At 48.7% G+C, this 134,548-nt stretch overlaps 3 protein-coding genes, 1 long non-coding RNA gene and 1 pseudogene across 8 annotated transcripts; 1 reads left to right on the top strand and 4 right to left on the bottom strand.

Annotated features, from left to right (window-relative positions):
- Window positions 1-4,468: 4,468 nt before the first annotated feature.
- On the bottom strand, window positions 4,469-10,599 carry LOC109492431. Its single transcript, XR_002146285.3, has 4 exons — window positions 10,308-10,599; window positions 9,948-10,052; window positions 4,763-4,918; window positions 4,469-4,569 (listed from the first exon to the last, which is right to left on the bottom strand). It is a non-coding gene; the product is annotated as an uncharacterized LOC109492431 (long non-coding RNA).
- Window positions 10,600-23,757: 13,158 nt separating this feature from the next.
- Window positions 23,758-24,243, bottom strand: LOC101093963 (60S ribosomal protein L21-like). The gene has a single exon (XM_045039873.1). The coding sequence runs from the start codon at window positions 24,238-24,240 to the stop codon at window positions 23,758-23,760; it is 483 nt and encodes a 160-aa protein (XP_044895808.1). The 5' UTR covers window positions 24,241-24,243.
- Window positions 24,244-47,655: 23,412 nt separating this feature from the next.
- COG2 (component of oligomeric golgi complex 2) lies at window positions 47,656-94,054 on the top strand. Of its 4 annotated transcripts, none has more exons than XM_045039952.1 (18): window positions 47,656-47,860; window positions 61,099-61,260; window positions 62,377-62,442; window positions 64,659-64,739; window positions 66,411-66,514; window positions 69,268-69,376; window positions 69,929-70,108; window positions 71,771-71,895; window positions 76,427-76,553; window positions 78,436-78,575; window positions 83,237-83,298; window positions 84,741-84,892; window positions 86,975-87,172; window positions 87,993-88,065; window positions 88,365-88,507; window positions 90,303-90,442; window positions 91,715-91,895; window positions 92,446-93,341. In XM_045039952.1, exons 1-18 carry the CDS (start codon window positions 47,789-47,791, stop codon window positions 92,527-92,529), a joined length of 2,199 nt encoding a protein of 732 aa, XP_044895887.1. In that variant the 5' UTR covers window positions 47,656-47,788; the 3' UTR covers window positions 92,530-93,341. The 4 variants fall into 4 exon arrangements, with proteins under 4 accessions (XP_044895887.1, XP_044895888.1, XP_006937851.1 ...); XM_006937789.4 differs by lacking the exon at window positions 92,446-93,341 and adding an exon at window positions 93,356-94,054 and having other exon boundaries at window positions 47,657-47,860; window positions 88,368-88,507; XM_003993932.5 differs by lacking the exon at window positions 92,446-93,341 and adding an exon at window positions 93,356-94,054 and having other exon boundaries at window positions 47,657-47,860.
- LOC123380759 lies at window positions 53,200-53,864 on the bottom strand (annotated as a pseudogene).
- An 8,310-nt stretch (window positions 94,055-102,364) lies between the features above and the next one.
- On the bottom strand, window positions 102,365-113,933 carry AGT (angiotensinogen). Of its 2 annotated transcripts, XM_011287235.4 has the most exons (6): window positions 113,796-113,920; window positions 112,867-112,923; window positions 109,456-110,318; window positions 105,625-105,892; window positions 103,885-104,029; window positions 102,365-103,130 (listed from the first exon to the last, which is right to left on the bottom strand). In XM_011287235.4, the coding sequence occupies exons 3-6, from the start codon at window positions 110,285-110,287 to the stop codon at window positions 102,939-102,941; spliced, it is 1,437 nt and encodes a 478-aa protein (XP_011285537.3). In that variant the 5' UTR covers window positions 110,288-110,318; window positions 112,867-112,923; window positions 113,796-113,920; the 3' UTR covers window positions 102,365-102,938. The 2 variants fall into 2 exon arrangements, with proteins under 2 accessions (XP_011285537.3, XP_044895886.1); XM_045039951.1 differs by lacking the exon at window positions 112,867-112,923 and having other exon boundaries at window positions 113,796-113,933.
- Window positions 113,934-134,548: the final 20,615 nt, after the last annotated feature.

Raw genomic sequence — 134,548 nt, 5'->3', positions numbered from 1 at the left:
GCCACTAAAATGTCAAAGTTCTGCTTTCTCTGAAAAGTAATAATGAGGAAGCACTTTTACAGGGTTTCATATGGAAATTAGGTCTGGGCTCTCCCAACACTAGACTGACAGATAGTTATCTCCTCCCTGCTTCCTCTGCCCTCTTGCTAATTTCATTACCCCCCAGAGTCAGCTAATATCTGAGGACTTTGGCTTTGATGACTCCAGGTCCTTATCTTCAGTCCAAACCTCCCCTGATCTCCACATGGACGTTCTGCAAAAATGTCCAGCTCGGTTCTTGGTTCAGACCTCGCCACCCCGGGTTTTCCTTCGTTCGTTACCCCCTGGTGTCCTGGAACACCCATCCCATTGCACCCACCACACGGCATTATAGCCCTCTGGGTCCCCAGTGTGACGGACGTCTGTGTCCACCACGTCCCCCTCCTCTTCTGCTAGGAGCTGGCCCCCCACCCACCCCTGTGTGTGGCTGTCCAGGAACTGCCGTGCTCCTCTGCCCCCTGGGTCACAGTTCATTTGCCGGGGGTGGGCATTCAGGGCAAGCGAGGCCAGTTAGAGACCTACTCCAAGCCCCAAACTGGGTCACCTAAGGAAGGACTGGGGTAGAGGGGCGTAGACGATGAGACTCTAGAGAATGCGGCTGCCACGCGGAGGCTTCCAAATGAAGCCAACACGTAGAGAAAGAGGTGGAAAATCTTGTGCGGGGTATTTGCATTCCTGAGGCTTGGATACAACCTACCCTTCTTGCTTTTTGCCTGCTGAGACTTTCCCCGGATTCTGTGAGCCCAAGCGAGTTGAGGCTGGGTTTTGCAGGTTTGTTTGCTTGCTTTGGGGAGGAGGGTTTATTGTTCTTAAAAAGAGGAGAGAAATGTTGTGGCGCTTGTCCCCTCACTCCCTCCACCCCTGGCATCTAACACGGCACCTGGCACATATTAAATACCTGAGTAATGTTTTAAGTACTTTTTTCTTTTCCTTTGGATGCATAAATTCATGTCTTCTTCTTCGTATTTTTTTGTATGCCTTGCACCGACCACAGTGCTTGGTACACAGACAATGCTCAAGAAGGTTGACTGCCCTTGTCTTCAAGAGAGAGAGAGGGGAAAAAGCCTAACTCCAAGAGGTAGGGGCAAGAGATATAACAGAGGGGTGAACTGGACCATTATGCAATGGTCGAATCAATGAACGCCAGTGATTCAGTGCCTGTGGGGTGAATAGAGACGAATCAGGGATTCGCTCAGCAACTATTCTGATTTCTGGCTGTCTGGCTTTGGTAACTGGGTGAATGATGGTGCCCTCTACTATTTAGAGAATACAGGAGAGAAACACATTTCTTCTTTGTTCTCTCAAGGTCCTGTGTGTCTTTCTTCGGGTCAGGGAAGTTTCCAACCCTTCCCACTGTGCTCCAGAAACACAACTGCAATCATCCTCAGTAATAAGCATCCACGAATACCTGCTCTGTTTAGAACATGCGTAGCTATTTTTGGATTACCGTCGGTAAAGAAACACATAGCCCACAAATTCCAAAATATCAAAATTCTAAAAATGAGTAAGGGCTTCTTATGGAACCATAACTTCACTGGGAAGCGATGATTTTTCATTTGGAAGCTTAAAAACTTATCGAATGAGTAAAGATAAACTCAGTGAATTTCATGCACCAAAAATTCAGATTCAGTCCCTGCGAGAGAAGGGACTGGAAACGGGGCGACGGGCAAGTCAGGGTGTGGACACGTTCCTGCCACTCATGTGGCTACAGTCGAAACCCATTGTTTTTCTGCTTTTAGAGAATATGAGCCTATCTGGGTGTGTTATCTATCTTTATTTTCCATCTGTCATTTTGGGTTCTTTGGAGATAAGTCAAGTTACTGTCTCATAGGACCACTATCAATGTTAAATTGAAAAATAACCATAGGCTGAAAGGAAATGAAGGCTATGTCTAGAGGGGCGTGTGTGTGAGAGAGAGAGACACACAGACAGAGACAGAGAGACAGAGAGGTGCAACTAGTCTGCTGGGGTAAGCTTGGATTCTATCACCACCTCACCTTTTGGGATGGAAGTTAAGGTTGGCTCTTTAACATGGAGCTGAGATTTCTAGCTACGTTGGGACTCTAAACTTATTTTGTGTGTGCCCGCGGATAAATGTAGATTTCAGATAGATAATCCCAGTATCCTAAGCCAAGACCCTAGAACTTTGTTTGCAAAACTCTACAGCCCAACCTCTTCTCCCCCAGAGCACGAAGCAAACCCACTTCAAGCCTGGGTCTTCCCTCCCTGTCTGGGGTTTGGGACCACCGGACTTACCTAAGGTTAAATGGCAGACAGTTTCTCCCCAGAGGGTAAACATTTAAGGTATGGATGTTTTGTGTATTTCAAATCTCCGGACAGAGAAACAATCAGCCACATTAGAGCTACGAATAACAACTCCCAGAGGGTAACGGGCACAGATGTCCTCACGGAAGTAGGAAGAAAAGGAGGGACACGAGAGTGAGCCGTGCATCACCCGGGGCTGAGCCGGAAGAACACTTTCAAGGTTCTTGAACGCCTTGGGCCTGAGAACAAGAGGTCCATTTTGTGAGCATTACCTCCTTGCCCGAAAGAAAGTGCCCCAGACCACAGCATTTATGAGACATCTGACCCCCGAGAAGTAATCCTATGTGATTTTTGAAGTAGACAGATCTCTTGGAGGAAGGTTTTCTGCTGGGTGAGCAGCTTTATGCACCTTGGTTTCATCTGACCTTGACGGGGGTGTTGGAGAACCGTGGGAGGAGGTAGAGTTGGATTTTGTGTGACGGGCGTGGAGGAGAATACGTGTCTCAGAGTCTCGTGTGATAGAGGATGATATGTAGAAGGTAGGGCGTCGCTGTCTGCCAGGCCACTAGCGAGATAGGAAGGCTGAGCTGGCTGGAGCAGAGGTGTGTTTCAAGGAGATCGGAGGTAACCATAATAACGGCAGGCCAAAAGCGACAGTGGCCACAACTTACATCTACTGAGTGTTTACTAGGTGTCAGACATCCCGCTGATGCTCTATATGTTTTACAAATATTTCACAGAACCCTGGAGGACTCTGGTTAAAAGCATGAGGACTGCCTCTGAGCTTTTTTTTTTTTAAATGTTTATTTATTTTTGAGAGGGGGAGAGGGGCAGGGAAGGAAGGAGACACAGATTTCAAAGCAGGCTCCAGGCTCTGAGCTGTCAGCACAGAGCCCGACGCGCGGCTCGAACTCACAAGCTGTGAGATCATGACCCGAGCTGAAGTCGGACGTTCAACCGACTGAGCCACCCAGGCACCCCGAGTCACCTTATCTTAATAACAGCTCGCCCCTCAAGGTCCTAAAAGCCTTGCTTCAAAATTCCTTAGACCTTTACCCTATCTCTGTCCCCACTCCCTCCACAAACTTAAAAGAACAGTCAGTCATTCCTCACAATTCCAGGGCAGCTCTTTCTGGCCACGGGTTCGGTCCCCGTGCTGTAATAAAATCACCTTTTTGCAGCAAAAACATCTCCAGAATTCTTTCTTAGCCATTTGCTCTCGAACCCGATACTTCCAAACTTCATCGAGTATGTGTGTGTATTTACTTATATATACACACTCACACATACACAATGGAATGTTACTCAGCCATAAAAGAGAATGTAATCTTGCCATGTGCAGCAGCAGGGATATAGCTAGAGAGCATAAGGCTGAGCTAAATAAGTCAGTCAGAGGAAGACAAATATCATGATTTCACTCATGTGTGGAATTTAAGAAACAAACAAATGACCAAAGGGGGAAAAGAGAGAGAGAGACAGAGAAACCAAGAAACAGACTCTTAACTACAGAGCACAAACTGATGATTATGGGGGTGGGGGTGGAGGGATGGGTAAACTAAGTGATGGGGATTAAAGAGTACACTTATCACGTTGGGAATAATAATAATAATTGGTAATAAGCCAAATAGGGTGGAGTCTGGGAAGGTGTCGGAGTCAAAAGCACCAGACATCTGTCTTCCCGTCAAGACAATTGCACTGGCAGAATTTGCCAGATTATACCTCTTTTGGAACTCTGCAGACTATTGAAAGATTGCAACTTCCCGCGGAAGCCGTGAATGGTAAATTGCAGTTAATTTCACCGGAGCGTTACCCATCCCCCACCTCCACGCTGCGGAAGGCAGTCATGTGTGTGTTTCCAGAGCCACCTGTTCAGAGCCTGTGGGAGCCAGGGGGGGACAAAAAGGACCCAGTACTCCAAATATCAGGTTGCTGGTGGCTGCTTCTGATCACAGACGTGCAGACAAAGAAGCAGGCAGTCATTGCTTTGTACCTGTCCTCACTGCGGCAAGTGATCCCCCCGGGGACCCTATCTGGCTCAAGTGACTTCTTGGAGATTTAAAAAGCTGGTGCCGTTGCTACCCTTCCCTTCATTTTTCCCTATTTCTCCTTTTGGGAGCCAGATGTTAAAGACTGGAACATTCAGAAGCAACTACATACACGGGGAAAATCAGAAAGTGATTGTACTTGCCCAGGGAAAGGCTTGGAAAAGATCTCCGAGAAGACCCGAAGTTTACATTTCAGGCTGGTCCTCAGCACAGAGACAGCCTACAACAAGAAAAGAAAAATCACAAGCAGGAAGTAAAATCGATAAGAAAAGCCAGAAGGCCCTGGGGGAGGGAGAGAATCTGATTTCCAGAGTTAACCACGTTATTAGGTTCCACTGGGTGTAGTCACTGGGTATACCGTGGCCATACAGAGTGGCATTTACCCCCCCCCCAAAAATTAAAAATAGAAATACCATGCGATCTAGCAATTACGCTTCTGGGTAGACGTTCGTAGCGGCATGAATCACAAGAGCCAAAGGTCGCAGTGTTACCGGTAGGAGAGGCTGTGTTGTGCCGATGGCGGCCTCCGTCCTTGGATTCCCCTCGAGAGAATTCCATGAGGATCTGTGCTGGAGCAAAGATGACCAGGAGGAAGGTAGTGAGCACAAAGCAGTTTATTAAGGATGGTACACTCCCAAGGTGGGAGAGTGGGCAGGTTTCAAAAGTGGCCATTGCACCGGGTTTAGGGATGTCTTACTTTTCTTTTTTTTTTTTTTTAATGTTTTTAAAATTAATTAATTTATTTTTGAGACAGAGAGAGACAGAGCATGAGCAGGGGAGGGGCAGAGAGAGAGGGAGACACAGAATCCGAAGCAGGCTCCAGGCTCCGAGCTAACAGCCCAGAGCCCGCCGCGGGGCTCGAACCCACGAACCGCGAGATCATGACCTGAGCCGAAGTCGGATGCTTAACCGACTGAGCCACCCAGGCGCCCCACGGATGTCTTTTCTTTTCATGTTCACATAGGTTGTGGGTCATAGCTAGGGCGGTCTCCCACTGAGGTTGTTTCTGGTCATCAAAGGGACACCTCCTACTGGTTGGGAGGTGGGGAGCTTGGCCCCACAAGGTTCTTGCTGGAACCCTCGTGGCCATCTTACCCAGTGCTGCAGAGGTGGGGAAGGGGAGGTTGAAACCACAATGAAAATACATTCTAATGAAGCTGTAGGTTACCCTGGGGTAGCGGTTGAAGAGGAGGGCGCATCTGTGTTCCGCGTCTGTGGCTCTTGGTCTGTTAGCCCCGGGGTGGGGGAAGCCATAGGCCAAGACGCTTAAAAGCCACAAAGTCAGGATGCTGTGCCCTCAGGCTCCTCATGTGTCACATATTTATCACCGCCATTCTCTCATGTCGAACTGCCCACTCTACCAGAAGCAATCCAAGTGTCCACTGATGGGTGAATGGACAAGCGAAATGTGGTCTATACATCTAACGGAATCTTGTTCAGCCTTGAGAAGAAAGGAAAGTCGGACACAGGCTAACAACATGGATGAATCTCGGGGCGCCCGGGTGGCTTCGTTGGTTAAGCGTCCGACTCTTGGTTTTGGCTCAGGTCACGATCTCACGGGTTTGTGAGCACTGACAGGCGGAGCCTGCTGGGGATTCTCTCTCTCCCTCTCTCTCTCTCTCCGCCCCTCCCCTGCTTGTGCGCACTCTCTCTCTCTCTCCCTCTTCTCTCTCAAAATAAATAAATAAACTTAAAAAAAAAAACCAAACATGGATGAACCTTGAGGACATTATGCTGAGGGAAATAAGCCAGTCACGAAAAACCAAATATTGTGTGATTCCACTTATTCTTAGAGTAGTCAAAATCATAAAGATAGAACAGAAAGTGGTGCTTTCCAGGGTCTTGGGGGAGAGGAAGGAATGGGGAGTTAGTGTTTCAGGAGCATGGAGTTTCAGTCTTACCAGATGCAAAGAGTTCTGGAGACGGGGCGATGGCAGCACAACCTTACGAACGTATGAAATACCGTGGAAGGTATACACTTAGAAATGGTTAAGATAGTAAATTCTTCATTACGTGCATCTCACCATAATAAAAAAAAAACTGAGAAAATTAACGAGCCAATACATTCCTTTTTTGCCTAAGTCTGTGTGTGTCGGTCTTTCTGTGACTTCGCAGGGGAGACCCTCTGTACACCTTTTACATCCCGTTTCACACCGATCGTGACGGATGCTGTTGAACATGAAAGAGCTGTGCCCACAGCTCCTTTAAAACCTCCCTTGAAGCGGACATCCGTCAATGAATCAATACACTCGGGTATGGTTATTAAACCAGTGACTTCTCCACTTAATTATAAACAGCATATAATCCATATTTCTTTGCACAGCCCATAAGCATGTCGTGAGAAATCATCAAATACCTGGTGCCCTTTCCGGACCTACCTGTCGAGCAAGGCCATCGAGGGGGAAGAAAAATCTTCTAAGTGACTGGTTCTCGCTGACCCCGTGCAGCCATCACCATTGACAGCACTGCAGGGGATGGTGATTTTCTCATCTGTGTGGTCTTCCTTGATGGGAAGGAGTTTGTAAAGACTCTTGGTGTAGTTTCTTAACTTGCTTGTTTTTTTTTTTTTAAGTGATTGGTTGCAGGGCTGACCCGGAGTGGCTTAGACTCTTGATATTAAGAGAGTGGCACCATCGGGGAACGCGTTAGAAATTCAGAATCTCCAACGACTTTCCGAAGACACATCCGCAATGTCAACAGGACCTCGGGTGATCTTCACGTTAAAGTTTCAGACGCATGGACTTAACCTTTCCAAAACGGAAGGGCCCCTTTGCCCGGTTCTTACCAACAGCGGGGGAGTCGTGTTCCGTGTTGTTGTCACCAGTTCACGTTTCCTGTGATCTCTCGGCATATGTCCTCTTGAATGGCAGCTCTTATCGAAGAATTGATCTTACAACGCCCACGTTATTAAATAAAACGAAACAAGCTTTAAAGGTCCCTTGGGTTTGCCTCAGCTATTTTATTCCCCTGAACAAACCCTCTGGCGCTGAGACCTGCTTCCTGCTGTTACTCCCACGTGTCTGGACTGTTCTTTTCCCTTTGTGCGTGGCACCGGCCATGTTTCCATTGTTTGCATGCTGTCTTCAGAACCGTTGGCTCAGTGCTATGCTCTCTGCAGTGGGGGGTTTATTCGCTAGGTACCACCCCCTTTTCTTCCAAGATCAATCGCAAATGCATTGTTAGAATTCTATCGGGGGACCTTTCAAACCTGTAAGAGTGCCTCCTCTTTACCGTCTCCTGACCCAAGAACGTTCTCATCTGTCCTCCCAAATCAATATTGCCTCTGAAATAAGTTTGCGTAAGATGCGCACATCGTTAAAATGTCAAATAACGCTGAATCGTTTGTAACAGAAAAGGATCAGGGGTAGTCTCTGCCTAAAACGAGCACCCACTATTATTTGTTTTATGCTTAAGTTAAGATGCTTAACTTTATGTTTCTGTTTTTTTATGCTTAGACCGAAATTTCGTTTATCAATTATAAGTATAATCTGTTTTTTATATTAGACCGAAGACTTAGCTTCTTATATCGCTTTATCGACACCTGTGCTTCCTTCCCCCTCCCTTTCGACCACAGGTTTAACACAGTGTGGATTGAATCATTGTAATTATTACTTCATAAACATTGGGTTTTTAAAAAAAATTTTTTTTAATGTTTATTTTTGAGAGACAGAGCGACAGAGCATGAGCAGGAGTGAGGCAGAGAGAGAGGAAGACACAGAATCTGAAGCAGGGTCCAGGCTCCGAGCTGTCGGCACAGAGCCCGACACGGGGCTCGAACTCACAGACCAGACCGCGAGATCATGACCTGAGCCAAAGTTGGACGCTTAACCGACTGAGCCACCCAGGTGCTCCCTACTTCATAAATATTATTAACTCCACATCCAGGTAGCATATTATGACTGTATTTCCTCTCCTCTATAATGTTTTTAGGTTTATTTATTTATTTTGAGACAGAGAGGAAGCGGGGGAGGGGCAGAGAGGGAGAGAGAGAGAGGGGAGAGAGAGAGAGAATCCCAAGCAGGCTCCACAGTGTCGTCGCAGAGCCCAACACAGGGCTCAGTCTCATGAACCATGAGATCACGACCCAAGCAGAGATCGAGTTGGACACTGGACCAGCTGAGCCCCCCGGGGGCCCCTCCTCTCCTGTATAATTAATTGTTAATTCTGGGTTAAACAGTTGCATGATTTTCATTTTTGCTTAGGCTTTGAGGTACCTGTAGCTCAGGTTCTCACTTTTCCCACAGCCTCACAGAAAAATTTTCCACCTCATCAAATAAATTTTAATATTCTTATGATTCTATGTATGGGTAGACAATTTTTCCCATGCCCTCCACAGCCTTTCAATTACATTATCTGTGTGATGAGAAAATCTATCCGTTCTAGCCACATCCCTTCCACAGGCCTCTGGCTTCCTGTTCCAGTCTGAACTAATTGATTGGTCGGCCACCTGCCTGCTAATATTTGGGGGCTTCCCTTCATTATCACCCGGCACATCAGTTTGGGTCCAATCACCAAGACAGAAACCACCTAGTAATTTAAAATCAGGACGTTTAAGGGCGTCTGGGTGGCTCAGTCGGTTAAGCGTCTGACTTCGGCTCAGGTCATGATCTCGCGGTTTGTGAATTTGAGCCCCGCGTCGGGCTCTGTGCTGACAGCTCGGAGCCTGGAGCCTGCTTCGGATTCTGTGTCTCCTTCTCTCTCTGCCCCTCCCCGACTTGTGCTCTGCCTCTCTCTGTCTCTCAAAAATAAATAAAATGTAAAATCAGGGCGTTTAGTATAAAGGATTATTAAACTATTTCAGGAAAGTAACTACAATGATGTGAAGAAAATGGAAGAGAGTCCTCCAGGGGCTGAGAGAGAGTCCCCTGATGTAAAGAAAATGGAAGAGGGTCCCCCAGGGGCTGAGGGAGAGTCCCCTTGGAGAGGCAAACATGGAAGGGGGCCTCCTCATTGGAGAAGGTGTGGTTGCAGTTCCCAGATGGCAGAGAAGTCAGCTGGGCTCCTGGGCCAGAGCCAGCCCACAGTCCCCAGGTAAGCAGAAAACAGGTCTCTGGGCACAAGTGAGCCGAGGCTGGAGGTGAGCACACAGAGGGAATTGAGGCCCCACAGTAGTCTCCAGGCCTGTCGTGCAGTGTCTGTGTCAGGAAGGACACAAAGATGATCCCTGGGACCCAACCAGAATAGCAAAGTCTCCAAGGGGCTCATGCTCGGGGCATGTGGCTGGGGCAGAGCACCACTGATGTTTCCACATGAACACCTTGGTGGGCAGTGTGGGAGGAACACGCAAAAGCAACACCCAGCAACTGGAACTAAGGAGAAAGGCTTTCTTCCAGTGCCCTCTACTGACAAAGCTTAACATCACAGTCACCGTAAAAAGAGGAAAGCTTCAAGAGCTGTGTCCATTACTGCCGAGCAGGTACTGAAGGGTGAATGTGGAGCTGAGAGGCTAGAAGTGGGTACCCGGCCGCCTCAGCCTTGGGACTACTTGGCTTCCTCATGCACCCTTTTGCCCACGTGTGACTTTCATACAAAACCGAAACAACTCAGTGTTTCTCGGTAGGAAGATATGGTATTCCTCCTTGTAAGAGAAGTTCTCACCTTTCCCTCAAGAGAAGACACAGACTCCCAAGAGTTCTTGTATCCACCGCTGGCTAAATCTTCAAATTTAGTCATCGTCCCATGGAACGTTCTGTTACCTAAAGACTAAATGATAAAGCTGACTTCCAACAACTTGTATAAAAAATTAAAATGGGAAGGATACAAGAGAAGAAGAGGGCTGGTAGATGCCAAAAAACATAGGCACACAACAAGCGCAGAAAAAAATACGCAAAGCTTCCACAGAATTCATTTCTATAAGTGGTCACATGGTTGTGCTATCTTCGGCTATCTTCTTCCACTGCCCACTTCATATCTTTCTTGCCCTCCCTGCTAACACTTCAGCTTCTCAGGATCCTTTACCTGGTATAGTGACCCAGATCTTCATTCTCAAAAGGCCCGGTTGTCTTGCCTTTTTGTTGTTGTTGTTGTTGTTGTTGTTGCTATGTACTTTTCCATTAATCTTTACTGTTGGCCATGTAGTACTAAGAGAAGATTCAGTGAAGCCCCCTGGCTCCCAGACAGAGTCCTGTGTGCCTCTGTTGTACAGCAGCAGCCCAATTTACCCAGCTAATTGGGATCGATCACTTCAGCTGATCAGCATACTGTCATCAGCGTGGTGGGCCTGTGTGATGTTTTGTGGAATGTCAAGATGATGAGGATCCCTGCAGACTACATTATGGCAGAAAGCAGGGCAACCGATGTGGCCCCGAGACAACACCGTGACGTCACACCATTGGCCCAATAATGGCAGACCAAGTGCCCGGAGTTATGCTGATTTGCTCCAGTAATGATGTTACCCTGGGTTCGGCAGCTCCATGTGGAGTCTTACCACTTGATTTAGTTTAGGATGATCCCCAGTCCTTCTCGAGGGTCCACGTGGCTTCTACACAGGCCAGATTGGTGAGTTAAGTGGGGGTGTGATAGTGATCCCTCCCCTTTCAAGCCTTTGACGGTGGTAGTAATCTCTGTAATCCACCAGGAGTACAGTATTGCTTCTGGCTTACTATTGTGGTAAGGAGGGGAAATTCCAGGGATTTCTGTTTAGCATTTCCTACTACAATGTCCCTTGTTGCCAAGTATTCAGGAACTGGAGAAGTAGGCACAGAATGGGCTCACTGTTAGGCTCCAATCATCACCTGACCACCATAAACCTCTGTTTTGGCTGGAGGGCTACCGTGTCCTTTTGAGCCAGTTGACCTTGACCCATACTTTTCTTCTGGAGTCCTTTGTTAGTTCTAAACTCACAGCTAGGAGGCTGGGAGGCTAAAAGAAAAAGCAGCGAAAAGGCTGAGAAACTGAGCAAAGTTTCCAGTGCTTCCATGGGGCCGGAGAGACAAATATTATGACCCACCAAAAAGGAGAGTCCCTGGTAAACCACCAGGGGATGCATTTGGGACCCCAGAGGGCTATACCACGGAAGGAAGGGAAACCTGGAAATATACCTGCTTTCCCAAGAGTGAAGGTCTCGCTTCCAATCAGCTCCACCCTTGATTGGATTGGGATAATCTGCCCTGATCTGTCTGCAGCATAAAAACTAATCCTTCCTGGAAAAAAGATTAAATAATTCAAAGCCTCAAATTATCCCTCAGAATTTTTATGCTCAAAGTCCAGTACTCAGTTAAAAATAAACACACACACAATAATGCAAAGATGAAGGGAAAGAATGCTTTTTATCTTTTTTCTTTTCATGTTTGTTTATTTTTGAAAGAGAGGGAGAGATCAGGGGAGGGGCAGAGAGAGAGGGAGACAGAGGATCCGAAGGGGGCTCTGTGCTAACAGCAGACAGCCCGATGCAGGGCTCAAACTCAAGAACCGCAAGATCATGACCTGAGCCGAAGTCAGACGCTCAACCGACTGAGCCACCCAGGCGCCCCAACACTGTATGTTAATTATACTCGCATTCAAAAAAAGAAATGAGAACAGAGTGATTAACTAAATGAGTTCTATTTTCATATAAAAAGTATTTGAGATGACGGCAAAAGAAAATAAAAGATCAAACAATCCAATATCAAACCAATATCAAAATGGGCAGAGTGGACTCAACCAAGAACTTCACAGTAGAGGACATTCGAAGAGTTGATAAGCCTATGAAAATCTGCTCTAGTCATAAGGAAAATGCTAAAACTACAGTAAGGTTCTGATACTAATCCACTGAAACGACCCAAATGAAGAAGACTGACACCATCAAGCAAAAATGCAGTGTAACTGAAATACTCTGATATTTTTCCAGAAGGTAAATTGGGACCACTTGGGGGAATGACGGGGCAGTATTATCTAAAGCTGAATATAGGCATATTTTACAGGGCAGCAAATTTCACTTTTAGAATATGTCTGTGTCAAGCAGAAAAAAGACCCCCCCCCCAAAGATGTGCAAGTCCTAATCTCCGATACCGGTGATTAGATTACCTTACATGGCAACAGGGAGTTTGCAGCTGTGAGTAAATTGAGGATCGTGAGATGGGGGGATTATCCTGGATTATCCACATGGGCTCAGTCTAATACATGGGTCCTTACAGGAGGGAACAGGGGGTCAGATTTGGAGGAAGAGCTGTGACTATTGAAGCAGGGATTGGATTGCTGGCTGAAAGGGGCCATAGGTCAAGGAAACATGGGAGGTATCTAGAAGCTTCAAGAGGCTGACAGATTGTCCCCTGGACTCTCCAGAAGCAATGCATTCCTGCCCAAACCTTGATTTTAGCCCAATGAAACCCATTTTGGGCTTCTGATCTCCAGAATTGTAACATAATAAACTTTTGTTGTTGTTTTTTAAATTTTTTTTTTAACGTTTATTTATTTTTGAGACAGAGAGAGACAGAGCACGAACGGGGGAGGGGCAGAGAGAGAGGGAGACACAGAATCGGAAGCAGGCTCCAGGCTCTGAGCCATCAGCCCAGAGCCCAACGCGGGGCTCGAACTCAGGGACCGTGAGATCGTGACCTGAGCTGAAGTCGGACGCTCAACCGACTGAGCCACCCAGGCACCCCAACTTTTGTTGTTTTAAGGCACTAAATTTGTGCTAATTTATAGTACAAGCAATAAGCAGCTAATATCATACATAATAAAAATGAGTACAGATGTCTACTTGAAACAAGAATGTTTCAAGAGCATTATTTGTTAAATCTAAAACCAGAAATCATCCAAACATTAATCAACAGTAGAATGGATAAAAACATGGCAAAATAATCGGGCAGTATAATACCATGCAGCAAGTGGAAATAAATGAATTACTGCTCCTTGCAAAATATGTCATGTAGATGAATTCAGAGGCATATTGGTAAATGTCTAACAACTATCTTTCTGGGGGAAAAAATCTACATATATCTATACTTATTATAAATTTTACTATTACAAAGGATATATAGGACACAATCCACAAATAATAAAATCTATAATACTTATTGGAAATTCTGTATTTCCGATCGATTCTCGGTCAATTTTGTTGATTTTCAGCTGAACCCTTGTGTCTGTGGCCAGCCTGTGGATGCAACTGATGAACAAATCAGTTCATCATGAATGTTAGTTGATCATTTTACTGACATTAAAAAACGAGACAAAAGGAAATAAAAATTTTTGTCAAGACTTCTCTCACTTGTCAATGACTGACCATCCTCTATACTGAACTGGATAATAGTTTTGAATACCGGAAGAATATTTCCTCAGTTTTTTTTGTGTGTTTTTCACAATGTAATGGCTATAGACACAACATAGTTTTATGTTTAAACTGCTCTCTCTCTCTCTCTCTCTCTCTCTTTTTGAGAGAGAGAGAACGTGAGCATGAGCAAATGTGGTAAGAGGGGCAAAAGAAGGAGAGAGAGAATCTCAAGCAGGCTCCACACCCAGTGCGGAGTCCAAGGTGGGGCGCGATTCTCACAACTGTGAGATCATGACCTGAGCTGAAATCAAGAGTCAGATGCTTAACCGAATGAGCCACCCCAGCGCCTCTATGTTTAATCTGCTCTCTTAATCAGCGTTTTCTCCATCCCTTTCTTAAGTCCAAACAATCAACAGAACACTACAATGAAGCCCTAATTTATAGCATTTGCTAATTTCTGTGATGTGAATACTCCCACTGTGGTCAATTTCAAGCCACTAATGTGACACTGTTGAACACAAGATTGGGAAGAAATACACAATACTGCTCCTTTCTACAATGCTTATTACACGCAGTTACAATTGATATAAATAACCCCAATAGCAGAGGTAATGGTAAAGTGTTGTTGAATCATTAGGAAGCAGGGAGTTTTGAGTATTTATTACCTCTGTACCTCTGTTTTTAATACAATTTGTTTCATAATGAGTTTTTATAATTTAACTTTTAATGTTTATTTATTTTTGATTTTTTAAAAATTTTTTTAAAAATTGGGACAGAGAGAGACAGAGCATGAACGGGGGAGGGGCAGAGCGAGAGAGGGAGACACAGAATCGGAAGCAGGCTCCAGGCTCTGAGCCGTCAGCCCAGAGCCCGAAGCGGGGCTCGAACTCACGGACTGCGAGAGACAGACACAGAGTGTGAGCGGGGCAGGGTTAGAGAGACAGGGAGACACGGAATCCGAAGCAGGCTCCAGGCTCTGAGCTGTCAACACAGAGCCCGACGTGGGGCTCAAACTCATGAACTGTGAGATCATGAACTGAGCTGAAGTCGGACATTTAACTGACTGAGCCGCCCAGGCACCCCATAATTTAACTTTCAGTAAGTTCTGTTTGACAACTGGCTTTCAAAACTTAACAATCAGCTCTTCCAAGTTATTACGAGACACACTGCTGGACAAACCTCAAAAAAATAATATTGGACGAAATGAGGTAGACATAAAAGAATACTTGTTGTATGAGTTCATCTACAGAAAGCACTAAGAGAAATAAAACTTTATTATGTTAGCTGTTAGCTGTTAGGCTGTTAGCTGTTAGGTTATGTTATGCTCTTAGGGCAGTGGCCCCGCTAAGCCCAGTCCAAATCAACTGATCTCCAGACACAAAAATGAACCCAAGTGAAATTAGCTAAACCGCACATCCATGGCAAGAGTGACTGCTGTCTTCAACGAGGCCTTGTATTTTGGAATGGTTTGTTCTTTGCATTCTTGTGACGATAGCTAACTGGTTCAGAAATTGTACCCTCTCCTTTGGGGAGGCAGGTGAGGACAAGGACCAGAAAGTGACACAAAGGAAGGGTTTGGGGCGTTGGTAATTCTATTTCTTGACCTCTGTTCTAGTTTACATGCCTGTGATCACTTTGAGATAATTCACTTGAGCTGTGCTGCTGACTTGTACACTTTTTACATGTGTTTCTGCCTCAACAAAAGAAGTTTACTTACGTATACAATCGGCAGATTAATCCATGGGAAAGTGCATTAGGTACATATACAAAGTACATATACAAATATGTATAATATGTATTTGTATACACACACACACACACACACACACACACACGCACACTGGCTCACGAGAGGTTGAATAGTCCCACCATCTGCCATCTGCAAGCTGGAGACCCAGGGAGCCAGTCTAATTATCACAGAGATTTGGCCTGAGAGCCAGCAGAGCCGATGGTGAGTCCCAGGCCAGGAGCTGGAGAAGGTGAGTTGAGAAGTCCCAGCACAAGCAGTGAGGCAGAAAATAAAATGGGTGAATTTCCTTCTTCCTCCACCTTTTGTTCTGTTCAGGCTTTCAACAGACTGAATGGTGCCCACCCACACTGGGGAGGGCAAACTGCTTTACCGAATCCACCAGATCAAATGCTATCTCATCCAGAAATACCCCCACAGACACACAGAAATAATGTTTAATCTGTGCACCCCGTGGCCGATAAGGTTAACAAAAAAACTAACCATCACAGCTAGGAATCAAAGATATTAAAATTAAAATGAGTGTGTGTGTATTTTGCGTAACTAAAAGTTACTAAAATGAGCACCACCACCACCACCAAAAGAATGTAAAAAGCTTCACGTCGAGTCAGGCTTTGCTACCAACTGAGCTTTTCAGAGCTTTGTGGATTTCGCAGTTTCGGCTAAAGGATCACTGGCTGTAACATACTGCATTAGAACTTTTTTTTTAAAGTAGGCTCCCCACATGTGGGGCTCGAACTCATGCCCCCAAGATCAAGAGTTGCACGTTCTATCAACTGAACCAGCCAGCCAGGCGCCCCTGCGTTAGAACTTTACTACCCATTTCCTCTGCCTGATCAGGTGGCCTGCAGAATATGCCCCTGGGGTATTGCTTTTGTCATTTCTTTTCTCCAATCCTTACCTCTATGCCCCGCCGAGACCCTATTTCCAGGTCCAGATTTCTAGACACACAGTAGAAATCCATGCTGTTGTTCAACAGCTTCTTCTGCCAAGAACAAGCCCCTGCGTCCTGGGTTCCATTGTAAACAGTATCGTCCCAATCTTCCAGGATCATCAGATTTACGACTCACTGTTATAACTCAGTGCACTTTATTTACTCCACAAATTCTATGTAATAAACATCCGCGGTCGTTAAGTCTTACATCCAGCTCTCTTCCTTAGTGTCTTCTCATGTGAATCACCAGGTACCCATTTCCTTGCTATAACTGCCTTTTTTCCGTAACAGTTCTATCCAGGTAGGTGTTTCCCCTTTCTAACTCATATTCGGGGTTGTTGTTGTTGTTGTTCGGTCTTTTTGTTTGTTTGTTTCAAGTTTTTGTTTAGATTCTAGTTAACACATAGAGTAACATTGGTTTCAGGAGAATTTAGTGATTCATCGCTTACATACAGCATCTGGCGCTCATCCCAACACGTGCCCTCCCAACTCCCTCCAGCAACCCTCAGTTTGTTCTCTATAGTTAGGACTCTTTTATGACTTGTCTGCCTCTCTCTCTCTGTTCCTTTTCTCCCCCTCCCCTATGTTCATCTCTTTTGTTTCTTAGATTCACTCACGTTCGGATTAAAAGGCTCTTGGTCTGATTAACCAGCCTTTCGGCAAATAATAATACAACAGCTGTTAAAATGGATATCATATGTTTATATCACACCATGTTTTTTTTTTTTTATAAAAGAGCTTCTTAAGTACTCTCAAGGATTTTATTTTTTAAAAAAAATTTTTTTTCAACGTTTATTTATTTTTGGGACAGAGAGAGACAGAGCATGAACGGGAGAGGGGCAGAGAGAGAGGGAGACACAGAATCGGAAACAGGCTCCAGGCTCTGAGCCATCAGCCCAGGGCCTGACGCGGGGCTCGAACTCACGGACCGCGAGATCGTGACCTGGCTGAAGTCGGACGCTTAACCGACTGCGCCACCCAGGCGCCCCTCAAGGATTTTAATTACTGATGAAATTGGAAACTAGGATCGCTTGGCTTCAAAACGTCTGTTTAAATATAGGGAGAATGTTGTCAGAATTCCCGAAGGTAACATTGAGAGAGAGAAAGGGACAGTCTGGGTGTCCACATCAAGGCACCAGGGGTACCAGGATTGAGAAGGATGCTGGCAGACAGAACTTGTTCGGACCCCCGCAATGTTGCTGCGTTAGAACTTTCCCCAAGCACCCTGATGCATCATGGCGCCTTTTCCTTACAAAGCCACCACCTGCATCATTTCAATCTTGTGCAAACTATACAAGTTTGCCTTTGTAAGGCATTCTTTACCTAGGTTTTCTAGAATGTTATTTATGGCCTGCCTTTACCTAAGAATGTGCAAGAGTTTTATAAACTGCACTTGCACAGAATTACAGATGCTTCAAATTTGACCCTGAGATCATTAAGTCTGCAAATGAAAGAAGGTGAGAATACTTCACCTCTTAACATGAACTGTCATAAGCTGATTCTCAACATCACACATCTGATTCTTTAAATACAGCTTAACCCGCTTCTGATCCGTGTGACACGGGGAGCTTCGGCAGCAACGCCAGAATGGCATTTCCAGTGATTTTGTGGGAGGACTTTTTCCGTGAACCAAGGATTTGTGGGTTAGAGAGAGAGCTAAGAGTGATTTGGGTGCATCCCTCAACTTTTACTTTAGACTCCTAAACCTCTCTAAGACATTAACAACTTTCAGTCATAGCGAGATCATGGGTTTCGTATTTTTCTCCAATGCAGCATCATAATCTTCAAAGCATCTGTGTTTTGAAGGCATTAGTTATTGCATGTTATAGTTTGGGGGAAGAATGTGGGTGGGGGGTGATGGACTGGAGTGAACAGATCAGAAGTGACCTGCCCAGCGCTCTCCGTCAATAGCTCTGGTCAGTAGCTCCCAGGGTTTGAAAAATGACAATTCCATCTGGACTCTCTTACCTTAGAATGCAGAGGGCAGACAATGGGAAATAAATGTCCAAATAAACAGCGTGGCTACTAAAAGCTAATATTAAAGATATTGAAACAAAGAGTTTTAAAGGTAACATGTAGAGGTCAAGAATTCAAGAGAGTGACTAAGCATTCTCCACCACGATCACCACGATCCTTTTCTTCCATCCTTGAATCTCTCCTGGTGGGCTTTAGTTTTGTAGTGCTTTCCAACACGCATCCCAGGGATTTGCAGGAAGTCATAAGAGAAACGGGATGAAAGGCAGCCATGTTGTCCCTCCAAGCTCCCCCAGGCTGACCTTAACCTTATGCTACCGCCAGGCATTCTGAGAAGGGATGACCTTCCCCTCTTGAAACAAGAGCTGACCATCTGTGCCAATTAGCTCCGTGTCTTGGCAATAAATGAGCCCAACTCAGGGTCTGCATCTGGCCTCCATGTTGATGTGCCTATCACAGCTCAAGTGGAAGCATCTAAGAATCCCACCGTCTGTTCCTGGAGAGGCCTGTCCCAGGATTGGCACAGAACCCAAAGCCTGGGGGAAATGATGCTGATTGATGTAACATGGGGCCCTGGCTACATCAGTATTAGATCCTAGTGACTAGGTATGTGTTCTCCTTCCTGCTTCACAGCTACAGACAAAACTACAGAAGGGCCGGGTGGATGGGTTTGTTACCTCTTGCTCTGCTGAAGGGGGCCACTGGCAAGACCCAGCCCCCAGCCGTCTTCACCGGCTCCGTCCCCTGGCTCTCAGCGTGGACTTGGACATCAGGCAGCTTGGGTATACATCTCCCTTGCACTTGTCAGCCAATGATCTAACGTAACGAAACCTTAGCTTCCTCTTCAATGAAAGGAAATAGTATTAGTGACTCCCTCATAAGCTCATTTGGAAGATTGAATGAGATAATAGATGTAAAGCGTATAGCACTCTATCTCATTAGTGTTGGTCATTGTTACTGGCTGTGGAACAGCAGGGCAAGGTCAAAGTGCATGCCCTCCTTAGTAGGTAGACCAACAGAGAGACCTTCTTAATGGGTGGACAGCCAATGTTCAGTAGGATTTTCCTCTCTTTGGGCACCAGGATGATAGTACCGCTCAGTACTTGAGAACGCGGGCTTTGGAATCAAGATGGAATTCTGACTTCTCTGCCTACAGCCCCATGACCTTGGGCAAAAGACTTATCATTTCTGAGTCCCATTCTCCTTGCCTGTGAAATGGGGATAATAATACCTGTGCCTTATAGGCGTGGTGCCTAACCTGGTACACGGACAAATCATATGTGTTCCGTAAACTGGTTCCATAAATAGTCCTACTGCCATATTATTTTTCTTATCATCAGTTTCTCTGCTTCCAGTATCGTAGGTCAGGAAGATCAGTTAGGTTATGGAACAGAGACTTTTGCTCATGTGTGAATCATTTCTGATAAAATGAGGGAGGAAAATCTAGAAAAGCTGCTCTAAGAAAAGAGGTAAATGGAAGCAGGGAAATCCAGTTTTTTGGTATCTGGTCTTTCTTCCCTTCTTTCATACATCATTTCTTTCAGTTTGAGTGTAGGAGTTCAGTTGAATGGTAATACATTTTCAGAGCATTTTGGGTTTTGTTTCCTGGAAAAAAACAAAAACAAAAAACCTGTCAAGTATTGGTAAGTCGTATGTCTGATAAGGGATTAATATCCAGAATATGTAAGAAACTTCTTCAGTTCAATAAGAACAGTAACACAAACACCCCAATTTAAAAATGGGCAAAGGACTTGAATAGACATTTTCCCAAAGATATGAAAATGTTCAATATATATGTATATTTTTCCATACACTAATCATTCACTGACTAGATGTGTAGCAAATATATTCTCAAAGGTTGTCTGTCTCTTTCGTCTGAGTCTTTGATTTGAAAAAAAAATTTAATTTTAAAATTGTTGAGTTTGTTTAAGTTATGGTTTCTGCTTTTTCTTTAATAAATTCTTTTTTTAATTTAATTTTTTTTAATTTACATCCAAATTCTTGTCTTTCCTCAAGTCATAAAGATATTTTTCTATATCACTTTCAAAATGTTTTACAGAGATCAAGAGCTATATGCTTTACTGACTGAGCCAGCCGGGAACCCTCCCTTTTTTTTTTTTTTTAATATGATTTTTCCTCTAAGTTTTCCTTTGACTGTAGAAATAATACATTCTTTTTATCCTTCTGCTGTTTCCTTAATGCTTATTTAATATATCAAAGCCTAGAGTTAATAAATATTTTTATCTCCTTCCAATCATTTCAAGGATTTCAGAATACTTAAACTCCATTTGTTACATGCCAAATTTCATGCTATTGTTTTTATGTATTTTAATTTTACATCATATTTAGACCCGCAAAGCATCACTGTTAAGCACCCCTTATAAATATTTTCCATAGGGGTGCCCAGGTGGCTCAGTCGGTTAAGCGTCCGACTTCAGCTCAGGTCATGATCTCACAGTTCATAGGTTTGAGCCCCGCGTCAGGCTCTGTGCTGACAGCTCAGAGCCTGGGGCCTGCTTCGGATTCTGTGTCTCCCTCTCACTCTGCCCCTTCCCTGTTCTCTCTCTCTTTCAAATAAATAAACAAAAATTTTTTAAAAAATTTACCCATATAATTATCATTTTCTCTTTTTTGTTTATTTGTTTATTTTTGAGAGACAGAACGTGGGAGCACGAGTGGGGGGAGGGGCGAAGAGGGAGAGAGAGAGACTCCCAAGCAGGCTCCCTGCTGTTAGCGCCGAGCCATATTCGGGGCTCGATCTCATGAGCTGTGAGATCGTGACCTGAGCTGAAATCAAGAGTCAGATGCTCAACCAACTGAGCCACCCAGGTGTCCCTATAATTATCAGTCTCTTTGCCCTTTATTCCCTGCATCTAGTATCACCTTCCTCCTACTTAAAGAACACGCTTTAAAATTTCCCTAAATTCTCCAGGGTCTGCTGGTGGCAAGCTCATTTTTTATTAGCCTAAAAATGTCTTTACTTAGCCTTCACCTTTGAAATACATTTTGGTGGGAGGTGTTCCCTGTGGTGCTGTGGTGTGGTGGCAGGGAGAGCTGAGTATATTTCCAGGTCAAGCTTACACAGAAGGTGTGGTTCTCTGGGGTCCCAGCTTTGTGGGAAGGGGTCTTCCTTGCTTTCCTCTTGTAAATTATGCGTCCTACTCTTGTAAATCGGGCTTCACCAATGAAGGAAACAAAAGCTCAAAGAAAAGAGCATCAGAGGCAGGGTCAAGGAGATCCACTGGTTTCAACTTAGCGGCAGAAAGTCTACAATAATCACCTCATCCGGCAATTGTTTCTAACTCGTCTGGGGACTGTTTCTCTGTTCTGTTCCCAGGTGATGATAAAAGGATGTGATCGGCCATAAAAACTCTGCACCCCGGCTGTTCGAGGCCGCACTCTTATCAAGAGTGTTGGTCCCGATCGGTCGGCCTTGCCTCTCATTGCAATAAACTTTGTTGTGACTGTCACTGGTGCCCGTAGCATTCTGTGGCAGGAGTCGTGTGGATGCAACACGGTCCAAGTCTTGATGTCTTGCCAGCTCATCAGCACTTTGAAGAAGACTTTGATTTTCAACCCTTTTATAGTTATTTTTAGCCAGAAGGGTGATTTGGGTAATTAGATTGCCATATTGCCAGAGAGAGAACCCCGCAGAACTGGTCTGTGTGAAACGTACAGTGAAGAAAATGACGCTTAATAAAATGTGCAGGTTGCTAAATAAAACTCTGCTATTAATTTTGTAAACAGGTCTTTCAATCAGGTTGTGTGACTAACACACAAAGTGAGTTTTACTTTCTTCCTAGGTGGTGGGATGTACCACAGTCAACCGTGTGACTTCCTAAGGAAGGGAGAAAAGGCGTGCATAGAAGGAAATTGATTACAAAATGCAAGCGAGTGGATTTCTTCCCCTTGTTTAGGATTGTGACAGTTCCTAAGGCAAGGTGAAGGAATCTGTACCAGCGCTCGCTAATTACACAAATAGTCTCGAGCCAATAACATTAATCTTCTGACACTCTTAAATCGGACTTATAAAAATACGTAGAGTTCACCTGCTAACTTCCCCCTGAGTATAGTCACAGAAAGTAAACCAGACTTGAATCCTTTTCTCTTTCGCCCACGTATAAAAACGATTTTTGTTGAGGTGAATGTGGGAGTTCTCCTCCAAGTTCTCATGCTGAGTTCTCCTATTTTAACTCATCAAAAAAGTGAGCAAAACACCCCAGTGGGAGTCTGCTTTCTAAGGAACCAGGTGCTGTCTCCCCACTCCATGGATGTTCGACTTCAGTGCGGTGGACACCGAGTTTTCTTCTTATGGAGGCAGAGGTGGTCTGCAGGTGCTACTAGGCTCGCCTGGGGGACTGGGGACCAGAAGTCGAGACCCTTCCACGGATGGCGTGTTTAAGCCGAGGCTCCGTGCCTTATTAGCGAAAGTATGAGCCGAATCAGATTATGTGCAATTTATTTGTAGGGAGCTTTTGTTCTTGTAGACTTTCATCTGGAGTCAGCTGTTTGACTCCTCCTTCAGGACCTCCTCCTGCCCTGTCCTCCCTCTGCAGGGACTTAGCACGCACCGTATCCTCTCCCAGAGCCTGGTCCTGCTTTGGCCCTGGGCTCTCAGCATACTTGCCCCAGACGGACTTCAGCTGCTGGAATGGTCCCATGGAAGGACTGTTATGAGAGAGGGCGTGGCAACGGGAAGAGAAATTTCTAACTGGGGTGAGGTGATAGCAAGGCACTGGGAATGGAGAAGCCGGGCTCGCTTCCATGCTGAGCCCGGCAGGTGGCCTGAAGGACAAGAAAATGAGGATTCTGCTAAGTCGAAACTGACGTCCTCCTGCTGGAAATAAGCCACGGCGTTCGTAACCTCTCCAGCTCAAATTCCTATCGCAAGCCCTGATCGGTTTCCGTCTTCCCAAACCTTGTTATTATCACCTAGCTCTCATGCCCCCAAATCGTTGCAGCTGCCTTCGGCATAAGAAAGTCTGGTCCGCCCCGCCGAATGGGGGAGGGTACAGCCCAGGGTGCTGATACCAGGACGTGGAAATCTTTGCGGTCACCCCAGAGGCTGGCTACCACACTGACCGACCACGCTTTTACCACACCTTTTAACATCTTTGAAATTGGGACGCGTCTTACCATGAAAGCTATGTCACGGTTTGACAGGCAAAATTCCCATTCAGTACTGTACAAAATACTCACGCATCTCATCATCGTGATATCCTAGCCAGGGAAATAGGGTGTGTGTACCTTCAGGATTTAGGGGGGCCGCCTGTCTCCAGGCTGCTTGCCGGGACCACAGTTTCTCCATGCCCCACCCGCCAGTCTAATCGCCACCCGCCGCAGGCACGCCACTCTCCTTCTGTGCCCTTGCTCCCCGAGCCATCCCTTCTGTCATGCCCTCTTCGGGACTCAATGATCGCATCAGGCACCGAATCCTCCAGGAGCTCTCCCTGACCACTCAAAAGCATCATAGCCTCTCCTGGATACTCCTATGCCGGGTGGGTTTTCTTGTTTGTTTCTTACAGTCTTGAAGTCTTTTATTTATTTATTTATTTTACATTTCTCATGCCGTGAATTCATAGGGCATGGGTTCCAGCAGCTCAGGCTCCTCTCCTTCGGTTCTCACGAAGTGTGCTTCACTGGGTGGGGCCGGCTGGCGCTTCCGTTGCACCCAAGTCTCTTTCTCCTTGGCTTCCTTCTTTCTCTGATCGCTTTCCTTCACACGCTTCAGGAAGGTGTCTCGGCTCTTTGCGTGCTTGACGGGCTCAGCACGTGCATTAATTCTCTTAGCAAGACTCTTGCCCTCAACTTGTTTCTTTACGGCAATGCCAACAGCACGCTGGGCAACGTCGGAGACTCTTGCAGTTTTGCCATGGGAACATTTGTGGGGCGTTCCTTTGTGAGCAGTGCCCATTCCCTGGATGTCCGCAATATCACCTTTCTTGTAGATTCGCGTGTACGTTGCCAAAGGAACAACTCCATGTTTTCTGAAAGGCCGAGAGGACATACAGCGAGTACCTCTCCTCTTTCCCTTTGTGTGGGTCATTTTGGCGAATTACTGGAAGATGGCAGTTCCGGCCGAAAGGAAGGCTAGAGGCCTGGTGTTTTTAAGAGTGGAATTTCTAGACTCTTCCTAAAACAGCTACAACACACTTCTGCTCCTCAGGGGAAACCCTCTAAGTAATCTTATACACACCAATAATGAACTGCTATCCAAGAATGTACCAGTCAAGTGTTATAAGCCAAAGCTGCAAAGATCCCCATTTCCAGTGGTTCATCAAACTGATGGCTGTTCTCTTCTCTATGACATCTAAGTTCTAGGATTTATTTGGACATGGCTTCTATGCACACCATTGCATAGGATGGGAAAAGGGTGCCTGCTCTATTTCTTTTTCTTTTTTTCATTTATTGTTTTGGAGAGAGAGAGAGAGACCATGAATGGAGAGAGGGGCAGAGGGAGAAAGAGAGAAGATCTTAAGCAGGTTCCACGCTCAGTGGGGAGCCCAACATGGGGCTTGATCCCACGACCCTGGGATCATGACCTGAGCCAGAATCAAGGGTCAGAGGCTCAACCAACCAAGTCACCAGTGCCTGCTCTATTTCTGCTAAAAAAAAAAAAAATAGGGCTTTTGTCCAGCCATGGGGTTAAGAATAAAAGTTCAGTACTTAATGAAACTCTTTTTGATTTTTAAAAAAAATTTTTTTAATGTTTATTTATTTATTTATTTTTTTTTTGAGAGAGAGAGAGACAGAGACAGAATGCAAGTGGGTTGGGACAGAGAGAGAGGGAGACACAGAATCTGAAACAGGCTCCAGGCGCTGAGCGGTCAGCAAAGAGCCCGACGCGGGGTTTGAACTCACAAACCGCGAGATCATGACCTGAGCCGAAGTCGGACGCTCAACCGACTGAGCCACCCAGGCGCCCCTCTTTTTGATTTTTTGAATGTTTATTTTTGAGAGACAGAGACAGAGTGCAAGTAGGGGAGGGGCAGCGAGAGAAGGAGACACGGAATCTGAAGCAGGCTCCAGGCTCTGAGCTGTCAGCACAGAGCCAGATGTGGGGCTCGAACCCACGAACAGCGAGATCATGACCTGAGCCGAAGGCAGACGCTTAACCCACTGAGCCACCCAGGCGCCCCAATACGACTCTTGTGTGTACTTTAACTTGTTGCCTTATCATTTCCTCAGGCTTGATTTAAACAGGTGAATTGATGTGGTCTACAGGAATCAGTTTGAAAAGGGGAAATGGATAAAACGCATGAACCACCATTGAAACTGATTAGAAACCCAGTAGGGGATATTATTAAATTTGAGGGTTTTCTTCCAGTTACTCGATCAGTTACCACTGGCCTGCTCAGAAGAGAAGCTATGCTGGACCACTGCCAGGAATACACTGGGAAAGATCCAGACTTGTTCTTCTCGGGGACTGGCTGGAAAGCATTTCTCTCATTGACTGGATGCATGGGAAGACAAATCATTGCCGTTAACCTCACACCGTATCCAAAAATTAACTAGAAATGAATCATGCGCTTAAACATAAAGGCTGAAACCAGAAGACCTCCAAAAGAAAATGCAGGACAAAAATCTTCATATCATTGGGGCAAGCAAAGGTGCATTGGGCTGGGTAGACTACTCCCTGGGAATCACTTCTCAATCCAGGGTGCAGGAAGCGAGGAGTCCTGTTTCAGTCTTAAGCCTAAGCCATGTTGACCCATCTCGCCCTAAACGCCTATCACATTTGATTGCATTCAGCTGTATCTATTGTCTGGGTTAGAACCCAGAAGGATGATTCGTTGGTACCTTCCCTCGTCTCTCTCTGTTCTGACTTGTTGCCAACGACCTGTCTTCGATCTGTCTTGGGATGTCTGTGTTCAAATGCACACAGTTAAATTCCTGGGCTGGTGGTGGGGGCGGTGAGGGGCCGGTCATTTGACACAAGGTGCCTCACCTGTTCTGTGCCCTCTATCTTCCTCTCTGGTCTCCAGCTCCCCTTTGGCGTGTGACGAGCAGAGTGAGCTCACATGAAACTATTAAAGAATTCTCTCGCTGACTTCACCCCGCGTGTCAGAAGAAACAGCCTGAGTCCCTGCCACATAAAATGGAGACGTGTCCCCGGCTTAGCGATGTAACACCCCATCCCTCCCACGCCGCACACGGTGGGAAGCACTAATCATATCCATTAGGGACCCGGCTGCAGAGCATGTATCAAAGGAGCAGGGCACAAGCGAGGAGAGAGAATTGTGTTTAATAAACGAATTAAAACAATTATGCAGCCACCCAGTGAGTACAGAGCTTTGAGCTCTGCTTCAAACGGGGTTTGAAAGAATCAACCGGGAAACTGTGGCAACCAAAGCGGGCCAGGTCTTTCAAAGAACTCTCACAGGGTCAGTACACGGACGTTATTGGTTAGAGAAATCTAAACTGGTGCTCTTTTATCAGCTCTCTTGTGAATCTACAGTAAATGATTGTCTGTAATCATCAAGAACTCAACAATAACCACTTCGAGGCCTTAAAACCCCGCCTCTGCTGGTCTGGCGACACTTCATCGTGTTTGTCGTCATCTGTGACCACCAGCATCCCTTGGACACTCTTCCTACATCTGAGGAATTTTCCCACGGTACCTTTTGTCCCCAGAAGAGAAGCCAGAAAAGCACTTTCTCACTCTACCTTGTCCCCGATGCAAGCTTAGCGACCTGAGCTCCGCCGATCAGACGTACCCGCGTGAGGCTTTGGTGGGAGGGCAAGAAGCACCAATGGGATCTGCTTCTAAGGGTGGGGGCAAAGGACTGGAGTTTTCTGAGCAGCTGTTGTCGTGGCTCCATCCAGGGTGCACTGTTGGGGTGTCACTGCGGTATCTCCCCTGGGCAGTCCTGGGGTGGTACAGCCCCAAAACTTGGCCTTGGCCCCCTGCAGGCTCTTCGAGACCCCTGATAATGTTTTAATAAAGTCCTTTGCTGCCCAAACTAGTTAGAACGATGGGGCGCCTGGGTGGCTCAGTCGGTCAAGCGTCCGACTTCAGCTCAGGTCACGATCTCGAGGTCCGTGAATTTGAGCCCCGCGTCGGGCTCTGGGCTGATGGCTCAGAGCCCGGAGCCTGCTTCCGATTCTGTGTCTCCCTCTCTCTCTGCCCCTCCCCCGTTCATGCTCTGTCTCTCTCTGTCTCAAAAATAAATAAACATTAAAAAAATTAAAAAAAAAAAAGAATGGTGACGGATACGCATTATTTTCAGAAGCTAAAATAATAAAATGATAGGGGAAGAACTAAAAGGGCTTTGAAACTTGTAAAAGGCTGTACCCATCTACGGGAGCAATTACAGTAGTTGGCTTTTAAAATTTTTTTTTTCAACGTTTATTTATTTTTGGGACAGAGAGAGACAGAGCATGAACGGGGGAGGGGCAGAGAGAGAGGGAGATACAGAATGGGAAACAGGCTCCAGGCTCTGAGCCACCAGCCCAGAGCCTGATGCGGGGCTCGAACTCACGGACCACGAGATCGTGACCTGGCTGAAGTCGGACGCTTAACCGACTGCGCCACCTAGGCGCCCCAGTAGTTGGCTTTTAAAGGCAAGAATCATCAACCCAAGCTCGCAAATAAGTCGACCACTCACTAGCTTTGCTGAACGTTCAGCATTCTAGAAAGTAATACGTGGGTCACGGGATAAATGTCATAGGTGTTTCTTTATGCCCACACGGCAGGGAGTCTTACCGGGATGACCAGATGGGTCTTCAGAAGTTTCTCGAAGCTACTCTTAGTATAAGAGCTAACTCAGACCATTCCTGTCCCCCGTGCTCTGACATTGGACACTTGTCCTTTGGGAGGGCAGACAGTAGGAAACACCACATTGGTGGGCCCATGCAGGGTTTCAGGCTCGCCCTGGCTGAGGTCCCAGCCGAGAACCAGCATGAACCGTGAGACACGTTAGCCATGCTCCTTCCTCTGTCCAGCTGAATAATATTGCATTGTACGGACTTACCACATTTTGCGTATCTGTTCCTCTGGAGACGAACACTTAGGCTGCTCTTTCTGACATGCGTCTCTCAATTCATTTTACCACAGCCTGCTGGGATGGCGGACAGAGCGATTCTGTGTCAGCTGCCACACGACCCAGAACGAAGTCTGCTTCCTTGCCTTCCCACAGCGATTTTTCTCTCACGGCCTCATTGCCCCATGCAGGTTCGGGGGCTTGATTATCAGAGTGACTCTGGCACATGTCTGTGTTTGCCCCCACTCGGTGGAGGGAGAGGGTGCATGCTGCCATCAGTGGGAAAAAGATAACATGGCTTCTCCATTGTCTTGTCCATTCTTCCTTGTGGAGCCCTGCCTTGTAGGGAGAGTGAGTTGGGAAACTTCCCGCATCTCAGCACCTTCTCGTTTACGTAGAATGTTGCAGACCATTCCAAGTGCAGCTCCCTCCCTAGGTGGGGTTAAACACCTCATCCTCCTCCCCATCGTGGTCTGGGTGTAGGGTGGGATGGGACTGGAGGCAGTGGGGCACAAAGCCTTTGGTTTCCCGCTGTATCCTGTGGCGCTGGAGGTCTTTCCTCACAGGGCTGGCTTGCGGACGGCCCTGGGGCGGGTCTCGTGGGCTCCCCCTGCTGGAGACTGGCTCCTATCATCAAGTCCCTGCATCCTGTGGCCCCTCAACCCTTGGTTTTTGGTTTTGTCCCGCTCCTCTCGAGAAGCTGGAGGAACGCTGGGTCATCTGTATGCCACACACAGGCCGTATGGAGCCAGGAGCCTGCCTCGGCCTCTTCTGTCCAGCCAACTCCGCACCCCCCCCCACCGTGCCTTCCTCCACCCAGACACTAAGCGTCTTGACCCAACTTTCATGACAAGAAGAACGTTCCCCCCACACTAGGGAAGAAGCACCCCTCTGGAGTCCCTCCTAGGGACTGGCTCCTCCTAGGCCTGGCTTCTAGAAGATGAAAAGGAAGAGACTTTTTCTAACTGTGGATTCAAAAAAAAAAAAAATCTCGACATCGCGACTCAGATGGTGAACCACTTCTTCAATTTCGGTGGTATCTGTGGTCTTCCCTGAGGCTTACGGCCCGGCTATAGGGACGGAAGTCCCCGTGGGAATGTCACCTCAGGCCCAAGTGGGATTACGTTGACTTCCTTTTTGAAAAAGATGGTCTCCATTACTTGATGTCAGTCTTAGAACAAGCAGAGCTGGGGCACTTGGGTGGTTCAGCCAGTGGAGTCTGACTCTTGATTTCAGCTCAGGTCATGAGCTCGCGGTTGTGAGATCGAGCCCCGTGTCGATCCCTGCTTGGGATTCTCTCTCTCCCTCTCTCTCCCCTCCCCTCCCCCTCAAAGTAAATAAATACATAAACGAAGATTCAAAAATAAAAATAAAAATAAAAAAAGAACACGGAGAGTTGCTGTCCCCTTCCCTTTGGGACACTCTGCTCTGTTTCTGCGTATCTCCACACGCAATCCCAGCAAACCTCAGTGACCATAGGGAAGGGCGGATGTGGGGTAGGGGGAGCTCTACTTAGGTGAAAACACCTGCTTATACTCTCACTGTCAAATGATGGATGGATACTCGCTTAGCTTTTTAGTCTTTTTAAGGACTTAAAATGTAAGTTGATGTTTCCATCTTCGGAAACCGAAACTTGCCAGCAACCCCCAAATGGCTTATCCGGGATACGTAACACTTACGCCACCTTCCCCAGCTCCTTGCCTCACTGACGACGTCCGCACCTCTGGCCCTGCATCCGTGAGAGCTTGTTTGGAGGTTCTAACTCGTATACCCTTGACCGAAGAACTGTCCTCCTCTATCAGGGAAGGTCGTCCTGTTCGACCCAGCGCACAGCTTCTGGAGGGACACGCACGGTGAGGTGAGGGGACACCTGCCTAGCCAGCCAGATCAGCCAAATCAACCCTGGCGATCAATGGGGTGACAGACGTCGCAGCCAGATCACCCTCAGGTCCTGGCCCCGCATCCTGAATCGCTGATGAAGTCCGCAATCCTTTCACACGGCCCAGTTCACTCCCGGTCTCTGCTTTTTGAAAGTCTGGAAGGCACAGTAATACGCGAACCAAAGTCCTTGAGCAGACACTCCTTCCGAAACACCCACAAATACCCTGAGTGCCTTCGGTTTGCACCTGCGTCCTCTCAAGGACCCAGTCTCCCAATAAATTTCTGTAAGCGATTTCTGTAAGTCACGCCATTTCACTTTATTTTGTGTCTAGCTCACGCCAGACTAGAGCTGTTCTTTCCATGTTCCATGATTTTGAGTCAAATGTACAGTATTCAAAGTAAATGACAGATTGGGAACCCTTTTAGGAGGGGCTTACACACAAATCAGTTATTTTGGCCCACCAATTCACAAAATAACTGTCTTTAATATCATAGGAAAAAATATATAACGTCAGAAGTGCCGGGAGAACTTCCTCTTTGCTACTGTTTGTCTCTTGTGTCTTGTATAGGACCTGCTTACCTATTTATTTGTTGCATTTAGTTATTGATATGATAACATAACATGATGATTATATTTCACATATTATATTTAGTGTGTCATATTTATATTAATATATATTATTTTATAATTCTGCATTGTGTTATTACATATTAATACATATAGTAATATTTTGTTATATAATAACTGATATTCATATTGAGTATTAAATATTTATTGAAGCAGACTCAAATAAATATCAGTGAAATAAGTGAGGGTTCAGAAACAATAGCTTAAGACTCACACATCTGTCTGACAATGCCAATTTTAACTCAAGGAAATACTTTCTAAAAAGTTTTTTTTTTTTTTTTACTTTTTTTTTTAACGTTTATTTATTTTTGAGACAGAGAGAGACAGAGCATGAACGGGGGAGGGGCAGAGAGAGAAGGAGACACAGAATCGGAAGCAGGCTCCAGGCTCTGAGCTATCAGCCCAGAGCCCGACGCGGGGCTTGAACTCACGGACCGTGAGATTGTGACCTGAGCTGAAGTCGGACGCTCAACCGACTGAGCCAGACCAGGCGCCCCTAAAAAGTTCTTATTAAAGTGACAGAAGGGGCGCCTGGGAGGCTCAGTCGGTAGAGCGTCTGACTTCAGCTCAGGTCGTGATCTCACGGTTTGTGAGTTCAAGCCCCGTGTCAGGCTCTGTGTAGACAGTTCAGCGCCTGGAGCCTGCTTCGGATTCTGTGTCTCCCTCTCTCTCTGCCCCTCCTCCACTTGTGCTTTGTCTCTCAAAAATAAATAAATGTAAAAAAAACAAAAAAAGGGACAGAAGCCCTAAGTCTGCTTGAGTCTCTCTGTCACCTTGAAAATCTATTGAACAGAAATCCCAACAGCTAGAGGATTATGCAAAAGGAAGGCCATAGATTAATTTAGGGGCGAATCCTGGCACTCATGATTGTGTCTCATCATCTTGTAAGAAAAAAGAACCAAGAAAGTGTTTCATAGAAGAAAATAGAAGAAAGAATCATCACATGGTAGTTAGGGACATATGTTCTAGTCACGGTTTTGCAACTATTTGCTGTATGTCTTTTGTGAACACTTAACTTTTTTCTTTTCTTTTTTTTTACTCTCAGAATGTAGCCCAATGCAGGGCTTGAACTCACTACCCTGAGATCAAGACCTGAGCTGAGATCAAGAGTCAGATGCCACCCAGGCACCCCATGTGAACACTTAACTTCTAATGAAACTTTATCAATGAAACAAGGAGATTCACCTATAGTCTGGAAAACTACCAAAACAGCACTTTTCGACTTTTGAAATCAATGATATCCTTTTTTTTTTTTGAGCAAAAATACCAATTGATCGAGAGAATGAGAAGATAAGCCACAGAATGGGAGAATATGTTTCCAAAACACATATCTGATAAAAGAGTTGATATCCAACATATACAAAGAACTCTTAAAACTCAACGATAAGAAAACAGCAACCTTATTAGAAAATGGGCAAAAGACCGGAACAGACAGGTCACCACAGAAGGTCTACAGATGGCAAATAGCAAATGAAAAGATGCCCAACATCATGTGTCATTAAGAAGTGCAAATTGAAACTACAGCACCATTGCACACCTGTCAGAGTGGCAAAAAATCAAAACACTGACAACGTCAAATTCTGGCAAGAATGTGTAACAACAGGGACCTCCATTCATTGCCGGTGGGAATACAAAATGGTACCACCACTTCGAAAGATGATTTTGCAGTTTCTTACAAAACTAAACATATTCTTATCATCAGATTCAGCAATCGTGCTTCTCAGTATTTGCCCAAATGAGCTGAAAACATATGTCCACGCAAAAACCTACACAGAAATATTTCTAGCAGCTTTATTCATAATTGCCAAAACTTGGAACTACCCAAGATGTCCTTCAGCAGGGAAATGGATAGATAAACTACGGCACATCCATACAATGGAATATAATTCAACACTAACAGTAGAGATCAGAGAAAGAGGAATTTGGCTCTCTCTTGTCTCTTCTCACAAGGGCACTAGTCCCATTATTAAGGCCACACTCTTGTGACCTAATTACCTCCCAAGGACTCTATCTTTAAATATCATAGCACTGGAGATTAGGGTTCCAGCATATGAATTTTGAAGGGAGGATGCAAACATTCAGTCCATAGCAGAACCTAAATAAATTCTATTTTTAAAAGTGGGGGGGAGGGGAAATTAACCAAAATCCATTAATAGAAAAGCAATAAAAGTGCATTTTATTACTATAAATTCATTTTATAACTGCAAATGTATAAAATATATTTACTTAAAATAGTCAACGAATGAGAACCCTGAGGTGATAAAATGTGGCATCGGGAGTTGTGGTCTACAGTTTGAGCCAGAATCCAAACTATACCTGTGCTTTCTTTTGTGTTTCCTTGTGTTTCTTCAGAAAATTTTGATTATAGAGATAAGTAATTGCAGATAAATGCTGACTCATGACAATCTCAGGGCACTCCTTAATTCAAGTGACCCAAAAGCTTGAAGAAAAGAATGATAAAAATCTTTGCTTCAAAGCTGAATCCCTAAGAATGCCAAATGCATGTTCACGTCCCTAAACAGAGAGTAGCTGAAATGTACACCATGATGTGTTAGTCCCTCACTTGCTATCGTATAGCTGGCTATCGCGTCCCATTGAAAGCATGAAGACCTCAGGGACGAACACGAATCGAGCTATGCCCACTGGCGCAAACCAAGTGCACAAGTAGCATCCTGGCGTAAGATTTTACAGGTTTTATATGCACAGATATCCACAGGCCTGAAGGGTTTAAAAGGGCATCTCAGAGTTTAAATATTGCTAATGAATTGTGTATTGTGAAGGTCAAATATATGCACCACGATGCACAGAAAAGAGATAGCTTCTGTACGTATGAATGAACGGTGGCCGCATGAGTCAATGTGGGGGCGGCTGGTACTGTGTTGAAATTCAGGATATAACACATCGAGAGTGTTGTCTTCATCACTTTAATAAAATACATGATGAAAAGTATTTTAAAGACGCGTGAGTGACGACTCAATGTGCAGTCTTATAGGCTATCAGCATAAAGTGAGGTCACATACCCATTAAATCTAAACTGAAGCAGCTTAAACTTCTCAGCCACTTCCCTAGAAGGAATTCGAAGGTCAAAGTTCGCTGGAGCTGTTGCTGGCACCTCCACCTTGCTGTGACAGAGTTTTGTGCAAGTGATTATAGGATCACAGAGAAGAGCTGCATAAATCTGATTTAGGGGAAGAGGCTGAAAAAAATGTCAGAGAAGACTAGTGACCAAGTCTTTTATTTTCTGTTTTCTGATGCTTTGACAATCTGGGGCCTTGCTGACCCCAGAAGGACTGCCCCTCCCAGGGTTGGTCAATTCCCGGACAGAGTAAACAACCCACCTGGGGGGGTGGGTGTGCTTTTTAAACGCAAAGCAATGAATCCAGAGTCGGATCCTTAACTGCCTCTCCTATGGAGCTCGCACATTCAGGGACCAGATCATACCAGAGCCAGGTAGCAGCAGGGACAGCCCCTGTGCCCCAGCACCTGCTGAAAGTATTCAAACCAGCCGGTCCTAACCTGCTGCCCCTGCTTCCCCCATTCTACCTCCAGAAACCACAATAAAGTCTCTATCCCCGCCCCATCCTGACAGACGCTGCTGCTGTCCTGTGTCCTGTCCCATCCCTCCCTGGTGACTTGGCATGCTCCCTCCTTATGGGGTCTGTTAGTAACCAAGGATCTTTTCAATGAAAGTTATCTCCTGATCTAATGGCCTTACTATCCCTAAATAATAAAAAACCCATAAATCAAAACCGACTTCCTGGAGGAGGTGATGTATGAGGAGAGTACTGAAGAAAGAATGTCAGGGAGTATTTTTTTTTTTTAAGATTTTGATTTCTATTTTTGAAAGAAAGAGAGAGAGAGAGGAGAGGGAGCAGGCGAGGGACAGAGAGAGAAGGAGACACAGAATCTGAAACAGGCTCTAGGCTCTGAGCTGTCAGCATAGAGCCCTATGTGGGGCTCAAACCCACGACCCACGAGATCACAACCTGAACTGAAGTCAAAATGCTCAACTGACTGAGTCACCTAAGCACGCCATGGGAGGATTATATTTGTAAAACAAGCCAGTAAAGTGTTTTAGGTACAGGGAGCAGTAGGTGTGACCTCCTGGAGGTAAGAAATAGCCAAAGGCATCCAAGAATTCACAGCAGTTCACTGTGGTTAGAATACGGAACCCAAGGGGCACCTGGGTGGCTCAGCCGGTTAAGCGTCCGACTTCGGCTCAGGTCATGATCTCACGGATCGTGAGTTCGAGCCCCGCTTCGGGCTCTGTGCTGACAGCTCAGAGCCTGGATGGAGCCTGCTTTGGATTCTGTGTCTCCCTCTCTCTCTGCTCCTCCCCCACTCACGTTCTGTCTCTCAAAAATAAATAAACATTAAAAAAAAAAAAAAAGAACATGGAACACGAGGGAGGAGTGGATAAAAGTGGAGTTGGAGAGATCGTTAGGCACCAGATCTGTAAGGTCGTTATGTGCCATGTTCGGTAAGCAGTGGAAGCTAGTGGCCATTATGTTGCATCTGACCACTGTGCTTTCTCATCTTCCTTTCTCTGGGGACAGCATTGCATTGACTCTGGGTAATTTCTTCCATGCTTTACGGGGTCTGGGGACCACACACATAAACACACACCGTGGTGGGTCCACCTGACTCAAAGATGGACCAATCAGAATCTCCCGGGGATTAATATGTAAATGGCAGGAAGGAGAGGTTATCTTTTTAGTGACGTTACCGGCCTTGCTGGTGGGGATTCAGGACTTGGCAACGGCCATCCTCCCTAACACTTGAAGAGACTCTGACCAAAGAAGAAAGCAGCCACATGAAGACAAGTAAACATGAGACATGGACAGAAAGAACACGTGTTCTGCTGATTTCCAGTCCCTAGTTCTTGACTCTGAAATTCCAACTCTTCAGCTCTTTTGATTTGATGAACCACAGTATCCTTCCTTATGCGAACCTGGAAATCCTTTGTTTTGTTTGGTTTGTTTGTTTGTTTTTCCCTTTCATTCCGTCCACTTCGCTTTGGATTGCTGTCACTTGCCATCAAAGAGTCTTGCAAAAGTCCTACACTAGGGAAACTTGGACATCCTTAGGGGGTGCTATTTTCAATAGGAGATGGACATAACGAGATGGGTGTTTTAGAGTGGTCATTTTGGAAGAAGTGTAGAGGATAGATTGGTGTGGGGAGGGAAGGAAGAAAGGAGTATGGCTGGAGATGGGAAGACAGCTTGGAAGACTAGTTGTGGCAGGGTGTGGGGAGTGCTGGAAGCAGAAGGGAAGAAGGGGAAGTGGAAAGATTAAACACACACAGGGTGGGAAGATTAATGCGATTTCGTGAAATTGTTAGGCTTTTAACACACTTACTTTGGGATCTAATATTTAAACTTTTTAAAATTATCTCTGGTGGCGATGACACCATAATCTTTTCCGTGATTAAGAACTCTGAAATCTTGGGGTGCCTGGGTGGCTCAGTCGGTTGAGTGTCTGACTTCGGCTCAGGTCACGATCTCGCGGTTCATGAGTTCGAGCCCCGCGTTGGGCTCTGTGCTGACAGCTCGGAGCCTGGAGCTGCTTCGGATTCTGTGTGTGTGTGTGTGTGTGTGTGTGTGTGTGTGTGCGCGCGTGTCTATATCTCTCTGCCCCTCCCTGTTCATGCTCTGCCTCTCTTTCTGTCAAAAATAAACAACAAAACATTAAAAAAAAAAAAAAAACTCTGAAATCTTGATCTGCCCTGGTCTGTAGACTGCCAACTGGGGCTTGAGTGAAATGGAAAGTGACTGAAGGGTTTTACCCTGGTGAGTGGAAGGTGGTGATGGGATTATTTTTGAATATTTTTTAAGTTTATTTATTTATTTTGAGAGAGAGAAAGAAAGAGAGAGAGAGAGAGAGAGAGAGAAAGAGAGACACAGGGCTCGATCCCAGGAACCATGAGATCATGACCTGAGCCGAAATCAAGAGTCACATGCTCAACTGACTGAGCCACCCAGGTGCCCTCCTTTTGCATTTTTCACGGTTTTCTTTTTTTAATTTACTTTTGAGACAGAGGGAGACAGAGCATGAACGGGGGAGGGTCAGAGAGAGACGGAGACAAAGAATCTGAAACAGGCTCCAGGCTCCAAGCTCCGAGCTGTCAGCACAGAGCCCGACGCGGGGCTCGAACTCACAGACCGCGAGATCATGACCTGAGCTGAAGTCGGACGCTTAACTGACTGAGCCACCCAGGCGCCCCTCCTTTTGCATTTTTAAAAGTTCACTTTGGCTGCTGTGTAGAGAACAGATGAGGCCTGCTTCGGATTCTGTGTGTTTCCCTCTCTCTCTGCCCCTGCTCGTGCTCTGTCTCTCTCTCTCAAAAATAAATAAACACTGGGGCGCCTGGGTGGCGCAGTCGGTTAAGCGTCCGACTTCAGCCAGGTCACGATCTCGCGGCCCGTGAGTTCGAGCCCCGCATCAGGCTCTGGGCTGATGGCTCAGAGCCTGGAGCCTGTTTCCGATTCTGTGTCTCCCTCTCTCTCTGCCCCTCCCCCATTCATGTTCTGTCTCTCTCTGTCCCAAAAATAAATAAACGTTGGAAAAAAAAAAAATAAACACTAAAAAAGAAAAGAGAGAGAGAGAAGAATAGTTAACAATAGAAAAAATAAATTTGCTGCCCCCATGGAGCTTCCATTTTAGCGGTTGAGTCGGAAAATAAGCAAATAAACACACACACATGTGAGATGTTGACAAGGACTAGGAAGAAAAGTAAAGCTGGGTAAGGGGACACGGAGGCTGGGGGCTTAAGGGAGCAGATTCGTATTTATTTCTTATTGGTATTTTATAGAGGAGTGTGTCAGAGAAGACTCTCGTTTGAGCGAAGACCTGGAGGAAATTGAGGAACGAGCAATTGTGCTGTCTGGACAAGAACATTCCAAACAAAGCAAACAGTAGGCACAGGGTAGGAGCACATCCGGTGCGTTTAAAGAATGGAACAGAGACCAATAATGCTGGACAAAGAAAAAGAGCAAGGGGGCAAGTGGTAAGAGGCAGGTAAGGGAGGCAGTGGAGTCGTGTTCAGTCTCAAAGGCCCTGAGAAGGATTTGTCTTTAACTTTGTGCCAGACGCGAAGCTGTTGGATGGCTTTGAAGAGGCTTGACTTGACTTAGATTAGAAAAGAATTATGCAGGCTACCGTGTGCACAATAGACTTGTGGGGTGGGGAGCAAGGGTGGAGGCAGGGAAACCAGTCAGGAGGTTATTCGCATGAACGTAGATGGAGGTTTCATGACCTCTGTACTGTTGACATTTTGGGCCACATAGTTTTTTTTGTCGTGGGGGCTATTCTGTGCACCGCAGGATGTTTATTTAGCAGGACTCCTGGCCTCTGACCACTAGATGCCAGCAGCACCCTTTCCCCTAGTTGTGACAACTAATACGTTCTCCAAGATTGTCAAAGTCCCCTCGGTGGACAAAACCCTCCTGGTCGAGGACCACCGATCTAGGGTGAGTAGAGTGGTGGAGGGACCGGAGTGGTAGATGTGAGAATGGGGAGAAGTGGTGAGATTCTGGGTGTATTTTGAAGGGCAAACTCACAGGATTTGTAGATAAATTAAGTGCAGAGTGTATGGAGAAGGTAAGAATTGGGATGATTCTACGATTCTTTGGCCCGAGGCACTGGAACAGCGAAGGTGCCATTTGCTAAGATGGGAAAGACTACAGGAGAGGCAGGTTTGATGGGAAACAGGGGTGGTTGGCTTTGGAAATATTACTTTTGAGATGGCGGTTGAACCCAAACAGGAATGCCAAGCAGGCAGCTGAGTACACGCATTCGGAGTCCAGGGATGAGGTCCAGGCTGGAGACACAAATACGAGCGTCATTAGGATAGAGGTGATATATCAGGACGTGAGAAGGAGTGGGCTTATCTACACAGTGAGTACGGACAGAGGCTGTTCGACAGCCCCGTGGTGTCTGTCCCCTTGTGTTATGTCCTTTGAGTGTGGACGGGACCTAGGACTTGCTCTTAACCTAGTAGAACTTGGCAAGGTAAGAGGTTATCACTCTTATGATTACATCACATTAAATCAAACTCTGGTTTCGCACGATAGTAGGAGGGTCTCCTGCTGGCCTTGAAGGAGCAAAGAGCCATGTTTCAAGCCGGAATCTCCTCCCCATCTCCCACCAAACCGCACAGATGCGAGGAAGTGAGTTCTGCCAACAGCCTGAGTGAGTTTGGAAGCGGATTCTTCCCCAGGTGAGCCCGTCGATGAGAACAGCCTGGTTGACACCCTCACTTCTGCTTTGAGTGAGAGCTTGAGTGGAGGACCCCATAAGGCTGTGCCTGGACTCCTGGTGACAAATGATGAGATAATAAACTGGGTTGTTTAGGGGCGCCTGGGTGGCGCAGTCGGTTAAGCGTCCGACTTCAGCCAGGTCACGATCTCGCGGTCTGGGAGTTCGAGCCCCGCGTCAGGCTCTGGGCTGATGGCTCAGAGCCTGGAGCCTGTTTCTGATTCTGTGTCTCCCTCTCTCTCTGGCCCTCCCCGTTCATGCTCTGTCTCTCTCTGTCCCAAAAATAAATAAACGTTGAAAAAAAAAATTTTAAACTGGGTTGTTTAAAGCTACTCAACTTGCTGTTATTCACTATGAAGCAACCATTAAAAACAAGGCAACAGGCCCAAAATGGCGGCGCTTATGCTAAGCCCATGTCACCAAACTGAGACTTAATTACAGCATGGGCTCCCCCCTCTCAAACGAGTCAATCAGGAGCCACCGGATCATCTGCATGATAGACCCCTGCCATCCCCTGAAGGAAAGTCACCTGGCCGTAACCAACCTGTTTGTTTTTGTTTTTGTTTTTGTTTTTGTTTTTGCCTGGTGTTGCTTCTATGCTCCTCCTGCCCTGTGCCGAACAAGCCTTTCATTTTATACAGCTCTTCAGAGCTCCCTTTGATCTGTTAGATGGGATGCTTCCCATTTCATGAATCATTAAAGAAAGCCAGTCAGTTCTTTAAAACTTACTCAGTTGAATTTTGTTGTTTTTTTTTTTAATTTTTTTTTTCAACGTTTATTTATTTTTGGGACAGAAAGAGACAGAGCATGAACGGGGGAGGGGCAGAGAGAGAGGGAGACACAGAATCGGAAACAGGCTCCAGGCTCTGAGCCATCAGCCCAGAGCCTGACGCGGGGCTCGAACTCACGGACCGCGAGATCGTGACTTGGCTGAAGTCGGACGCTTAACCGACTGCGCCACCCAGGCGCCCCGAATTTTGGTTTTTAACGCAACAGGAAACTCAGACTGAAGGTCTGGGTCCTGGAGCCCACTGACGTTTAAAGGTCAGGAAATTCAGGAGAACCCAGCCAAGTCGACCGAAAGCAGCCATCAGTGACAAGGGTGGAAAACGAAGGAAGAGTCAGAACCTAGATGAATAAAGTGTAACATTCCAAGCAAAGTGAAAGGCCTTCTGTGTCATTTAGGACGGACGGGTTGAGTCATTTGAGATCTGGGAACTAATCATCGGATTCGGCAAGGTGGTAGTTCCTAACAGTCTTGTGATGCACCTGTACAGGTGTAGTCGCAGGACCAGAGCCTGTCTGCAGTATCTGAAGTGCAAAATAAATTTCAGGTTTTGGATTCAAATGGGAGCTGTGGATATGAAGAGCAGTGATCAAGTCTGACTTCGCTTTTGGGGGTAAAATCAGCAGGTTTTGTTGATGGATTAGATAGGAGATAAGGGAAAGGAAGGAGTCATCTCGGGGGCTGAGGCTTTAGCCACTAGGTAGATGGGGATGCCGTTTACTAATATGAGGAGACTGGGAGATGAGCTGGTTGAGGAGGAAGCAGGTTAGAAATCATGTTGAGGGAGGCCTGGGTGGCTCAGTCGGTTAAACTTCCAACTTTGGCTCCGGTCATGATCTCGCGGTCCGTGAATTTGAGCCCCGCATTGGGCTCTGTGCTGACAGCTCGGAGCCCGGAGCCTGCTTCGGATTCTGTGTCTCCCTCTCTCTCTGACCCATCCCCGCTCATGCTCTCTCTGTCTCTGTCTCTCAAAAATAAATAAAAATGTTAAAAATTTAAAAAAAAGAAATCGTGTTGAAAATATGACTCTCATGGGGCACCTAGGTGGCTCAGTAGGTTGAGTATCTGACTCCTCAATTTGGCTCAGGTCATGATCCTGTGGATTGCAGGATCGAACACCGAGTCAGGCTTTGTGTTGTTAGCATGGAGCCTGCTTGGGATTCTCTCTCTCCCTCTGTCCCTCTGCCCCTCCCCCCACGCATGCTTGCTCTCTTTCCTTCTGTCTCTCAAAATAAATAAATAAACTTAAAACAATACGACTTCTGTTACATATTCACATGGAGAAAAATGCTGTAGGCAGTTGGACATGTGAGTCTGGGCTCCAAGGGCAGGTCAGGATTGGAGACACTAACTTCAGAGCCTCAGTCTGTACAAAGTACTGAAATCAATAATGCCAGATGGAATCATCTAGAGCAGTGATTCTCAAACGGGGGTTGGGAGGCCGGGGGTTTTGCTCCCAGGGCAGATTGAACAATAGCTGGGGACACTTTTGGTGTTTTGAACATTGTTTTTAATGTTTTATTTATTTATTTATCTATCTATTTATTTATTTATGAGAGAGAGAGAGAGAGAGAGCACAGGTGCAGGAAGGGGCAGAGAGCAAGGGAGGCACAGAATCTGAAGCAGGCTCCAGGCTCCGAGCTGTCAGCCCAGAGCCTGATGCAGCGGGGCTCGAACTCACGAGTCGTGAGATCATGACCTGAGCCGGAGTCAGATGCTTAACCAGCTGAAACACCCAGGCGCCCCACGCCTCGACCATTTTTAAGCTGGCGTCTGAAATTTGTAGAGACTTTGCATCACAAGCTCATGTATAGTTTATTAACTAGACATCGACAATATTTAAAAGAATAACATAGGAAAGGATTGACTTCACTGGAATAACATGTTCCTGATACCATGTCATTTTTTGAAAAGAACAAGTTAGTTTTCTATTATTTTATTTACCGAACCACACTGGAATGGAAAGAAATCATTACAATGCTTACTTGTGTTTTTTTTTTCCTATTGTGTCCCTAAAGGATATATATATAGTTTAATTTAAATATAAAGGCATCCGTGTCATGAACCCGAACTGATTGTCCTTCTGATTTCGCAGCATGTCAACATCAGCCCAAACACCTTCTCTCCAATGCTAACCTTCAACCTTAATAAGGAGAGGAAGCACTTAATGCGGAGCCCCAAGATTACTCACTGAAGGGCATTTCTTAAAACAAAGGCAGTGTTTCAACTTTGGTATCAGCCCAAGTCATATACTCTAATAAGATTTGGGAGGTGTATGTTGCTGTCCCAGGGTGTGAGGGGAGTATCATGATATCAGACCCATTCTTGGACATAGAATTATATTACAGAGGATATGGGCACAAGGCATTTTTTTAAGTTTATTTATTTTGAAAGAGAGAGTGCACGCACGCGTGCGCAGGGGAGGGGCAGAGAGAGAGAGAGAGAGAGAGTCCCAAGCAGGTTCCACGCTATTAGCTCCGACATGGGGCTTGAATTCATTAACCATGAGATCACAACCTGAGCTGAAACCAAGAGTTGGACGCTTAACTGACTGAGCCACCCAGGTGCCCCTTTTCAAGGATTCTTTAGAGAGTTTTCAAGTATCTTTGGGGACACGGTACCCTAATTCGGCACCCACAGGTATAGACAAATATTTTACAAGTTATACTGTGAATGAAGTGGGGAAAGAAATAAAGAGGTTGCTGTAGGAAGATGTAAGGTCAAAGGAAGTCCGTTTTGTTTTGTTTTGTTTTGAAGACAGAAGGTCAATCGTATGCTGACGGCAACAATCCATTGGAAAGGAGACCTTGATGTCCCTGGCAATGCCGAGAAAGAATCCCAAGCAGAAGAAAGGGCACCCAGCTGGGTAGGTTAGAGCTGGGGCACGTCCTCCCCTTTAATAGTCTCTCACTGCTCTTCTCAATAACCCTGAGCTATCTTCAGCTAACATTGTCTTTGTTTCTTGTACATTTCTCCAATTGCAATGTAAATTCCATAGTGACAGGGACTTTTCTGTAGTGTTCCCCACAGATTTGCAAACACTCAGGGCAGTGTGGAGCGCATAGCAGGTACTTGCTAAATATTTGTGGAATAAATGCTTAGAAATGAACAAAAATGGATACAAATGCAGGTATAGGTTTGATTTGATGGTGACAAGAGGAATTCCTCCATAATTCGTTTTTATTTCCTTGAAGTGTGACAGTAGGCATGAGCTTAGAGGGAGGAGACATTGTTCAGAAGAGGTGGGGGGGGGGTTGTTGGGGCAAGTCTTGAAGATGGCCATCCATTAGAGGGGTAGCAAACCCCCTGGAGAGACAAGGGAGTTTGTAGTCAGTGTTGAATACCCATTGCAGGTTTGTGGTCAAGTGTTTCAAAGTACAACAGGTTGGCTCGGTTGTATGATTGATTCCTGGCTTTCTGGTACATGCAGTTGGCATTGGCGGAGGCCATTTGTAAAGAAACAAAATGAAGGAGAAGCAAGCCTTTCCGAAAAGATGATGTATCATCGTTTGGATGATCTTTGCAACATGCCGAGTTTTGAGGCACCGGTGGGATATGAAAGTGAAACAGTATAAGGAGGTGATCAGTTACATGGGTCTGGTGGGGAGGAAAGAAGCCGATGGTGGTTAAGCAATTAGAGAGGTATTAGCTCATGAATGGGAGCTGAAACTAAGGGTACAGTTGATCTCACTACAGGAGAGGGGAGCTGGGAAGAGAAAGGTTAACCGAACCCTGAGGAACACTGATGGGAAAGAGTCCTGTACATTTGTCATGCATGCCAGTGTCTACACAGATTCTTCGAACGCCTCAGGGCCATTGCCTGGTCTTGAACTTCATCCATTCTTTCCCTCAGGCATAGGACTGGGGCACAGAAGGTGATTCTAAAATTCACTCTGATTTGATTTCTCTGCACTCTCATTTACTAGAATCCTACCATAGTTTATTAATTGAATTGCTGCTTGTATATAATTTCCTTTTTTTAAATACATATTTTTTTATTTTTTTTTTAATGTTTACTTATTTTTGAGAGACAGAGAGACAGAACACGAGCAGGGAAGGGGCAGAGAGAGAGGGAGACACAGAATCCGAAGCAGGCTCCACGCTCCAGCTGTCAACACAGAGCCCGACGTAGGGCTTGAACCCATGAACCGTGAGATCATGACCTGAGCCGAAGTCAGACACTTAGCCGACTGAGCCACCCAGACGCCCCAATAATTTTCTCAAAAAGATAAAATAATGACCTTTATGCAAACATAAGATGAACCCTTGTAAGGATTTTACTTAATTCACTAATTAACAAGGGAACCACTAAGATGTTACCACCACAATTACGTACGATTTACAGAGTTGCAAAATAGCTCAAACACAAGAAAGGCACAGAATATCCCACAGAATCAGATAGCCCAGAAGGATACGTGAGACAACACCTAACTTCCCTCTGAAAACACTACAATCTTTCAGGTTCATTTCATAGTCTTTCATGATTTTCCCCATAATGCTTTTAAAAAGTTATCACTATCATTTCTATTCTTTGAAGAAGACCGATAAAATGTTAGTCTGTTATAAAATACACATGGGAGAATATTCCGGTACTGTCATACCCCATTTGGGTACTCACTGATTGGGGGGAAGAGGCAGAATTTGGGATCCTTTAGGATTAATCTGTTTTCTAGTTGGAATGGGAAGTATTTAAGAATCAAACCAAATGACCTCAAATCCACTCTGGAACGAAAGACGGTATAATTCAAACACAGAAGATGTTGAAATGGTCTTCTTGGCTCATTGTGAGATTTTCAAGTTGAATGGAGCCCTCTGCCACGATGTCTGTCCTCCACACCCCGCCTCACGCTTGCTTTCCTGGGAATTTGGGGCTGCCAGACTATACATTCAGTTCCAGTTCAAAATGGAAACCCTCCTTGGGGCGCCTGGGTGGCTCAGTCGGTTAAGCATCCGACTTCAGCTCAGGTCACGATCTCACGGTTGGTGAGTTCGAGTCCAGCGTCGGGCTCTGGGCTGACAGCTCAGAGCCCGGAGCCTGCTTCGGATTCTGTGTCTCCCTCTCTCTGCTCCAACCCATTCTCTCTCTCTCTCTCTCTCTCTCTCTCTCTCTCTCTCTGTCAAAAATAAAAAAAAAAATTAACATTTAAAAAAAGAAATGGAAACCCTCCTCTCCTGCAATAGTGAACAAAGACAACTCTGGCTGCCGTTGGAGGATTTGGCTGCTTCAGTCCAACAGTTCAGGAAAGGATCAGAAGGGGCAGATGGATGATATTGGAGAAAACGCTCGTGTGAGTTCCCGGAGCACAATATTTCTCTTTGCGATTTTTGAGTGTTCAGCAGCAAAGCTGCCAAAAATATGAAAAGTATAAATAGAGAAGAGTGGGAAGGAGAAATGGGGACCTGTCACATTGGCAGAGAAAATAGGGAACTGAGAATTTTCCAGAGATGCAAAGTCACAGGGGGTTAACATTTACTTAGAAATGAACTCGCAGGCACAAGCTTTAGAATGAGATTAAGGCAAGAAAGACAAATTAGGGAATAGATTAAAAAAAATGTCAATTTCAAGCCTCTCTCGTGAGGAAAGTACAGATCGGAGAAAAGAGGAGAAACTAGGATAGACTGACTGCCGATCATGTCTTTACTGATTAGGCTACGTACCTACTTTTTAAAAAATGTTTATTTATTTTTGAGAGAGAGAGACAGATTGTAAGTGGGGGAAGGGGCAGAGAGAGAGGGAGACACAGAATTGGAAGCAGGCCCCAGGCTCTGAGCTGTCAGCACAGAGCCCAATACAGGGCTCGAACTCACGAGCTGTGAGATCATGACCTGAGCCGAAGTGAGATGCTCTCCATCAGCATCTGGGGTCTTTCCTGCAGCTCCTGGCTTTGATAGGATGCATCATTACCACAGCCTATGATTCCAAGCCCACTCTGTGGGGTCTTGGCTGTTCCCTATTGACTCTTGGGCGGAGAGCAGGTAGCGGGGTCTTTATCCTTCTTTGCCACCTAACCCCTTCAGCATCCCCGACATTAGCACCCCAGGCGGCACACGTTCAGGTTCATTTCTTTACCAAAGGCCTGGCAATACTTGTGGAAGGGAATTATAATGGAGATAAGGAGCGGTTCAACTACTGGCTCAGCTAGAGTTCCTCAGCTTTCTCTGAACTATAAACCAAGGTATTTGGGAGCCAGGAATGATGTGGTGCCTGGGATTTGCTTTAAAATATATTCCAGGAGCGCCTGGGTGGCTCAGTCGGTTAAGCGTCTGACTCCTGATCTCAGCTCACCTCACGATCTCGCGGTTCGTGAGTTCAAGCCCCACATGGGGCTCTGCACTGACAGTGCCGAATCTACTTGAGATTCTGTCTCCCTCTCTCTCTGCCCCTCCCCTGCTTGCTCTCTCTCTCAAAATAAGTAAATAAACTTAAAATATGTATTTTAGACACTCCCCCCTCCCCTTGCTCGTGGACAGGCTCGGGAAGGCTTGTGCTCTCCACCCTTCTTTTTGCATGTTTGCAAAATTTCATAGTAAGAGTAAACGAACGAAAACCAAATGATGAGGTTTTCATTCCCTATAGCCACAGAAACATAATAGGGCCACAGAGTGCGCTCCTCATAATTGCTCCTCTGGCACTTTATTCTGATTTTCTGGACTGACTCCAGCTCTCATCCTCTGTCACATTCTCGGAGTATTGGCTGGAAATATTTCCTTCGCGAAGCCTTGCCAGGCCCGATGGTAGGGAATCGGTTGTTGCAGATTCTATACCCACATGTTTAAAACGTGGCCAGTTTCCTGTCTGGAGTGACTTGAACACAAGACTGTCTTTGTAAGGCATTGTCTTCCACTGTTCCACCCCCTTTTTCGGACTATTAAGGGTTAATGGCATCTCCAACAGCAGCCGAGGCCTGGTTTCTTAAAGCAAGGCTGCAGGAAGCAAAGACTTGCAGGGTGAAGAGTGTGAAGCCTGATTTGTGGTTTGAGTTGTCACAGATTCAAGGAGAAAAAAAAGAAAAATGAATCATCATTTGACCATGGCATTCACACGAAAGGGCGGGGGGGCAGCAGTGGGAGAAAGAACAAAGGAAGAAGAAAGAAAACCTCAAATAAATGTTGGGGATGGGTGGCGGGGAGGAGGAGAGAGAAAGTCTCAGAAACTGCGGGGAGGTGCAGCGATTGCACCAATACTGGCCACAAACACACACATTTGCCAATTCCTGGCTTAGATTAGAAAAAAATACGCATGCACTACTTGTCGGCTGTGTTTTGTCAGCAGGTAGCGACAAAATCTCGAGGTTTTAAGAACCCTGAGGACCCAAAGTTGTTCTCCGAAGCTGCCCACCCTGGACCTGAGCCCGAAGTGGAGCAGGTTGCTGCCCAGAGGACCTAAGGCTGTGTGCCCAGCTGCCCACCTTCCTCCCGGCAGTTCCCAGGATCGGAGCCCACGGGAGGAGAAGCTACGCTCGCCTGCGGGTGCCGGGGCTAAGGGCGGTGGCCCAGTCTCCCACCGAGGCCTCAGCGCCCAGGCGGCAGCGGCGGCGGCGCACGGGGACCGGAGGAGTGACATGGCGATGTGCCCAACTCTGGGAGACCGGCCTCAGAACCAAGGGGCCAGCATCCGGCCACGGCTATGCTCTCCGCGGAACAATCTCAGGGAGAAGACACGGGCTGCGAGCCGATTTTCCAGTGGAAAGGGTGGGGTGGGGGAGGGAGCGCCCCTGACCCTTCCCGCCGGTCCCCTCCCGGGCTCACCGCGCCTGGCCCGGAGCTGGGCTACCGGGAGGAAGCGCGCGCGGGGCCGCAGTGCCGCCCTCCGAAGCAAGGGGGCAGCACGACCCGCCGAAGCAGCGGCGGCGGTCCGCGCGCCGCTCTTGACGGCCGCAGGCGGAGGCGGACCCGCGGCGTCCTCGCTCATTGGCCACGGCGCGGGCGCTGCCATGTTGGCGGAAGCGGTGCCTCTGTGCCGTGGAAACTGGCCGTGGCTGCGGCCGCAGCGTCCGAGCGCGCAGCCTCCTGCTTCTCCTCGCTCGAGTCTCGGCGCCGAGAGGCGGCGGCCGGCGGGATGGAGAAAAGTAGGATGAACCTGCCCAAGGGGCCGGACACGCTCTGCTTCGACAAGGACGAGTTCATGAAGGTGCGCGCCGGGGGCTCCGCTGCCTGGAGCCGGGCCGTGGGTGGTCTGCCCTCCTTTGCCCTCCGGGGCCTCTCCTCGGGCCTCTCCTGCGCGCTTCCCGGGCCGCGCCCGCCGCGGACGGGCCTTCGGCGGGGACCTCGCTGCGCTTCGCAGTGAGTCTCTTGGCCTCGGGTTTGGTAGGTGCAGCCTGGAGACAGCACTTCTGTGAAATCGCGCATAAGGAGTGAAAAGGCCTGAAAGTTTTGAGCTAAACGTAAACGCCCCCGTTAGGACCCGACTCTGTTACCGCGCGGGGTGCGGTCAGGTTGCCGGCCCCCTTGCCTGACAGCAGCTTGTTGCCAGTGCCTTGCCCCTAGAAGCTCGGTGAGCGTGTCTTGAAAACGTCTCTAAACAGTACGTGCTCACCCAGTGTTCGGGTCGGGTAAAAAAGGCCCTTAATCTAAAGTTTTTGCCTGACATTCGTCTACAGCTCCTGGAATGAGAGATATAAAGGCTGTACTGTCCTTACTTCTGTTTCAGGGCTACAGAGCGGACCATTGTCCTTTTCTAAAGTTGCCCCATTTCTCTTCCTAAGGTGAACTTGAAACTTGTCTGCGGATAATTGTAGGACATAAACGTACTGATTAGAGATCTAAACTGAGAACGTTTTACTGACGATAAAGGTTCATCAAAGCACAGCCTTGAAAATGTCCAAGATTTGAATCAGAGCCAGGAGAAACTTTGCATACCCAGTTTGTGTATCCCTCTGGGTCTGTACTTAAACTATCAAAAAAAAAAAAATATGTGTACTTTTTAAGGACTGGGATTTTTGACACCACTTAGTAGCTGGCTTCGGTGTTAAAAAGTTAAAAGTTTTGGTTCTGTAGGCACCTAAAATTTTGAGTGAGTTTAAGTGTCTTATTTTTTGGTGGCTTCAAGTCCCAATATGTTTTTTTTTTTTCCCTTTTCAAGGTTAACCGGCTTTTGATATTTGCATTCAGATCATATCTCCCAAACTCTGGCCTTGAAAGGCAGTTCTATCTGGATCCTCTGTATTGTGGCCATTGTTGTTTTTAATATGTAGGGCTGTCTAGACCGAGGAAGAAGGTACTCTTGTTCTTGTACAGTGGTGTTTCTAAACCACTGTAATAAAAGGTGTAACTCGAATGGAATGTCTAAACTTTTTTTTGATGTTTATTTTTAAGAGAGAGAGAGAAGGAGATAGAGCATGAACAGAGGAGGGACAGAGAGCGAGGGAGACACAGAATCTGAAGCAGGCTCCAGACCCTGAACTGTCAGCACAGAGCCTGATGCGGGGCTTGAACCCACGAACCGTGAGATCATGACCTGAGCCAAAGTCGGACACTTAACTGACTGAGCCAGCCAGGTGCCCCTCGAATGGAACGTCTAAAAGAGAGTACAAAGTGAATTCACTGATCCGGAAGCCCTTTGCTAACTAAGGATACATGATGACGAGAGATCACAGGAGAATTTTCTCAGACTTCCCTAGCCCCGCCATGTTTCTCGCTGTGAGCTGACAAAATGCTTTTGGTCAAAGCAGGTTCAGAAAATAGAACTCTCAGAATAGAAGTCCTAAAGTAGCGCTTCGAGGTAGGGAGAGAGCACACTGGCCAAGTGGCTGGAATCCCAGCGGCTCCGTGTTCTCTCACGGCTCTAAAACTTCCGAACATGCCACACAATCTGTAGGGCTAGTGACCACTTCGTTGGTAGAAGGAGAATACACGGAACAGCTGTTCCGTGTATTTTGCTATTGATTTTCTGGGTGGGACCTGGAAATAAAGGTTACCTGCAGCGTGGGTTTCCTTCAGAGGGACGTTTTAGAAGTTACAGTTCCGTGGCAGAAAGGATGGGTGGAGAGCGTGCCGTCGGGGTTCTGTTTCTACACGTTTTGTAACTGGAGAGGTTTTGTGCCCGAGGGAGAGGGAGAGAAAATCGTCTTTTCACTGGGAGAGCGGAGGTAACTTGCAATCCGGTCAGTTGACTAGAAATGGGCCCTCAGTCGGTCACACGCGAGGTGGACCTCCTTGGGCAGTGATAGCAGTTGCTCATCGGTCAGCAGACACTCACTGATCACCTGCTGGGTGCCAGCCAGCAATTTGGACGTGGTGGTACAAAGCCAGGGAACACACATTGGCATTGGCTCTTGAGCGTGGTGGTAGGACGAACGTGTGTGCCCAGAATCCACCCTTAGTCCAGAGAGGCCGGGGCCTGGAAGAGTGGCCAGGAATGAGACCAGCAAGGAGTCAAGGTGCATGGGGTGGGGCTGCAAGTTGTACCTTGAAGGCTGCAGCCAGGGGTCAAGTGGAGACAGTACTCATCGTCAGGTTTAAAGCGGGAAGTTACATGGTCCCGCCTGTTGCGTTGGAGCTGAGTGGCGGCAGGAGACTACTTACAAAGTTATTTCAGTGGTTTTTATGAGACCTAACGAGAAACACAGAGGAGGGGAAAGGTTTGTGAAAGACGTAGGTGATCAACACACAGGAGCGGCAGATCCGGAAGGGCCACTTGGGGCCGAGGGCGTGGCAACATCATTCTTTGTGACCTTAAAAATACCAACATCTTTAGGCCTGACAGCCAACTCATAGACGAATAGGACGTAAGGTGTTGGCAGTAGGGAGAGAAAGTGGCAATGCCGACCAAGGTAAGTTAGACCCGTTTGCGTGGGTGTGCTGTTGACGTCATGGCCCTCCCCTTCCATCCCGATGTATGACTTCATCTCCAGTTTGACAGAAAAAAATAGCGGCCATCAAATGGGAACTCCTCCGTCTTGCTGATAACAAGCCCATCCTTGTGTTTGTTCCCTTCCCCTCCTTCCCTGGTCTGTGGAGGGGCTCTCCTCCCTCCTCCAGGTAGCTTTTCACCCACGCCTGGAGCCCGTGCCCTCTTGCTTCCTCAGCACCCTGTTCGCATCCTCTCCTGCACTCCTTCCTGTTGGTTTGCACCCCTGCTCCTCTTTTAGCCTCTTCCACTTGGCCCTCCTGCCTCGAGGGGTCGCCCTGACACTGGAGCACATCACAGCCGGTGCTCAGGGGTCATCTTTACTTTCTCACTTGTCGCTCTTAAGGCACCCTCATCCCACTGAAGAGTTCTTACGAAGTTAACCGGATGTAAGTCAATCCCGCTGGCCTTTTTCCTGTCTCCTTACTTGCCCTCCCGGCAGACCAAATGCTCTGCATTGCTTTCTGGCTTTCTTCCTCTCTCTCTGGTCCGTCTCCTGTCTCCTGTAGCTGATGAATGGCTGGTTATGGGCTCAGTCACGTGTCCTCTCCTTGCCCCAGGTGGCCCTTCATGCAGCTTTAGTGACCAGCTGTAGGCAGGGGAGGCAGATGCCTCTTTCTGGCCCAGATGTCCCCTGAGCCCCAAACCTATGTACTGCATTTGTTGTCTCTTCTTGGATGTCTCTGTGGTCCCTCAAACTTACCATGTTCGAAACTGAATTGGTGAGCACCTCCTCCCCTGAAAGCCAGCTTTCTTGTCCTATTGCCCGTCTCAGTACATGCTCCACCATGCATCGAGTTGTAAGTCAGCAAACCGGAAGTCCCCTCCTCCCTCTGTTGCCTTTCCAAAATCCAGTCTGTTACCAAGTCCCGTGGATTTCGCTTCCTGAATACCTCTTGAATCCGTCTACTCTCCATCTTTTCGCGTACCTTCACGGTGCTGTCTGGCCATCACACCATCAAGGCCTCTTACCCGGTCTCCTTGCACCCGTCCTCGCCTGTTTCTAGTCCCTCGTCTACACTACAGGCAGAGCGCTCTTTTCGAAACACGTATCTGGTCTCGTGTAACAGGTGGCTGGTTAGTCCACAGGCTCATGAGGAAACATTTCCGAAACATTTGAACCTATTTCAAAGAGGCTCATTCCCCTGCGGGATAGTTTTGATTGGCAGGCAGTGTAGTGCGTTTCTATGCTGAGCCAGTCTGCTTCTTCTGAACTGTATCAGTTCCTTTCCTGCACCCCCAGCACATGGTGGCTTTGTTGGCACCCTGGGTAGGCACACAGTACCTTTTTAATGAGAAGCGCCATCAGGAACCCTCTTTATGGTGACTGTAAGCATCTACAAGAGAATACAGATCTGGGGGGTGAGTCACTGAGGCTCCTCCCTCATTGTAATTGGGTGAATTGGGGATATTGAAGCAGGAAGTGTGTCAAGGGCGGTCCTGTTCTCAAGGAGCGTGTATTCTAATGGGGAAATAGAAAAGGGAAAAATGACCAGCTGCTCAGATCTTGTATTTTGCTGGTTGAGTGGCTGTGACCTGGAGACGTGGGTCCCACTTTCAGCCCTGCTGTCCATTGGCCTGTGACTTGGGACCGATCACTTGCCTCTGGGCTTCGGTTTCCGCAGTATCTGCATAATCTCTGCAGCCTCTTCCAGCCCTTGACATTTCATGCTTCTGTGAAAGAAGGACGGTAGTCACTTTTTCTGGTTCGAAGACAAGGAAACTGAGGCCTGGGGTGTCATGACTTCCCCTAAAGTCACACAGTTATTTGGGGGCACATCACGGGCCTTATCTCCTGACCCCCATGCTTCAGTCTTGGGAAATAATACTGTATAACATGTTCCTTTCCAGAGGCCACAGGTGGGAACTTTGGGAAGTGGGATAATCGGAATATTGAGAACAGCCCAGAAGATGGCACAGAGTCTGAATGCCTGCATTCCACCAGTACGGAAGAGATCGAGGGCTGCCTCCTATTTTAGAAGAAATTCTGACAAGGCTGGTGATCTGGACTCTTGGCCTGTAGCTTAGGTACAGTAGACGAGACGAGAGGGAAAAAGGTGGCCTGTTCGAGGTGGACTTCGTTGACGGCACCTAGAAACTGACAGAGCGACTGACAGAGAAGGAAAAGAGGAAAGTGGCGAAACGCAGACAGTCTGAAAGCGGGTCCGCGGCCGATGCCCAGTGACCTCCACCCCGGGGAGTGCCTTCATCTCACAGGAGCTGAGCGCTCTACCTTGTAGGTTCTTGGTTTGATGCCATGTCTTGATGAAAAGATTCCTTTCTCTTCCGCATCAGTTTGAGACATCATAATATTTTTGAGGCTGACTGCCACAAAAAAATTGGGATTAGCCACATCTAGAACTTAGGTTACATTTCATTTTCATAGAAAAGTTTACTGATGTGAACTACTTTGGACGATAGGTAAGTGACATTGGACAAAGTTTATTTGGCACTTTTGCAAGACGAGGTTCTTGCAAAAAGAAGTGGTTTTTTGGTTGTCCTTGCTTTTGATTTTCATCTTTTTTTTTTTTTATGTGAGCAGTCCTCTGATTTACAAAAAGATCCAACAAAATTTAAAATGATACGAAACGTCAGTTTCAAAACAACATCAGACAGTGAGTATTTAACCGTACTCCGCTCGTAACAGAGCAAATGGGTAAGTAGGATAATTCATGCTGTGGCATATTGCTGTACAACATGGAAACAAAAAGTTGGTAAAGGAAGGCTCAGGAACCCTCTCTTTTAAGAAATAGAACTGAGGGGCTCCATAATCATCGGGCATCCGCTCAACACTGTGCCTGTGGTTAGAAATGTACGTGATGGGAACTCCAGGGATCTTCCAGATCCTTCCTTTAAGGTCTGGGTCCACTGAGGCCACAGTGTCAAACTTGTACTGAATTACTCCCTGGACGAAGCGGTCCTCTGCATGGGTCCCTTTGTGTGTGCGTGGTCGTCGTTCACATCTTGGATCCTTGGCAGTCCTTAGAGCCGCTCGTTCTGCCCGAATTCCTCAGTTTCAGCCATTACACAGTCCGTTCTACAGGGGATACACTTGGCATACACGCAGTCCATCACTGATTGTACTAAGCCAAGTTTGGCTTTCGTGGAAGAGTTGGTAAAGTTGGCATCAGCCAGGATGTGGTTGCATCACAAGAATAAGCAGGAAGGGTGTTGGGGGACTTCTCCTTGAGTGCACTGAGATCTTTCTTTTCTTTCTTTTTAGGTTTTAATCCTTCTCTTCAAGCCTCTGATCTCAGAGACTGAGCATTCGCTTCATGGTCACGTACTTTCTTGCTTTTGCTTCCCCGTGTTCATGCTGCAGTCTTATTTTCCTTGCTTTTGATTTTCGAATCCACTCTTTGTAATCCTGTTATAAAGTTTCTCATTTGAATAAAATGTTGCACTTCTAGCCTACCGAGTTATTGATTATTAGTAATATTCAAAATTTGAGAGCAAGAAGATCTTTTTGTTATTTAACTAGTTTGATAGCATTTAGCATCAAATTTCTTAAAACATTTAAACAGATTAATCACAAACTGGGATGTGGGCTCTTTTTTTTCTTTTTTTTTTTTTTTTTTAAGATTTTGTTTTTAAGTAGTCTCTACACCCAACGTGGGACTCGAACTCAACGCCCCTGAGACCAAGAGTCATACGCTGCACCGACTGAGCCAGCCAGGTGCTCCTTGGGCTTGGGCTTTTTTTTTTTTTTTTTTTTTTAAGTTCCTCAAGCAATTCTAACATACGACCGATGTTGAGAACGTTGGAACTAGATAATTCCACTAAGTAGCTCAAGAAATTAAGTTGAAAAAGTAAACTAAAACCCAACATAGATTATGATTAGTGTTAAATTGAGGGGAAAAGGAGAGAGAAAGAGAGGAAATCAGCTGGAACAGAGCATAATTAGGTGCTCAAATACTTGTTAGATGGGTGAATAAATTTACAGAATATAGATTTCCTTTGCTTTCTCGTGTGTCAAACGAGTGTGTATATATATATATATATATATATATATATATATATATGGAACGAAGGAGTTAGATATAAAATTGATTAATGTTGGAACAGCAGCAACAAAATGTTAGAACAGATGTTGCTTAGAATTTAAGTGTTACTGTTTCATGATACTTTTAAGATGATCTGTCTATAGATGGTGGAAAGAACTCATTAGCGTATGTTTTTAAACTTCTCAAGCTTGAATAGCTTAGTAACCAAATAAAGTTGTGTTTTGGAGACACAAGTCCTAGGCTATGTCATGTGCCCCTCACCCTGCCACAGTGAGAGATTAGAGGACAGGGATGCGAGGGAAGAGCTCCAGGGACCTTCTTGCATACATGCTGTTCCCTCGGGCAGGAACACTGTTCCCACACTTTCCCCAGGCCAGCTCCGTCGCGTCATTTGGATCTCAACTCAGATGTCTTTGTTCTGTGTCTTTCCTGGTCATGCAAGTTCAGGTACCTCCCTGTCTCATCACTCACCTTCACAGTGTCCCATTTTCTTTGTAACTTTGATCACTATTCATTAGTATCACATTTATTTGTTTACATGTTTGTTTTCTCATTTCTGCATTAGAATATATGTTCCTTAAGAGCGGAGACCTTCTCAGGTTTTAGAGCAGAGCTCGAGTTGCGTGGTCAATATTTAAGTAATATTTGGGGGATATACAAGGACTTTTATTCGTCTCTGTTGTCCTCTGGGCTTCAAGAAGGTTGGAAACACACACATGGGCTCACACTAATTTCTTAGGTCTTTTGAGCTGTATTTTATGTAATGTGTGGGTTAGCATTTATTTTGTATTTGTGTCTCGATGAAATGGAATCTGTTTCAGGGCAGAGATCATAAATTTTGTGTGCCTTCTCTGTACCTCCCATAATTTGTAGATGCAGAATAGTAGTGCCTGGGGCGGGGGGGGGGGGGGGGGGGGGCGGGGGGGGTCTCTGGTTCTGTTGTGGATGTGGTAGGTAGTGACTTTACATTTTCATGTATTTGGGGGAATGTTCTACTGCTTGGCAGCTTAGAGCATTTTGATCTTTCCACAGTCTTGCACAGTTATCACCGTGTTAAGGATACTGATATTTGGGTCTTTGGTAAGTTTTAAATGCTTAATTCCCTGGTTATTTTGTATTCGTCTTTGTTTGCCATCCCGGAATGCAAAGGCATTAAAGTAGCTCAACTTTTTTTTTTTTTTTTTCAACTTTTTTTTTTTATTTATTTTTGGGACAGAGAGAGACAGAGCATGAACGGGGGAGGGGCAGAGAGAGAGGGAGACACAGAATCGGAAACAGGCTCCAGGCTCCGAGCCATCAGCCCAGAGCCCGACGCGGGGCTCGAACTCACGGACTGCGAGATCGTGACCTGGCTGAAGTCGGACGCTTAACCGACTGCGCCACCCAGGCGCCCCAAAGTAGCTCAACTTTTAAACTCTGTTTGGTTTTAAATTTGATGGGGCGCCTGGGTGGCGCAGTCGGTTAAGCGTCCGACTTCAGCCAGGTCACGATCTCGCAGTCCGTGAGTTCGAGCCCCGCGTCGGGCTCTGGGCTGATGGCTCGGAGCCTGGAGCCTGTTTCCGATTCTGTGTCTCCCTCTCTCTCTGCCCCTCCCCCGTTCATGCTCTGTCTCTCTCTGTCCCAAAAATAAATAAAAAAAAAAAGTTGAAAAAAAAAATTAAAAAAAATAAATTTGAGTGATGTCACCGCTACTCTAGTGGTTAATGGTTCTTAAATTGTCTGCAATTGGTCTGTTTTGCTGACTTAATATCCTGTGTTCTAGCACCTTGTGTGATTTCACAACTTCCGGCCTTTTGGGGCATTTCTACTTTACCTGGGTTCAAGCAGGAAATACCGCTGAGTATAAAGAGAAACTATTTTTCTTCTTATTTCAGGGCTTACAGACCACAAGTCTTGACTCCTTCCAGCTTTTCAGACATGGGAGGTTTTAATGTTTATTTACTTTTGAGAGAGAAAGAGAGAGTGCGAGCGCGAGCATAAGCTGGGGAGGGACAAAGAGAGCGAGACACAGAATCGGAAGCAGGCTCCAGGCTCTGAGCTGTCAGCACAGAGCCCGACGTGGGGCTAGAACTCATGAATCATGAGATCATGACCTGAGTCGAAGTCAGATGCTCAACCGACTGAGCCACCCAGGCGCCCCTAAATTAGTGTTACTTTAGATTTTTTAAAGTATCTGCACGTTTGACTTGTTGATGCTTAAGTTGTTTCATTTTTCCTTGAGATGTAATTCACGTGATACAAAATTTACCGTTTTAAACTGTATTCTTCACTGATTTTTAGTACATTACTCCACCGTGCATCCGTCACCACTGTCTAATTCTAGAACATGTCCTTCCCCCAAAAAAGAAACCTATCAGCTCTGATTCTCCCCTCCCCCCATTCCTTGGCAACCACTAATCTACTTTCTGTTTTTATGGATTTGCCTGTTCTAGAACATCTCCTATAAATGGAATCATATGATATGCAACCTTTTGTATCTGGCTTCCTTTAACCTTAGAGTAGAATGTTTTCAGGGTTCATCGATGTTGCAGCATGTAACAGTACTGTATTCCCCCCCCCCTTTTTTGGGGGGGCTGCGTGATAGGCTTCGCCACCTTTAAAGTATCCTCATCAATGGATGGACATTGGGTTGTTGATACTTTTTGGCTGTTATGAATGATGCTGTGAGTGTTTTTTGTGTGTGAGCATCTGTCGTCAGTTCTATCAGGTATATGCCTAGATGTAGAATCACCGGGTAGTTGTATGTTTCACTTTTTGAGGAATTGCTGAGCTGTTTTCCACATTAGCTGCACCATTTTACATTCTCGCCAGCAATACAGGAGGTTCCAGTTCCTTTGCCTTCTTGCCAACACTTGTCTTCTGGGTTTTTTTGTTGTTGTTGTTGTTTTTTTCTTATTTTATTGGATCCTGGTGGGTGGCAAGTGGTAGGTCAGTGTGGTTTTGACTTGCATTTTCCCTAAAGACTAATGATGTTGAACATCTTTACATGTGCTATTGGCCATCTGTGCGTCTTCTTTGGGAAAATATCAGTTTGAAGTCTGTTGCTTGTTTTTAAATTAGGTTATGTCTCTCTTTTTTTTTTATTGTTGAGCTATAAGGGCTTTTGCATATTCAGGTCATTAGATCCTTGTCAGATACACGATTTGCAGATATTTTCTCCCATTCTGTGGGTCGTCTTTTTTACTCTCTCAGTAGTATCCTTTGACACACAGAAGTTTTTATTTTGATCAAGTTCAGTTTACCAATTATTTTTTATGCTTTTTGTGTCATGTCTAAGAAAGCATTGTGTAATTCAGAGTCACACAGATTTTCACCTCTGTTTTCTCTAAGAGTGTTACAGTCTTTGCTCTTTTATTTAAGCTTTTGATCCACTTTGAGTTACTTTTTTGTGCATGTGTGAGGTTGGTGTTCCAAATTCATTCTTTTGTGTGTAGATATTGTCCCTGCAGTGGGCACTTGAAAAGACTGTTTCTTCCCCCAGTCATTGGTCTTGGCATCCTTTGAAAAATCAATTGACCATAAGTCTATGGGTTGCAAAGTCTTCCTTTTAAATGTTTAGCAGATTTACACTATAGAGTAAAACCATTCCTGGTAAGTGAAATGTGTCTGTTGCTCAATGCCGCTGTGAGTTTGGGCTTGTTGTCACAGCAAAAGCTGCCTAATTCAGTATTCACAGATTACTGGGAAGTGATTTAGTCTTGTGTTGAGCAACATTTGTTTATCTGAGAACAAATACATAAATGGCAGGTTGAGAACTGATGCTACCTAGTAGCATTTGTTCAAGGGTCTGAGTTACATGATTTAGAATGCCATCGTCAAGTTCAGAACTTCAGAGAATACGTAATGAGGCAGGAAAAATGATCTACCTAAAGGCATACAGCTGGTTAGTAGCACGGCCAGGATTCTGAGCTGAGTTCTGCCTCTGCATTCCTTCTCTGATGTACTTCATAGCCATGAACGTAAGGAAGGTGTTGTCTGAGGTCTCAAGAGGCAAAAGTCCAGGCTAATTCTGGCCCCAGTTTAAGAAGCAGGTGGTTTTTCAGTAGATGGCTGTGAAATTATGGTTTGGTATGAATTCCTCTTCTCTGACACTATCAGGGTAGGTGTTTGGCTGATTAAGAAAGTCATTTGAAACAAGTACTCTTAAGGAATGGTGCATATGGTTCTTAGCATTTATGTTAACATTTATGCCAGGGGCACCAAAATGTAATAAAGGGGAAACAAGAGTGTAACTAATCTGTGAGACCAGTACTTGGAAATTGATTATGAAAGATTCTGAACATCTGTTCAATGGAACACTTAACATCCATGTAAAATACTAATACAAATGTATATGTTTTATGAAAAGACATTGAAGTTACATTTTTAAATGGGAAATAACAGTTGAGAAGAACATGAATATTAAGCTGCCGTGTGTATGTGTGTGTGTGTGTGTGTGTGTGTGTGTGCACAGACATATGTCTGGGTTTCAGTTCAAGATGGCGGTGTAGGAGGATCTTGAACTCCTCTCCTCCCACGGATACCCTGAACCTACAGCTACATATGGAACAGTTTCCTCCGAAAAGTACCCAAAACTAGCTGAGTGACTCCTACACATTAGGTGAATAAAGAAACAACCTATGCTGAAGTGAGATGCAGTCTTGCCATAAATCCCACCCCTGGCACAGTGACCCACAATTGGGAGGGAGCTCACAATCCAGACTTCGCCCCTAGGAGCAATGGTTTGAACCCCACATCCAGCACCCCAACTTTTTTTTTTTCAACGTTTATTTATTTTTGGGACAGAGAGAGACAGAGCATGAACGGGGGAGGGGCAGAGAGAGAGGGAGACACAGAATCGGAAACAGGCTCCAGGCTCTGAGCCATCAGCTCACGGACCGCGAGATCGTGACCTGGCTGAAGTCGGACGCTTAACTGACTGCGCCACCCAGGCGCCCCTGGCACCCCAACTTTTAAGACGTGCACTTCAGAGACAAGCCCCCAGAACATCTAGCTTTGAAAGCCAACAAGGCTTGCATCCGTGAGACCCACAAGGCTGTGGGGAACAGAGAAACAGTTCTTAAAGCAGTCACGTGAGTGGAGTCCCCCAACTCCAGGACTCAGCACAGAAGTAGCCGATTGAAAAAGGTTCAGATTTTCTGTAAAAGAGGCCCATTTGCTTATCATAGAGCACTGAGGGGCCGGCATCTAATTTAACACTCATCTGGGGCCCACTCTGTAGTCTGTAAAGACGGAACTGGCAGGTGTTACCTTTGTGCCGTCTCTCTGCCTCACCCTGCTCACTGGTATCTCCGGAAAAGGGGCTTGGATGCTCATCTGGTGTCCATGTTTTGCAGTCGCCACCTAAGGGATTCCTCTAGGTCATGTGGCTCCAGTGACCAGTAAGGCTTACGCTCACAGGCCCCTCATGTTTATTGCAGTATTTACAACAGCCAAGACTTGGAAACAACTTAAGTGTCCATCAGCGAGTGAATGGATGAAGAAAATGTGTGTATATACAGTGGAATAGTATTCAGCCATAAAAAGAAGGAAGTCTTGCCATTTGCAACAACATGGATGGACCTTGAGGATATTATGCTAAGTGAAATAAGTCAGAGAAAGACACATGTCGTATCATCTCCCTTATGTGTGGAATCTATAAACAAAAACAAAAAATGAAGTCATAGAGAACCGATTGGTGGTTGCCAGACGTGGTGGGGAGGCGTGTGGGGAGGGAATGGATGAAGGGGTCAAATGGTACAAACTTCCAGCTAGTAAGATAAGTTTTGGGGATGTGATATACAGCATGTACTTCTAGGAAATACCATATGGTACATTTGAAGGTTGCTAAGAGTAACTCCGAAATGTTCTTATCACAAGAAAAAATGTGTGTGTGGTGATGGATGTTAACTAGTCTTGGGGTGATCATTTCACAGTAGATGAAACCATGAAATCATTATCTTGTACACCTGAAAGATTATGTGTCCGTTGTATCTCCACTTTTGAAAAAGTAACTTAACATTTTAAAGAGAAAAGACCAAAATACAACAAGTCTGGGAGGATGTGAATCACAATGTTAAATAGTAGGTGGGGGGGGGGGGTGACGTGAACAGTGCTTATCCGTAGAGCTTCAGAGAGCAGATGATTTTTTACACTCTTTAATATAATCATTTCCTTATTGGTTGAAAGTTTGCCATTGAGCATTTGTTACATTTAAAATAAAGAAGCAAAGGCTGTTTCTGTTTTGAGACTAGCCTCTGAAATGTATAATAAAAAAAAAAAAATCCCTTGTGGAACTTAGGCGGCAGGAGAGAATGCTCTTGGTGGGGCCCCCTTTCCCGCACCTCTGTGACGTGAGCAGGAGCCCTGGTGTCACTGTGTGTCCCTAGACACTACCCCCCCCCCCCGCCCCGCGCAGCCGCAGAGCCCCTTCTAAATGAGTAGAATGGGGTTTCTCTCTCTGTCTCCGATTTGATTTTTATACGTAAAATGTGGTATCATTGGCGATCATTTTTTCTTTGTGGTTTGATTTTTCAGGAAGATTTCGATGTGGATCACTTTGTGTCCGACTGCCGGAAGCGTGTGCAGCTGGAGGAACTGAGAGGTGACCTGGAACTCTATTACCGACTCCTCAAAACAGCCATGGTGGAGCTCATCAACAAAGACTACGCGGATTTTGTCAACCTGTCCACAAACTTGGTAAGCCTGAAATCCGCAAGGCCCTCTCATCCATATTTATTCTTCAGAGTGGAGTGTAGATTTCTAAAAGAAAGCTTTCAGTCGATTCCCCCTGTGCCACCCCCCCCCCAAAAAAAAACCTAAAGAGATTACTAAGCTCACGAGTAAAATAACTAAACTGTTTGGTGTGCATTTGTTTGGTTTTAGTGTTTAAATTCATTTCAGGCCGCTCTAGCTTGATTATTTTTTTGAAATCGTTAGTAAAGAAGTCAACAGCAGAGGATAAGAATATCGGAGTCGTTGTTTTTGGTAGTTGCTAAGTGATTACCCTGAAGTCTTACATGGTTGAGGCTAATTTGCAAGAGCAGATACCAACTATTCTGAAGGAAGTGTTGAATTTACTTTCAGGTGCGTTAGCCAGAGCTAGGTTGAGGGGACGTGGGCCAGTATTGATATTTAGAAGGCATGGTTTTATAAAAACATAAGAATGATTTGTAGTGAGCGTGTCAAGTGTTTGTGAAAGCTGTTTAGAAATGCTTGGGTTATAATATTTGCAGAAAAGTCTCCTTGTTCTTACTTCATTTTGTTTAAAATCTGCCGAAAGTCGGCGGCTCTGTGGGGATTTCAAGAAGCATTAAAATAATGAGGCATATTTGCTTTTGGGAAATATACCCCTAACATTAATGTTCCAGTGGGATTAGAAACGCAGAAAATTTGATTTCTGTTCTGTTTAATTTGGATTTTTCTCAAGGGTTATAATGATGTTTAGGAGAGACATAGCCCATTGGCCTTTCACATCAACTGGCTGGGTATCATAAGTTACGGACAGATAGCTGTGCCCTTCCGTTACAATTTTTCACATTCATTTAAAATGGCATCTAAAGGCAAATTGTTTGAAGGTTTCATTTATTAGGACTTCCCTTGTTTGTATAGTTTCATGTATACCAACAGATTTTTTTCGTATTCTATGAATAACATTGATGGCACAGTAACATTTCCGTTATTTAACTAGTTACTCAGCAAAATACAGTCATACCAAAAAAATAACTTAAGTCTAGTACTGCTTTGATCATTAAAAGATACTTCACTGTTATTCCTGATTGTGATGTGTGTGTGCCAACGTGATTTTGCCTTTAGGTTGGCATGGACAAGGCCCTCAATCAGCTTTCTGTGCCTTTGGGACAGTTACGAGAAGAAGTTCTGGTAAGTCCCTACATAGTATAAAACAAGCTGCTGGAAAGCATGTGGTCCTCGTTTGCCTTCTCCAAGAAGAGTTCCTTTCATCTGTCAGCTCGTGGTGCGGTGGTTGTTTTCTCATGGTTTCATGATTATCGTATTTGCCTTCAGAAAAGTTGTAAATGATTTTCTATTTTTGCATGTGGTATTATGACCTAAAAAACATGTTCGATCTGAAGAAGACAGATTCTCAGAATAGACAGCCTTAAAATGTCAGGGGAGAGGAAGAATATTTCCAAATTCAACTTATTAATGCCACCTTACTCCTATGTAAGTGGTTTCCAGCTTCTGAATGGCTCATTTGAACAGTTCCTAATTTGTAAGTATCCCCTCCCCGCCCAGACAGTAATGTACATGCGGTCAGGCTCCCAGACTGGTCCACAAAAGCTATGAAATCCTTCATGTAACCGAAGGATGATATAGATGTAATATCTAATAATGTTTCTCTGAGAAAATCCCTGCTGTGGGAATAGAACTCCCCACTCCCAGACGTTGGGAATGGGAACTTTGCCTGGTGAACAGCGGAGGGGAACTTAGGGCATCACTTCCAACAGAAAACTGTGCCCCAGTCTGTGTCGATGCCCTGACTCGCCCCCCCCCCCCCCCGACCCCTCTGTTTGGATGCACTGTTGTGAACTTGGTGCTCTGCACCGTCCTGTCCTGGGTATGTCACCCCTAGCTTGAGTGGCCTCGTGCATCAGCCCATAAGACAGCGCCTGGAACCTGAGGAGATACTAGAAGTGGAAGATGATCTAAGGGAAGGCCCGGTGCATGGATAGAGCTGGAAGAAACGTGGAGTCCCAGCAATGTCAGTGCTGAGAAGCCCAGAGGAGGGGTAGGCAGGAAAGAAGTCATAGAAGAGGGAAATTTGGAGCCGTGCCTTGAGCTAGCTAATACTCTTCCTTGTTAATGTCTCGTTTGAATGTTACAAAATCTTATTGAGATGCTTTCCCCCGGAAGGGAAGAGCGATTTTTGTGGTCCACTATTGGATTGCACGCCTGCTGCCGCGTGTCTCTCCTGCCTCCTCCTTGGTGTGCCCCTTCCTCCCCCAGCCCCATAGCCGTGGTGTCCCCCGAGCCCAGCCTTCGTTTGGCCTTCCGCTCCTCTCTGAAACCCCTCTCCCCAAAGGTAGATTTGCTCTGCTGACTACTGCTCTCGCCTCGCACACAGGTTCCCGTCCTGCCTCGTCCCTGCGAGCACCGTATCCCCTTCCTTTTCCACAGCCGTCTTTATAGCTGCTTTTGTCCTAATGAGCCACAGACCTGACCTTCCTTTCTGGTCCCAACTCAGAGACCAGATCTAAGATTCTAAGAGATTCTAAGATCTTTAACGGATAAGACTGTTTCTGTCTTCGTTGTTGTATCCTCATGTGCTGTCACGACAGCTGACATCTAGTAGGTATTTCATGATGTTTTCTGAGTGAAATAATTCACCTTTCTGTAGAATTTTTGTGATGTGTCCAGTTTATCCCAGCTGTTTCCATGAGCCTTTGTTTTGGCTCTAATTCCTGTCTTCTACTTGGTTTCATTCCTCAGCTTCCGGCCCTCTTTCTCCACCTGTGAGCTCTCCCTTTTCCTGGCCATTCTGTTCTTACTCCTTGATTCCTAATATTTCCAAAACATTTCCTACGATAGGTCAGTGCTTCAACAGTCTCTAGTTCTCCAGAATGTGTAGAATCCCGTCTAAAGCCCTCATCTGAGTGAAGTCCTCCTGAGTTGACCCCTCCCTTATTTCTACTTCTCTCCAAAATGAAGCCAACAGCGCACCCGGGTGCGTGGCTGCGACCCTGAGTGTGGACACGTCTACACCTTCTTACCTCTTCTAAAGATCCTGTCTCTGCCCATGCACGATTTCAGAGCCAGTTTTGAGTCCCACCCCTTTTCCAGACTCTTCTGTACTTTGCTTCAGACTACCTGTTCTCCACTCTGACCACCCATGACATTCACTGTATATGTATTATTATTCTTCTGGCCGTTAATACAGTGTGACCCTGGCTTTATGTCATTTTGCCCCTAAATCATGAGTACCCTCAACAACATTTGTGTCTGATATTTCGTGTTATTGTCAGTGTCTGCATAATACTGGTCTGCAGGTATTAAGTTCTGTGAGGTTGAATTAAATGTATAAACCTGATCATGTTACAGAACAGTTTCTGCAGTATACTTTGTTTATGCTTTTAAAGAGCCTCAGGTCATCTGTCAGTGAAGGCATTCGGGCAGTGGATGAACGGATGTGTAAGCAAGAGGACATCAGGAAGAAAAAGGTATCCCTCAGTAGATTTCCCACGTTTCGTGCCGGTTACGTGTCCCCTCCTCGTGTCCCTTCATGCTTGTCAGTACTATGCAGCTTTGTTTTCAAAGCTCTTTTGCATGTGCATATTTCGCATTATAATGTCACGTTATCTACTTGAAATAGTAAGACAGAATTTTAGAGGTACCCACATGGTCTCAAGGTCCCTCACTTTTTCCAGAACAAGAAATAATAATAACTGATGTCAGTGGAGCACTTGGTGGTTTAACAGCCACGTAAATGTTCTCCACCCCTGTATTCTAGAAAAGGCGATTAGTTGTTCTAGAAAAGGCGGAGTATTGCTGTCTCATGCTCGGGCATGTTTGTTTCTTTTTTCGTTTCCCTTCTTTAAATACATGTCTGCGTGCACTGCCTTTACTGTTTAGTGACCCTGGATTTTAATTTTATTTTCTGATTTTTTTCTTTATGCTCTGGTTTTAGCTCTTATTATTGGTTTTTGAATCCCAGTTATCAACATACAGGGTTATATTAGTTTCAGGTGTACAGTGTAGTCATTCAGCACTTCCGTACGTCAGCCGGTGCTCATCACAGCAAGGGCACACCTTCATCCTCGACACCTGTTCTTCACAGCCCTGGTTTTATTCGTGATCATAAGGATGTCAGGGCAGAGTTGGAATTGGGATTCCAGACTTCTGACTCTATCCAGTGTTTTGTACATGTATTTATTAGCATATTTTATTATTATTTTTAGTATTTTTTGAGAGAGAGAGGGAGCAAGTGAGGGGGAGAGAGAGAAGTGGGGCTTACCCGAAGTGGGTCTCGAGTTTACCCAAAGTGGGGCTCGTGCTCACCTGATGTGGGGCTCGAACTCATGAACCGTGAGATGCTTAACTGACTGAGCCACCCAGGTGCCCCCTTATTAGCATATTTTCTTAAATCTCACGGGGGAGAAAGAAGCTTATTTTAGAGACTATTTCTCCTTTACATCTTCTCCCAGCTTTTGTCTGAAGAATTCATGTGGTGTGTTTCTAGACAAGACTGTAAGCTTCATGAAAGCAGACATTTTTCTAGTTTTATTCACTGCTGTCCCCACTGTCTGGAAGAATGTCTAGCTCCCAGGAGGGGTTCTCAGGTACTCTTTGTTTAACGGGTGACTTTGTATTTTTCGTTCTTTTAAGGATAAGAGTTCTTATGACGTCCCTCAACCTCTTGGCAATATTTGTAGCATAAAATGCCTTCAATGAATTGACACTAGGGCATATAGGTGTATCATGCGCATGTAAACCGAGAGGATAAGTATGATCAGAAACTGAAAAGGTGAAGAAAGGGCCATAAGAAAATAAATGGACTGCCCATAGAGAGATTCAGGATGGGAAAAAGAAGAAATAAGAGTACAGAGCGTGAGAAAGCAAAAGTCTAGGGGTTTTTCGTTTGTGTGTGTGTGTGTTTTTTTACTACTAATTTGCAGTAGAATATTGAAATATGCTTGTTCCAGAAAGCCAAAATTAAGATTTCCATTCTTGTCAATTCAGTGTTTTATAGAAATATTCAAAATGTAGGATGCTCTGTATATTCAAACTTGACTTTTGGTTTTATATTTTCTGGCACTTAGCATGGAAAACAAGATGATTAAGGTTAAACATTATAATAACTTTTTTTGTTTGCTTAATTTTTATCTTTATAGATGTGCGTGTTGAGGCTTATACAAGTTATTCGATCAGTTGAAAAAATTGAAAAAATCTTAAATTCTCAAAGCTCTAAAGAAACATCTGTACTAGAAGCAAGCAGGTAAGTATTTTTTTTTTACTAAATAGCACGTAAATTAATACTTCACATCCAGTTTAAATATTGTTTTGTTTCGTTTTAGTTAGAATTCATTTCTGAATAAGGAGAAAATCCACATCTGTAGCTTAGCGTTTTCGAACAAAGCTCCAGGAGAGTAGAGTGCATGAAATGGTAAAGTTTATTATACGTCATTTTAAACCCTTTGTGGTCCTAGGCCATATAGTTCCAACACTGGGGGTCAGAGGCAGTGTGCCTCCCATGGAAAGTTTTTACATTTGGAATCCCCTTCCCTAAAGAGCTAGCAAAATCCTTGTTGATCTTCAAGGTATAGCCTTCATCTTTCTCAGATTTTCTCTAGACCTGCCCAGAGTATTAACCATTGATGTGTTTTGCACCAGCATTATATCGTTAACGGAAACAGTGTAGGGCACGTCTAGGTGAAATGCACAAACGAGGAAGAAAAAGCTTCTGAAATCAGAAAAAGATGACCGCTCTCTGTGTTACGCTGCGACTTACCGCCTTCTTAGTGTGAATTTTCAATCAGCCCGGTAGATGAGGGACTCGGAAAATGAGTTGTCAGAGCACGGCGGCACCAGCGGGACGCGCTGTGGAACAGTGGGAAGAACGCAGGCTTGGGGAGCCCGAGTCCAGGTCCTTCGGTGCCCTGTGTCCCCTGGAGTGTAAGGCTGACAGCAACCCCACGTGCAAGGTTGTCTCAGCCAGTGAGGGACTGTCAGCCATACCTGGCATACACAGGCCCTCCCCCTTAGGAAATCTGGGTTTAACGTGAGCTGTCTTTTTTTTTTTTTTTTTTTTTTTAAATTTTTTTTTTTCAACGTTTATTTATTTTTGGGACAGAGAGAGACAGAGCATGAACGGGGGAGGGGCAGAGAGAGAGGGAGACACAGAATCAGAAACAGGCTCCAGGCTCTGAGCAATCAGCCCAGAGCCTGACGCGGGGCTCGAACTCCCGGACCGCGAGATCGTGACCTGGCTGAAGTCGGACGCCCAACCGACTGCGCCACCCAGGCGCCCCTGTGAGCTGTCTTTTTGAAATCACCCTGATAGCTATAACATTTTTCCACGAGGAATACTGGATCATTGAGGCAGCACCACCCACAGCCAAACTGAATATACCTAGAGTTCAAAGGCTTGGTCCCACCAAAAAGGCATGGGGGATTTCTTAGCTTTAGGAACTAATGTTTTAGATTCGGAAGGGTCCCCAGAGACCCCACGCTCCACATCTCTCATTATGGAGTAAAGAAAGGAGACGTCCCAAAGGAAGGGGGTTCTCGGGTCCTCCGTCTCTGCCTCCTTTCATAATCCAGATGTGAAAATGGGGACTCGCTGCCTGCCGGGTGTGTTTCTTCGGCCCACTGCCCTTGTGCCCCTGACCCCTTCGTCACTTATCAGACACCCCGGGAACGTCCGTTCCCATCCGTCTAGTGGAACCGGCTCGTCTTCAGCTGCTCTGCTCTGCTGACGGTCCCTCTAGCCGCATCCTCATTCGGCCTCTCTGTTGCTCCGATGCGCGCCTTCCAGTTTTCTTTGTTTTTGCCCGTTCCTGCTGTGTTCCTTTGATAGAAATCCCTCAGTGGTTTCTGTTTCTGTAATACTGTTCCTTTGGCAACTCTGCCTTTAATGTAATAGATATTATGCTCTTTCTTGCTCAGAATCACCTTTGAGGCCTTTTTCTTTCCTTTTGAACAGCAGCTTTGAGCTGTAGACAAAGGAAAGCCAGAGCCATGTTGGTGAATAGTAAATAGATCATGCTTCCTAGGCCAGGAGACGTTGAGATAATTGGTAAACAACACGTCCATGCTAGGTTATTCAAGTTAGAGGTTAAGCCTCGGGGTTGGTCATGCTGGGCACTTTCCCTCTACACTCGTTTGGATGCTGCGGAAACAGGGCCGGGTGGATCACTGCTGGTCTGCATATAGCGTTTTGTATTTCCTGATGGTGTGGGTTTTCCCCTCACTGCCTGCTTGTGCCTCGTCAGATGTGGGATGCCTTAGAAAAGCCCAGCAGGTACTTTCAGTGCCTTTATGGTTTTCATCTTTCACTATTCAGCTTCCTCTTAAGTGATGTTGATGCTTTATAATGTGTTTGGAGGGAGGGGGAGTACATTTATTACACGTGGTAGCCGATACAAACGCGTGTTTTCTCGGTAGGACCTGGAGCATGTAGATTGCTCTTTCTGCTCTTTGGTACACGCAAATTTAAAGTAAGCTACTTTGAGGTGTTTCATTTATTGCTGCTGGAGGGCCAGTTTTATTTTATTGAAGGGACAACAGTATTTGGCGCCTGAGACGTATTAGAGGTCTTTTGGAAGGAGGGAGAATGAGGCAGGTAGAGAAGAGGAGGATTCAGCTATGAATGATGGGAAAGGGCAAGAGAGAGAAGGGGGTTAGAAATGAAGACCTCATGAATGGGAGAGCCTGAGGAATGTGGTGGAAACACACAGTTGCACCCACACTCCCCCGGTCCAGCTCCTGCTGCTCGTGTGGGCCCTGTGGCTGGGGCCAGGCAGTGTCAATGGCTTGCTTATACGTGACGACCTCCCCACCACACCTAGAACATGCTATGCTTACAGCTTGTAGCTTTCACCTTGTGACAAGAGGTCTGTGGGAGAAAACACCCTGAAGAAAAGGTACGACACCGTGGATGCTAAAGCCTCACTGTTGCTAATTGGGTGATATCGTCTCTTGGAAATTAAATAACTCTGGGAACTAAATTTCTGTAACTGTCTCTACTAGCCCACTTTTGACTGGACAGATTTTGGAGAGAATTGCCACAGAATTTAACCAGTTACAGTTTCATGCTGTTCAAAGCAAAGGCATGCCTCTTTTGGACAAAGTAAGACCGGTAAGTGTTGGTTTAGATTTTCACAGTTTGCTGTTTGGGAATTTGCTGAATGATTTTAGTTAAATCTCGTATTGCCCCTGATAATTGTTGCCGTAGAGGACTTTGAAACCAACTTTGAATTTTTTCTTTCAGTTTTTGTTTCTGGGGACCCTGCTTCTCTCATGTCATGTTAGAGAGATTTTGCGTAAAGTCACAAGCATATTCTCCAAATTACACGAGTAAAATGAATTCTGAATTTCATATAACTCGACACATTGTACGAGGTAGTCAGAATTAATTTACCCAAAGCCCTTGGCTGGGTTTAAACACATTTGTCGGATTTACTCTGTAGCTTAAGAAGAAAATAACTTTTTTTGTCATTTCTTAGATGAAGCAAAGATTTACTTGTAAAGAAATCGTGGGGAGAAGAGATATCACTGTTAACTCTCCAGAAAATGTTAATCTTTTAATCTTACGTATATTCTAGTAGAATAGGAGGTCTGTTATATACATATTTGAATTTTTAGCAATCGGTCTACCTGGAATTTTCCTTACAGCTGTTTTTGCTTGCAGCGGATAGCCGGCATTACAGCCATGTTACAGCAGTCACTGGAAGGCCTGCTCTTCGAAGGTCTCCAGACTTCCAACGTTGATATAATACGGCACTGCCTACGGACCTACGCCACCATTGACAAGACACGGGATGCCGAGGCCTTAGTCGGTCAAGTTCTAGTGAAACCCTACGTGGATGAGGTGTGTGCACTCGTGTCTTCGTTCAGACGCTCCTAGAGCATCTACTCAGACTCGGATTCTTCACTGGCTGTGGGGGGATAGATCAGAGATCTCTCTGTATAGTCTCGTAGTTACCGCACTCTCAGTTGTAGGCAAAGCTCGGTCCCCCCGTTGGTTACAGTCAGAGCGCCAGGAACCGAGCATGCCCTCCAGTATTCTCTAGTGATGTCATAACCCAGGGATCATCCTAATACCATAGGGGTGAGGGTCTTGCCTAGGGAGAAGGTCTGGGTGCGAACGTTTGCAGGTCGGTTTTAAGTTGTGTCAATTCTACGTCAGTGAGGTTGTGAAAAAGCATTTTTGCGCTGCCAGGGTAGAGGAGTAGAACAGTTAGGCCGATGACCGCTCCGCAGCACGTGCCTGGTGGCGGAGTGTGTGGACGGCCCCATGAGCTTGGAAAGTCCGCGAGGGAGGTGTCTTCCCAGAATAGATTGGACCTAAGTGTTGAAAACCATGGGGGAGTCTGCCAGGCCAGGAAGTGGGAAGGAGGGAATGTTCAAAGATGAAGGGCTTTTCTGGGCAGATTAGTACCTTAAACCCCAACTTGGTTGTCCAGGACCCTTCACCTATCGGGGTATAGTTAAGTTACAGGCAGGGAGTATATCCTGCCTTTGAGGAGCCAGAATATAGGTCGTATCATACAAGGTTGCCAACACTCAACAATTTCCGGCTCAGAAAATGGCAGTTCCGTCTGGTTCAAACCGATAGAAGCCATAAAGCCAGTCCTCAGTGTTTGAAGACCCTCTTGCAGTCACCTGTCAGTGTGAATGTTCTTCCTGTCCCAGTAAGTACAAAGCTTCCAAGCCCTGTGACTTCAGGATGAAAGCCTTCCATTTTTAAAATGGGACAGTGAATCCTGTTGGTAAAAGTGAAATTTAAGGCTTAATTTCAGTAAGCTTCTCAACTTCATTAGGATCACTAAAAATAAATGATCTGCCAGTTCCCTGTGTGTATCCTGTTCTATTTCATGGCTATTTCTGTGGGGATGAAAAAGACCGATTAACTACGTTATGCTTTATCCGTAAGTGAAAGTAGGGTAGCTCCTAATGTATGCCTTTTTCATTGAGCCGCATCTAATGTGCCAAATTAAGAAAATATTTTAAGTTTCAGGGCATATTAAAGGGACGATGGCCACGTTTGTATTTTAAGTTTGTGTGCTTGTCCTTTCTTTACCTCTTGACTCTCAACCTTCCCACAAAAAATAAAATAATAAAGTAAAATAAAATGTGTTTTCTTCCATCGTTCTCTGTCCCAACCCTTTCCCTAATCTGGTGGTGGTTGGCTAGGCCAAGGTCAAGGCAGTACGAGCTGTTGTCAGGACACACATATTTTGCTTTCAAGCTCAAGACGGGAAGCAGATGAGTGTGTGTGGTGTTTCGGCTCTAGGCCAGTCTCTGTCACCCAGCCTGTGTCTCCCCCGGGTCAGAGCTGTGTCCCCTAACCCTAGGAGCCGATGTTGAGTGAAGGTGTGCTTTACCTTCTGTTTCGAAGGCATGTCAGCTGGGGAGGAGGGTGGGCAGAGAGGAATTGTGTTTTTAAGGTTTTCTCTGTTCTTCCCTCTGTAGTATATAGTTCATACTTCTCTTTTAGGTGCTTTAAAACAAATGATGCTCCTTTTGATAGGTGATTGTAGAGCAGATTGTTGAGTCTGATCCGAACGGCCTTCAGATCATGTATGATAAGCTCCTGGAGTTTGTTCCTCACCATTGCCGCCTTCTTCGAGAAGTCACAGGAGGGGCCATCTCCAGGTAACTGAAACCGCTGAGCTTCCCTGTCAGCTCAGCTCGGCGATTGCACTTGGTGGCTCCCAGTGCTTACTGCTTACTGGCTGTCTTGTCTGAACTGGGAATGAGTGCGCTTTCCTATTTAATTGTTACCAATGCCATGAGGCGGGTGTTGTTAGCCTCGGTTTCTAGGTAATGGAACTAATAGTAGGAGCTAATCTTGAAGGTTGCATTTCTCTGAATCCAAAACGCCTTTTACCTTCTCTATACTTCTTCCTTAATCGGGTTCGAAATCAAAATTGGTTTCCTTCCATTATTCTGATGTCTATAAATATCAATTCAGCTTTAAATCAACAAGTTGGGTTTTTTTTTTTTTTAAGTTTATTTTAAGGGAGGGAGAGGGGGAGAACGAGCGAGTGAGTGAGCATGAGCAGAGGCAGGCAGAGAGAGAGAGAGAGAGAGAATCCCAAGCAGGCTCCGCTCTGTGCTCTGTCAGAGCAAGCCCCATGAGGGGCTTGAACTCAGGAATTGCGAGATCATGACCTGAGCTGAAACCGAGAGTCTGACGCTTAACTGACTGAGCCACCCAGGCGCCCCTCAGCTTGATTCAATAAGTTTTATGCTAATAGTGATTAAGGTTATCTTCAGTTTCCCCACCTTCTTTTACTTAATTTCCATGACTTTCCAGTTCTGCTTCATAAATATCCCATTCCACTTCACCATCGCCCTGGTCCGGGCCTTTGTCATGTTTTCTCTGGAATAACAGGCTCTCCCCTCCTGGCCTGCCTGGCTCCACCTGTCCCCCTTCATTGCAGCCCTTGGCTGTCATGTCTGCCCAGAGCTCTGCCACCTTCGTAAGTCTTTAATGGCTTCTCGTTGCTTATAGAGGAACATCCAGTCTTCTTGGCACAGCCCGTGAGGTCCTTGATGCTCTGGTCCTGGTGGTTCTCGACACTGTAGACCTTTCTACTGTGGAACTCCACCCCCCACCCCCGCCCCCGCAACCCCACCCCGTACCACTATGGTCCCTGGCCAAACTGTAGCACTTGACCTTCCCTAACACAACTTGTACAGAAGATCTCTGACTTCACAGCGGTTCAACTTAGGACTTTTTGGCTTTACGATGGTGCAAAAGTGATACGCATTCAGCGGGAACCATATCGCAGACTTCGAATCTGGATCTTTTCCCGGGCTAGAAGACGCAGTAGGATCCCCTCTTGTGATGCCGCGCGGTGGCAGTGAGCACAGCTCCCAGGCACCCACGCCATCACGAGGGTCCGCAACCGACACACTGAAACCCTCCGGATTCTCACTTTGAATATAGGCTTCAGCAAGTTGCGTGAGGTGGCCAACACTGTGTTGTAAAATAGGCTTTGTGTTAGGTGATGTTGCCCGCCTGCAGGCTGCTGTGAGCGTTCTGAGCACGTTTTAGGTAGGGTGTGCTGAGCTCTGATATTCAGTAGGTTGGGTGTATTTTCATTTTCAGCTCATGATATACTTACGAGGGGTTTATTGGGATGTAACTCCGTCGTAAGTCAAGGAAGATCTGTACTGGGGGCTTCTGTGGTTTTCCTCGTTGTCTCCTGCGCTTCCCGTTGCCTGTGGCTTTTGGTTAACCTGTCAACTCCACCTGAGCTCCCGCTCAGATACCACTTCCTTCAAGAGACCGCTTTCCCCTGATGTTCAGCATTCACCATGTCCTCGGTTCCAGTGCATGTTGGCTCTTAACCTCTGTGGAGGGGTGATTCCCGGAGGGTGAGGATGTGCTCTCCTTCCGCGCTGCCCACACCTTCCTCACCTGTCACCGTGTCTTGAAGATGGCGACTTCCCCGTGTTTGCAGAATGAAAGACTTGGTCCATTTTCATCGTCAGAAAGGCAGAGGAGGTCTCAGATCTTTATGAAGTAGGCAATCAGTGCATTTGGTCTTGAATTTTTGTTCTTTGGAAAGGGAATTTTTGTTCTTTGGAAAGACAAGAAAAAGAAAAACTATATGCCACCTGACCTTTGAAGTACCCTCTCTATTCCCACCACATGATTTCGGCCTGGTTTGCCGCTTGTGTTTAGTCATCATGAAGATTTAGTTGAATTTGGATTTGGGGTAAGAAATCAGTAGAAGTCGTGATGTAAAACTAAGGAAGCCGCAATTCCGAAACAAAACAGTCATTAGATTCGACAAGGCCAGTCTTGGTCCTGAAAATGTCGAGTTTCAAAGCTTTGCGAAGGCCTTTCCATAGTTTTCAGCATGGCAGAATCCACGTCGAAGCCTCGGAGGGTTGGGGAATCTAATCCGTGCGTTGGTAGGTCGTCATTTGCTTCAGGCACCTTTGTCCTGCTGGCCCTGACCTGCCCTCGCTCGGCTCTGGCGATTCCCTACTCTCGGTGCTTCCCTCGCACGTTCTGTTCTTTTTCCTTCGTGTCGCCCTCTGTATATGCCTTTTATATCTGTAGTGGCAGCAGCATGCAGGATCTGTCTTCCAGAGAATGTGGATTCGCTTTTCTCATTAGCCATCTGTTTCAGCTGTTAATCTTGTAGATGTAAGTTTTCTCTTTGGGGCTTTAAGTAGATATTTGCTTTGGGGATGAGGGGATCTTGTCATTTGATATTGCTTATATTCTGTGCATCTGTAGTTTTAAAATTCCCAGTTTTATTCTTCTCTTCTCCAGGTACCTTAATAGAGCTCGTTCTTAGCATGGCTGAAAGTATAGACTGCGAGGTGTGGAATTGGGTATGTGGGAAATAGACATGTTGTTGGCCCTCCCCAGCCCTCCTCCAACCGGCCAGTGATTTCTTACCAGTACTTAACTATAGTAAGATTGTTTGGTAGCCCTTGCTGGCCAGTAAGGCCTGGCTTCCTGGATAATCTATCTTTCCTGGCAATTTTTGCTAAGGAGGAAAATTAGGAAAGCTTTTATCTTTGTTTTCATTTTTTTTTTTTAATTTTTTAAGTGTTTGTTTATTTTTGAGAGAGTGGGAGGCACAGAATCCGAAGCAGGCTCCAGGCTCTGAGCTGTCAGCACAGCGCCCGACGCAGGGCTTGAACTCACAAACCGCAAGATCATGACCTGAGCTGAAATCGGACGCTTAAGCGACGGAGCCGCCCGGGCGCCCCTTTTTTCTTTATTTTTAATACCCAATTTCATATCACAATGTAGCTACAAAACTCCCAGTCTTGCCGAAATAAGATCGTATATTGGGGCACCTGGCTGGCTCACTCGGAGGAGCGTGTGACTCTTGGTCTCGGGGTCATGAGTTTGAGCCCCTTATTGGTTGTGAAGATTACCTAAATAAAGACTTAAAAAAAGACCATATATTGAATTGCTGGCCATTGTTAAAGAAAGTTATCTTAAAACTGAGCATTCAGTGAGATGGTATTTACCTAGAAGTTATTTTTGTGTCTTTAAGTGCAAGAGAAAACTTGAGCAATCTGCCTTACTTATTTATTTACTTATATATTTAAGCCCTACTATCCCAGCACTTCCTGTATGCTAGGCACAAGCCAAAATGCTTTACAAATATTAACCCATTTGAAGATGCTCTGATCTCCATCCTGTCATCTCAATTTAAAGATGAAGAAAACAAAACAGAGGGTAAAAGGCCCACCATTTGAACCCAGTTACTCTGGCTCCTGAGTGAATGCTTTCATCTCAGTGTTGCCTCTCATCTGAGTCTGTGAATTAGAAATCCAGAATCTAGACTTTTGCTTAAAAAAAAAAAAAAAAAAAGGCGAAATAAAGCATGGATACACAAAAAAAACACGACTGTGACAAGTTTTTTTGCATCAGGATTTGGAATCAAGATTTTACATGGAATAGTCAGAGAATTTGAGAACTGAAGGTAATCTTAGAGATAGCTTAATCTTCACGAAGCTGTTAGTAACTGGCAAATTAGCATGATTTACAGGGCTTTAGAGCTTAGTGGTATTAAGAGTCAATGCAAAGAGGGGCGCCTGGGTGGCTCAGTTAAGTGTCTGACTTCAGCACAGGTCATGATCTCGTACTTTGTGGGTCCAAGCCCATGTCAGGCTCTGTGCTGACAGCTCAGAGCCTGGAGCCTGCTTTGGATTCCGTGTCTCCCTCTCTCTCTCTCTCTGCGCCCCCCCACTCATGTTCTGTCTCTGTTTCTCTCAAAAAAAAAAAAAAAAAAGATGAGGAAACATTAAAAAAAGACTGCACGCGAAGATCGCTTTTCTTGTGTTATTAGACTACTTCTTTTCCAAGATAGAGTGTAAATACGATAGCCTGCTTCCAGGGAGAAATCCTGCCAAGGCAATTCGATGTAGTAGTTTTGCCTTATCCTTGACACTAGCTTGCTCTCCTATGTGATAAATACAGGAGTCAGAATACAGAGGGCGTTCAGGTTAAAGGTGAGACTGGGATCAAGGAGTAAAATAGAAGTTGAAGGCTATAAACAAGCTAACTGACGTACAGTTTTTTAAAAAGGTGGAAGTAAGTTTTAGGCTGAGGAACTTTGAGTTAAAATACCACTGTAGAATTTTGCCCTTTGTAAATAGGAGGGTGCCATGTATCTGACTGAAGTGTTGCTGTTTCTTACAGTGAAAAAGGCAACAGTGTTCCTGGATATGATTTTTTGGTGAATTCTGTCTGGCCAGAAATAGTACGAGGATTAGAAGAAAAACTGCCTTCGCTTTTTAATCCTGGAAATCCCGATGCATTTCACGAGGTACTTTTCCTCCATCATCCTGATTCTCGAAGATATTAACCAGAGGCTTGAGAAAAATCATGCTTTCTGCACAGACTTCGTTCTGTGCTTTGTTAAAAATAAAAATCTGAGTTTGTGAGTGAGCATTTCCTTAAAATACACAAAATGCTTCATCCAAGTAGTAGCCTCTGATACTGTTGGGACTATATACTATAATTTTAAAATGCAGGGTAAGATTCAGCCTAGGTACCAGTGTGACAAGATGTGTATGCACATCATTTTCTCACTTTTTCAAAAAGATCCTCGAGACCATTAAAAGCCAGTCCCTTTGCAGTGGTTTTCTATGGAATATTAGGTTTGCAAATGTGTACGGTATAATTTTAAAGGAAAACAAGGTATCGATTGGATTTTAAAATCCTCATTAATTTGTAGTGTATAGAGGCAGACGGTAAGGTGTGGTGAGCCTGGGACCTGCTGGCCTTCAAAACAGACGAGAAGACACATTTGGAGCCATAGTGTCACAGAAATACCACTTCCCTGTTCCGACTAATTGTGCGACGTGACAGTATGCTGAATCATGTGATCACGTGGTATCGTTTTCAGTGAATCGTGTGACAGTGATTTTTATTATTTGAAAACAGTAGGGCTTTTAAAAATAGACCCCAGAAGCAGAATGATACAGTGGTCTTAAGCATTCACCATTTAAGACCCTTTACGTTTTGCTGTCCTCTGGAGTTGTGCTGGTCACGTTATGCTCAGGAGATGTTTCAGCTCAGAAAGGAAACTTTCTCACAGAACTTTGACTTCAGAATTCTAAGCCAGTCCTTAACGTGGCTGGGTCTGTTTCCAGTGAGCACAGCGTCGGTCAGTTCCTTTCACAAAATGCTTTCAGCTTTCAGTCTTGCTGTGACGTGCTTCTCGTGAGGAGAGAAATATCTCGTGTTCCTTTAGCGTCTCGTCGTGTGCAGAGGTCTGTCTACTTTTATCCCCAAAGGATGAATAATATCTTGGTCTCAACTCCTCAACACCTCGCCCAACCAGTTGAAAGAAATGAAAAGCCTGTAGTGTTGAGTGAACTAAAATTCCTGCCCAAGCGCAGACGTGAGGAAGTTTCGGTGAATGGTGGGGTGACCCAGAAGGATATGGAGTGTCCACACATGTTCCCTGTAGAGCCTGGGCCCTGGAGGGGGGACCAGAGGACCCACGGAGGAATGCGCATTTCCGACAGCTGCGGTTCTGCTCTGCTGACCAACCAGGGTGCTGTTTGCTCTATTTCTCAGCTTTGTCTTTGGGTAAATTCTCTGTGAGCCTGAATAGAAGAGGAAGCGTCATCCTCCAAGTGATAATAACAGTAGTTAACCTGGGAGGGTACTTTTGTGGGTCACGTTAAAGAATACAGTTTTAGGCACAGCGCGCGGGTGATGAATGTTAAGTAAGTTTCAGCCACGGCTCTTCATGGTGTTGGTAGCTCCCTGTCCGTTTTTGTGCTGTCTGGTCTATGGAGATCATGTGATGGCTCACCTGCTTTGGTTCTTTCCTTTTAAAAATGTTCTACTCCTTCCTCTGGAGTGGCAGTGACAATTATACCACTTAATTTACTGGCTCTTCCAGTTCCAGTGGACGAGGTTAGGGGTGCCGAGAATACGAGAGCTGTCGTTTGCAGAGCACCGGGTTTCCAGGGAGGCTTGCCGCGTAAAACCTCGAGCGTGTCACCGACCCGCTTTGGGCAGTACCGAATTTTCAAGTCAGGACCTCGGACGGGCGACCCCTTTCAGGTCTCTGTCAGTTCCGGAAGCTACGAGTCAGAGTGTTCTCCTTCTTTATCTTGATTACAGTTTTCCCTGTATGTGCTCGTTCCTGGTTAGTTTGCTCACAGTGAAAATTCCGCCTGTTCTTATTTTAGAAATACACCGTAAGCATGGATTTTGTAAGAGCATTTGAACAGCAGTGTGGAACACAGGCCAGCGTGAGGAGATTAAGAGCACATCCCGCCTATCACAGCTTCAGTAATAAGTGGAACTTGCCTGTTTATTTTCAAATAAGGTCAGTGATTTATTCCTCCCCCCGCCCACCTCCAGCCTTCTGAAATGGGACTAGAATACCAGGTCAGGGTGTTGCCTCCAGGAAACAGTCCTCGGAGATGATCATGCCGTTCCTTGGGAAACAAGATCGAAAGTGGGAACGTGCAAGAAGTGTCGTCATTGCCGGTGTTCCGGTTGGCATGACAGAAAAACCATTTGGTAATTAAAGGGCTGAGGACCCCGGCCTCGGACCGAGGTGGGCCCCGCGCCCAGCTCCGTCCTCCTGCGCTCCGTCCGCGGCAGCCTGTCCGTTTTGCCCTTCTCCCCACCCGCCTTCGTCAGGCAGCAGGCCCGGCCCACGTGGGTCTGTTGTTGGCTTCTCTGTGCTGGTTTTTCCCTGAGAGTGGGGAGAAGCGTATTCTTCGCAGCTGGTTCCGTCAGTCGGTTTATGAGAATCCTAGTTATTATTTTGGCCGTCTCTGACATCGTTTGGATGTCTTTGACATCTGTGACATTTGTTCTCTCTGTTCTGGAAAATGGTGACACTTCTAACAGATGTCGTGACGATACCACGTACGTAAATAAGTGCTTTCATAAACTGGGGACATTTAGGATAAACTCTTAGCAACATATGTTCTGTTAGAAAAACAGACGAAAACAGCCATTTTTGCAGAGTGTCTTGAACGAGGTCATGGTAAGTTCCTTCATCGAATGACATTAACTAGAGCGTTTTAGTTAGGAAGGTCTGGAAAGAGTTGCAGGCTTTTTGTTGAAATCGCTGAGTGCTTTCATTCATTACGATGCAGTCCTTTTCCCTAGAGTTCTGGGGGGAAATTACAGAGGGGGAAATACGTTAAGGATTAGGTCCCTTGATTGTAATTGCTTGCCGTGATTGAGAATGTATGTAATCATCTTCTGATAATGAAATCACAGCTACCAGAATGTTAGTGAGGCGCCCTTGCTCGTACCACACTGTATTTTATGCTTAATTTTGCCAGTGTGACATCACCACGGAGCTTGTCTCTCAGTAGGAAATGAAGGATTTGTTCTTCTAAGGTGTTCATGGACTGCACTGGGAGTGGTTGTTGCAGGGTAATGAAGATCAACCCAGGGCAGGAAGCCCTTTTGATGCAGGAGCGGAATTTAAAACAGTGAAGTATTCTTTCATAGCATAAGACTGCAATAGAGGGGCGCCTGCGTGGCTTAGTCGGTTCAAGCCCAACTTTTTTTTTTTTTTAATGTTTATTTATTTTTGAGACAGAGAGAGACAGAGCATGAACGTGGGAGGGTCAGAGAGAGAGGGAGACACAGAATCTGAAGCAGGCTCCAGGCTCTGAGCTGTCAGCACAGAGCCCGACACGGGGCTCGAACTCATGGACCGTGAGATCATGACCTGAGCCGAAGTCGGACACCCAACCGACTGAGCCACCCAGGCGCCCCCAGGCCTAACTTTTAATACCAGCTTAGGTCGTGATTCCAGGGTCATGAGATAGAGCCCCGCATCAGGCTCAGCGATGAGCATGGAGCCTGCTTAAGATTCTCTCTCTCTCTCTCTCTCTCTCTCTCTCTCTCTCTCTCTCTCTCTCTTTTTCTCTCTCTCTCTCTCTGTCTCTCTGCCCTTCTCCCCTGCTTGTGCCCTTTCTCTCTCTAAAAATAAAAATAAAAAAATTGGGGACTAACGTGTATGTATATATGTATGTATGTGTGTGTATATATATGACCGCAGTGGAGGAGAAATGTCTAGCATTTCTTCTGTGGTCCGGGTTTGGAGTTAGATTGCTTTAGATGTCCAATACTGTCACATCACATAGTCCCACCTGCTGCCTCCAAACTCCTCTTCCTAGTCATTTCCCCAGATCCCGTGACCCCACCCTTGGGGATCCTGCACTGTCATCCCCCTCCCCGCCCCTCCCCCCCCCGGACTTGCCCCCCCTGGAGCTCTGGTGGCTGTTTCGGGGCGTGCTCTGGGCTCGCCAGGCCGGACGCCACAGCGACAGCACAGCCTCCCCTCAGCCGCCTCTCACGGGGCCGGCAGCTGAGCTGGGTTTAAAGTCAGCCAGTTCCCTGAACGATTTTGTATGTCCACCAGATTTTAACAGTAAGCAATCAAAAGGATCGGTGAGCCTTTCTCTGTAAACCATTTTACTTAAAATTTGTGAAATTTGTAAAACATCACGTCTGAGTTGCGAAGTGTGGAACTTGTATTCACTTATGTTTGTTTTTCCATTAAAAAAAAAATAAGTTCAAGTAATACTTTGTGGGACTGCCCTATTGATTTTTACCAGGCGTCACATTGTTTACTCTGAGTGACGACCAGAAGTTCCACAAACATGACTAGGGTCAGAGTTACATTGTGAGGGGATTCACTTCAGGGCCATTTAAAGGAGGCCCAAAACCCGTGGGGTGGCATACTTTGACATGTTCGTAGGGAGGAACACGAACATTGCTCTCTTGGGAACAGGCTTACGCCACTGGTCTGACGGTAAACCTGTATCCCGTCATCCTAGGAACCGAGGTGGCCCTTCCAGCCAGCGCCATCCGGGGGTGCACTTGAACCCCTCACTGTTCCCGATGCCCTGCCTGGCCTTCATGTCACTTGTTCCCGTAGGCGTAGTAGAAAGCAGGTTTAGGGGCACCTGGGGGGGGGGGCTCAGTCGGTTAAGCGTCCCACTATTGATTTAAGCTCAGGTCATGATCTCGCCATTCATGAGATGACAGCATGGAGCCTGCTTGGGATTCTCTCTCTTCCTCTCTCTCTTTGCCCCTCCTCTGCTCACGCTCGCTCTCAGAACGAATGGACAAACTTCAAAAACAAGAAAAAAGGTTTACGATTCAGTTTCTCACAGGAAGAAAGTAAATGCAAGTATGACCCAGTGGTCTCCAGTGCAGTGAGCCGGTGGCTCCGCAGAGACTGGGCTCAGTCCCTGAAATGCCGTAGGCTAAGTTCTCCGCCATCTTTAATTGAAGTCTTTCTAGAATATTGTATACTCCCGGCACATTCACTGTAGATGTATTGCATTCAGTACATGCTGAACATAATATATCTCCTCCTAGCGATGTGGGCTTTCTGCAGCATCAGCGTGCTTTCCCTTTGCCCCGAGTACGCGTGTGTGTGGAGTAGACGTGTGCCCCACGACGCTCTGGATACTATGGGGCAGAGATTGCAACGCCCAGCAGTGTTACCTTCACCGCTTTTATTTTTACGGAAGCGCTTTGCGGTGATTGCGTACCTGTGGCATGCGTGGAGGGATAGGTCTAGAGGCCTCCCCCAAACCCAGATTTCAGAATGTAGAAACGTCCTGTCTGGGGTCGCCTCTGTTACAGATACCCTAGCAAGCGCCGTGGGCATCACACACGCGTTTACGAACTGCAGCGTGGCTTCTCAAGGGTCCCAAGGTGGCCTCTCCCTTTTTGCCGTTTTCCAAGAACGACAGCACCTCACCTCAGTCCTGGAAGTTAACTGCCCAGCAGAGCTGCGCGAGGGGCTGCTGCTGGGCTCCCGGCTGGGGAGGCACAGCTCTGCCAAGTGACCTGGGCAGTTTTACTTTGATGGGTCTTCCAGCGTGGTTGCACGGTCAGATGGCTGTGTCGAGGCCGCGACATAGCACCCGTACCTCTCACTGGCAGGTTCCCCTGGGCAATAGGAGGGGGCTTCCTTCCCCACGGGAAAGCAGCCAGCTCTCGCGGTTCGGGACGGCCCGGGGTCTGGGGCTCTGGGCCGTGTTGCACGTTCATGGAGGGCACGGCCGCTGTTCTTGGTCTGACGTGCTGTTCCTTTCACCCTCCAGACAGATTCCTTAAGCTCAGGCTCTGAACTGCTTTGAAAAAAATGTGTACTCTAAAAAACCCAAAAGGCTCAGGGAAATTAATCTTGAGCAGGTGTCAGCATGTGTTGCCAGCAAGGGAACTAGCAGGTGACGGGTGTGCTGGGGAAGGTCCGACAGCGGAGGTTCCGTAGTTGGGACCCGATGCCACGTGCGCAGCTTGTTTCCAAAACACAGCGTTTTCATGTCACACAGCCCTGAAAACGTGCCCATGCAGTTACTAAAACGGAATTCTGTGACGGGAGAAGGCGCTGCCTGGTGGGCCAGCCGACAACCCAGGAGGACTGACCCGGGAGGCGGGGGCCGGACAGCACGGGAGGCTGGGCAGCAGTGTGAACAGCACACGCAGCGGGCTTTTGTACTGTTCACCGGCTGCTCGCGGTGACTTTTCTCAAACTGCAAACAGATCCGGAGTCCAGCCTTCCCATTCCTTACTTTAGAGACGTTTCCTTTTTTCCCTACGGCAGCGTGAGTCGAGGTGGATCGGAGATCCCGCGGTCTTGTGGCCGCGAGGCGACGACACCGAGTACAGCCACGTGGGCCTGGCCTGACACGGGCATCTTGATGGCGGTCTAACCGGGTGGTTTGTTTAGTTCGAAAAACACGGGGTTGGTTGTGGTTCCAATCAGCCGCAGATAACAGAGAAGCCCTGCCTGACGGTGGCTTAATTGGGAGAAATTTATTCCTTGCTCAGTTGAAAACAGTGGGAGAATGGGCTTCCTGGGGCCGGCCGGGCATCTGTAAGGGTGTCTTTGGGACGCGGAGGAAGTTCCTGCGGCTCAGGAGGAAGGGAGAACGGGGAGGTAAAGGCATGCAGCAGCAGCATAAACCCTAATCTGTGCTCTTGTCTTTCTCTCAGATTTAGAGAGATCGCAGGATCCTTAGAAGCAGCACTTACAGCTGGGTTGGAGGACGCTCCAGGTAATTTCCGTAAAGCGATCAATGGCGGATGTCACGCAAGGGGTTAGTTAAGCTCAGCGCTTACCTAAGCCTTTGTTTTCTGAGGGTACTTTCCCCTTCTTCTGTCGCGCAGTAGGTGAAAACGTAGCTTAAAAACACGGCCCAACCTCTTTTTTTTTTTTTTCTAAAAGGCTAAAAGTATATTTTTTGGTCCATAGAGCTTCTTTCCTTATAGAGAGGATCAAAAGAATGGACTATTACGCAGCCATAAAAAAAAAGAACAAAATCTTGCCGTTTGCAACGACACGGAGGGAGCTAGAGAGCGTAATCCTAAGTGAAATAAGGCACTTGGACAAAGAGAAATACGATGTAATTTCACTCATAGGGTGGAATTTTAGAAACGAGACAAATGGACAAAGAAAAAAACGAAACAAACCAAAAAACACAAGACTCTCAGATAGAACAAACTGGTGGTCACCGGAGGGGGGGGAGCGGAGCAGGGGTGAAGTAGGGGATGGAGACAAAGAGCACACGTATCTCGAGCACCGAGCGATGTATGGAAGTGTTGAATCACTATGTTGTACTCCTGAGACTAGGACAACACTGTATGTTGACTCCACTGGAATTAAAATAAGATTGAAAATAAATGCTTTAAGAACGTAAGAAGCAGACCTCGGTTTTGTCTCTGAATATAACCTGTCACGGGGGATTAGCCCCTGGTGATCAGCGCTTTTTATAGAAAACTGGATCCCATCCGTTTTCCTCCCAGGCTAAGGTAAAGCGTCAGGATGGCCCTTCCCTCCTGGGGGATGATTTACAACTGGGGCTCCTGCCTCAGGCCTCCTGAGCCCTCGGCCCCAGTCCTGGGACACTGGGCAGGTGACGGTGGGTCGTGGGTTGCAGACAGGTTTGGTTTCCTTCACAGCCTCATTGCTCTTGTGTCATGCGGTCACTCCCAGTGGCCGCTCACGTAACGCACGGCTGTTTCGATGGCCACACGGGTCTCTAGGCCACTCCCACTGAAGTTTCTGCTCCCTTCTGTGTAGCCAAGTCAGCCTGACTGCACCGTTTTAGGCTCCGAGGTGGTTTTCCGTCTGTCTTTGCAAAACGTGGTCCTGTGTGATTGACTTCCTGTATGTAGCGAGTTCCGGTAGAGGAACGGAAGAGCAGACAAACGAAACCGGACAAACTCGGAATTGTAGTTGAGACGCTTGCAGGGGACCACTCCAGCTTGGGTTTGTGGACTTGGTACAAAATACCTGTTGACAAGTGATTGCCGAATGCCATAGATGTTCAGTCTCAAACATCCGGGAGGGGGAATCGTGTAAAATTAGAAAAACGCACTGCCTCAAAAGATGAACAGCATGGATTGTGGCCGCGTTCTTCACTCTTGAATTAAGCATCGGAACTATTAGAATTTAGCTGGGAATTGCCTGAGATTCTTTACGTGTCTGTCTCTCTAGCTGGCAGTTCGTTTTGCCTTTTGGCTTCTCACAGAACATGGAGCAGCCTTCAGAGGTGCTGGTCAGACGAGATGTTCTTGCCGGCGCTGGCGCATCGTCTGTGGAGGCTCACACTGCAGATTTTGGCTCGGTACTCCGTGTTTGTCAGCGAGGTGAGGGCTGGCTGCGTAGCTCGTCCAGAATCATGACCGTTGGGAATTAAGGGGTGGGGGGCATCTCGGTGGCTCATTCGGTGGAGCGTCCGACTCTGGCTCAGGTCACGATCTCGCGGTTTGTGGGTCCGAGCCCCACGTCGGGCTCCGTGCTGACAGCTCGGAGCCTGAAACCTGCTTCGGATTCTCTCTCTCTGCCCCTCCCCCCTTGCATTCTGTCTCCCTTTTAAAGGAGTAAACATTGTTAAAAAATATTAAAAAAGAATCAAAGAGGGACACGTGGGTGGCTCAGTTAGGTAAGCATCTGACCCTTGATTTCGGCTCAGGTCATGATCTCACAGTTGGTGGGTTCAAGCCCCGTCAGTCAGGCTCTGCTCTGATGGCACAGAGCCTGCTTGAGATTCTCTCTCCCTCTCTCTCTCTCTGCCCGCCCTTGCTCATGTGCACACTTTCTCTCAAAAATAAATATTTAAAAAAAAAAAAGATACCTTAAGCTAAATACGCCAAGACTCTTAAAGGCCAGGCTGTCATGAGAGGTCATTTGGAGGACAACAGTCGACTCATTTCTCAAGTCTGTATCCAGTATTTGTTTCCCTTTTCTTGCCACCGTTGCCTGTATGGGTGTCTGTTATCCCACTGTCCGTGCTTCCTCTTGAGTTGGAGAGGAGAGCCCGGTTTGTCTTGCAGGGTCTTCTAACGGAAGGAGCACAGGCTTTCACGGCAGACAGACTGAGGTTCTGCCACTTTTTTTTTTTTTTTTTTTAAGTTTATTCTGAGAAAGAACGCAAGTAGGGGAGGGGCAGAGAGAGAGAGAGAATCCCAAGCAGGCTCTGCACCGACACGGGGCTCGAACTCATGAACCGTGAGATCAGGACCTGAGCCGAAATCGAGGTGGCCGCCTAACCTCCTGAGCCACCCAGGCGCCCCCAGGTTCTGCCACTTTGAAATTTTGTGGCCTTGGGAGACTTAGCTCTAGGGGTCCCAGATGCTTCACCTGTGAAATGGCAAAACGGTTTCCATACGTGAGCAGTAAAAAGGGGTCTGTTGACCAGCAGATTGTTGACGGAAGTGCCTGGTGGATTCTGGGAGCTCGGTGGAAGCTAGTTCTCTTTTTCCCTTCTGCCTTCCTCTCCTCAGAAGGGTTCTTTTTTTTTTTTTTTTTTTTTAAGTTTATTTACTTATTTTGAGAGAGACAGAGACAGCACAAGTGGGGGAGGAGGCGGGGCAGAGAGAGAGCGAGCGAGAGAGAGACCCAAGCAGGCTCCGTGCTGTCAGCTTAGAGCCCAATGTGGGGCTGACACTCAACGAAATGTGAGGTCATGACCTGAGCTGAAACTGAGAGTCGGACACTCAACCGACTGAGCCACCCAGGCACCCCCCCTTTTTTTTTTAATTTTTTAAGTTTATTTACTTTGAGAGCAGAAGGGTTCTTAACAGACCACCCTGTCCACCAAGTGGTTTCTGAAGACCCCTGTGCAGTTGATTCCGGGGAGGCAGCGGGGTTGATGTGATTCTTCAGTTAGGCCTGAGTAGGCTGGGTCCTACATTCTTACCAGCCAGTAATTCTCAGGTCTCCAATAAATTATTTTGCCTCACATGTTCATTATTCCGTTTTTTCCTTATGCCGGGGGTACTTCTCTTTGATTTTTCCCTTGTAACAAATCATTATGCAAGTAACACTTTTGCTGATACTATTTGAAACGTGGTGAGGTTTGGATTGTGCTTTTTTTATCCTTATTAATTAATTATAATTAACATTACGTAAATTTACCGAGCAAACCTGGTAAATGATTTACCTAGTTGAGCTAATGAATTTTTTTGTAACTGTGATATTCCAGAAACTAATTTTCGTTTCGTTTAGGGACCTGTTTTGTTTTCTGCCTGTTACTTTTAATCACCAGAAAGCAGACACGAGCTTAAGGAGGACAAATGTCCGTGGGGTTGTAGTTTGGCTTTGTTTCTCCTTGTTGTTCTTTCGTTGGTAAACTTTTACTGAATACTTTGCAGATGGTGGGCCACAAAACTTAATGCTCAGGTATGTGGCGGGTGGAAAAGTAGTGAATCGTTGAAACGGTTTTTCAGCTTTTACTCAGGCCCATCTCTAATGAAAGTGCCAAGGATATTAAAAAGCCTTTGGTAACTGGAGGCAAAGACCCTTCAGTTACCCACGGAAACAGTGAAGACCAAGCAAGTGGCCCCGCGGAAACAAAGCCCGTGGCTTCCATTTCCAGTACGCAGCTTATATATGTGGTCGCCGACCTGGACAAGCTTCAGGAGCAGGTAGGCCTGTGTCCCAGGAGAAGTCCAGGGGCTCGGTTCGGTGTTTTCGTAGAAAGTGACATGTGCGAGGGTCTGACCCCATATGGCCGCATGGGGCTTGGAATCGTGGGGCCCAGGGCCTCCCGGAGAGCACAGGTTCGCCCCCGCTCCGAGCGGTCTCTCCAGCTTTCCCCCGCGGGGGGGCGCTCTGCCTCCTTGCTTGTCAGTCTAGTCTCATTTTGTGAACCTGGGGGGGGGGGGGTCTCTGCTGCCTTTTCAGTGTTCCCGTCACAAGTGACGAGTGAGCCATGCCCCACTGTTCACTAGCTCCGCGTTTTGGCATGATCGCTGGCGGGTTGGATTTTAATGGGTTGTACCCCCACTTGACCACGTATTTCCTGGCAACAGTTAACCGTGGCGTGTACTTTGAAAGTGAACTGTGAAAACGTCTCCCCCTGTTCTCTCTGGGGATGTCCATGTTTGGGGCCTTTATCATTAACAGGGCTTTGTGGGCCGAATTTGTGTTTGAGTGCTCTGATACGTGAGTCTGTTTTCCGCTGGTCTTTGTTTGGTATCGGGGAAAGCCACAGAATAGAAAATGGTTTTGCTTCTTCCCTGGGCCTGTTAATAGCCGGGGACGGCTGTTTCCCGTGCTGCTGGATTCTGTTTCAGTGAAAGCGTTAAGAATTTTGCTTTCTTCTGATGAAAACTATAGGAAGTCTTGAGTTTAGTTTCGTTTTTCATTAATAGTATTTTAGAGTTTATAGGTACAAGTTCAATTGCCTCTTCCTTTGATTTATAAAAAGTAACTGAATATATAAAGTGCATATATTTATTTCAGCTTCCAGAACTCTTGGAAACAATCAAGCCAAAACTTGAAATGATTGGCTTTAAGAATTTTTCTTCTATCTCAGGTAAAAATGAATCTTTAGACTCAGCACATCTCTGAATAAGAAATAATTTAAAATGAAACTTTAGAGCCTGTAGCATATATTTAAACTACCATTTTCTTTTCTAGTTGTCAATCCTTGGTTGTTTCTATATTCTGTTCTGTGATGATAATTTCTCTAGATGAGATATTTTGTTTAATTCTAATAAGTTGATTTGATTCGGCTTATTGTTGTACACTCTGTAAATACTGTGACAGTGTCTAAAATAAAATTCGCACCCGGGCCTCAGTAAGTGGCTAAACTCAGTCTCTGTGTCTGGACAGCAGCCCTGGAGGACTCCCAGACGTCTCTGTCCGCCTGTGCTCCTGCCTTGAGTGACAGGATCATCCAAGACTTAAGTGAGTCTTGCTTCGGCTACCTGAAGAGTGCCCTAGAGGTCCCCAGGCTCTACCGAAGAACCAATAAGGTCAGCACTGTTCCCTGGAAAGCCTTTTGAGGTGGGGAAATACATGACAGGAAAGCCACAGAGGCAGGGGGTTGTTGAGCGAGACCCAGAAATGAGTCCACAGGGGTAGCCCAAGGCAGGCCTGCCCAGCCTCCTCCCGAGAAGCCTTATTTGTGAGAAGGGGACTCTGCAGGTGGATGGTCAGCTGCTTTGGTAATTGGACTCAGACAGCACGGCCTCTTCCCGGATTCCCTTGGCCTTAAGGAAAGATGGTAGTAATTTGAAAAGAACGTGTTTTAACAGATATATATTTTTAATGTTTTTTATTTATTTCTGAGACAGAGAGAGAGAGCGTGAGCAGGGGAGGGGCAGAGAGAGAGAGGGAGACACAGAATCCGAAGCAGGCCCCAGGCTCCGAGCTGTCAGCACAGAGCCCGACGCGGGGCTCAAACTCACAAACCAAGAGATCGCGACCTGAGCCGAACTCGGACGCTCAACCGACTGAGTCACCCAGGCACCCCTTAAGAAAATAGTTTTAACTCCTATACTTTGATTCTTGTATTTGGAAAAAATTGAATCGACCTTGCTCCCTTCATATCGTCCTAGCAAGTACCTGCTTTCTGCTGTTCTGTAACTCGAAAAGATTCCACAAGCTGCATCAGGAGTATGAAAAGCATCTCTGAGATGAAAAGGGTGCGGGCACACTGGGGTTTAAAATCGAATTCCCCCGTTGTCTCATTTGGCAGAAAGGCGACTTGGGGAATTCGTTTCGACCAGAGCTGTCGTTTCCGTTCCTGAGCCCTTCTTTCTGTGCATTTACACGCACCTTTCCTTCTTGCTACGCCTCGCTTAATTTTCCATCGAATTTTCTTTTTTCTCCAGTTGTGGAATTGGGTGTCAGGCAGTTTAGCACCAAAGTGATTTTCGGGACCTGTTGTTTTGGGGCGGTCTCTGTGTGCCGAGCATGGGCGTCTTGCCCCCACCCCTCCCCCACCCCCACCCCTCCCCCACCCCCCCACCCCTCCCCCACTCCTCCACCCCTCCCCCACCCCCGCCTGCGTGACTCGGTGCTCTGGAGGCAGTGAGTGCTCAGCGGAGGTGGACAGTCTCCCTTGTGGCTCTTCTTTTCCTTTTCCCAAAATCTGGGGCGTGCAGTAGGGTTACTGCTTCCAGCAAGAGGACTTTGCCACCTGATTTTCCCTTTCTGCTCTGCCTTGAAGCTCCCACTTCAGAGCAGGAGAGAGAGACCTCCTCTGTATTCCTAGATAGATTCACTTTCTTTGCGGAAGCTACTGGCTTTCCCGTCTGGGGTATTGACCAAGTGCTTGCGGGTCAGATCCGGTGCGCTGGCGGTCAGATGCTGTCGTTTGCTCTTCTCCAGAGTAGGCACCAGTGTCCTTGTTTGCAGACGAAGAAGCAAAAACAGAACAAATTACTCGCCGTAGATGCTGGCGTCTCACTCTGTCGACCAGCAGCATTAGCATGACCTGGTGGGAGCCCGTTAGAAATGCACGGCCTCAAACACAGCTCTCCCGGCCCCCGTAACCGCGCACTGCAGTACTTGTTCTCTCTGTCCTTTTCTCTCTCTCTCCCTCTCTCTCTCTGGCTCTAAACATTATTTTCCCTTGCTGTACTCTTCCTGACCCCTCCTGTTCTCAGATATCTTCCGGGAGACAACCTTAGTGTCACTACTGGGGAGGGATGGGGTTCGTTCATGTCTCCAAACTGGCACATTAGTAACATCCTTCCGAAGTTGGAATAACTCTTTTTTTTTTTCCTATACATTTTTTTTCAACCCCTACCATCATTACTCCAGGAAGTGCCAACCACAGCCTCCTCTTACGTGGACAGTGCCCTGAAGCCCTTTCGCCAGCTTCAGAGTGGGCACAAGGATAAGCTGAGGCAGGCAGTAATCCGACAGTGGTTAGAAGGCGCCCTCTCTGAGAGCACTCATAAGTAAGTACCTTAGAAGTAGGCCGTCCCGGACTTGCTTAGGGAAGCCCCGAGTCAGAGACCGCGGAGGCCATCGGAGGGTGGCACGTGGCTTGTTGACAACGTCAGATGGCCGCGTCGCTGGATGGGTCGGGTGCAGGCGCTCACACCTGAGTTGGTGGCTGAGCTGCTCTGCACCCCCCCCCCCCGCACCCAGAGTGCGATGGGCCACCTGCCCCCCAGCCGTCCGGGGTTCCCCTGGCCCCGCACCTCCTGGGTCAAGGACTTCTTGGGGGTGCAGGCACATCCCACTCCCCCGGCACGCCCAGCTTTTGGTGCGCAGGGTGCGTTTCACGCGGCCCTCTTTCTGCAAGGCCAGGCACACGTTTTCCTGTAAGATCCGCTCTCTCCTGTGTCCACAGTGGCTCTGCTCGCGCCAGATAATCGAAAGCGCAGACTGGCGAGACCACTGCGGCCAAGGAAGAGAAAACACACGTTCTGAAGCCTGATTGTAACTGATAAGCATTCAGTATCTAAAACCCTGCAACCCGTGAAAATCTCAGGAGGTCTTCGGAATCCCTTTGGTCGAATGTCTCTTTGTTTCTCATTCAATAGACCTTTCCCCAAATGCCGGGATTGAGTTATGTCAAAAGCATCTTAATCAATTTTGCTATTGGATTTTGTTTATTTTCTGATGGTACTAGATTTATTTCAATTACTTCTGAGTTCAGGAACATTTGTGGGTTAATTTAGAACATAACAGTGAATTAGAGTCTTGTTTTTGTGGGCAAATATATACCAAGTGCCAAGTAGCCAGCTTGTAAACAAAGTTTTGAAATACAACTCCTTTATAATTTGCAAATTATATTGAGAGCACAGTGAAGGTAATTAGTGTTATTTAAAAATTTGAAAGCTTTCTATTCTTAAGATGAACTGTTCCTAGAACTGACCGTAAATGAATCTGTTACTTGCACTTGGGGAATGAGCTCCAGCTGTTGCCCCCTTCGAGTAGGAAAGATCATTTGGCCTTCGATGTTCTCTTGTTGGTGTCCGGGACGAAAATTGTAAACAGAGTCCACATGTGTATTTCATAAATTCTGAGGGATTGTGATGCTAGGCTGTCAAGGCTCCTTTTTTTCAGTCTTAAGAAACATTGGTAAGTTCATCATGGCCGATTTCTTTTATTGGAAATGAGTGTTGGTCTTACGAATCTCTTGTGTTGGCCCACCAAGCCAGTCGGTCTGGGGATGCACGCTAGCCCCTCGGTCTCACCAGTAAGCGTGTCTTGTGCCCAAGGTACTACGAAACCGTGTCCGACGTTCTGAACTCAGTGAAGAAAATGGAGGAGAGCCTGAAGCGGCTGAAACAAGCCAGGAAAACCACTCCCGCCAACCCCATCGGTCCCGGTGGCGGCATGAGTGACGACGACAAAATCAGGCTGCAGCTGGCCTTGGACGTTGAGTACTTGGGAGAGCAGGTAACTGCCGAGCCGTCGTCAGGTGCCTCACCTGAGCCCGGGCGGGCGTGCTGCCGAGGGCGGGCGTGTCCTCCCGGGGCTGGAGGGAGGGGTCAGGGCCCCAGAATACTTGAGGGGAAAGGATGTGCGTAACGAATACCGGAAATTGACCAACTGGTCTTTGGTGCACTTGGCATCCACTTGGCTCACGGAGCCCACTGGAGGGGCAGCTCCCAGACGGAGGCGGCGTCCTTTCTGTCCACTGCCAGGGAAGTGCCTGACACGTAGTCAGGCGGTTAGAATAAGCAGAGAAGCATTAGCCCGTGGATCTCTCAGTGTGGCCCCTGAGAGGTCATCTAAGCCTGACCTCTTTGCTTCCCTGGCCGAGTCTCCTCTGTTCCCATAAAACACAGGTTTTGGAGTCCCAGCAGGCGCAGGAGCATTGCTGGACGTGGTGTCACTTAGGAGGCAGACGTGGGTTGCGTGCCAGGCCTCTCTTCACACAGGTGACTCATTCAAGGATCAGGAAACTTCTCTCGTTCTTGAGAAGCTGGCTTTCTATACTGTTTAGGGTCCCCGTATAGCACACACCCTCCAGGAAGATCTTGCAGCTGGAGGAGAATTTCCATCCGGAAGTGCTTGCTTTTCTAGCTGACTGAGGACTCTTGCACGTCAGGGTCCTCCCTGGAGATCTAAATTCTGCTGCTTTGATGTGACTTTAGAGATCTGTCCCGGCGGAAGTCCGTTGCCCTATTTCTCTCTCTCATAAGAGAAACTTGCGGTCCTTTTACAAACCAGACAATCTGGTAAAGAAATATGAAGAACAAAGAAGCCAGAGAAAGAGGAGGGGGTGGGGGTGCAGGAAAAGAGACGGCACTCCTTGGTCGCCAGCCCCCAGAATGAACGGCAGCACGCCGACAGATGCCAAATGCTTGGTGTGGGTTTTTCCAGATTTTCCTGTGCGTGTGTGCGCGTGTGTGTTGCCGTTATCAAAAGCGGGCACGTGGTTTGTCACGACTCAGTTACCACGGCAATCCACGGTAGTTGCTCTGCCACAGCAACCACAGTCCATCAGATTCTAAGAAAATCTGTCGATGACCCGTGAAGACGTTAAGTGCTCAGGCCAGCGCTTTTGTGAAAACTCTCCACTTAAAAAATAGTTCGCTTGGTGATTTCTTTTCGTGCGCCTCCTTTGCAGTCCACAAAAGGGGCTCTGCCCCTGGCAAGAGCCTGATCTGATGGACTGAGATAAAGGAACATACTGGCGTCTTTGAATGCGCAGGGTTTAACCCCCAAAAGCGAAGCTCTGCAATAAGCAGATCCTTCCTGTGAAGGGAGAAGGCTCTGCCAGCCTTTGGGGAGCTGCCCTTTGCAGATTCCAGAGAGGATGGGGGTGACATCCCGTGTGTTCTTTATGAGGCTCTTTTGTTCGCGCTCAGCTCACACCGCGGTGCCTTTATCCGCTCTCGTGGCCTTTGCAGATACAAAAGATGGGCCTGGCGACAAAGGACATAAAGAGCTTCCCGGCCCTCGCCGAGCTGGTTGCCGCCACCAAGGACCAGGCAACGGCAGAGCAGCCGTGAGCATCTTGGAAGAGCCCGCGGGGAGGGGAAAGCTGGACGTGGAGCCCGAGGGGAAGAAAGTGGCTCTGTCCTCGGGCCCAGTCTCCGCGGCCAAGAAGTGCTTCCACGGCGCCCGGCGTCTCGAGCAACATGCCAGGGCAGCTTCTCTCCGCACACTGGGGTCTCCTTTCGCCCAGGACAGAACACAGAAGCCTTTTTCCGTTGTATGGAAGATAGTTTTTAAGACACTTGAAACTTTCTACTCTAGTTTACAGAGCAAATTATTTTATTTTTATTGTAAATCTTAGCGCGGAAGAGCTGATTTCTAAAATACGACTCAAGTGAATATATATGTAGGACTCTGGAAAGCTGGGCCCGGGCCCCGACCCCGCTGTCGGAAGCGCCCGCCCGCCGGGGGTGGGGGGCGACCGTGTCGGATGGCTCCCCCTCCTCCGCCGGGAAAGCCGGTGTGCACGGTGACGCCTCGTGACGCCCTGAGGCGCCCCCTCCGTTCTCCCCCTGGGTGCTCAGCGAGAGTGCTCCGGGTCACGCTGTCCCGGCAGGAGCTGGAACCTGTAGGAAGATGCATTTCCTGAATAAAAGAAGTGTCTGCCAGAAGCACGTGGGCTCGTGTTTGTGAATCCGGTGCGGGTTGAGTGCTCTGGCCGGGGGGTGGCATGTCGGGCACATTTCCTCGAGGGCACCTGCCTCTCACTCTCCTCAGCGGGTCCTCCTCCTGCAGGTGTGGGAGGCGACAAGGCCGCGGCCCTCGTGTCGGGAGAGGCTGCGGGGATGTTGGGAAGAGGTAGGCGCCCGACACGGGCCGCCGAGGCAGGGGCGCTTCTCCCTCGAGCCTGCGTTTCATTGCATCTCCGTGTCCTGGCCCGGAGGTCAGCTCCAGGGAGAGCAAGGAAAAGAGTAAGCGATTGGCAATCAAGAAAGCAGATCCGGGCGCCAGCAGAGATTTTGTCTGTATGTGTGTGAGCGCAGTGATGAGGCAGCGCGGGGAAATAGGGAGCGTGAGAGGAACCCCCGTAAAAGCGGTGAGAGCAGTGGCTTCGGGCGCGTGTCCTCCCCGCCCCTGTGGCCGTGCGGCCCCACGAGTGTTCGGGGCTTGCACGCTGGGCCTGCCTGTGCTCCCCGGGAGAGCCGGTGCCCCAGCCTCAGCACTGAGCCCTGCCCCGGCTGGAGCGGGACTGACGGGTCGGTACTGGGAGTCTAGTCAGACCCCGGCCCGTGGGTGCAAGAGCAGAAGGGATTTGGCATCAGGCTTGGACCTCGCGGTGCTGGGCTCGTAGGCGGCAGGGAGCAGGGGGCAGTCGGGAAGAAAGCTGGACATGAAGTGAGAGAGGGCAAGGCCGACCTGGAACCAGTGGGGATAGATTGGCACCCACGTTTGTCTCTTGCCGCCCCCACCCGCGTCCCCCAAGTTCAGCGATGGGCCTGCAGAAGTTGAGCTCGCACGCCTGGCCCAGGATTTGAGGGAGGTCCAGCAGGACCCGCGCGTCGTGCCGGGAGCCGTGTGAGCCACTCGGTGGCTGGGCCTGAGGGAGCTTCTGAGTGCAGACATGCCCTTGTGGGCAAGGCAGACCTCCCACCTTGCCCAGCGGGGAGCTCTGGGAGCTCTGGGAGCGGAGATCCAGCCCTGCCAGGGTGACGAGATCTGCCTACCTGGCGGTGGTCCCCCGGGTTAGCCACATGGCTGAGCGCCTCCCTCCAGCCTGACGCTGGTCAACCGTAGCCCCGGTGTTTCCTTTCTCCTTGACTGTTCTTTCTCGTTTGTTTCAAAACGTGGTTGACAAGGGTACAGTGTATTAGCCCCTCCAACTCCAGCCGGCTTATCCCCATTATGGAGACGAGGAAACGGAAATTAAGGAGTTAAAATAGTTAAGAAATGGAATTTAAATCCAGGGAAGATGGTTCCAGAGTCCAGGTTGCTCAGCAGCAGGTAATTCTCCCTCCTTGATATGAGCATCGGAACAGAGGGGCTGATCGGGCAGGGTTGGGGCCCAAGGCATCCATTTCCCGGACACCTGTCAAGCCCCAGGCTCGGCCTGGGTTCAGTAATAACCACATTTCTGGGCTCGTTCTGGGTGACGCCCATGGTGTCCCACTCCTGTTTCTAGGCTGAAGAAACAAGAACCTTTAGTAAAAAGCAGAACGTTCCAGAACACTTATCCCTGGCTCCCCAGAACGTCTCCTTCATTTAACGTGTGTTTTCTGAGCTTTGCCTTGAAGAGTCATAATGGAACAAAGTTTATGAAGACGAATAATACATTTTTACAGTAAAACTATAATAGTGTTTTACTTTATAGCCTACAGAATCTAAAAGTCTCAAGCAGAGGAGTCTTTCTGGCCAACTGGTCATGTGGTGCCAGGGAGGCAGGGGATGAGTGGGTGGGGGTGCTCCCAGGCTGCCTGCAAGGCGCCACCTCCATCCTGTGGCTTCCGTGCCCCCCCCCCCCCGGGGTCACTTCCTGTTAGTTCCCTGTGGCTGTTGTAACAAATTACTGCAAACGGGATGGCTGAAAACGACAGAATTCTCTTCCCTCCTGGTTCTGGAGGCGGAGTCCAAATCAGGTGTCGGCTGGGCCACACTTCCTCTCCCCCTTGCCCGTCCCACTTCTCGTGGCTCGAGGTGTCCCTCGGCTCATGATGGCACAACTCGGCCTCGGCCTCAGCCTCAGCCTTCGCGCGGCCTCCTGCTCTTCTCCGTGTCTCCTCCTCTGTCTCCTACAGGAGCACTGACGTTGGATTTAGGACCCACCTGCATAATCCGGGAGGCTCTCGTCGTGAGATCCCCAACTTAATCGCATTTGCAAAGGTCCTTTTGCCCAGTAAGGTCACATGCACAGATTCCAGGGGCCGGCATGTGTGCGGACCTTTTTGGGGGCCCACCATTTTGGCCTCTGCTGCAGCCAACCAGGAAAGGAAAAGCACATGAGGGCCACCCGGGGGCGGGGGGTGGGGGTGGGGGCCGCGGCCCCGCCGGGGAGAGCTCCGCACGCTCCAGGGGCTGGAAATGGGTCTAGCTGTGTGTCCAGGAAGAAGAGAAAAAAAGCAGATTTTAGAGCTGCTTCAGTTACCCACCCCGGTGTCCTGTTGGGGGGTCTTTGCCAGTATTTCTTTGCAGCTCCCTGGAACTACTCTGTGGAGTTGCCCTGTGAGAGCCACTCAGCCACGAACCTGCCTGTGGAAAAGGGGGCCCCTGGGTCTGCATGCCTCGCGGGCTAAAAGCAGGGCAGCCCCCGACCTCCGGCATGGAGGAGGCCAGCGTCGAGCTTTAAGGACAGCAGCCGCCCTGGCAGTGTGATAATGGGCGTCCACGTGACCCTCCCGTTGACCTTCCCGCTCAAGTTCATGTTTCAGAACCAGAGAATGGTGCCGAACTTCAGATGTCGAGGTAACGGTAGAGTCTTTTTTTTTTTTTTTTTTAAATTTAATGTTTTTATTTATTTTGAGAGAGCAGGAACAGGGGAGGCACAGAGAGAGAGGGAGACACAGGATCCGAAGCGGGCCCCGGGCTCCGAGCTGTCAGCACGGAGCCCGACGCGGGGCTCGAGCCCGCAAACCGTGAGATCGTGACCTGAGCGGAAGCCAGACGCTCCACCGACGGAGCCACCCAGGTGCCCCGAGCTAACGGTGGATTCTGAAGCAAGGCCTGTTGGGGGTTCTTACCTGAAGGCACCGTTCACGTTGTCAGCGCGTGGCATCCTCCCCCGTGAGAGAGACCTCTCCTCGTCAACCACCAGACATCCCAGATGGAGCCTCCACCATCTGAGAGGACGCCGGCCTCTCCTGGTCCTCCTCCCACCACCTCAGGTTAGGCAGCTGTGAAGGGGACGCTGCCTTTGCCCCAGGCGAGCCTTCCCCGGCACTGCCCACCCCTCTTGAAGAGCCGCCGGGCGTCCTGTCGGATGGCGGCAAAGGCCGGTCTGGACCAAGGGAAGTCACACCTTCCCGTGACTTTGACAAATGCCTCCACGCGCCACTCGCCCCGTCGCCCCTGTCACACGCAGTCCCAGAACAATCCAGATTCTCCTCTCCTCTCTCCCTCGCTCTCGTCAACATTGGACTGAAATGTGTTCTTGATCTCTGGGGTGGCGCTTTGATTGTGAAGTAACCCGGTAACGAGGACCTGAATCTCTGTCCCACCTTAAACAACTGAACACCAAGGCAAGCGTCTGAAACGGCACCGTGTGGACGCCGGACAAGAGCAGTGTAGGATCCCAGAGAGAAGGGAAACAAAGTGGGCTGTGTGTGGACAGTGTCCAGGCCCGGGCACAGGGGGACCCAGAGCCGGTGACTCTGATGTGAGAGAGTCTGGAGTGGGGGGGCGGCGGGGGTGGGGGTGGGGGGGGTGGGGGGAGAGTGGGGCAAGGAGTCTAGACCTTGGGGGGAGAGTATGGAGAAGAAGGTGGCTCACTTTGTATAGCCGGGTGCTGGTTAGCCGCTGGTGGGGCAGGAGGCTGTCAAGGCGAGGAAAGCAGTCCTAGAAAGGAGCGGCTAGAATCATCCTCCAGGCTCAGGGGACCCCGGCGTGTTCCCGCTGGCAGGATGGAAAGGCTCTGACAGTGGCCGCAAGTGGCGCCCTCAGAAGGATCGGCCTCGGGAGCGGCACCAGATTGGCCTAAACCAAAGGCTGGTCTGGACCCGCTTAACAAAGCTTCACAGCGAGCCTCAGAGGGTAACTTTGCAGGTAACTCCACGGAAGCATAGAGTAACATGGAATATAGGGAGGTGGGCTGTGGGACCCCCCCCCCGCCAAGTGTTGCGAGTCACTGACATTTACCACCCGCGGTGTTTGTGAGAGCCTCTCAGAGGCACCCAGAACGTCTGCTCGTCCTGCAGCTTTAAAAACCACATGGCGAGCCTGTGTCCACACAAAAACCTGCACACAGATCACTGCCCACCCACACCCCCCCCGCCCCAAATTGGAAACAACCAAGTTGTCTTTCATGGACGGATAAATAAACGGTCCATCCGGACAATGGGATGTCGTTTCCTCCTGAAAAGAAATGAAAACATCTGGGGGAATCTTAAACGCATATTGCTAAGCGAGAGAGAGGCCAATCCAAAAAGGCTGCGCGTAGATCCTAGCTCTACGGCCTTCTGGAAGAGGCAAAAGTACGGAGACCGAGAAAGACGAGTGGTGGCCAGAGTTGTGGGGGATGAACAGGTGGGGCACACAGGATTTTTAGGACACCGGACGTTGAACCTATCATTAGCATATGGGAAATACTGTGTGCTCGGTTTTGCCGGGAGCCTAAAACTGCGCTAAAAAAAGCGAATTCTATCAGGAACCAAACAGACAAACCAACCCACACGGGATGGTCCTCAAGTCCAAAACCTGTCCCAAACCTTCAGTACGTGTTTCGGTGCCTAGAATTTTTCAGATTTTAGAAAGGCAAAGTGGTTTGCATCCTGCCTGCCATGTGGCGACCCAGCAGGCTCCGGAACAGCACCTGGGGGTCACCCACGCCGGTGTCTCTGCAGCAAGGAGAGGACGCTTCACACTCGAAGCTTCTGAAGCGGGATTGTCTTCGGCAGCCTCGTGTCTGTTCGGGTTGGGGGTCGCCGCACGGATCCGGCAAAAGTCGTGTTCAGGTCCTGAACCCAGTACAGTTTCGGGATCTGGTGAGCGTCCTGGGTGGGTGGGCCGTGGGAAGCTCTAGGTCCTGAGCAGAAACCTGAGGCCGGAGGGGACGGGAGCTGCCGAATCATTCCCCGGCCTTCCGGGGAAGCGCTTTGCAAGCCCAGGACGACTTGGAACTTAGTGACGAAAGATTTCAGAGAAACAGACCCCCCTCCCCACCCCCCAGAATTAACACATTGGCGTTAAGTAATCTGCCAAACAGTGGTGTTTTGTATCCTGGTAACATCCTGACCCACTTCCCAGTTTATAAAAGAGCCGAGGACAAAGAACAGCAGGGGGTCGTTGGCAACCGGGTACTGGGTACTCCTAGCAACTGCTCCAGCCCCAGCAGCCTGCACGGTGGGAGAAATGGGAGAAATGCACTCGCCCCGGCCAGTTGCTTTCTGAAACGAAGTTAGGATCGCACCGTGTTCTGTTCCCCCAGCCGCAGCGGGACGGTGCTATCTCAGGTCACTGGGGACGACTTCAAAACCACGGTGCACGAATCAGGAGGACGTCGGTGGTGGCGCCTGGGGCTCCGTGCTGGCCCTGGGCACCTCACAAGTGTGTGTCCGCGCAGAGAGGGAGGTGCTGGGACGGGGTCGGAGGAACAGCTCTGAACCCATGGCGCGCACACAGATGGACCGTTTCTCGTTTGCGGTCGTGTTAGGACTCACGGGGGAAACCGCCACGGCTCCGGTTCCGATCGAAGACGTGGCATCCCCCTGAGAGCGGGAATCCAAGAGGGGGCGCTGCCGGTTGTGGCCCCGGCTCTTCTCGAAGCCTGTGGCTGGGAGCGCAGATTCCGGGCCAGCCTCAACCCTGACCCGAAAGTCTAGTGTGCGTTCCTGGGCTCCCGGTGACAATGCAGATGCTGAGGATGGGGTCTGGGTGGGGCTGGGTGGCACCAAGGGCCACATGGAGTCATGAGACTCTGATTGTGCTTATTACTTCTTTAGAGAGAGAGAGAGAGAGAGCGTGTGGGCAAGAGGAGCAGAGGGAGAGAATCCCAAGCAGGCTCCATGCTCAATGTGGAGCTCGATCCCACGACCCTGGGATCATGGCCCAAGTCAAAATCAAGAGTGGGACGCTCAACCCACTGAGCCATCCCGGCACCCTGGGTCGTGACTCTCTAACGTGCTCCTGCTTCCTCAACTTCCAGTTCCCCCCCAGAGACCTGGCATCCAGTGGCCGTTTCCAAAAGCCCAAACCAGCGAGGAATCGGATGCCAGCTGCTGCCCCCCCCCCCACTGGACCTCTGAGAAGAGAGACCCAGGGAGGGCAGAGCGTGATGGGAGGTAAACCCAGGTGAAAGCGGGGCTGGGGGGACAGAGTCCCTGCCAGCAGTGAACAGGGGGACCCCCGTCGACACCCACAGTTCGACAGGGCTCCTGGACTGCTGCCTATTCAGAGCGACCAAACAAAGCACGGGTGCTGTTGCTGTGTCTGTCCCACCGGGGCCCTTGTCGCTCAGCCTGACACCGGGTGAGGTACTGATGTTTGCGGGGAAACTCTTGCCCGGGCTCATTCGCTGCGCATTAGAGCCTCAAAGCAGCCGTCCATAGCTGTGTGCCATGTGGCGGGGGCCCCTGTGCGGTCAGGGAGCAGAGGCTGATCTGGGGAAGGGGAGGCAGGTCTCCAGGCACTGAGATCTTCACCCGCAGCTTCAAAGGCAGGGAGGGGTTTGGGAACTCGAGGCCCCTCCCAGAAGCTTCCCCTGGGACATTTCACTCCTCCGCCCCCCAGGTGCCAGCTGGTCCCTGTATGGCCAGTGATCCTCTTTAATGGATGGGGGGACCATCAGCTCTTGAAGAGGTTGGAATGTGGGGGGAGAGCCTTGAAGGTCCCCCAGCGGTGCCGGATAGGAGACGTGCCTGAGTGTTGCCTTTGGCTGCCATAGCACATTGCCACAATTCCCTGACCGCTCTAAGGCCAGAAGTCAACGATGGTTGTCACTGGCCAAAATCAAGGTGTTGGCCAGGCAGTGCTCCCTCCAGAGGCTCTAGGGGAGGACGCTTTGCCTGCTGTACGTTTATGGAACAGGACTTCAGACAGGGTAGAGGTCCTGACTTCACTGTGGACTGACTGCCGTTGACATGGTTGCTGTCACTCTTTTATTCGTTCGGGTATTTCCCACTTTACACAGAAGGGCAGCGTGGCCCAGAGGGGCGATGTCCCCTGCTCCGGGTCCCAGCACGTGTTGGATCTGGGCTTCCTGCTCAGCCCGCCCATCTCTGGCACCCACGTTCCTGAGCACCCACCAATGCTGCCTCTCATGTGCCTGCCACCGCCACAGAACGGCGGGGGGGTTGGGGGGGGGGAACCAGCTGTCCCCTTGACCTTGACATCAGAGCAGGGAGCTGCGTTCCAGTCTGGCAGGGCGCTTGGGAACGTGAGGGGGACACTGGGGCGTGGAGGGCGTCGTTCCTGTTCTGTGTTCCTGTTCGGTCCGAGCCTCAATCAGAGGAGCAGGCCTGCCTCTCATAGCACGTGCTCAGTTGGCCCCAGCGCCCTGGACTGTGGCTACGGTGCCCTGGGCTGTGGCTACAAAGCCCAGGAAGGGGGGTGGGCGAGGCCTGGGCACCAGTGGGCAGCTCAGTCACCGCTCAAGCAGAACACGGGATGCTTCTGCTTACGCCTCTGAACGCGCATACCGGCAAGAACTGGGTCGCCTTTGAAATCGTCATCCCCACTCTTATCCCCCGGTGACTGTCCAGCAGCCGTCGTCGTCGGTGGTTACCGTATTACAGAGCCTGCCTGGTTACTTCAGCAGCTGTGGGAGGGAGGAGGAGACGGGGCTTTGTGCACATCAGGAAGCATCTTCACTGTTACCAGCAACAGTGTGGGCCTCCGGGTGCCCACCTCCTCCCCAGTCCCCGCCCAAGCTTAGGAATGCAGGCGTCTAACCTGCTAAGAGACACTCAGCAGATGGAAGGATTCGTTTCTCTGTCTTCCAGTCCCTGGGTGGTGGGAGCAGCGATCCGACCCTGTGTTCCCAGAAAGGAAGAGGTGCCCACCTGCCCCGTTCCTTCACAGCTGCATGTCGGGGCATGGCGCCTCCCCCCCCCCCAACCCCCATGCCCATCTGCCATTTAGGGATGGAAGCGTCCAGAATAAAGCATCATCTAAAACCTCTCCAAATGACGGCCAAGTACCGGCCCGCACCTTCCAGGGAAGTTCCATCCAAAATATGGCTCAAAGCCCTTGAACGCACTTAGCATTTGTACGGTCTGTTAAGCTAAATGGCATGTATTTGTTTTGCTGCAGAATGAAAAGAATTTTCCTCTTTTGCGTATTGTTGCGAGACGTTTATTAAGAATACAAGGGATGACCAGCCGTGGTATTAACATTCTAACACAAATTCAGACGCTTGTGTTTTTCCAAGATCACAGCATCCTGGGGAAGACAACCAAGAAACCAACAAAAAACTAAGGCATCGTGGAGACCGTATGCAGGTCGTGCGTTCGTATTCCGTAACCGAGTATAAACCCAGGGCCGTGAAAACTGTATAATTTTAAAGCCCGATTTCTGTTCTCTGATAAAAAGGAAAGCAGTTTTTGGTTTCACGAACCGGTTTTAAGTCTGTTCGCACTTTTTCCTGAACAGTCGTCCTGTGCTAATACACTCTGGTTCTTGGCACCGCCCCCCCCTTCACGTGGCCCAAGATAAACCTAAGAACCCGAGAGGCCTTCTTCCCAAAGGTTCTGCTGCTCATGATACACAGTGCCACATTTACCAGGGAGAAACAGCTTCCTTCCCGTTCCACACTGACTCACTGGAAGGAAAAGTGGAAGATGGGTGACAAATCGGCATTACTGTGTGCCTGTCGCTCACGGTGACAGCCGTGGCTCGGTGGTGGCCCAGGCCTCACGCCGCGCTCAGCGGGTTGGCCACGCGGCCCAGGAAGTGGAGGGCGGTGGAGTCTTGCTCATAAATGGCGAACAGGAACGGGCTGTTGAGGGTCACCTCCAAGGCCTCGGGCCCGTCAGGCTGCTGGGCGGACTCCGTGGGCTCTTCTCCCTCGTCTGCTTTTAGTTCGAAAAGAACGCTGTTCAGCACCTGTAAGGCAGCAGGTGTTGGGACGGCTCCCGAAGGCCCTCGGGGCCCAGCTGTGTAGTGCTGTCGCTGGAGGGCGTTTCTCCAGACCGTGCACGCCCCGCCCCTCGGTGTAGACGACCCCCACTCAGCCCAACCCACCTGACAGCTCCTCCCCAGAGTCCCTCCACTTCCCACCTTGCTGTTGCCATCCAGGGCAAAACCCCGGACCCTCGGCTGCGGGCCCCTGTGCTCGGTTCATCCCACTCACGTCGCACAGGGGCTCGTGCCCCCCAAACAGTGGTCTCCAAGGCCAGAACTGCAGCCCTTCTTCTCCCCAGCAGAGCGTCCAGGCGGCCCCGCTGCAGAGGTGCGTCATTCCAGGCAGCAGAGCCACAGTCTGCCTACCGCTGAGCGTTTCCCTGAAGCAGGTGGCCCTCTGGCAGGGCTGGCACTGGGCCTAGGGGCACTCACTGTCGTGGCCCAAGTCCTGGCCCTGCTGTAGGATCTGGGAGGGACCCTGAGGCTAGGCCAGGCTGGGCAAAGCCATAGAACACATGGTGGGGAAGGGTTCGCTGCTCTCCACCTGTCCCCAGAAAGCCCTAGAAGGCTCTGGTCACTTCTCTCCCACCCTGGGTGCACACTTACCTGGCCATGCTCTCCTCTCCTACCCTGCCTGCCTCCCGGGAGATCCCCCTGTGTCCCTCCTGTCCACGTCTCCCACCCTGCGAACCCACGGAATCCGCTCCGACACAGACAGACACCTCCCGCACGGTACCTTTCCGACTCTGAGCTGGTCGTCGCTGATTTTGCCCAGGTTCGCCTCCGCACCCAGCAGGGTGGGCAGCCTGGCCTGGGCCAGCAGGTCCTGAAGGTCATAGGAGCCTTGCAGTGTCAGCTGGGGCATGGTCAGACGGATGGCCCTGGGAGGGTGACACACACTTAGGGAGGTCCCGGTGGCCCCCACCGTGAGGCCCTGGGCCCCCCTCACCCGGCTAGGCCATCTTGGGGAAAGTTTGTCAGCAGCAAACGTAACAAGAAACTTCCGTGTCCTTGGGAATATGGTGAGAAGGGCATACATTTAACAGCGGTGCTCTCTGGGTGTTTGTGGACAGTCTATGCTTCCATTCTGGGTTTAGGTTGGCTGCACTGAAGGTGTATCACCTGGAGAACTTTAAAATGCTATTCTCTGAAATAATGCATCCTGTCTTACTAGCTACCTTTCAGTGGTGTTCTTGACATAGAAACCCCCCACCGTGGGGGGGGGGGTGGGGAGAGAGAGATAGGAGGGATGTCCTGTCACTCTCAGTGGTGGGCACGTTCCTTACATCAGCTCAGTTGACCTTCCTTTGGCATCCCTGAGAGCCCATGGATGTTTCCAGTGACGTACCAAACCCTCACAAGAGGTGACAGTGGACCCATGTCCCTAGTAGCATTATTCACGATAGCCAAAAGGTGGAAGCGGCCCAAGTGTCCACTGATGGATGAAAAGATACACAAAGCACGGTCCATCCATATAATGGAATGTTAGCCTCAAGGAGGAAGGAAATTCTGACGCAGGCCGCAACGTGGGTGAACCCTGGGGACAAGATGCTAAGGGAAATAAGCCAGTCACAAAAGGACAAATACCGTATGCCTTCACTCCTCTGAAGTCCTAGAATAGACACATTCAGAGACCGGAAGTAGAAAGGTGGCGGCCAGAGGCGAGGGGAGGGGGAATGGAGAGTTAGTGTTTAATGGGGTCAGGGTTCCAGTCTGGGAAGAGGGAAAGATCCTGGGGATGGGTGGCGGTAAGGGCCACGCAACAGTGTGGATGTGCTCCGTGCCCCTGAGCCGTGTACCTAAAAGATGGGTCACGTGGTAAATGTTAGGCGTTTACCACCCACCACAACCAAAAATGATTTAGAAAGGAGAGTTGACCTCAGGAGGCCACTGGGCCCCCCCCCCCCCCCGAGTGCCTGTCTCGGGGCAGATTTCCGGACCCCACTGCCCTGCGCCTGGGTGGTAGGTCAAGTGTAGCGCCCCCAGCGGAGAATTGCTTTCTTCCCCGCCGCAGGAGTGGAGCAAACCAGGGGGCCTATGGGGTCAAGGTCAGCTTCCCGAGAAAGCCCCTCCCCCGGGTCTCTCGGAAGGGTACGAACCCTTCTGGGAAGTCGGCCCCCCAAAAGCTCTTGGTTTGCAGCAGATTGTGTGTGTTGGGGGGGGGACGGGGCTGGGGGGGGGGGTGGCGTCCAAAGGGGCAGATTGAAACGCGGGCGTCCAAAACCAGCGGGTGAGCACAAGCCCGAGGAAGGCGTGCTCCCCACTCGTGCTCCCGGAAGAAGCCGGTAAACCGAGAGCCACGTCAGTGGATGGCTGGAGGGGTGATGGGGGGATGCCCAGGCCCTCCAGCCCAGAACAGCAGGGGCCGTCCGGCCCGCCCCTGCTCACCCCACACCCCCTCCTGCCTCGCCTCCCCCCTCCCCCGGCTTTCAGGGGGAGCAGCCCCAGAGGTGCCGGCGGTTTCCCGGAGCCGTACCGGGGAGAGAGATTCTTCAGCCACGTCAAGAAGTTGTGCTGGAAGCTGAGGGTTTCCACCTGCTGCAGGCCCGACATGCATTGCGGCTGCACCAACAGCAGGCAGGCGCTCCTGCCCAGGGGCACGCGGGTCATGGAGATGTTGTTCTGGGCGTCGCTCCAGTGCTGGAAGGTGCCCGTGCCCGAGAGCATGGGGACGGGCACTGCCGTGGTGTTGTCCACCCAGAACTCCTGGAGCCCCTCCAGCAGGGAGAACCCCTTCAGCTTGCCTGCGGACCCGGATGGGAGACAAGAGGGGAAGGGTCAGCTGGGGCAGGGGCAGGCGGGTGGGCTCGGGGCGGGGTGCCGCTGAGCAGGGGTGGGGGGGGGGGCGAGGCCTGGAGGTCAGATCCCGGAGGCGAGGCGCAGCCCGGGCAGGGGGGCATTCTCCCCGCCCAGCGCATCACCAGCCCCACGGCCCCAGGGGCCTGTTCAAGTCCTCCTCCTGCAAGATCACCGCGGTGACGCCAGCCGCCAGCGGTGAAGACGTTGCACCCACCAGGTGCCACCCTGGGACTTTAGACCTGTCGCCTTAAGGCCCACAAAGGAAGGCGGAGAATGGAGGTACCTTCCACCACGACTGAGTGACTAACTCACCCCAGATCTGCCCTGGCCCAAAGCCTGTGGGCTGCCGTGCTCACTTTCTTTTTTTCTTTTTTTTTAGACAAATTCAATTGTTGGGTTCACAGCAAAAGCTAGAGGAAGGTATAGAGATTTCCCATGTGTCCCCCCCCCCCACTCCCCCGACACGCACAGCCTCCCGCCCCACCGGCACCCCCGCCAGGGCGGGACGTCCGTTGACGCTGATGAAGCGACACGGACACATCGTCATGACCCAGCACCCGTGGTTGACAGCAGGGACGTACATTCTCCGGGTCTGGACAGACGTGCAGTGACCTGTATCCACCATCACCGCGTCATCCAGAATAGGGTCACGGCCCGACACGCCCCCAGTGCACGCTCGCTCTCCAGCCCGCGAGCAGGGCCGCCCGTGACAGAGACTCCCTTTCTCAAGTCCTAGGACGCGGAGCTGAGCACACACCTCCTGTCACGAAGGCTCCACGTCTCGGGCTCCTGTGCTGCCAGGGACACCCCCACGACCCGACGTGACCAGTGGCTCTGAGCAGAGGCACTCCGTGCAAGTTGGCACCGGGCCTCGCCGGCGGGCAGTGAACCCTCTCTGGTGCCCTCGCTCCCACAGGGCTGTGCACGTGGTGGCGGAACCGAGCTGCCACCCGGCTCAGCTGTCCTGGGAGACAGGACGGACGCCTGCCGAAGGCCCTGTCCCTGGGGGCCTCCCTGTGACCGGAGCCCCTGGCACAGCCCCTCCCCCCTGCAGTCTCCTCGGTCACCGTGGGTGGCCCACGTCGGGGTTGTTTCTGGGGGAATGAGGGGAGGGTAAGGGTGAGTCTGTCACAGAGCAGCTGGGGGTCTGAGTAAAGGCAGCTTCAAAAGCCACGGCTCCCTCTTCTGGGAACAGAGGTCTCCGAAGTGGAGGGGCGGGGGCTGGAAGGACAAGGGTGCCTTCCCAGGGCCTGGGTCTGGCAAGAAGGGACCGCCAGACCCAGCCTCTCCCTCCCCCTTTGTAGTCGGGCCTTGGGGAGACAGGAGCGACAAGCCGTGGTGTCCTTCCTCCCAGGCCTGGCAGGGGACTCATTAGTTCAGGGGAAGAAAGGACTGACTCTTTTCCCACCAAGACAGAAAGACAGATGGCACCGGAGGCGGCTGCCCGGTCCCATCTGCTCATCTGAAAAGCACAGCACACCGTCCTCGTCCAGAGGTTAAGTAAATCCCTCAAGGTTAAGTCAGCTGGCGTCGTGGAACCTGTCAGGGCCAGCACCCAGCTTGGGATGACAGCAGGGCCTGGGCAAAGGGTGCCCTGGAGCTCGTGGGCTCCCAGCCCCCAAGTGCTCGCCAGTTGGGAACGTGCACCTGACCTCCGCTCAGGTCACGGTAATAGAACGTCATTGCCAAAGGGGAACACAGAGCTCCCAAGACGTAAGTGGACGCGCCGCAGCGGACAGGTGCGTCTCTGTTGGATGGAAAGTGAGGCACAGAAAGGTCAGGGAGGGAGAATCAGAAGGGGGGATGTGGTGGGGCTGGGTGACTATCCAGGGCGTCGGAGTCCTGAGCGCGGTTCTGCTTTTCTCCTCGTGGCTTTCCTCGCTCCCCTCTTGTCCAGCCCCATCATGTGAACGCGTGCACGGGGGCTTTTCCAGAATGAGTCCCCGTTTCTGGCCCCTGCGGCTCCCTAGCTTCGCCTTTTGGGGGCACGACTTCCTCAATGAGCTCTCCTGCTGGGGCTCCTCTTAGGAATGGCGAGCTGAGCCCACGAGTCCCCTCTGTCCTCCGTGGGGTGTGGCGCCCCCCCCCCACTCAGCTGGATGGCCCCAGTGCTGGACTCTGTTCCCACGACCTGTGAGCACTGGGACCTGAGCATTCCAGGGTCTGCCCTCTTCCTCCTGCACCCAGAACAGGCTGGAGGTCCTTCCCCCTTGCTGTTTACAGGCTTCTAGAATGTTTTCAGAGTAACAAAGTAGCCATGCTCTGTTAAACCTCTCTCTCTCTCTCTCTCTCTCTCTCTCTCTCTGGCTCCGGTTTGGCTGCTTGCTCGCTTGGCTTGCAAACGCACCCTCCCCGGCCCCTCAGTTTGCGGAGTCACTACCTTAGCATGTGCTCCCGGGAGGGTTTGCCTGCCCTGTTGAGCAGCCTTCCCGGGAGTTCCGCCCCCCCCCCCCCCCCCGCCTTCAGTGCACATGGCACAGGCCGCCTGGGCGACCTCTGAACAGAACGCTTTGCCCGCTCCAACACTCGCCAGCCTTCCCAACATCAGATTCCAAGTCGGAACCCGGCCCGTCTTTCCGGCCCCACCTTGCACCAGCCACGCTCGCTCACTCCCAGCTCTGGCCAAACAGAGCCGCCCTTGCCCTGGTTCCTGGCCCCGAACTCGCTAGCCTTTGCTCACATGTTTGTTCTTCTCCACTGCAGCCCCGCTCCCCGAGCCGCCCCCAGGCCTCTGTCCTCTTCCCCAGTGACCCTCCCTCCTCTGGGTGCTCAGCGCCCCAGATACCTTCCTCGGGCACTTTTATCTGCAGCTCTGTAGCCTGGGCATTCGCCCGTGGGACCTAGCTGCCCTGTTGAGGCTCGAATAGGCAACCTGGGGTCGGGACGTGTGCGTTCTTCCTGCCTGGCCCCTCGGAGACGCCCCACTCGGGGAGTTTGCATGTGAACCTCTTCCGTGATTATGTATTGAATGAGCGAACTGTCTTCGTAGGGATTTTTTTGTGGGGGAGGAGGGAGTAATGGCCCCTCCCAACATGAAAGGGATTTAAGCAAACAAACGGGCTATGTTTGCATGGACATTGACCTTCTCAAGAGACAGGAACCCCTCCCTCCTGAGCGTAGAGCTGGGCCCCAGGGCCGGGAGGTGGGGGCTTGGGTCCTGGGACACCCGCTCGTGCCTGTGCCTTCTTGAGGAGGCCACCGCGTTGCTGTTTTTTCCTCTAGGGGCAGTAACACCTCTCCACCACACCGCCAGGGGATTGAATGAGAAAAGTAGAAGGATGTAGTTTAGTAGCTGCACAGAGTAGGGCAGCAGGTAGGTGGGCTGATAGTTCCGCCTCCTCGAGAGTGACTCCTGGGTACTCCCTCACGTGCGCCACCCTGCCCTTCTCCAAGGCCTGGCCCTTGCTGAGCTGAAATGTTGGGCATTACAGCCACAGACGCAGGGAACTGTCACCCTTTGGAACCGGCCCGGGGGTAGAGCCCACCCCACCCGCAGGGTCTGCCTTACCTTGGAAGCGGACATAGGTGTTGAAAAGTAGGGTGCTGCCTGGGCCGACTCCTGACAGGGGGCTGTTCATTTTCCACCCCGTCACTGCCTGCACGAACGCGTTGATCTTCTCGGCAGCAAGATCTGGGTCCGTGGACAAGTCCAGAGAGCGCTCGAGGGTGATGGGGGCAAAGGGAGCCAGGCCCCGCACAAATGGCTCCTTCAGGCGCAGGCCGGGGGCTGTGAACAGGCCCACCACCGTGGAGAGGAACAGTCTGGGCTGGCCGCTGGCCCCACCCTGGGCGACCAGAAGGCCCTGGATGGTGTGCAGGGCAGAGAGGACCTTGTGGCCATCCAGCCGGGACGTGCAGCCCTGATCCTCCCCGGGGACGCCCAGGAACGCCTGTAGTCTGCTGGCCGTGGGGTCCAGGGCGCCCAAATAGAAAGAGGCCAGGGTGCCAAAGAGAGCCGTTGGGGACAGGATGGCCGCCCCGCTGGCCGTGCTCCACGACTCACTCAGCATCCTGTACATGTGGAAGCCCAAGAAGTTGAGCATCATCCCCACCTTCGCCGCCCTCAGCCTGTCTTCCTCCTCCAGCCCCTCGGTGGCCAGCACAAGCTGCTCTCGGAGGGCCTCCTCGTCCACGGGGGTTGTCTTGGCCTGAATGGGGACCAGTGTGAAGGTCGGCTCTTTGGGCGCCTCCGCGTTGGACTTCTCCAGTTGCTCACAGCTGCTCTCGCTGTAGACGAGGAGGTGAAAGGGGTGTATGTACACCCGGTCGGCAGCGGCGAGGCCGGCCCAGGCCAGGAGGCAGAGGACGGCGGCCCTCAGGCTCGCACCAGCAGGAGCCATCGCTGACAGGGGGCGCTCACTTCCGCGGACCCTGCAAAAATGCCCTCTTGTCAAGGGTGACAGTTCTACTCGGTGTGGAGGTGCCCTCTAGCCAGACTTTTAGCCGTTCCAATATTCCCTGCGATCGTTCAGTCTGGGAGAAATCTATCCAAGTCCACACATGTCGAAGAGAAGTGGTAAATTTCAAAGCTCTGGGGAAGACACCGCGCAGGTGCAAAACACGGCTGTGGGCTGGGCTGCGCTCTCACGGGGCTTATTTTGGGGTGGGCTTTGTGTTTTGTTGTGTCTAATGTTTAAATTTTTCTTTTAACGTCTATTTATTTTTGAGACAGAGAGAGAGCATGAACGGGGGAGGGGCAGAGAGAGAGAGAGAGAGAGAGAGGGAGACACAGAATCCGAAGCAGGCTCCAGGCTCCGAGCTGTCAGCCCAGAGCCCGACGCGGGGCTCGAACTCACGACCGCGAGATCGTGACCCGAGCCGAAGTCGGACGCCCGACCGACTGAGCCACCCAGGCGCCCCGGTTGTTTTGTCTAATTTTTATAGCGGTGGGGATGTCTTGGGATTAAGACCTCTGGAGAGTTTAAACAGAGATAGGAAGTCGTCCGTGAAATCAAGGAAAAATGTTCACAAGTGTTTTCACAAAATAGTGGAAGCACTTCTCTCCAAGGATATATGAGTGGCTGATATTACTTTTACGTTATGTTAATCGGTGATCTTCTGCTTCCATCAATAATTATATGTTTAATAGAGAGTAATACGGAAACACTCAAGCTGGTGTTTAAGGGACCACTTTCGGCAATAACGTATCATGATATTAAGGCAAAAAATGTTTTAAGCTATTTGTTGAAATCCCAGTCCCTCAAAATGTACTATACTTGGAGACATAAAGAGGTAATTTAGGTGAAATGAGGTCATCGGGGTGAGACCTACTCCAATCTGACTGGTGTCCTTCTAAGAAGGGGAGATTCAGGGGCGCCTGGGTGGCTCAGTCGGTTAAGTCCGACTCTTGATCTCGTCTCAGGTTATGACCTCACAGTTCGTGAGTTTGAGCCCCACATTGGGCTCCATGGTGACAGTGTGGAGCCTGTTTGGGATTCTCACTCTCTCTCTCTCTCTCTATGCCCCACCCTCTGCTTGTGCACTCTCCCCCCCACCATCAAAAATAAATAAATAAACTTTAAAAAAAAGAGAGAGGAGATTAAGACACAGACACATCCAGAGGGAAGACACTGTACAGACTGAGGATGGCCACCTATCTAGAAGCCAAGGAGAGAGGCTCTGAAGAATCGAGCCCCACTGACACCTTCATCTCAGGTGGGTAGCCGCCAGAATCGTGAGATAACATGTCTATTAAGTGACCCAGTCTGTGGGGCTTTGATATGGCCCCTAAGCAAAGTCATAGATTCACGCGCCCCTGGCTGTAAGTTTTCCCCTCGAAAACCAAACGTGGACCAGACCGCCGGTCTCTTGGAAGCCTCTTGGCCCCAGGGTAGGCAGTAAACCAGTTTGGAATACAAAACTAGCACACACAGGGGCACCTGGGTGGCTCAGTTGGTTGAGCTCCCACATCGGCTCAGGGCAGGATCTCGAGGTTCGTGAGCTCGAGCCCCGCGAGCCCCGCGTCGGGCTCTCTGCTGTCAGCCTGCCAGCGGCTCAGTCAGTCAAGCGTCCGACTCTCGGTCTCGGCTCGGGTCACCATGTCACGGCTCGGAGGATCGAGCCCCGAGTCGGGCTCCACGCTGACAACATGGAATCTGCTTGGGATTCTCTCTCTCTGCCCCTCCCCACCCCTTCAAAAAAAAAAAAATAAATTAAAAAAAAAAAAAAAAGCTGGACCACACTGAGTTATCAGGAAAGCTTGTGGAAGCAGAGTGCCGGAGACATCTTGCAGTAACAGGCACCCCGTCCAGGGTTGGGGCCAGGGGGGGCACAGCCCCCTCCCTGCTCCACCCCTCCTGCACCGTCTCGTCTCGGCACCGTCTCGTCTCGGCACCGTCTGGGGGGGGGGAGCAATTTCACGGATCACTGTCGTTGCTCTCAGCTGGGATCAGTTGCTGCTGCCCCGGCTGGTCCTAAGTCAGCACCCAGCAGGAGCCTGTGATTCTCCCCTCCTCCACCACCCTCCCCCTCAGCCTCCCTCTCCCCTCCCCTCCTCCAGGTATCCCGACTCCTCGCGGTTCCGGGGCCTGATGAAATGGTGAGATCGTCAACCGACACTAATACAATGCTTATCATTGCCGGGCGGTGTTCTAGGGCTTTCCATAGACTCGTCTCATCCTGCTGAGGCTTCCTTGACCCCGCGTTTCACACTGCAACTGTCCCCCGCCACGCCTGACACTCTGGGCTCGCTGACCCTGCTTTACTTCCTTTTCCCTTAGCGCCGATCACCCTGTAACCCTCTGCAGCATGTATCTGTTTACTTTTTCCGTTTTCAGTTCTGTCCCTTTGCACATGAAAGCAAACCCCATGAGCGCGGGGTCCTCGCTCGGTTTTGTTCGCTGATGCATAGACACCGCGGTCCCAGAAATGCGCCTGGGACCTCGTAGGTACTCAGTACATCGTCAAATGGAGCACTTACCGCTGGTTTGCAGAGGAGGTCCGGTGATTTGCTCTAGGCCACACAGGTCACGCAGTTCTGTCGGAGAGACAGAACTAGGATTCACACCCAGGCCCTCCCCCCCCCCCCGCCCCCAACTCCCGGACGCCATAGTCCACACGCTTCAGCACCGATCTGTAGTGCCTCTTGAACAAAACAATAAGACTTTGTCTTTCTAGTTTATCCTAAAGTTTAGAAAGCACTCTCACGTTAGATGAGCTCTTTTGATTTACATACGCCCTGGTTCAGGAGCAAGGAAGGCCAGGCATTGCCATTTGTCCCATTTTACGGCCGAGCCACCCGAGGCTCGGGGGTACCGCGTGATGAGTGCACAGAACACAGCCTTGAACGCAGAGACGGCGCTGCCTCAAGGGAGGGGCAGGGAGTCAGACGCCGGCCACTCCTCATCCGAGCCCCGTGGGGACGCGGCCCCGGGGGCCAACTGAGTCAGCCTCCCCCAGCTGGGGGAGTCACCTCCCCCAGCTCCGCCACCTGCACCGCAAGTTTGCTCTTCCTTCTGCTGGCAGGGGACCCAGGGGACTCTAGGCCACCATGACTCTGCTCCTGTGCCAGCCCCTGAGGCCCGCCAGCCCCGCTCATGGGCGGCAGGAGGACCCGGCCACTCTCTTCCCTTCTGCCGGGGAGGCACGGCTCCTCTGATGGGAGCTGGGGTGTGCTGAGGGAGAGGACAGCCCCCACGTCTGGATGTCTGCTGTGACAGGAGGGGAAAGGCAGCCTGTGAGTCTTCCGTGGTGATGTCCCCGTGCTGCAGGGACCCCTGGCTTCTGGCCCTCAGCAGCTCTTTTCACCTCCCCACAGAGGCCCCCCACCGGCTTCTCCTCCCTGCATGTGACTCAGCTGCCCCGGGAGAGACAGGGAGGGGTGTGTAAGGAGAGCGCCTCCCAGCTTACCTTCCGCCTTTAGTTCCCCCAAACAGAGGCAGCCTCTTCCCCTGGCAGGGCCGCGGAGGCCCTATTTATATGGGAGGGGTGGGGACGGCGCCGTTCCCAGAGCGTTCTGTGCCCAGGCTGGGGAGGAGGGGGGGTGACATCACTTGGCCCAGCGGTGGGGGTGGGGGGCCTCAGGCAGCCAGGCCGGGCCGGGGGACAGGCGCCAGAGCGACTCGCATGCAGGGGCTCCTTCCAGGAAGTCAGGGTGATCGATAACACACTTTCACTGCTGAACAGGATGAGCTGGAATGCCGTCCGTCGAGTTACACATTTACTGAAGTTTTCCTGCACTGGGGCCGCAGGTCCGGAGCACAGGGGCGTCCCACGTAGGGGTGTGATGTGTCTCTGCCCTGAGGCTTGGCAACCCCAGGCCAGCCACCCAAGCCTTCTCTCTCTCTCTCTCTCTCTCTCTTTTTTTTTAAGTTTATTTATTTTGAGAGAGACAGAGACAGAGCGAGTGGGAGAGGGCAGAGAGAGAGGGAGAGACAAAGAATCCCAAGCAGGCTACGCACTGTCCGCAGAGTCCCAAGTGGGGACCGAACCCACGAAACCATGAGCTCGTGACCTGAGCCAAAACCAAGAGTCAGACACCCAACTGACCGAGCCACCCAGGCGCCCCTAACCCAAGCCTTCTGATGGAGCCCTGTTTGGGGCGTGCTTCAAAGAGGCCCCAAGAGTGCTCTTGGAGGCCCCGTGGGCAGGGGAAGGAGGGGCAGCCTGGGGGTGACATCTGACCCCATGGCCTTGAGCAGCTCAGGCAGCCTTTAGCACCTGCTCCATGAGAGGCCCTCTGACGGGCAGGGGGAGGAACACACGACCAAGCAGAAGCACCTTCTAGAGACTCGTGATTTAGCTGGGGAGACGGTTAGACACCAGCAATGATACAGCCAGATGGAAAGGCACCAACAAAGAGCTTTCAGATCACGGGAGGGAACAATCCGTTAAAACTGGGGAAGGTTTCAGGCAGAAATGTCATTTCAGTCATGCCTTGAAGGGTAAATAAGCTGGACTTAGAAGCTGAGGAAGGGATTTTAGAGGTTTATACGATGGGAACAGAGGTGGGGAAGCGTGGAGCCTGTTTGGGGGACGCCTGCACCCCTAAGGTGCTACAGGGGAGGGCAGGGGTGACAGAAAATTGCCGCTGCTTCCTGTGCTTGTCCCCAGGGACCACGAGGGTGCCGAGTCTTTCATGGGTGTCCCCGGATGCAGGGCTTCAGGCCAAACTCTCCAGGATCGGAGCCAACCGCCCAAGACGAAACACACATGCACCCCCAGGTCTGGGGCGTGTGACCGAGTGATGTGGAAAGAAAGGACACTGGTTGGAGCCTGCACACCAGCTCAGAGGTCAAAGTCGATGCCACAAGAGGGAGGGACTGAAGATGTCTAAGCAGAGGAGTGCCATGAAGCCGGACTTTAAAAAAAAATTTTTTTTTAATGATTGTTTATTTTTGAGAGACAGAGAGATACAGAGTGCGAGTGGGGAAGGGGCAGAGGGAGAGGGAGACACAGAATCCAAAGCAGGCTCCAGGCTCTGGGCTGTCAGCACAGAGCCCAATGCAGGGCTCAAACTCACGAACTACGAGGTCAGAACCTGAGCCGAAGTTGGACGCTTAACCGACTGAGGCACCCAGGCACCCATGGACTTCTTCTCCTTCTTCTTTTTTTAATGTTTATTTATTTTTGAGAGAGCACAAGCAGGGGAGGGGCACAGAGAGGGGGACAGAAGATCTGAAGCAGGCTCTGTGCTGACAGCAGAAAGTCTGAGGGGGGCTTGAACTCACCAACCACAAGACCATGACCTGAGCCCAAGTCTCATGCTCAACCGATTGAGTCACCCAAGTGCCCCCAGACTTCCGCTTTTACAAATGTCCTCTAACTGTGACAAGCATCCATGTGCCAGGTATCAGTCAAATTTCCAAGCTCAGGCCCCGGAGAGGATGATGAAACCAGTAAGCAAGACGAGGACAAGGTTAGATTGAGCAGCTGGTTAAAAATCAAAATTCTACCAAGTAAATGTGAAGACCCAATGATCCGTGAGCCGGGCAGCATCCCATCCAGCAAAGAGAGGGGAGCCCCACTGAGCCAAACAAAAGATCTTGAAGGCAGAGAGAGGGCATACAGACAACTAATAAAGGAATGTATTAGCAAGGAGTTCACTGTTTAGACAACATTGCCCTCCGAAGGGGAGCGGAAGGGTCTATGAGTAAATTTCCTGGGGTCGACCAGAAAACTCCACGTTGACCAACGAAAGGTTACGTCCTTGGGAGGCTGACACTGCAGTTAGGTCAGCTATTGAGTTTTGGTTTGCCAAGTTAGCCTAAGCGATACCATTTGGGGCCCGTGGTTTTCTTTTCGACATGCTGCTACATGCCAGGTGCATAAATCTTCTTAGAGGTCTGCAATACAAATGTTAGCATGCCCACCATCCAAGGAGAGAACACGGAGGCCCCAAGAGGTTCAGCCATTTGCGAAATGTCACCCAGAAAGAAGGTGGTGAATCCAGGTCTGTCTGACATCAATGCCTACTCTTTCCCTACCACAGTCATTCTTGTGTTCAATTTATTTTCTTTTTACTGGGGGGGGGGAGGGGCAGAGAGCGAGAGCGAGAGAGCGAGAGAGCGACAGAGAGAGAGAGAGAATCCCAAGCAGGCTCCATGCTTGATTTCATGACCCTGAGATCATGACCTGAACCTAAATCAAGAGTTGGGCAGTTAACCGACTGAGCCACCCAGGCGCCCCTGAAGTTCAATTTCTGATCATGAGTCTTAGCCCAGCTCTCCAAAGGACAGCAAATACTTCAGTATTCAGGGGCAGGAGGACATCTGCTGTCTAGACAAACCATAGTGCACACATTTTTATTAAACTAGTGAAGTCTGGGGAAGGGTCCCTGAACCCAAAATATGTATAAAATAGGTTTTACTGTATTATTTCAAAATGGCCCCAAACAGTGGGTAAATTAAGGCATGAAGAGCTGAATCATGGGACCATAGAACCAGAAGGGGCCTCCCAAGACTACCACCCTTAGATTCTGCCAACTATGCCCTAGAGCATCTTCTTTTAACCTTCTTAAGTCCTCTGGTGCCTGGACTGGTAGGGAGACAGAACCACAGCCTGTGTGGTCTCTGTCCTGGCTCTCCCCTTTAATGCAACCCCCCCCCCTTCTACTCATCCCCCACGTTGCATCAGGAGGTGACCAGATGTCTGAGTAGCTCTCAGACTCCTGCCTATGGAGCATCCCAGGTCTCGGAGGGCAGTCTGCTAATCGGCTCACTCTTGCCGACGGGCACGAGTTTCCTTCTCTGACATTAAAGAGCAGGGTCCCCATAAGATTGGGCTGCCAGAACGGTACTGACATGCTCCTCTTTGGAGAACTCTCAAATCACACATGGGACTTCAGGGCTCTGAGCTACCAAGAGCCACTGCCAAGCCCTGGGCTTGAGCTATGTGTCGGTCCATGGATCTGCTCTCATCCATCTCTGTCCCATGTATCCTTCTCAGGGTGACTGCGGGCATCCTTCTTCTTGTGGACCCCCTGCCTCTGGCCCTCAGAATGCACACCCTACACGCTCCACAGGCTCTGGACCAGTCAGGCTTGCTAACTGATCCATCTGACCGATGAACCTCAAATCAGTGCAGTGACGTTGTGCCCTCCAGGGTGGTCTCCAGCCATGCCAGACGAGGGAGGGACATTCCTTGGGACAATGAGACCCCCCTTTGCCCTCATACCACGGCTCATCACCCATCCTCCCCACGGGTATTGGGTGCAGAAGTCAGGTCAACGCTGGAAGAGATGATGCTCTAGGAACGCACCCTTCCTGCCTGGCCCATGGAGCTCAGGATAGGACATGATTAGAAGACATGTTATTCTGTTTATGCCATAAAAATCCCAAACAGTTGGGGTGCCCGGGAGGCTCAGTTGGTTCAGCGTCTGATTCCCGATACCAGGCCAGGTCATGATCTCGTGAGTCATGAGTTCAAGCCCTGCAGAGGGCTCTACGCTGACGGTGGGGAGCCTGCCTGGGATTCTCTCTCTCCCTGCCCCTCCTGAATGCTCTCTCTCTCTCTCTCTCTCTCTCTCTCTCTCTCTGTCTATCTCTCTTAAAATAAATACACTAAAAAAGAAATTGCAAGCAGTGAAGTTCACATGACCAGAAAAAGGATTCTAATTCAGACTGCCCCCTTGCATTTGTCATCATCAACCAAGTACAGGGCAACCTTGGTGAGTCGTTGGGAGCCAGCATCCCCAGATAGTGCCACTGAGGGCACAGCTTCCAGAGTGATGACGTGGTGTCGGGGAACTACAGAGGCAGGAAGGTCTGTGCTGCCTCAGCACAAACAGGCTTGAGGCGCTACCGATGTGCTGCGGTGGGTAGGAAATTATCCAGTAATGTCACACTTGACAATAAAGAACACGAAGAACCTTTGCATTCACTGATTAGACAATAGAGCCATAAGTGCCTCTTCTGTAACCACCGTGCTAAGTCTGCATTAAAAAAAAGTCACTACCTCTCACGGTGGCCCATGAATTCTGGGATGTAATTCTGTCACATAATTTTAAAATTAATTTGCTTTTATAGACAAGTCAAAAGTGACTTGTCTGTGGCCCCACATGGCTCGGTGGTGGCCTGGCCTCAAGGGAACATCCAAAGCGTCCCGCCTCTGGGTACTCATCGGCTCCCTAGACCCGGGCCACCTCCGCCCCGCCCCGTCGGCTAGCTTCTGCAAACCACGCCCTTGAGTCCCTTGGAGCGATTCCTCCCTTCTCGCAATTTCTTCAGTCCTGAGAGTCCCTGCTACACAATTACAGGCTTTAGTGTATTTGAAAGCAGCATCTCAGAGGTTCCAACACACGTCAAAGTTCATTTCAGACTTGTTGCAAGGTGGAGAGAGGTCTCTAAGCAGAAATTTCGCTCTTGGTAATGACAGGTTATTGGGGAAAAAATAAGGAAGCAATCATTGTTAAGCTGGACACAGTAAAGGATGTCTGCGTCAACTTTTTTCGAGATTGGTTAAAGGCCATTAATCAGCTCCCAAGGCTGACCATCGGCTGGGTGAATTTTCGATGCCGGGCTTTTAAGCTCATTAAAATAAATCAGAAAATTGCTAGAGCATTTTATCCAGACCGTAAATTATTCCCAGAAGAAGTAGCCACTCAAACAGGCTATCAACTTTTGACCTGGTTCAGATTTAGAACAATTTCTTTTCGATAGTACAATTTCTCTCTTTCTTTCTTTTCTTTCTTCCTTTCTCTTTCTTTTCTTTCTTTCTTCCTGTTTCTTTTCTTTCTTTTTCTTTCTCTTTCTTTCTTTCTTTCTTTCTTTCTTTCTTTCTTTCTTTCTTTTATTTTCTTTCTTTTTTCCTTTCCCCTTTCTTTCTTTCTTTCTTTCTTTCTTTCCTTCTTTTTCCCTCTCTTTTTCTTTCTTCTTTCTTTCTTTTAATAACAGGTACAATTTCTCGTGTGTTCACTCCATCAGTGGAAGTTAGGTACAGTTTATCTGTGGCTCCAGGAAAGCTGTTGAACAAAGAAGAAATGCTGGCCATGAAATTGAGTAAGCCATCCCTCGGAACTGGGTCCATGAAGGGAGCCATGGATAGCAGGCAGCGTTGGCCGCAGCGATGCACTCAGGCTGATGACATCTGGGGGTCAAGGCCACTCTGTGGTGAGGACTGAGCTGAGGATCAGTCTGAGTTAAAACTCCCCCTCTCCCCGCTCCTGACCAACCAGCTAGCCAAGGGACAAACACAAACTCCTACTCTAAAGCAAAACAAAGCCAAACCGGGAAAGTAGGAGATGCTTTCTTTATGTCCGTGATGCAATCGGACTCTGAACCAGGTAGAACGAAGTAAGGAAAGGATGAGGGGTAAACACAGGAACCGGGTTTCTGTTTTTGCTTCTCGGACAAAACTAATGATTTCACGGGGGACTTGTCTCTGCCTGCATCAGAGCTCTTGTCCCACGGATGTGCCTGGTCCGGGACGCATGACTACACAGCACGTCATTTACTGGAACCAGGGAGGGAGCCGGGAGGCGGGCCCTGTCCCGCGTCCAAGTTTTTCTTTTTATGACAAGGACACGTTCCACGACTTGTGAGTCCTCCTCACTGCTCCTCTGTGCCAGGAGACCAGCTCTTGGGGCTCCCAGTTTGTAAAATGGGCTCATTAGGGGGAAGTCCGTCTCCTTCCAATAAAGAGTACTCAAACGCGAAGACGGGTTTCTCAGCTCACATGGGCTTTAGACTCCTGGTAAATAAAACAAAATAGTCCCCCTCCCCCACCTCACCAGGAGGCATCTGCTCTCCCTGTTAGGTCTCCCAGACATCACAGGATGCCCTGGACCCTGCCCCGCACACCTCCGTAGGCAGCCTTTGCGTGGTGGGTGCGGCTGCTGATTCAGACGCAGCAAAGATCGGGCTGGAGGAGATGTGGATTCGAGATAACGAAAGTCTGAGAAATCTTGGGACTGGAGCGTATTTCAGAGATGACAGCCCAACAGACGGCTTTTCCTGGTCACCGATGACTGTTGTACACATAAGAAGTGGGTTATTTATTCCTACCCGGTTCAATATTAAGTGACACAGCAAGTGAATCCAGTTCCGGGTTGTTGTAAAAAGTAGCAATGAGGGGCGCCTGGGTGGCGCAGTCGGTTGGGCGTCCGACTTCAGCCAGGTCACAATCTCGCGGTCCGTGAGTTCGAGCCCCGCGTCGGGCTCTGGGCTGATGGCTCGGAGCCTGGAGCCTGTTTCCAATTCTGTGTCTCCTTCTCTCTCTGCCCCTCGCCCATTCATGCTCTGTCTCTCTCTGTCCCAAAAATAAATAAACGTTGAAAAAAAAATAAAAAAAAAAAAGTAGCAATGAAATTTATGCCAAACGCTGTTGGATGTGGACCTCTCCTCTCCCCTTACAACTTTGTCCTTTGTCCACATCCGCTTGGAAATTGGGAAAAGTAATGAGCCACTTTCGTAGCCTCCTCGATAACCATTAATTGCATCAGTGGTCAAGTAAGATGGTTCTGGCTGGTAAGACACGAACAGAAATGTGAGGGCTTGCTTCTGGGAGTCTTTTTTGCTTTCCTTGTGTAAGCAGACTCGGTGGCTCAGACTTTACCCCTTCTTCCTCCCTCAAATGTTGGGTAACGTCCGCGGACAGGCCGGCCATCTTGCAGCCGCGACACAACAAACATAGAGACCAAAGGCCGACAAACTAAGAATGTTAGAGAAAACCTGAGCTTTTGATTGGCCCAGAGCTGCCCAGCCAGCGCCAACAATTGTCTGTCTCTGGACCTCTGCTTGTCTGAGCACAATAGTAGCGTTTGTAGATGACAATGTGTAGTTGTTCAGCTAGTAATAGGGACTTCATCCCTAATAACATAACCTTCATTCCCACCGAGAGGCCAAAAATTTAATTCTGCCGAGTGCAGTAAATTTCCCATCAAACTTTAGCCTCTTTGTAACGGGGTTTCCTTTTCACATTTGTTTGAGTTGGATATTTGGTTTTTCTTTCTCCTTCCTTCCTTCCTTCCTTCCTTCCTTCCTTCCTTCCTTCCCTTTCTTTCTTTCTTTCTTTCTTTCTTTCTTTCTTTCTTTCTTTTTCTTTCTTTCTTTCAGTACAGTTGACACATGGGGCACCTGGCTGGCCTGGTTGGGTAGAACTCGCGACTCTTGATATCAGGGTTGTGAGCTCAAGCCCCGCGTTGGGCATGGAGCTTTTGTATTTACGGGAGTATTCTAAGTCTAGAGTGTAACAATTTCCCAGTTAAATTCAGAACCTCATCTGTTATGCCCAGATGAGGTTCATGAAAACTCTAAGCCTGGGATGAATAACAAGGCTAGCATCATGCTGTGCTTTGCAAGTAGTTTTTATTTTGTCATACAATATGCTCCATTTGTAATTAACCCTGTGATGAAGGTCTGGAGGGTCATTCTGCCTCCATTTTTGGGGGGGGGATGCGGCGCAGAGGGAGAGGGAGAAAGAGAACCTTAAACAGGCTCCGCGAGCAACGCGGGGCTCGATCTCCCAACTGTGAGGTCATGACCTGAGCTGCAATCAAGAGTCAGACACTTAACCGACTGAGCCAGCCGGGTGCCCCTGCCTCCATTTGCAGTAGGATGGAAATACGATTATCTTCCCTTTATCCCTCCCCAGGAGGTTTTACGGTTCTTGACTTAATTCCACAGGGTGATGAGCTCCTCTAAGAAAACTGGGTATGACCCCGCTGATACACATATTGCTGGTGTGCGAGGCTCTGATCCTGAGAGGCTGGGCGAAGAGAAACCATTTCTAATGTGCATTCCAGGAGCTCTCTATCCATCGTAGTCTACGGTCAACCCCAGCAAGTCAAGGATCCTTTGATAAAATAAGTAACAGAACAACATTAACGTGTTCCAGGGATTGGCAGGCAATGGCATACGGGCCAAATCTGGAGCACAGCTCTATAGATAAAGTTTTGTTGGAGGACAGTGGGCTGTCACTTTACACCAGTCACAAGGGCTAGAATCAAAATACAAAATCTAGCAAATGGTGGCGCGGATGTAGAGAGAAGAGAACCCTCGTGCACTGTCGGTGGGAATGTCAATTCACGTGGCCCCTGTGGAAAACAGTATGGACATTCCTCAAAAAAATTAAAAATAGAGGGGTGCCTGGGTGGCTCATTCGTGAAGCATCTGACCGGCTCAGGTCATGATTTCACGGTTCGTGGATCTGAGCCTCTCGCATCAGGCTCTGCGCCCTCAGCACAAAGCCTGCTTTGGATCTTCTGTCCCCCTCTCTCTCTGCCCCTCCCTCCCTCCCTCACTCGCGCTCTCTCTCTCTCTCTCTCTCTCTCTCAAAGTAAATAAACATTAAAAAAAAATTAAACCTAGAGATGTCATCGGAGGCAGGGTTTCCACTACTGGGGATTTACCTGAAAAGAAGGAAAACACTTCTTTCTAATTCAAAAGGATGCATGCACCCCTATGTGTACGGTGGCATTATTTACAATAGCTAAATTATGGAAGCAACTCGAGTGTGCATTGATGAGATGAGTGCATGAAGAAGATGGGGTGTATCCACACAATGGAGTATCAGGCACAGAATGAGATCTTGCCATTTGTGACAACATGGATGGGTCTGGACAGTATCGTGCGAAGTGAAATATGTGCGGCAGAAACAGACAAATACCGTGCGATTTCACGTACGTGAGGAATGGAAAAAATACAACAAGACAAAAACCAGACTCTTAAACACAGAGAACAAACGGGTGGCTTTAAGGTGTTGAGCGCTGAGTAGAGAGTTGCTGCATCGAGGTCAGGCACCTGAAACCAGCATAACATTGTATGTTAATTACACTTCCATAAAAAAATATAAATAACAAAGTTTTAATTGAGCCCAGTCACGCTCATGAGTTTGCATACAGTCTATGGCTCTTTCAGGCTGCAACCATGGAGTGGAGTGCACCCAGAGAACGTATGGGTGGCCCTAAAATATTTATTACCTGGCCCTTTGCAGAAAAAGTTTGCTGAACCTAACCTATGTCGTTAATTCAGATCGTCAGTGACAAAGGTATCTATCTATACTTGTCTGTCATCCTTTTCTTTGAATATTAGCGTTGGAAACATCTACTGTGCTTACAGAACCTATTTTGTGTATAATTGTATTATTTTATGCCGGCATGAATGGAGGACTATCCAGAAAATTCCAAACAAAATGACCCAAAAAAAGTTGGATGACCTATTTTATCCACCCCATGATGAAAAGGACAAGTAGAAAGGATTTACATAACCTATCCAGACGATGGCTAGAACTCCCCATTACAAACTTTGTCATCGACAGAAAATTTTTAAAAAATACCATTGGCAAATTCAGATCTGCCTGAGACATTGGACTTGACCAAAGGGTGAGTAGGGGAGAGAAGAACAAAAGGAAACTCTGGGTAGCAGCTGCCGTAATCAAGACAATTTGATGAGGACCAGAGCGAATTGATTAATCAGCTCTTCACGATAAATTTTAAATGGAAAAGAATTTATCCTGATGAAAATCCCTTTTGAGAAATAAAAATGGAAAATGTTTCATTAACTTAAGAAAAATAAAGACGATTTAACGGCGCTGTATAATAGAAATTGATTAGTGAATTACAATGGGCTTAATGGCTTTTATTTCAGAAAATATGTTTTCAATGAAAAGTCGCCAGTAGTCACAGCAGTTTGACTACAGTATTCTTATTGAAGAGGGAACATTCTCGGGTGTCCTAAGTTTGTTTTGTGGGCTCCTCTGCGTTTTGGAGATGATTCTGGACAGGCTCCATGTCTGTGTCAGTAGACGGAGGTGCCATGAACGAACATACAGGTGGTATTACTTTCTAAGTCTATTTTCTCCCTGCAGACCGTCTTGCGCCTGTGTTACTGCAGCGATGTGGCCGGACTCCAGTGTTTCTTTTGGCGCCTGTGTGGTTGGGAAAAGTCTACAGAACCCAGTACTGCTCCCCATTTAATAAGTTTAGATAACGAATGGCTGTCCAATGGAAAAATGTTGTCACCCTTTTCCCACCAAAGCTCCAGAGCTATGATGACAGAAATGCTGTCCTTCTGGGCCTGAGACGTATCTCTTGCGAAAACCGAGTGCCAGAAATAGTATTTGCTTAATGATCAGCTTTTCTGCCATGGAAAACTTTGCAAAGAAATTTGGGAAGAGAACGATTAGGGAGCAACTTCCAGCTGCAAACAGGAAGGAGGGGAGAAGTCAGAGTGTGTGTGGGGGGGGTGGTGGCAGGGGAGTCAGGCACTGGAGGAGTGTGGGCAAAGGCTGCTGGCCAGAGCCAGCCCTACAGTGGAGGCTGGGACCCCTGGGTCACCACTGGGGCCTCCCCCGGCCCCAGGAATAAGGAATTTGGATCAGGCATCCGGAAGTCCTCCCTTCTCCCTTTCTCCTAGATGGTCATGACAATGGCGGCCTTCTGGAGTCAAGGTGGCATTGTGACTGATGAACGGTCGGACTTTCTGGCAAAGTTGCATGAAATCGGCACCCCTGTGGGCCTCGGAGGGCCCTAAAATCCCACCGTGGTGCTCGGGTATGACTCTGATGCCCAAAAGAGGATCTCTCTTCCTCAAGATGGTAGGCCAGAGAAAAATACAATTCTCTTCAACTCCTTGCGCCAGTCTTAGTGACCTCCTGTGCCAAGAACTGCTTCTCATACCTGAACCGGTTTCAGTGATTTCCCAGGCCAGAGCAGAAAGACCATCACATAACACCAAGCATCCAAGCTGTGAATCCCAGATGTCTTCCCCCGGAGACAAATACCCAACGACGCTTGCTGGGTTCTTCCGTGATCATAAGCCAAAACTATCGATCAGACTGTCAGTAAATATTGACTGAACACATATAAACAGACTGCAGTTACAAAGGACATTAGGAAATTGAGAGAGAATACTGTACAAGGGTTTATGCCCAGAAGCATAAAAACCTAAGTGATAATGACAATTCTCTAGCAAAATTCAAATAATACAGACCCGAGAAGTAAGAGAAACCTTAAGCAAATAACTGAGAAGGACGTACAAAGTTCTGTTGAACTTTTATCCTCCAGAAAGACACCATGCTTTGGCAGGGTGGCGGGGGGTGGGGGGTGGGTGGCAAGTTCTAGCCATTTCTAAGGGACCAATAACCCTCATCCTTTGTGAACAACTATTGAGCACGTATTCTGTATGAGGTCCTGACCTGCCACCGGGAGGCACAATACAGGAAGTTCTTCAGCCTTCAAGGGTCTTATGTCAGGCTGGCGAGGTCCCATTTATGCACAAAGATGTCACCCGTGAATCATAGCAACAACTCTAAGATGTTGCTGCTTGCTAAGCACTTTTAATGTACAGGTCACCCTTCTAAGACTTCACATCTGCCAGTTCATTTCCATGATCCATAACAGGGCACGTGCTAAAAGGATAGACCATATAATACGCGCTATAGCACTTTGGGCACCTGCATTATTCTTGCTCTCGTGTCATACACTCTTTACTTAAGGTTAGGGAACATAGCAGGCTGACTTTTACATTCTCTGCCATCCCCAGTAGAAAAATCCCTATCTCAAGAGTCGTAATGAGGATGAAATGGGTTAACATATGTGAGCGTTAGGCACACAGTGTGCTACCAATCGTGAAAGGGCAGCTGGGGATGTGGTTTTCAAGCCGATAGGCTGGAGAAGGAGCTAACTTGGCTGGGCTGACTGCAAACAGAAACACAAAGCCAACCTGACCCTCCACCCGACCCGGAGCCCTATAGGGTTTCTGTCTCGTGCACTTTGCCCACCATCTACCTCGCTGGGCTCCCACACTGCCCTTTGACCTCCATTTTCCATCTGTCCCTGGACTTTCGTCCATAGCCAGCAAGAGCCTGATGGCGCCCAACAAGTCCGCAGCCCAGCCGCCCCGTGCTCCTGGGCAGTGTTTCCCACACACCGAGGGCCCTGTAAGGACAAATTCAGATTATAAATGAGAGACCCCATTCTCCCTGTTGAGAATGGGAGAAGAGATCTCCCCACCATCTGTTTTCTAGAAAACTTGTCATTGCCAACACTTTCTCTTCTTTTTGAAATGCAAACATTAAGGGCCACAGAGCCCTGGTCTCCCAGGCCCTGTGTGCAGTCGGAGACTAACGTGCGTGGCGTCTGGCTCCACGTTATGAAATTACCTCCCGTCATACAGACGTGAGAAGCGTGTCTTTCCTTTGGATAAAGCCACTTAGCTAACACAGATGGTCACCCCAGTTACCAGGGAAAGTTAGATGAACTCTGCGTGACCAACAGTGCCATCAAGTCCTCTTACTTGAGGACCAGTTATCGTCTGTCTTGAGAACATGTGTGTAAATGGTCGTGTCTGCTCGGCAATCTTTTCGTGGATTCCCTGTGATGCCCATCACATTCGGGCTTAATGCTTATTCTCTCATCAAAGTATTTTCTTTCTCCACTACTCTGCGGAGAGAATTTCTGGGTTGGGGGAAGACCCTGTTTCTGATTCGATGTCCCCAGTGGTGCCCCATCACCTCTGGTCGAATGCATGCATGGCTCCCCCGGATGTCCCACTGGCCACCTTCCTAGACTCCCTGCTTCCTGCCATCTGTTATTCACACGGCACGCAGTGAGCTCTTTCTTCCATGTAAATCACATCGTATTCGCTCGAGGAGCAAGACTCTCCAATGGCAGCCCTTGCATTTAGTGACAAATCAGAATCCTTGCCACGTGGAGCCATTCACACTACCTGACTTCTGCCTTCCTCTCTAAGCCCCACTCACTACGTGCCCCACCTTGTCCTCTGGGCTCCAACCACTCTGACCTCATTCCTGAACCCCTGGACACGGAAACCATATATGGCCCGCTATCGAGCATGATTTCTTCCTAGATCTGTGAGCAGTGGCTCATTACTCACCTATCAGTTCAAATTTCTCCCTTCGGAGGTCTCCGTGAACACCCCAGAGAAGCACCCTGGCCCCACACGTCCCTTCCCACCTTATCCCACGACACCTCTTTCCCTCCTTTGTACCAATAAGCATCACATGAAACTGTCTTGTTTGTGTATTGCTTTACGTATGATGAGCTCGCTGAGCGTTGATTTTGTTTGTTGCAATATCTCCAACACCTAGAACAGTGTCTGGCCACAGGGAGGTCTTAAAAATCGATGCGCTCACCAAGGGGGATCAGCCCTGGCTCTCTCGGTGGACAGAATGAGCGCAAGGAATGCAGGGAGGTACCTAAAACCAACCCGGGGCGTGGGTGGGCTCAAACAAATAGTTGGCCTATTAAAATTCAGCCCTTTTTTGTGAAACTTCCTTCTGATTGAAATGATAGGATATTTCCGTCAGCTCCTAAACCCAGGTCGTTACTAGTTGTTTCCAAGCACACTTTTACACGTTCACCTAATTTAGTTTAGTTTAGTTTTTAAAGTTTATTTTGAGAGAGAGAGCGAGAGCACGCCTGGGGCAGAGAGAGAGGGAGAGAGAGAATCCCAAGCAGGCCCTGAGCTGTCAGCACAGAACCCGAGGTGGGGCTGGAACTCCAAACTGTGAGATCATGCCCTGAACTGAAACCAAGAGTCAGATCCTTAACCTACTGAGCCATCCAGGCGCCCTGTACGTGCTCACCCAGTTTAAAACAGACAAAAGATCTAAAGGCTAAAGCTTGTGGAAGCAAGTACCTGTGAAAAAATACCATCAGGAAACCCCACGAGCCCCTTTGGTCATAAGGCTGTTGTTCTTACCAGGAGATTTGTTTGCACCCGCACCCCCAAAAACCTGTCTCATTCGCGACAAGGTAATAAACCCGGTCATGCCAAAATGGCACCTTTACTATTCTGTGAAAATAGGAAGCATTTGAAGGACCGACTTCTCCTCTGGAAAACGTGGCAACGAGACCAGACGGGGTGAACTCTTCTGATCACGTGGATTTCCACAACTGCGTCACCCCAGGCTCTGCCCGCTTGTGACATCTGGTTTGGTGGGGCCACTGGAGGGCCACTATGATGAGGACTGGAGTCTTCATCTTGGCTGGCCTCCCACTGGGTCACCCCCGTGCCCTATCTTCTACTTTGTCTATCCGGAGTCCACCTTCCGAAGACTTATTCTACCAGACATTCAGGGACACCACCCTCACCCTCAAGGTGAGAGGCAGGGCTCAGGCAGCAGCCTGGGATCCACTTCTATGGAGCTGAACTCAAATCCGTCGAAGCTTCTCATCCCGTCTCTTACACACGCGGCACACGTTTTTTCTATTTCTCTCGTACGGATGATCCTTCGTCGTCGTATGGATGACCCCTGGTGGGGTCACAGGCACACACTGGACTTTGTGTACGAGTGTGTTTGCATTATGTTCATTTCATTTATATTCCCTGTGCTTGGTTCACAACAGCCAGCAGGCGAAAGCAATCCAGGTCTCCACCGATGGGTGAATGGATAGGCAAAGCGGGATGTATGCGCAATGGAAGATTGCTTGCTTTGAGAAAGGAAGGAAATTCTGAGACAGGCTACGCATGGATGGACCTTGAAGACATCGTGCTGAGTGAAATACTGTCATTCACCAAAGGGCGAATACAGTGTGATTCCACTTATACGAGGTCAAGTTCGCAGTAACAGAAAGCGGGATGGTGGTTGCCAGGGCCTGGGGGAGGGGGAATGGGGAGCTGTTGTTTCATGGGCACAGAGTGTCAGTTTGGGACGATGATAAAGCTCTGGAGGTGGATGGGGGTGATGGCCAACACGGCATTTTGGATGTACTTTAGTTTGTTTATTTTTGAGAGAGAGAGACAGAGAGAGCAAGCAGGGTAGGGGCAGAGAGAGAGAGAGAGAGAGAGAGAGAGAATCCCAAGCAGGCTCCGCACTGCCGGCATAGCCCGAGCGGGGCTCGAACTCACCAGCCACGAGATCATGACCCTCTGAGCTAAAACCAAGAGTCGGATGCTTAACCAGCTGAGCCCCGCAGGCGCCCCCTGGTGAATGTACTTTAAAGCCAGCGAACTGTACGCTCAAAAATGGTTAAGACGGTAACTTTTATGTTACACGTATTTTATCACAAAAAGTCTCCGGTGAAGAATGTAACTCGTACATTCTATAAACAATCGGCTAGGCTGTTTCTCCTTCGTAGAGCAGACCAAGGCATCATTGCTTACCTCTAACTAAATGATTTCTAAGCCGTGTTTACTATTTTTAACTTTTTATTTTAAGATCATTGTCAACATTCATCGACGGTCCTTTTGAAAACGTCAGTACAGAGGTTACATGAGGGGAAGTGCCACCCTTGTCCCGCTCGGCCCCTCCCCAGGCCCTGCCCCACTATCGGAGGCCCGAACCCCTTTGAGCACTTGGGTCTTGGGCTGGCTGATCCGGTTGTCCCTCTAGATGGACTTTCCAGCCTTCACCGCCCTGCTCTGTCCCCCGGGAGGTTGATCTACATGGATGGTGTCACAGGGCTCCCTTGGCCAGGCTTCCAGTTGGTCGTTGCCAGCGGGGGAGATGATCATTATTTATCCTGCCCACCACCCCTGCAGCCCCTGATTGCTATAGGAGTCCCTCCGGGGAGTGCACCTTCTTCTATCAGCTCCTGCCCACCCCCCACCCCCATCCTGGAACTACCCCCCTACCAACCCCCCCCAGATGTGGAGGTTCCAAAGGTGCCCCCGATGCTCCAAGGTTGAGCCCCAGCTCAACCTATTGTGTTTTCCCTGCCCACATCTTGGTAAATAGTTCATTGATTAAACTCTTCTCAGTTGCCCCATTGGGTATATTGCCTATTTCTTCCCAGGACCCTGACTTTACCATTTAAAAGAAAAATGCCATGGGACATCTGAGTGGCTCAAGTCAGTTGAGCATCCCACTTCAGGTCAGGTCATGATCTCACGGTTCGTGGGTTCGAGCCCCACGTCGGGCTCTGTGCTGACAGCTCGGAGCCTGGAGCCTGCTTCAGATTCTGTGTCTCCCTCTCTCTCTGCCCCTCCCCTGCTCGTGCTCTGTCTCTCTCAAAACTAAATAAACATTAAAAAAAATAAAAATAAAAATGAAATAAAAATGCCTCATGTACATGTAGGGGAGTTTGGAAAAGGGTATCAAAACTCAAAGAAAGATGATACCCTAAATCCAAAGGTTTTGCGTATCTTTCATCTATTGATGCAGCGGAGAAAACATGTGTGTTTAGTAATACTCAGCCCCTAAAATAGTTCTCTGCCTCCGAACTCTGAAACAGATTCTTTATATGTAAAGGTTTAACGCAAAGTTGTTGTTTTTGTTTTTTTTTTAAACTTGATTGATTTCTCATTGTTTTGGTCTCGATCAGAAAAATTATTTCAAACATTTCTGTTTCCCCAGGATTTTCACCACATCTGGAGCATGAACACTGGTCCAAAATACAAACAGGGGCCGAGCAAGGAGGGAGTATGTTACTCGCGTATTCAGGGTTTAATTAAATGTTTTCTCTGCTCCAGATTTATTTTTCCTAAGTCAGCCACATGCCTCTACACTATCTAATGGGATTCTGCGAGCAGTACTTTGGGGCCAAATTGCAAACTCTGGAAGCTCTATTTCCTGATGGGGCCACAAGGTTCGCCCTGGACCGAACCAAAAATGTCCCTGGAGACTGCAGTGTGCTCCAGTCTCTTTTCGGCACCCGGACCCCTGTGGCTCTTTGGTAGCATCTGGAAGGGTCTTTAGTTGGAAACTCTGCCCTCCTTAGGCTAATGGGCAGTCATCTGAAGCCTGAATCCAAAGCACAGGGGTGTGAACGGTGGGTCAGCTGGGTCCCATTCACCCCGGCTTCCAACCCTGCTTCGAGAATGTTCCTGTTCCCTGCTCTTGGATCTACCCCACCTCCTGCTCACCTCTGTGTTCCATTCTTAGTTTTGCCAGCCATTGTCCATTTTCTGGGCTTCCCGAGCTCTTCTGGTAAACACTTTTCTTCCTGATTTACATGCATTGATCTGCGTAACTTGAAGGAGAACGTGCAGGACTGCGTGCAGGGGATGGCCAGGAATCCTATGTGCTGGTTATTGCTTGTACCGCTTTTACTGTTGTTATTAAAACCTGAATCACATTTGCAGCACATAACTTTATAAAACAATATCAGGGGCAAAATGAAGCACAGAAGTCACACACACCTTTCACAAATGGCTTCAGTGAGATATAATTCACCCATTACACAATTCACCTACTTCAAGGACACAATTCAACAATGTTTATTAGGTGCGTGCAACCATCACCACAGCCAGTTTCAGCACATTCTCATCACAGCCGAGAAACCCTGGATCCTATAGTTATCACCCCCACCCCCTGCTCTCCTCTAGCCCCGGGCACCCGCTAACCTATTTGCTGTCTCTACAGATTTTCCTATTCTGGTCATCCACGTGAACGGAATCCTAGAATATCTTGGTCCACTTGGGCTGGTAACAAAAATGCCGCAGACTGTGTGGCTTGAACAGCAAACGTTTATTTGTTACAGATCTGGAAACTGAGAATGTCCCAAGTTCAAAGCACCGCCCAGATCAGGTGTCTGATGAGAACCCATTTCTTGGTTCACGGATGACCGTCTTTTCACTGCGCCCCCAATGGTAAAGGGGACGAAGGAGCTTTCTGGAACCTCTTGCAGAGGGCAGTGATCCCATTCATGAGGGTTCCACCCTCATGACCTAACCACCCCCAAAGGCTCCACCACCAAATACCATCGCATCGGGGGTTAGGTTTCAACATATGAATTTGGCAGTAGGTGGTGGCGGACACGCAGACGGTTGGTCTATAGTATATAATATGTGGATTTTTGTGACTGGCTTCTTTCAGTTGGCACAACATTTCCACGGTTTCTGCAGTTGAGCATGAAGTGTCCTCACTTCATCCTTTCTTATGACCTGCTCATATTCTACTGTGTGGCTACACCACATTTTGTTTATCCATTGAGCCGTTGATGTGGATTATTTCTACCTTTGGGCTACTGTGAATAATATGGCTATACCCACTCATGAACAAGGTTTTGTGTGGACTTATATTTTCATTTTGGGGTGGGAGGGGAAGATGCCTAGGCGTGGGGTGGCTAGGTCCCACGGTAACTGTGTTTAATCACTTGTGGAACTGCTGGACCATTTTCCGAAGTTTTACGTCCCCAGAAGCTAAGTGAAGCAGGAACCTCTATTTATAAATCAGACATCGTAATCGAACCTGTTACTGTAGTAGCTCCTACCACAGTACTCTGGTGACAAGAGCCCCATCAAAAAGAAGCGATTATTATATTCTTTTATGCCCTTATAGCTAGGACTGACAGTCAGCGACTTTATAAATTATCTTTCCATGGGAGCCTGAGCTAATAAATCCCCTCTGCAAGTTCGAGCACAAAGATTGCTCTGAGATTTTATGAAGGCCATTAGCTCAGAGGAGACAAATAGTTCTCCTCCTGAGCCATTCATCCTGCGCAAACGTAGCATGTGCTTGCTGCCTAATGGCGCCTTTCCCAACGTGGGAGAATACAACTTACGAGAACCTGAACACGATGTGTCAAAAGACGAAAAGTGACGAAAGATGAGACGCAGGAAGATAAACCTCTACCACGGAAAGAGACGGGAATTAAATCAAATCCGTGCCAATTACTCAAGATGCAGCTGGGTGTGTAAGAGAGAAAGCAAATGGGGGTCTTTTCAATTAAATTAATTATTTTTTTAATGTTTTTTTTTTTAACATTTATTTATTTTTGAGACAGAGAGAGACAGAGCATGAACGGGGGAGGAGCAGAGAGGGAGACACAGAATCGGAAACAGGCTCCAGGCTCCGAGCCATCAGCCCAGAGCCCGACGCGGGGCTCGAACTCCCGGACCGCGAGATCGTGACCTGGCTGAAGTCGGACGCTTAACCGACTGCGCCACCCAGGCGCCCCTTAAATTAATTATTTTAATAAACGTGGCAGCATCGTGGAAAATGTGCAAATGCCTACGATGAGAGGATTTCTCTTTTTTTTATTCCTTCCCTTTCAGCTACAGAAAAGCTACACAAGCTTTGACCTCTGGTAGCAAAGAACCTTGTTTGTCAGCAGTAATTCACAAGAATGATGCTCTGGTCACTATGCTCCTGCTTCTCTCGAGCCATGATTTCATCAGTGTTCCCTGTAAAACAATAAATGCCCAATCAGATGATATCGTTGATAATAATAAGATAGACGTGCGGCGAAAGTATCTTTCTGGTTCTGATTATCGTTTTGTGTTACTGAATCTCAGAAATCACAACAGCAGTAGACGTGGATGCCACGTTGGAGATGAGTGGTTTTTAACTCCAGGGAAACAAGCTCATTGGGGAATCCGGTGAAAACTGTGGATTTTCTGCCTAGAAAAATGAGCAGGGACCATAGATTATTTCGGGGTTTCCGGTTTGGCGTCCCTGGGCCAGCCTAGCCGGCAGGGTTGCGAATGACAACCAGAGAATCTTAGCTGTAGATTCTCACACAACAGATGTCTTTGGACTCTGCTGACTGGGCAGAAAAAAGTCCCAGGTGACAGGAACCTGTAGGACAGGCACGAAAAATCGCCTCCGGTGACTGTCCTTCCTCCTACACGATGGGAGATGCTTTAGGACATTCCCGACTCCGCATTATTCATGCCCAGAGCCATGTAACTTGTTCTCAAAGTCCCCTGGGGCTTCGGGCCTCCCTTATTCCAATCTCCCTAAAAGTGAGCTCAAAATAAAATCAAGGTTCATGATGTCTGACGTTCCAGTAAATCCAAGGGCTCTTCAGAGGTAAGCTGGACGCATCCCAGGACCCTGGGACAGGCTGTGTAAGTAATTGTGAGGCGTCCTGGATTGGGGACGATCGAGGACAGTTGAGTGTTCTGCCTGGATGTTCTGGGATAATTCCTCTGGTGCATCAGAGGGTGCCCGATGTGGTGCTTGGACTTAGGATAGAAGGATCCTTCAGATCCTTGCAGAGCAAATCCCCCATAGTATCTCTGGAAACGAGGGAAGGAATCTTCCAGACTCACCCCCATCCATGTTTCCGTTGGGTGATCCAGCGGAGAATCGGGGCGGGGATTAACATCTGAGATAAGGGATCTTACGCAGCGGAATTAGGGTCAGGACAATTTACACCCTCACAGAGCCAAGGGATCAATGCCACAGGGGAGAGTTTCTCTAGCTCTGGTGTTCTGCTTTCTCATCTAGGCCAGGAAGCCCCAGCGACGGCGGTGACTGCCCTGAGAGACCCCCAGCCGTCCTGGGTCGACCTGGAGACCTTGTACAACCCTCAG

Source organism: Felis catus, chromosome D2 (assembly GCF_018350175.1).
Source record: "Felis catus isolate Fca126 chromosome D2, F.catus_Fca126_mat1.0, whole genome shotgun sequence".
In the NCBI taxonomy this organism is placed as follows: Eukaryota; Metazoa; Chordata; class Mammalia; order Carnivora; family Felidae; genus Felis; species Felis catus.
Note: the sequence above shows the minus strand (reverse complement) of the source record. Positions and strands in the feature narration are given on the sequence as shown.

Bases quoted from the DNA above. Each gene is read 5' to 3' on its own strand.
- LOC101093963 (XM_045039873.1), bottom strand. From the start codon at position 24,240: ATGACCCACACAAAGGGAAAGAGGAGAGGTACTCGCTGTATGTCCTCT.
- COG2 (XM_003993932.5), top strand. From the start codon at position 47,789: ATGGAGAAAAGTAGGATGAACCTGCCCAAGGGGCCGGACACGCTCTGC. The intron at 66,515-69,267 runs GTAAGTATTTTT...TGTCTCTACTAG, and splicing joins TCTGTACTAGAAGCAAGCAG to CCCACTTTTGACTGGACAGA. The intron at 90,443-91,714 runs GTAAGTACCTTA...CTTGTGCCCAAG, and splicing joins CTCTCTGAGAGCACTCATAA to GTACTACGAAACCGTGTCCG.
- AGT (XM_045039951.1), bottom strand. From the start codon at position 110,287: ATGGCTCCTGCTGGTGCGAGCCTGAGGGCCGCCGTCCTCTGCCTCCTG. The intron at 104,030-105,624 runs GTACGGCTCCGG...TCACCCTCCCAG, and splicing joins CTGAAGAATCTCTCTCCCCG to GGCCATCCGTCTGACCATGC. The intron at 103,131-103,884 runs GTACCGTGCGGG...GCTGCCTTACAG, and splicing joins ACCAGCTCAGAGTCGGAAAG to GTGCTGAACAGCGTTCTTTT.